The sequence below is a fragment of the Oncorhynchus kisutch genome, linkage group LG3 (genome assembly GCF_002021735.2).
Source record: "Oncorhynchus kisutch isolate 150728-3 linkage group LG3, Okis_V2, whole genome shotgun sequence".
In the NCBI taxonomy this organism is placed as follows: domain Eukaryota; kingdom Metazoa; phylum Chordata; class Actinopteri; order Salmoniformes; family Salmonidae; genus Oncorhynchus; species Oncorhynchus kisutch.
The window spans coordinates 48,345,712-48,489,890 of record NC_034176.2 but is presented as its reverse complement, the minus strand read 5'-3'; the positions used below and the strand labels follow the sequence as shown (position 1 = coordinate 48,489,890).

General features: G+C 43.1%; 2 protein-coding genes across 6 annotated transcripts in view; one reads left to right on the top strand and one right to left on the bottom strand.

Moving 5' to 3' along the window:
* cfap77 (cilia and flagella associated protein 77) overlaps window positions 1–6,405 on the bottom strand; it is a 72,028-nt gene extending 65,623 nt beyond the window's left edge. Inside the window, exon 1 of the mRNA XM_031807510.1 lies at window positions 6,009–6,405. Within this exon, the coding sequence (XP_031663370.1) occupies window positions 6,009–6,111 (103 nt within the window). The 5' untranslated portion in view covers window positions 6,112–6,405. The remainder of the gene's footprint in view (window positions 1–6,008) is intronic.
* Window positions 6,406–24,229: 17,824 nt separating this feature from the next.
* Window positions 24,230–142,951, top strand: cntrl (centriolin). 5 transcript variants are annotated; one of them, XM_031807487.1, is made up of 34 exons: window positions 24,230–24,352; window positions 31,636–31,901; window positions 31,993–32,123; window positions 40,030–40,160; window positions 40,313–40,454; window positions 50,341–50,527; window positions 50,775–50,968; window positions 54,524–54,643; window positions 55,228–55,423; window positions 55,690–55,799; window positions 61,464–61,658; window positions 88,777–88,930; window positions 91,848–92,520; window positions 98,815–99,001; window positions 99,212–99,367; window positions 99,627–99,806; window positions 100,178–100,297; window positions 100,543–100,687; window positions 100,899–101,041; window positions 111,464–111,653; window positions 111,851–112,170; window positions 118,102–118,286; window positions 118,608–118,788; window positions 119,225–119,623; window positions 122,837–122,996; window positions 123,571–123,686; window positions 129,369–129,688; window positions 129,832–130,108; window positions 131,863–132,091; window positions 134,736–134,929; window positions 136,115–136,330; window positions 136,766–136,828; window positions 141,798–141,977; window positions 142,185–142,951. In XM_031807487.1, the coding sequence occupies exons 2-34, from the start codon at window positions 31,643–31,645 to the stop codon at window positions 142,278–142,280; spliced, it is 6,549 nt and encodes a 2,182-aa protein (XP_031663347.1). In that variant the 5' UTR covers window positions 24,230–24,352; window positions 31,636–31,642; the 3' UTR covers window positions 142,281–142,951. The 5 variants fall into 5 exon arrangements, with proteins under 5 accessions (XP_031663347.1, XP_031663338.1, XP_031663335.1 ...); XM_031807478.1 differs by having other exon boundaries at window positions 98,812–99,001; window positions 99,215–99,367; XM_031807475.1 differs by having other exon boundaries at window positions 98,812–99,001.
* The last annotated feature ends 1,228 nt before the right edge of the window (window positions 142,952–144,179 follow it).

Genomic DNA, 144,179 nt, shown 5'->3' with positions numbered 1-144,179 from the left:
TAAAGGTTTGCTGTGTCTGTCAGCGTAGTGTCCAGAGCATGGAGGCACTACCAGGATACAGGTCAGTACATCAGGAGACGTGGAGGAGGCCGTAGGAGGGCAACAACCCAGCAGCAGGACCGCTACCTCCACCTTTGTGCAAGGAGGAGCAGGAGGAGCACTGCCAGAGCCCTGCAAAATGACCTCCAGCAGGCCACAAATGTGCATGTGTCTGCTCAAACGGTCAGAAACAGACTCCATGAGGGTGGTGTGAGGGCCCGACGTCCACAGGTGGGGGTTGTGCTTTACAGCCCAACACCGTGCAGGACGTTTGGCATTTGCCAGAGAACACCAAGATTGGCAAATTCGCCACTGGCGCCCTGTGCTCTTCACAGATGAAAGCAGGTTCACACTGAGCACATGTGACAAACGTGACAGAGTCTGGAGACGCCGTGGAGAACGTTCTGCTGCCTGCAACATCCTCCAGCATGACCGGTTTGGCGGTGGGTCAGTCATGGTGTGGGGTGGCATTTCTTTGGGGGGCCGCACAGCCCTCCATGTGCTCGCCAGAGGTAGCCTGACCTCCATTAGGTACCGAGATGAGATCCTCAGACCCCTTGTGAGACCATATGCTGGTGCGGTTGGCCCTGGGTTCCTCCTAATGCTAGACCTCATGTGGCTGGAGTGTGTCAGCAGTTCCTGCAAGAGGAAGGCATTGATGCTATGGACTGGCCCGCCCGTTCCCCAGACCTGAATCCAATTGAGCACATCTGGGACATCATGTCTCGCTCCATCCACCAATGCCAGGTTGCACCATAGACTGTCCAGGAGTTGGCAGATGCTTTAGTCCAGGTCTGGGAGGAGATCCCTCAGGAGACCATCCGCCTCCTCATCAGGAGCAAGCCCAGGCGTTGTAGGGAGGTCATACAGGCACGTGGAGGCAACACACACTACTGAGCCTCATTTTGACTTGTTTTAAGGACATTACATCAAAGTTGGATCAGCCTGTAGTGTGGTTTTCCACTTTAATTTTGAGTGTGACTCCAAATCCAGACCTCCATGGGTTGATACATTTGATTTCCATTGATAATTTCTGTGTGATTTTGTTGTCAGCACATTCAACTATGTAAAGAAAAAAGTATTTAATAAGAATATTTCATACATTCAGATCTAGGATGTGTTATTTTAGTGTTCCCTTTATTTTTTTGAGCAGTGTATAAATAGGCCCTTTTAATTTTGTCTGGCTTGCCATTCCAAATAAAATTGAATATATTTTGCTCATATAATAAAATAAAATAAAAACAGGTCGCTAGGTGTAGGCAAGACCATAAGCACATTTTTTTGTTGCTAACTTTCTATTAAATGTAGTGGAGTGAGAGAATTTATGTATATGTATGTATGCCCACATCGCTGTCAGACCATTTTATTGGTAAACTACACGGTAATGTAAAAGTATTATTTTTTGTGATTCAATACATAATATAGTACATTTATCATCATTTGGTTGTAATCCAGAGAGGAAAGAACAAGTATCTAGATCCTCTGAGGCTGTGGAGGGATCCAAATTTTGGATTTAAAAGAAAACATAAATCATCAGTGTACAATGACACCTTTTGTTTTTAAGCCCTGGATTTCAAACCCCTTGATATTATTGTTGGATCTGGTTTTAACAGCTAACATTTCGATGGCAATAATAAATAGATATGCCGATAGTGGACAACCTTGTTTTACTCCTCTTGACAGTTTAAAACTTTCTGAGAAGTAGCCATTATTTACTACTTTACACCTTGGGTTACTATACATAACTTTAACACATTTTAAAAGAGATTCTGCAAAATTTAAATATTCCAGGCCTTTATATATAAATTCCAGTCGTACTTTATCAAAAGCCTTTTCAAAGTCAGCTATAAATACAAGGCCTGGTTTCCCAGATTTGTTATAGTGTTCTATTGTTTCCAGTACTTGTCTTACATTATTTCCAGTACTTGTCTTACATTATTTCCAATGTATTTTCCATGTAAAAAACCTGTCTGATTAGGATGAATAATATCTGACAATACCGTTTTAATTCTATGCTCTATGCATTTTGCAATAATTTTTGCTAGTAGGGGCCTCCAATTTAAAAAATGGACTGGATCTTTATATTTACCACTTGGATCCCGTTTCAGTAATAATGACTGCATTCTGCCCTCTATCAACACTTTTTAAACTTCATCTTAATTTCCAATAATTAACTAATAATATGCGTAATAATGCAAAGGACTGTTACCTATAACCAAGATTACCATTACAAATTACATTTTTGGCAAGCAATTATTATTTTAGCAAACAATTATTGTGATTCATCCTATATTGTCCCTAACATCATTACCCTCTAGCAACAGATGTGGGACACACACACTCAACCCCTTTCCCCCACAAACAACCATAAGCTCAGATGCTCAAAAGTTGTTCCATCCCTGAGACCAAGGACTTGATTTACGATGGCATATGCAGCTGTTTGAGAAGGCATGCAAAATTGAGCAAAAAAGGGCAAAAATTGGGATATTTGATTAACCATTGTCAAGTCCTAGGTGATGGAGATCAGAGCACCCCTTTCCCCTGAAACACACACACACGCTAGTCCCCTGTTGTGACCATTTTCCCAAGCATCTCTGTGCTGTCAGACCTTTGATTATTTGGTGCCACCAGGGACACAATTATACGAAGGCGTCTTATGTACGGGGGAGTTTTGTTAAGAGCCCTGACGCTCAATCTCTGAATATTAACATGCGTTTCTTGCAGTGCGGTTTTGGAACCATAAGGACCTTTTCAACAACAACAAAATATTTTCAAAAAACAGGTTAAATTGATGCACACCTTGATGGGATTAGGGTTAGTGTTCCCACACGGCCATATCGCCATGTTACAGCGCTTGTTTACGGAAGACAAGAGACAACCACCTGTGCTAATTAGCTATCTACCATGCTCTGAACACCTGTGTGAAAGCATAACTCAGGAAGTATCTTGTTTATTTGAAGGATTCTTTCTAATGAAAGATGCTTATTTATAAAACCCTCTTAGGCCTCACTCCCCCCTATCTGAGATATCTACTGCAGCCATCATCCTCCACATACAACACCCGTTCTGCCAGTCACATTCTGTTAAAGGTTCCCAAAGCACACACATCCCTGGGTCGCTCGTCTTTTCAGTTCGCTGCAGCCAGCGACTGGAACGAGCTGCAACAAACACTCAAAGATGGACAGTTTTATCTAAATCTCTTCATTCAAAGACTCAATCATGGACACTCTTACTGACAGTTGTGGCAGCTTTGCGTGATGTATTGTTGTCTCTACCTTCTCTCCCTTTGTGCTGTTGTCTGTGCCCAATAATGTTTGTACCGTGTTTTGTGCTGCTACCATGTTGTGTTGTTACCATGCTGTGTTGTCATGTGTTGCTGCCTTGCTATGTTGTTGTCTTAGGTCTCTCTTTATGTAGTGTTGTGTTGTCTCTCTTGTCGTTATGTGTTTTTTGTCCTATATTTAAATATTTTTATTTTTAATCCCAGCTCCAGGCCCCGCAGGAGGCCTTTTGGTAGGCCGTCATTGTAAATAAGAATATGTTCTTAACTAACTTGCCTAGTTAAACAAAGGTTCAATTAAATAAATAAAAAGACAAGGGCCATATGTTTCGAAAGCCGTATTGCAAGTGATGATTATTGACGTTTCTAAACATTAAAACAGACCGTCGGCATTGTAGTTCACATGAGGTAGTCGTGGGCGAAGCTAATGGGTGAAAACTGCAGAGAGAAGGCAGAATACTGCCTAGAGTTTGAGAGCTAGTTCAAATCAAATCAAAGTTTGTCACGTGAGCCGAATACAACAGGTGAAATGCTTACTTACAGGCTCTAATCAATAGTTCAAAAATGTATTAAACCCTGCTTCGACAATTTCCCCCCATTATCACTAATGTATCATACAAGGCCAAGAATTCACACAAGTTTTTATACTAGCTATTTCATACTGACATCTCAAATGTATCAATGGACATGGATTTATTTAAACAGTTTGTTAGCAAGCAATTAGCCTAATATTGGAATAAAGAAGCCTAATGTTACTCCTTAGTCCAAGGACCTTACATGTTCTGTTTAAAAGGCGAATTTGCTTTAGAAGCCAAAACAGCCAAATACTATATCTAAACGTGAATTGATGCTCAATTGCTGTACGGTTCTAGAAACATAAATCACTCTACTTTCATATTACATCAAAATAACTTAAATGAAAAATACACACGTACTGGACACTGTTTAAACCGGTTGTAAACATAGTTGCAGCCAACAACAGTATTTTTCAGTGGCAAGACTTTTGTGGCATGTCTTCTGTTTACACCTAGGTGTTCGTAGACACAGATAGCCAATTAGCACAGGTAGTTTTATTCTGTCTTCTGTCGGTTTTCCTTAAACAAGCGTGGTAACATGGAAATATGGCTTTGTGGGACCCTAACCCTAAAACGGTGTGTATCAATTTAACCTTTTGTTTTTAGAAAAATAATTATTGCCGATATGAAAGATAAGATCCCTATGCTTCCTGTGTGCTTTGGTGGAAAAGGTGTTAGGCACCCCAGCGTCATCTGGAGCAGAGATCATTCATGCTGGAAAATGGCCATTCTCCTGCGAGTACATGGATGTGCTCACCGACTTCACTACGACCTTACCAAAGACAGTGAAGTATGTCCAGGACCTTTGTGAGCTGCTGAGGGAACACAAGGCCTAGCTGAAGGCCCAGGCAGTGTTCATTGTGGAGCATAGTGTGGAGATAAAGCTGGAGGAGACCTCTGTGCCAACAGCCCACAACATCGCCAGCAAGCTGGAGGACCTGCAAATGCAGTTTGAGTATGGCAGAACAGCTGGGGCTGACAAATGGCACCCTCATACAACTGAGCTGCTGTGGCAGCTTCCAGAGGAAGACAGGCTCTCCTGCACCGAGTTGTTCCAGTCTGCAATGGCAGCAGGCTCAATCCGGCTGCAGACCGTGCTGGAGAAGCACCCCTGCATTCACCTGTTCAAGTTACTGTCACTAACTGTTCTAGATCCAGCCCAGGGGGTAGGCGCAAGAAAGGACATTAAGGACTGTCCATGCCATCCCTGCTCTGAGCCAGGTGTCTGCAGAGGAGTTGCACAGATACATGGCCATCGACAAGGCAGATGCTATGGAAGTCAGTACAGTGGACTGGTGGGCAGCTAGGGAGGACAAGACAGCCTTAGCTCACATTGCGGCGACGCATCTGTGCCTCCTCACTACCTCAGTGGATGTAGAAATACTTTTTTCCACATTATAAGATGCTACTTAGTCAGCATAGAAGGAGCCTCATAGAGAAAAATGACAATTTTGTTGATTGCAAAGTATAGTAGCATTGAGCACCAAAAAGCATGTCAGTCACACCCACCAACTCTACCACTCTTTCTGTGTTTTGGATTGAAGCAATTTGATAATTAATCAATAGTTATATGGTGAATGGAACAAAGATACAGAATGGTTCACCTAAACTATTTGGCGTTAATGTATTTATAGATGGATTCGTCAATGTATCATTTGTATTTATATGCCTTTGCACTTTATCTATCATATTTACGATAAAAGGATCATATACCGTAAAGGTTGAGTTTGTGTAGAGGTTATTTTTGACTGAGCTTTAGTAGAAAGATAACCGTAGGTTTATTGTCATCTGAGCATTTATTCACATAAGCCATGTTACAAAATAATGTTTCTACCCTAGAGGCAAAAAAAGCTTTCCGCAGAATTTCAGCAGAAATCGCCGCAGAAAATATAAGAAATCCCCGCAGATTCCGTTTGGGTTTGGTTATGATCAAAAGCTAGCAAGAAATCAGCAGCAGCTAAGGCCAGGGTCAACAACGTTACTATACAACTGATGAAAACCATTACAAATTACATAGTTTCAAAATAATATAACGTTATTCATATCAGAGGCAAGAACTGCATTTTAGTTTTTTGTAGCTAGATTACAAATGAAGAAATCGACGACATACATACCTCTGTACTTCCTGTTGGTATCTTCTGTTGTTATGGAAACGAGACGCCAAACATTGACGAAAAGTGTACACCAAACCAGAGAGAATACAAATAGGAATCCCATTGGGCAATGAATGGAGGAACATATAACAGTCTATCTAGCAGACTGTAGACCAATCGCGTTCACGTTGTCATGTTTTGTCACGTAGTTGCTAAGCTAATCGTCATGCAATCCCTTCTCAAAGTCAGGGTATGAGTCTAGAAACCTGCCTATTTTCCTCGAAAGTACACAAGGTCACAATTCCAAAGCAATACGGTATTACAAGAGAAGGAGTTAATTATCTCACATCTCGGAAAATGTGTAATGTTGTAGTTCTTGTTGACGAAATTAATGGTAATATTGGGTTTTTGATCTGGCACCCAGTTTGACTCCCATTAACTATTTGAAGGACAGCACCCCTTGTCCTATCATGAGCAAGGTACATTAATATTATTCCAAAGGAGTTTCCCAACTCCTCAAAAGTACCAACTCTGAGTATCTCTGACCAAACTCTGTGGGTTGCACCTCCGTCACTATTGTCGCGAGATTGCCATTGTTGTCAACGTTCTAAAGACGCCTCTGCCATATTCATGCTCAAAAGTAGAACGGGGCTAATGACTTCGAACTACGGAATGCCGGTTGGGTCTTTTTGTGTCAAAAAATATACACGTCAAATAGCACTTAAAAAAAATAAAAAATAAAAATCCCTTATTTTTTAAATTCTTTTGTATTAACAACAAATCAATACAGGAAGTAGATGTGGGAACATAAGTCACTTGAGTGGGTTGAGTCACTGACGTGATCTTCCTGTCTGGGTTTGGTGCCCCCCCTTGGGTTGTGCCATGGCTTTGTGGGCTATACTCGGGCTTGTCTCAGGATGGTAAGTTGGTGATTTGAAGATATCCCTCTAGGGAGGGGGGGGGGGGGCTGTTTTGGCAAAATGGGTGGGGTTATATCCTGCCTGTTTGGCCCTGTCCGGGGGTATCATCGGACGGGACCACAGTGTCTCCCGACCCCTCCTGTCTCAGCCTCCAGTATTTATGCTGCAGTAGTTTGTGTCAGGGGGCTAAGGTCAGTCTGTTATATCTGAAGTATTTCTCCTGTCTTATCCGGTGTCCTGTGTGAATTTAAGTATGATCTCTCTAATTCTTTCGTTCTCTCTCTCTTGGAGGACCTGAGCCCTATGACCATGCCTCAGGACTACCTGGCCTGATGACTCCTTGCAGTCCCCAGTCCACCTGGCCGTGCTGCTGCTCCAGGGTTCCATAGCCGCAGGCAGAACAGTTGAAACTGACCTGTTCAAGGGACATGCACCTGTCCCAGACCTGCTGTTTTCAACTCTCTAGAGACAGCAGGAGCGGTAGAGATACTCTGAATGATCGGCTATGAAAAGCCAACTGACATTTACTCCTGAGGTGCTGACCTGTTGCACCCTCGACAACCACTGTGATTATTATTATTTGACCCTGCTGGTCAACATTTGAACATCTTGGCCATGTTATGTTATAATCTCCACCCGGCACAGACATCAGCTGATGTACGAAGGGCTTTATAAATAAATTTGATTTGATGTATATATAAATAATATTCAAAGGACAATTGGTTCTAGGAGGTACAATATCACATTACACAAGGACCTTAAGGGACATACACTTATTATTCTAACAGCTTTTTTATTAGTAGAGTATTTAATTGTGTTAAAATACAGTTCAATTTCTTTTTGTAAGGTAAGAAAATGTGGTGTTTTGTTTGTAAATTTACATTTGTGAATATAAAATTTGGCCAAAAGCATAATTAAATGATTTACGTAAAAATGTTTCAGCTTATTTCTATCGTAGGTAAAGAATCCAAGCAGTACATCTCTCCACAATAGTGTAAGATCTTCATAAATGTATTAAATTATAAATCTACTGGTGTCTTGCCTCAGTTTTCTTACATGAATACAATGCCAAAAAAGATGCAACACTGTTTCTGGGTGGTAATTACAAAAGTTGCAATTTGGGTTGATGTTTTCCTTAAACTTCTTCATATAGTGGTTGGCAGGATCATATTTATGAATAATTTTAAAGGAAACTTCCTTAATTTTGTTAACAAGTAGGTATGTGTGTGGCAACATCCTAACTTTTTTCCAACAGATATTATCAATAAATCCATTCCAATAAGGCATGACATAAGGTATAGATACAACATCCTGCTGAAACAAGGTTTGTATCACTCTATCGTTGTTGAATGGACCAAAAGAGAAACAAATCTTTCCTACTGATGAGTCAACAGGGTCAACGGAAGGTAGGCTTTGAGGGTCAGGTCTTGACACGTTCCTGAATAATAAAGCAACAGCTGAGGGAATGGCATCTAAAACAATTGCAAAATCTTTAGGCGTTACAGGGACATTGAAAATAATTCCTTATAACTGAGTAAAAGACCCTCTGCATTTACCAGTTGGCTCACCAATAGGATATTATTTCAGAACCAATATTCTAAAAACAAAAAAATATTTTTATACAATATATCCTGATTGTTCCATAAATAATATCTGTGGAGAAAAATGATGCTTATAAATTAAGCACCATGACAAGAAAACCTGCTGATGAAAAGCAGAAAGTTTCACTGGAACTTCGTCAATATTATAATTGCAAACCAAAAATAAAGTTAAGCCCACCAAAAGTAGAGAAGACATGATGAGGAATAAAATTCCACATAGAAGTGGGTCTTCTTAGGAATTGTTTTATCCAATTGATCTTAAAAGTATTATTTAAGGTAGTAAAGTCCTGGAAATATAGCCCAGCATTCTCAAAAGTGTTCATTACAACAGTTTTCCTAATGTAATGGGTACGGTTTCTCCACAGAAAGTTGAAAAGCATCTGGTCTATCTCCTTGCTTATTTTACTGTCAAGATATAAAGATAGAGCGCCATATGTTAGTCTAGAGATACCTTTAGCCTTGGTTATTAGGACTCTTCCTTTTAAAGATAAGTCCCTAGCCATTGATTTAGCTTCTTCTGGGGTTTTTTAATAAGAGGGTTGAAATTTAATACGCCTCTGGCTTGTGATCCGTTGTAATGGTTATGCCTAAATATGTAAGTTCTTCTTTTACTGGAATACCATAATATGAAGGTGTCACACAATATTTGACAGCCATGAGTTCACATTTATTAATGTTAAGATATAGACCAGACACTTTGAAAAAGGATTGTATCACATTGATCGATATTGGAATTTGGTTAGCATCTTTCAAAAAAATAAAATCGTCAGCCAGCTGGCTTATAATAATTTCTTTACCAGCTATGGAAATACATTGTACAGGACTATTATTTAAAGAATTTGTAAGAAGTTGGGTGATTAATAAAAACAAGTACGGGGAGATAGGACAACCTTGCCTAATTCCTCTCTTTAACTTAAATCTAGGTGAGGTGCCATTTTTCAGTTTGATAGAGCTGTTACCATTTGTATAGAGAGTCTTAATAGCCTTACAGAAATAAATCCCCAAAGCCAAGTCTCTCAAGGGAGTGGAAGAGGAACTGATACTCTACTGTGTCGAATGCTTTATAAAAATGTAAAAATAATATGAAGCTATCCTCGGTTATTAGGTCTGAGTAGTCAAGTATGTCTAATACTAGTCTGATATTGTTAGAAATATGTCTGTTCCTCATAGATCCAGACTGTGTTTCATCAATGATTGCATCCATGACTAATTATTTTTGCAAGTAGTAAGGCTAATATCTTATAGTCATTATTAAGAAGACACATTGGACGCCAGTTATCGATGATCAGCACTTATTTTTTAGGCTTAGGTATCAGTGTTATTAACCCCTGACTCATTATTTTTAATACTCTCTAAAAATACTTAAAATAGGAAGGGAGCTACTTGTTCAGAAAATAATTTATAAAATTCTGATGTAATTCCATCCACACCTGGTGATTAATTGTTCTTTAGATGTTTGATAGACTCTATAACCTCTTCAACTTTGATGGGTTAATCACACTTAGATTCTGTATCACTGATAGAGTGAACATTATTCAGTGAATCAAAAAACATATCTGTGGATTCCTGACATAGAGTTATACAATTTTCTGTAAAAATTGCTGCAGTATTTACTGTACATTTTTGGTCATGTGTAATAACACCATCAATGTTTAACTTATGGATAGTGTTATTGTCACGCCCTGACCTTAGACAGCTTTTTATGTCTCTATTTTGGTTTGGTCAGGGTGTGATTTGGGGTGAGCATTCTATGTTCTTGTTTCTATGTTTTGTATTTCTTTGTTTTGGCCGGGTATGGTTCTCAATCAGGGACAACTGACTATCGTTGTCTCTGATTGGGAACCATACTTAGGTAGCTTTTTCCCACCTATGTTTTGTGGGTAGTTGTTTTCTGTTTAGTGTTCTGTACCTGACAGGACTGTTTGGGGCCATGGGGCAATTTAGAAGTAGCCCAAAATCCTGCACCCCGCGACCAATACATTTTCACCTGCGACATCATTTTCAAAAAAGGCTTTCTAATAGATGTTAGAATATTGCTGCGGGGACTTGCTTTCATTCAGCCACAAGCTCATTAGTGAGGTTGGGCGATTAAGCCTGGCTCGAAGTCGGTGTTCCAATTCATCCCAAAGGTGTTCGATGGGGTTCAGGTCAGGGTTCTGTGCAGACCAGTGATGTTCTTCGACACCAATCGACAAACCATTTCAGAATGGATCTCGCTTTGTGCATGGGGGCATTGTCATGCTGAAACAGGAAAGAGCCTTTCCCAAACTCTAGCCACAAAGTAGGAAGCACATAATCGTCTAAAATTTAATTGTATGATGTTGCATTAAGATTTTCCTTCACTTGAACTAAGGGGCCTAGCTCGCAACATGAAAAAAAAGCCCCAGACCATCATCCCTCCTCCACCAAACTTTACAGTTGGCACTATGCATTCGGGCATGTAGCGTTCTCCTGGCATACGCCAACCCAGATTCGTCCATCGGACTGCCAGATGGTGAAGCGTGATTCATCACTCCAGAGAACATGTTTCCACTGCTCCACAGTCCAATGGCAGCAAGCTTTACACTACTCTAGCCGATGCTTGGCAATGCGAATTGTGATCGTAGGCTTGTGTGCGGCTGCTCGGCCATGGAAACCCATTTCAGGAAGCTCCCAACAAACAGTTCTTGTGCTGACGTTGCTTCCAGCGGAAGTTTGGAACTCGGTAGGGAGGACAGACGATTTTTACACACTATGTGCTTCAGCACTTGGCAGTCCCGTTCTTGTGTGGCCTACCACTTCGTGGCGGAGCCATTGTTGCCGTTGTTGCTTCTAGATGTTTCCACTTCACAATAACAGTGCTTACAGTTGACCAGGGCAGAAATTTGAACTGACTTGTTGGAAAGGTGGCCTCCTATGACAGTGCTACGTTGAAAGTCATTGAGCTCTTCAGTAAGCTCTTCTTCTGCCAATGTTTGTCTATGGAGACTGCATGGTTGTGTGCTCAATTTTATACACCTGTTAGCAATGAATGTGGCAGAAATATCAGAATCCACTAATTTGAAGGGGTGTGGCAACAGTTTGGAGAAGGCCATTTCCTGTTTTAGTATGACAATGCCCCCTGTGCAAAAAGCGATGTCCATACTGAAATGGTTTGTCGAGATCTGTGTGGAAGAACTTGACTGGCCTGCACAGAACCCTGACCTCAACCCCATAAAACACTTTTGGAATTAATTGGAATGCTGACTGTGAGCCAGGCCTAATCGCCCAACATCAGTGCCCGACCTCACTAATGCCCTTGTGGCTGAACGGAAGCAAGTCCTCACAGGCTCAAGTCTTTTAGAGAATTTGGTCGGTATTTTCTGTGAAGGAAAATACATTAATGAGTGAGAAAGTTAGACGCAGAAATATCATACCTTCAAGTTATGCTAACCACTCACCATTAAAATAACAGTGGAGGTTAGCATTTTGGGGGTATGATATTTGTGCGTCTGTAACTTTATCACTCATCATTATTCACAATTCATTCATGACTGTCCGTAATCATGGTAGCATCCACATTCTTTTTTACAATAAAAGTGACTCCAAGATGACACAATACATAATTGACCATTCAATTCTATTTGGCACAAAATAATCTGAAACACAACCAGTTGTAGAGCCACAAGCTTGATGTTATCATTTGCGTGCTAAGAATATGGGACCAAACACTAAACTTTTGACTACTTTAATACACATAAGTGAAATCCAAATACTTTTGTTCCCCTAAAATGGGGGGACTATGTACAATACGATGAAAATACCTTCAAATTAAAGGGGACAGTCTGCACTTTAACCTACCAGTCATTGTAACGAACTGCAAAAATCTCTGAAGCTGGGGACTCTTACCTCATTCACTAGCTTTAAGCACCAGCTGTCAGAGCAGCTCACAGATCACTGCACCTGTACATAGCTCATCTGTAAATAGCCCATCCAATCTACCTCATCCCCATACTGTATTTATTTATTTAACTTGCTCCTTTGCACCCCAGTATCTCTACTTGCACATTCATCTTCTGCACACCCTACCATTCCAGTGTTTAATTGCTATATTGTAATTATTTCGCCACTATGGCCTATTCATTGCCTTACCCCTCTTATTCTACTTCATTTTCACATGCTGTATATAGATTTTTCTACTGTATTATTGATTGTATGTTTGTTTATTCCATGTGTAACTCTGTGTTGTATGTGTCGAAATGCTTTGCTTTATCTTGGCCAGGTCGCAGTTGCAAATGAGAACTTGTTCTCAACTAGCCTACTTGGTTAAATAAAGGTTAAATAAAATCAAATTAAAATAATTTCAAATCCAAAGTGCTGGAGTAGAGAGCCAAAACAACAAAACATTTGTCATTTGTCCAAATATTTTTTGAGGTCACTGTATTTACAAACAAACATGTGACTTGCTCAACTGTTCTGGGGAACTATTGTAAGCTTCATAATGTAAAATAATGTGAGGGGTGAAATGAAGAACGCGGTCAGTTTTATCTCCTAAAGAATTGCACAAGTTCACTGCAGGTATTTACTTAAAGTAGCTACAAATATACAAATTTTTATTGAAAAACTACAAAGAAATAGTTTCAATGGTATTGAAAAACCATCCTGTGGCTGTTTCCAAATACCCCGGTAACGGTTTACCGGACAAGCTTATGTACAAGTATGTTTAAGCTTACATAACTGTTGGGAGTGAAGTGGCCTGCACTTAGTGTTAATTCTCCAGACAGCGTTAGCGCTGGAAGGTGTCCCAGGCACTGTTTATGGCCACGTCACATCCCTCAGATCCAATGAGGATCTCCAGTTTCTTACAGTGCGGCACCAACATAATCTATAGAGGGCAATACAGGAGATGGAATTAGATTTAGTATGGAGTCAAAGTCCCAATCTAAAATCCTTGTACAATCCATAAACATTGGTTAAAAAGGTAAACAAAAATAGGGCACTGGTGTTTGAGGAAGGTGGAGTGATACTGTACATATGTGCTGTGTCATCATGAGATGAGTTGGTGACTCACAGGTCCAAACTCGGCGTCCTCTGCCTCGTTGGTGTAGTGGTCCAGGGCGATGAAGTAGAAGCCAGGCCTTGCCTGGTTAAACGTGTCCTTTCTACATACACTGACCTGTCTCCTGAGAAAAACTGGAGTGAGAGAGAGGAAAATAAGATGTTGGGAAATGTCAGAGTTCAGTTGGAATTCAAATGTTTTAGCATCTTTTTAGCATCCATGTTGCATTCAAGGTAACCGTCCATTTTAAGACTGCTATGGCTGTATCAAAAGAGGCAACAATGGATAATAATTTAGCCAAATAAGTGTTACCACACGATGTGGGACTGGACTGAGTCGAGTTGTAGGGCAATTCTACGGTAACAGTGATGCTGACACTCAGATTTTTCACTTTAAAATGTATGTCAAACTAAAATCAATGATTGCAAAGTCAAACAAACCATACAATTCAATGCACAATGACTATTTTTAAAGGTGCAATAGGCAAAATATGCCATCTCCTGCTTGCTAAAATTCAAATAGTTTCAGTTTGTGCCAAAACAAGCAATTGTAGATAATGATTGTACCATCTAAACCAGATAAACTATGAAATATCTTTTCAATAACCAAAAATATTGTATCTTTAGCTGTTTGAAACTGGTGTACAAAACTGAAAATAAGATGCAAAAATGAAAATTAAAGAATGGGAGTCATAGAAATTGCGAAATAGAACAGATCTATGCTGCTGCTCCAGTTTCAACTTCTACCTGACTGTGCTGCTGCTCCAGTTTCAACTGTTCTGCCTTATTATTATTCGACCATGCTGGTCATTTATGAACATTTGAACATCTTGGCCATGTTCTGTTATAATCTCCACCCGGCACAGCCAGAAGAGGACTGGCCACCCCACATAGCCTGGTTCCTCTCTAGGTTTCTTCCTAGGTATTGGCCTTTCTAGGGAGTTTTTCCTAGCCACCGTGCTTCTACACCTGCATTGCTTGCTGTTTGGGGTTTTAGGCTGGGTTTCTGTACAGCACTTTGAGATATCAGCTGATGTACGAAGGGCTATATAAATAAATTTGATTTGATTTGATTTGATCTACTTCTTAGACTTTTTTTCAATGTGAATGACATATAACTCACATTTCTGTGAATTTGGCCAGGTCACCCAAAAAGTTAAATATCGCTGCTTTAACAATTTCCACTGACAATTTTACAAAAACACATTTATTTGAACAGCACAGATGCCAATTTTGGTAACAGAATGACGGCACAAACACGAACCGTCACTTTGTATTTTTCTTTACATTTTCTTTGGAAATGGTCATCCTTGTGCAAACACAGTTGAAGTCAGAAGTTTACATACACCTTAGCCAAATACATTTAAACTCAGTTTTTCACAATTCCTGACATTTAATCCTAGTAGAAATCGCAGTCTTAGGTCAGTTAGGATCACCACTTTATTTTAAGAATGTGAAATGTCAGAATAATAGTAGAGAGAATGATTTATTTCAGCTTGTATTTCTTTCATCACATTCCCAGTGGGTTAGAAGTTTAACACACTCAATTAGTATTTGGTAGCATTGCCTTTAAATGGTTTAACTTGGGTCAAACGTTTCGGGTAGCCTTCCATAAGCATCCCACAATAAGTTGGGTGAATTTTGACCCATTCCTCCTGACAGAGCTGGTGTAACCGAGTCAGGCTTGTAGGCCTCCTTGCTCGCACACACTTTTTCAGTTCTGCCCACACATTTTATATAGGATTGAGGTCAGGGCTTTGTGATGGCCTCTCCAATACCTTGACTTGTTGTCCTTAATATATTTTGCCACAACATTGGAAGAATGCTTGGAGTCATTGTCCATTTGGAAGACCCATTTGCGACCAAACTTTAACTTAACCGATGTCTTGAGATGTTGCTTCAATATAGCCACATAACTTTCCTTCCCCATGATACCATTTATTTTGTGAAATGCACCAGTCCCTCCTGCAGCAAAGCACCCCCACAACATGATGCTGCCACCCCCGTGCTTCACGGTTGGGATGGTGTTCTTCGGCTTGCAAGCCTCCCCCTTTTCCTCCAAACATAACGATGGTCAAACAGATCTATTTTTGTTTCATCAGACCAGAGGACATTCCTCCAAAAAGTACGATCTTTGTCCCCATGTGCAGTTGCAAACCGTAGTCTGGAGCAGTGGCTTCTTCCTTGCTTTGCTGAGTGGCATTTCAGGTTATGTCGATATAGGACTCGTTTTACTGTGGATATACAGTGCCTTGCGAAAGTATTCGGCCCCCTTGAACTTTGCGACCTTTTGCCACATTTCAGGCTTCAAACATAAAGATATAAAACTGTATTTTTTTGTGAAGAATCAAAAACAAGTGGGACACAAAATGACTAATGATGATAAATACAATCCACCTGCGTGTAATCAAGTCTTATATCTTTATGTTTGAAGCCTGAAATGTGGCAAAAGGTCGCAAAGTTCAAGGGGGCCGAATACTTTCGCAAGGCACTGTAGATACTTTGAACCTGTTTCCTACAGCATCTTAACAAGGTCCTTTGCTGTTGTTCTGGGATTGATTTGCACTTTTCGCACCAAAGTACATTCATCTCTAGGAGACAGAACGCATCTCCTTCCTGAGCGGTATGACGGCTGCGTGGTCCCATGGTGTTTATACTTGCGTACTATTGTTTGTACAGATGAACGTGGTACCTTCAGGCGTTTGGAAATTGCTCCCAAGGATGAACCAGAAGTGTGGAGGTCTACAATTATTTTTCTGAGGTCTTGGCTGATTTCTTTTTATTTTCCCATGATGCCAAGCAAAGAGGCACTGAGTTTGAAGGTATGCCTTGAAATACATCCACAGGTACACCTCCAATTGACTCAAATGATGTCAATTAGCCTATCAAAAGCTTCTAAAGCCATGACATCATTTTCTGGAATTTTCCAAGCTGTTTAAAGGTACATTCAACTTAGTGTATGTAAACTTCTGACCCACTGGAATTGTGATACAGTGAATTATAAGTGAAATAATCCATCTGTAAACAATTGTTGGAAAAATTACATGTTTCATGCACAAAGTAGATGTCCTAACTGGCTTGCCAAAACAATAGTTTGTTAACAAGTTGAAAAACAAGTTTTAATGACTCCAACCTAAGTGTATGTAAACTTCTGACTTCAACTGTATATGTCTATTCCTCATGAAGCCAGATTGGGTCTCTTCTATAATTGAGTCCAATACTGCCTTCATTCTTCTTGCAAATATAGAGGCCAATATTTTGTAGTCATTATTGAGCAGACAGATTGGACGGCAATTATCGAGTAGAAGTAAGTCTTTTTTGGGCTTAGGTATTAATGTAATCAGACCTTGAGTCAAACTGGGAGGGAGAGGATTGTTTGCAATGCTTTCAGAAAATACCTCCAACAGGAATGGGGTTAATTGTTGAGAAAAAGTTTTGTAAAACTCAGCAGATCAGTACCAGGAGACTTATTATTTTTAAGGTGTTCAATAGAATAAATGATCTCCAACTTTAACAGGGTCATCACACTGTTCCCTCTCAGCCTCCCAATTGATTTCACACCTCCCAGGGAGTAAAAAGAAAAGAGTTGCGGAAATCTCACAATACTTAGAACTATATAAATTCCTGTAGAAGTTGCAACTAACGTTAGAGATTAATTTGGGATCATCTGTGATGAGACCATTATTTAATTGTTGAATTGTATTGTTTTTAGAGTGGTATTTTTCTAACCTGAAAAAATAAGTCGAATTTTGTTCACCCACCTCTAGCCACTTCTTCCTAGATCTGACCACGGCTCCCTCTGCTTTCAGTTTATACATATCATCCAACTTTTTTTGTAGCTCAAACAGAACAGATTTGTCCTTCTCTGAGATGCTTTTGAACAGCTTTTAAAAAGCTCCCAGTTATTACTGTATGAATTGTCATTTATAGCTTTGTTCCAAAAGTGTGTAATTAAAATGTTTATCTCCATCTTGACCAACTCATGTTTTAATATAGTGTCACGGCTGACTGAAGGACTGGACCAAGGTGCAGCATGGTAAGCGTACATTTTCTTTTTATTCAAAATGATGCCGACAAAACAAAGAACAAAACCGTGAAGCTTTGGGCTATGTGCCCTGAACAAAGTCAAAGTTAACTTCCCACAAAACAGGTGGGGGAAAAGGGTACCTAAGTATGGTTCTCAATCAGAGACAACGATAGACAGCTGCCTCTGATTGAGAACCACACCCTGCCAAACACATAGAAATAGAAAATCATAGAACATAGAACAGACTGCCCACCCAAATCACACCCTAACCAAACCAAAATAGAGACATAAAACGCTCTCTACGGTCAGGGCGTGACAGTACCTCCCCCAAAGGTGCGGACTCCGGCCGCAAAACCTGAACCTATAGGGGAGGGTCTGGGTGGGCATTTGTTCGCGGTGGCGGCTCTGGCGAGGGAAGTAGACCCCGCTCCACTTAGGTGGCACCTCTAGAGCGGGGACCCTCGCCGCCCACCCCGGACTGGGGACCCTTGTAGCGGGCCCCCGGACAAGAGGGAGACTCTGGCAGCTCCGGACAGGAGGGAGACTCTGGCAGCTCCGGACAGGAGGGAGACTCTGGCAGCTCCGGACAGGAGGGAGGCACAGGAGGCACACAGGAGACCGGGCTGGGGAGACACACAGGAGACCTGGCTCTGGGAGCAGGCACAGGACTCACCGGGCTGGGAGGACATCCAGGAGGACTCTTCCTTGGCCGAGGCACCTGATACACTGGGCCGTGGAGGCGCACTGGTGGTCTCGAGCGCAGAGCTGGCCCCACCCCTTCTGGCTGGATGCCAGCTTCCACCCGGCAAATGCGGGCACCGAGCACACTGGCCTGTGAATGCTCCGCCTCGACACCGTGAGCATCACCCCATAGCACGGGGCCTGACCAGTCCCATGCTCTCCACGGTAAGCACGGGGAGTTGGCTCAGGTCTGCTTCCTGACTCTGCCACCCGTGTGCCCCGCCAATTTTTTTTGGGGGGGGCTGCCTCTTGGGCTTCCTTGCCAGCCGTGTTCCCACATACCGCTGGTTCCTTTCTCCGGCTGCCTCTGCTCTCCTAGCTGCCTCCACCTGTTCCCATGGAAGGTGATCCCTTCCCACCAGGATCTCCTCCCATGTGTAGACTCCCTTGCCGTCCAGAACGTTCTCCCATGTCCAGGAGTCCACCTTACCATGCTGCTTGGTCCTTTGGTGGTGGGTGATTCTGTAACGGGATTCGTCCTCCTCTGACGAGGAGTATGAGAGATCGGACCAATATGCAGCGTGGTACGTGTTTGTCATGTTTTAATGAACAAAATCACTGAACACAAAAATACAAAATAACAAATTGAAAGACAAACGAAAACCGAAACAGTTCCGTGTGGAACACACAGACACAGAAAACAATCACCCACGAAACACTTGTAGGAAAAGGCTACCTAAGTATGATTCTCAATCAGAGACAACTAACGACACCTTCCTCTGATTTAGAACCATACCAGGCCAAACGCAAAATACAGCATAGAAAAACAAAGGCTGCCCACCCCAACACACGCCCTGACCATACTAAAACAAAGACAAAACAAAGGAACTAAGGTCAGAACGTGACATATAGAGCTATTAAGCTTCCAGTAGGATGCTCTGCCAAGGCCATTATCAGAGATAAAAAGTTTAATGTCAATATAAATAGCTCTATTATCAGTAAGGGGAGTGGCAAGGATGTTAACAGAAATACCCTGTTTATCAAAACATTTACACACCAGCCAAAAATCTATGCGTGATTGTCTGGAGCGTGCCTTATTACTCCATGTGAAAGACTTGTCATTAGGAAACTTTACTTTCCAAATACAGTATCTATAATATCAAACCTTTCCATAAACTGCCTCAAACTGTCCCGGAGGCCATCTATCAAATTAAATTATTCAGAGAAATATTAAAATCCCCACCTTCTATAAGTAAAGCATTACGGAACTTGGTTAGCCAATGGAGAATACGCTTTTCTAAAGATTCAAGTAAGTGATCATTTTCAAGTTTGGAATTGTACCCATAAATGTTGGTAATAATAATGATGATGTTGTTGCAGTTGATAACACGACAAAGAAAGTGACCAAAACGGTCACAGTCGGAGTGCAAAATTATTCTTTAGAGCGATAACTCCAATAGAGCGTTCAGAACCATGAGAGAGCCATACATCATTACCCCACTGAGACCTCCAGAAGTTGACGTCGGTAGCAACTGAATGAGACTCTTGAAAAAAACATAAATCTGTTTTATGCTGTTTGGCAAAGAAAAATAAGGCTTTGTGCTTTACATGATTTTTTAACCCCCTAGCATTGAGTGAAACTATAGACAACAACAAAGTGGAATATAGAAAAAAGTACGAGCTAAACAACAATCGCAAATCGAATAAGAATGAAAGGAAACCAGCATTGCACACCATATAAATATAAATGATGGAGTGACAATAGTATAGCACAACAAAGCTAACTGCCAGAACAAGAAACAACAAAAGAGCTTGCTCACTGCAGGTAAAAATATCAGAAGTGAGAGAACAAATAAAATAGTAAATATCCATTACTCCAGTAGTCTTGTGCAGTTACAACGAAGGTTAAATCACCTTAGAGCCAGGAGTGGGATCTGCTCACATCAGAGGTAGCTACAGTGGGGCAAAAAAGTATTTAGTCAGCCACCAATTGTGCAAGTTCTCCCACTTAAAAATTTGAGAGAGGCCTGTAATTTTCATCATAGGTACACTTCAACTATGACAGACAAAATTGGAAAAAAAAATCCTGAAAATCACATTGTAGGGTTTTTAATGAATTTATTTGCAAATTATGGTGGAAAATAAGTATATGGTCACCTACAAACAAGCAAGATTTCTGGCTCTCACAGACCTGTAACTTCTTCTTTAAGAGGCTCCTCTGTCCTCCACTCGTTACCTGTATTAATGGCACCTGTTTGAACTTGTTATCAGTATAAAAGACACCTGTCCACAACCTCAAACAGTAACACTCCAAACTCCACTATAGCCTAGACCAAAGAGCTGTCAAAGGACACCAGAAACAAAATTGTAGACCTGCACAAGGCTGGGAAGACTGAATCTGCAATAGGTAAGCAGCTTGGTTTGAAGAAATCAACTGTGGGAGCAATTATTAGGAAATGGAAGACATACAAGACCACTGATAATCTCCCTCGATCTGGGGCTCCACGCAAGATCTCACCCCGTGGGGTCAAAATGATCACAAGAACAGTGAGCAAAAATCCCAGAACCACACGGGGGGACCTAGTGAATGACCTGCAGAGAGCTGGGACCAAAGTAACAAAGCCTACCATCAGTAACACACTACGCCGCCAGGGACTCAAATCCTGCAGTGCCAGACGTGTCCCCCTGCTTAAGCCAGTACATGTCTAGGCCCGTCTGAAGTTTGCTAGAGAGCATTTGGATGATCCAGAAGAAGATTGGGAGAATGTCATATGGTCAGATGAAACCAAAATATAACTTTTTGTTAAAAACTCAACTCGTCGTGTTTGGAGGACAAAGAATGCTGAGTTGCATCCAAAGAACACCATACCTACTGTGAAGCATGGGGGTGGAAACAATGGAAAGAATGAATGGGGCCATGTATCGTGAGATTTTGAGTGAAAACCTCCTTCCATCAGCAAGGGCATTGAAGATGAAACGTGGCTGGGTCTTTCAGCATGACAATGATCCCAAACACACCGCCCGGGCAACGAAGGAGTGGCTTCGTAAGAAGCATTTCAAGGTCCTGGAGTGGCCTAGCCAGTCTCCAGATCTCAACCCCATAGAAAATCTTTGGAGGGAGTTGAAAGTCCGTGTTGCCCAGCAACAGCCCCAAAACATCACTGCTCTAGAGGAGATCTAGAGCATAGGTGTGTGAAAACCTTGTGAAGACATACAGAAAACGTTTGACCTCTGTCATTGCCAACAAAGGGTATATAACAAAGTATTGAGATAAACTTTTGTTATTGACCAAATACTTATTTTCCACCATAAATAAATTTGTAAATAAATTCATAAAAATCCTACAATATGATTTTCTGGATTTTTTTTCTTCTCATTTTGTCTGTCATAGTTGAAGTGTACCTATGATGAAAATTACAGGCCTCTCATCTTTTTAAGTGGGAGAACATGCACAATTGGTGGCTGACAAAATATTTTTTTGCCCCACTGTACCTAGGTAGCCTATGTTGACCACCAGGCACAGCCTAAGACAGTACTCAAGGAGGAAGGTTGATTCAGGATCCGTTGATGAAAGCGAGCCCTCCGATGAAGTAAGCCGCTTTCTCTTCTTTTCATGCTTTTTCCACAGCTGGCCATGGTTTCTCTCTCCTTTCTCTGTCTGCTTTCAAGAGGTCTTCGTCAAACCGCAGATTGTTATTACGTAGGAAAGTAGATTTCTTGGCTGCTTTCCAAATGGTATCCCTATAGATCCATGATATGAACTGGAGAATGACATCTCTGGGCTTGGAGTCACCCTTCCTTCTCGTGCCCGAGGTGATGTACAGTGTCGACAACATGCTGCTAGCTTAGCCTTCTCCACAGGTAGGATAGCTTAGCAGACTTTGATGGTCTCTTGCTGCACATTATCCCCATCTGCCTCGGGAACTCCATACAGTCTCAGATTCCACCGTCTGGAGTATCTTTCAAGTTCTATGATTCTTCTTTGGCAAGTCCATCTTTCCCTCCTCCTTTTTGACATGCTTTTCAATGTGGACAACCTTCTTCTTAACATCCTTGATTTATATGTATGCAAAGTCAACTGTTTTTTTTAAGCCCTCGATTTTCATTGCGTTGTCGCCAAACATTTATTCTATGGCATCGGACCTTGCATTGATGAGCCTGGAAAGAGTGGCGACAACATCCTTATTGGCAGTGGCATCTGGGCCCAGTTCAAACATGCCTTTCTTGGAAGCTGGAGGTTAGCTTGGGGTTATAAGCAAAGAAGGAAAATCCTTGTCTTACACGGTTAGTGTCATGGAGTCTGTCAGACCAGTATAGTTGGGGCAGTTGTCAATCAAAGCATTTGCCTCCTGTGTAACGACATTGGATAATGCCTGAGCATTGCTAGCTGAGGAGGTAGCCATAAATCTAATTTATTTATAAAGCCCTTCTTACATCAGCTGATATCTCAAAGTGCTGTGCAGAAACCCAGTCTAAAACCCCAAACAGCAAGCAATGCAGGTGTAGAAGCACGGTGGCTAGGAAAAACTCCCTAGAAAGGCCAGAACCTAGGAAGAAACCTAGAGAGGAACCAGGCTATGAGGGGTGGCCAGTCCTCCTCTGGCTGTGCCGGGTGGAGATTATAACATAACATGGCCAAGATGTTCAAATGTTGACCAGCAGGGTCAAATAATAATAATCACAGTGGTTGTCGAGGGTGCAACAGGTCAGCACCTCAGGAGTAAATGTCTCTAGCGACAGCTCCTGCTGTCGCTAGAGAGTTGAAAACAGCAGGTCTGGGACAGGTAGCACGTCCGGTGAACAGGTCAGGGTTCCATAGCCGCAGGCAGTACAGTTGAAACTGGAGCAGCAGCACGGCCAGGTGGACTGGGGACAGCAAGGGGTCATCAGGCCAGGTAGTCCTGAGGTTCAGGTCCTCAGAGAGAGAGAAAGGAAGAATAGAGCGAGCATACTTAAATTCACACCTGATAAGGCAGGAGAAATACCCCAGATATAACAGAGTGACCCTAGCCCCACGACACATAAACTACTGCGGCATAAGATCTCTCTTTCTGTCAGCGAGCTGTGGCATTTTGGAAAATGTAATCTTAAATCATCAATAACCTGATGTTTTTAGCAAGCAAAGTATTAAAGAGGCGGCAGGTAGCCTAGTGGTTAGCGCGTTGGACTAGCAACCGAAAGGTTGCAAGATCGAATCCCTGAAAATCTGTTGTTCTGGCAGGTAACCAACTGTTGCTAGGCAGTCATTGAAAATAAGAATTTGTTCTTAACTGACTTGCCTAGTTAAATAAAAGGTCAATTACATTTGAAAAAATGGACATGAGCCACATGGACCTGGAGGTGTTATTTTGGTAGTTCAAAATAATACACGTTTCACTATCTTTCAAAAGTTGGTATATAGAGCTCGGTAGGAAACGTGTGCTCAAGCTGCCATCTTGGAGCCTCCTCCAGGTTGAGGTTTCCAGGGTTAGAGTAGGGTAGAAGTTGTCATAATGCTGAGGCAGTGAAGAAAGTAGAGGAAGATGGGTCAAGTGGGAGGGATCCTGAGAGGAGTGGTGTGAGTAGTAGATCTGTACCAGTACAGAGGGACAGGCCAACAAGTGATATATGTTTCAGTTAGATTGGATTTTTTGCATTTATAGCAATGGTTATGAACTGTAATGCAGGGATGGAATGTAAGCCGCAGAAAATGTAGGTTGTGGTGGCAGCTGCAGAGGTATTTTCGTGTGAGACACATAACATCAGAAGAGTTACAGGGTGTGTTAAGTGGTGGTGTCCCACCCTTTCAGGTTGTTGGCTTGAGGTAGGACTAAATATATTTAAATAGTGGAGTAGGGTGGTGTTATTTTGTATTTTTTTGTGAGTGTATTGTTAGATGGTAGGTTACATGTTTATTTTTTCAAGCAAAGTATAAGGAAGTTGTACTCCAGTCTAGTAGGTGGCGGTAATGGAACATTTATTGGATGCCAACCGCCGTTAAACCTCAAAGTAGTAGTATTTTAAGCTGTAAAGTGCTCTGTATCGCTTTGGTTACTATGGAGGTAGTTGGTTAGCTAGCTACGGTAATGTTAGCCGTTAAATTCCCACACAGGACCGAGGATCACAAACAGTCACAAAAATGTGAGTTGATAGTTAGGGACTATAGCTAAGGTTCTGTCTGTATTTTTGCCAACATTTAGTTATTGACAACCTTGTTCTGTTCAATGTTCTCTACCTAACGTTAAATAGCTACAGTACCATTATAGCTAGGAACGTTAACTAGTTACTAAATAACGTTACCCCAATTCATGTTAAGTTCAAAATAATACTAACTAACGTTAGAGTGGAACCCCGTATTATCGGCATATTCAACAGCGTTTAAGAAATGTATTTACCTTCAACACTGTTATCTTGTGATCAAGCCATCAATGTTTTGTGATTATTGGTGTCATAAAAATGTTAGCTAACGGGTCAGCAATTAGCATGTTTGACATTTCAGTGGAAATACTAACGTTATCAGCTTTTTGATAAACGGCTTAGCAAAAAAATACGTCTCGTATTATCCGCATACGGTGCCCAGTTATCGGCCACCTTACTATTTTGTTAAATTACAAGATATCTGTTTCATTTTGTTAAACAATTAGAAACCAACCCCGTATCCGAAGTGTTTACTAGATAGTTGGCTATCCTTCTGGTAATTGTTTTCATTTTACTCGCATGTCAACTTTTCATTGCGTAGCCCGTTGCGCCCTCCCGTGGACTCCTATTTTTTTTTTCTTCACCAACATATTCAGTGTTGTAACCAAATAATGTGTCGTCATTTGTTTTACAGAATAATCTTATGTTTTGAAAAAGTAGATATACATTTGTTTAAATAAATACAACTCATTTCAGTCATGTGCATTGATAAACAATGTAAACACTGTTGGAGTTTGTTGTAAAGATGCACTTGGAAAGTAAAGGAAGAAATGCACAAAATGGGTTGAATAAATATATATTATATTTTAGACATGTTTTTATTTTATTTTTTACAAATAAATAGTTTCATATGAAAACAAACAAAACAAACAATTAAATCTCAACCTCCACCCCTATATTGTCACAAAAATCCAGCTCCACCGCCAACTATAGATCTCACTCTTACACACCTGCAGTGGAACCAGTGCTAGCAGAAGTCACAGCACACCCATGGCACCTCGGACCTACACTCTTGCGGGGGAGCTTGCAGGTGGATCACGCTCCCCGCAGTGAGCACAGCAGGTGGTGTCTTCTTTTATTTGGAAAAAAACAACAAAAAAACACATTGATTAACATGGTTTTGCAAAATGTAGAAGTACTACAGCAACAATAGTAATTGGTACAAATGAGAGAGAGAGAAAAATAAAGATTATGAAGTACCTGAGAGTTCTGCCATGGGTGGCATGACAAAGGTGGCCGGTGGAGCTTTTCTCTTTCTTTTCCGTGCTGCGGTTAAGAGAAAAAGTAGTGTTAGACAGACCATGTTTCATGAAAACCATTCTCAACTTTTTTACATCAATACCTCTGGAGGAAGCTGCAGAAGTTTTGGAGGGGGTGGACATGCCTTGTGGGCTGGTGCTATGGACTGTAAATATGTAAAGAAAGAAACAAAAGTTTAAACATTGCAGTTTTATAAAACAAGTAATTACACAAGTAATTGTTTTGTAATTTAATGTGTTTTCCTGTGGAGGTGGCTGTATTCAAATTGCAGGGGGCAGGGACACCAGAGGAGGCTGCTGTGGTGGTGTGACCAGGGGAGACTGAGGAGGCAGTTGGTCCAGAGGAGGCCGGTTTGGTGGTGACAGACATGGGGGGTGGTGTGGTGGACGAAACCGCCAACGATGGCTTGGAGGAGCTGGTGTTTGTAATGGTGGGGTTGAGGGGCCGATTATGATGTGGCCGGAAGAGTAGGCACATGGCCTTCTAATGTAGCTGGGGGCTCCGGTGGCTCCTACAGGTGTTGCACACTGGGAGGCACTGGCAGCTGTCAGGAGTGGTTCCAGCGGGAGGTCCAGCGGAGGCGGTGGCATCAATGGTCTCATCCATGGCAGCCCTCTCCTGTGTTCTGAGGGCTGACCGACCCTCTTTCTCCTCTGCCCTCTCCTTCTCACCCCTCTCCTGCCTCTGGCGTGTGTATCCTTTCCCGGTGAGGCATGTGGCGACCACAGGTAGTCTTCTGTATTTGTCTACTTCAGGACAGTAATGATGTGCCCCAGGTCCTTTGCTATCTATTAGGGGGTGCTCTTCTAGGGCTGGAGCAGGGAATGGGACTGGAGCAGGGGCTGAGGGTCCTCCTGTGATTGCTGGGGAGGAGGTGCTGATAGACGGTACAGTGCTGGTTCCAGGAGAGGAGGTAGTGGGACCCGGCAGGGACCGATACGGCACTAAATGGGACACTTCAATGGCTGAAGGGTCAAAAGGGAAGAGGCCATACTTAAACCCTTCCACCACGTAGCGCATGTCCTTGCAGCGCTTATACGGGTAGTGGAATACTCTGGCAAATTCTGATTTTGTGGTCAAAATGGCTGAGGTCTCCAGCTACCTTGGAGTGTGTGGGAAGACAAACAGGAGGACCCTCAGCCCCCGCCACAACCCCTTCCCTTAGTGCTGCCGCGAGCACCTCCGGGTCCATGTGGCTCTTGTGTCCATTTAAAAAATATATATTTTACCTTTATTTAACTAGGCAAGTAAGTTAAGAACAAATTCTTACTTTCAAATACTGACTAGGAACAGTGGGTTAACTGCCTTTTTCAGAGGCAGAGCAACAGATTTTTACCTTTTCAGCTCTGGGATTCGATCTTGCAACCTTTCGGTTACAAGTCGAACACTCTAACCACTAGGCTACCTGCCGCCCATTGAAGAGTAGGCGTTCTTTCACTGCATGCTGAATGAAGTGCTGAAACCACTTCCTGAACAGGTCTCTGTCAATGTAGCCACTGTTTGACCGTCCATACAAGGCTTGGGGGTGGCCTCCCAGTGTGTAGTGGCAACTGAGGAAACACTCCGGGTAGATGACAAATGGGGGGACATCCTCCCCAGCTGTGTTGAAGCAGGCCAGCACTGTGATGTGCTCCTTGGTCCCCGGAGCCTACTGGTACACGTGTTTTGCGCCCCGGGGAGCCAGCACTTTGTGCCTGCTCTGGTCGCTACGGAACCCAGACTCATCGCAGTTATGGATTTGTTCTAGGTTTCTCCCTCAATCTACTCTCTCTTCCAAGTGCTTCTCATATGAAGTAAAGAAGGTGTCTATCGTCAGATGTGTGGTACACTCGGCTCTCCCCTATCTAGGTTGTCCGGCCTCCTCATGCTCAGGTTCTTGTGCCTCTTCCTGAACATTTCCCACCACCTTTTCCCCAGCTGTGAACTGTAATGCAGGGATGGAACGTAAGCCGCAGGTGCAGAAACCTAGAATATAAAATTGTACATCCAGGATGAAAATGTTTGTTTTGGCATCACCATACACATCCACATTTACATCACCCACATTGAGAACAGTCAGTCCAGCATTCTACATACATAAACGCATAGAACACCAAATACCTGCGCAGTAGATACATGGCTGGCGCAGTAGATACTGTGCTGCACCAGATAATTTTCATCCTCTGGTTCAAGTGATGTGGGTGGTCTACTGCAACAACCATGGGTTACCCGGCCAGCCGCTCAGCCAATCCGTCACAGTCTGCCGAGGTGCACCTTGGTAGATAAGAAAATAAAACTGTTACTAGTAGATAAAATTCATATACACGTGGTAATCTCCTAAAAACAAAAGATGCCTAACCTTGGCAGCCTGGCAGATAGCCATCCCTGCCCCGCAGTCCTCCATGGCATGTAAAATGTCCACTTCACTCCACTGCTTTCTCTTGAATTTCTCCATGCTGTGGTGGTAAATACATGTGGCTAAATAACTTGGCACACTATACACGTTTTAGAAAGATAAGTTAATCTGAATATGTATAAACATTTACATTTCAGAGCTAAGACATTGAAAGGTGTTGATGAAAGTTATCACAATAACAAAGTGTACCCACGTTTTTTGTTTGATATCTGTAATGAAAATTAGTGTCCCAATTAGTTTAATATTGATGCATACATTGTAACATTTGACTAAATACTGCCTCTACAGTGGGGCAAGAAAGTATTTAGTCAGCCACCAATTGTGCAAGTTCTCCCACTTAAGATGAGAGAGGCCTGTAATCACATTGTAGGATTTTTTATGAATTTATTTGCAAATTATGGTGGAAAATAAGTATTTGGTCAATAACAAAAGTTTATCTCAATACTTTGTTATATACCCTTTGTTGGCAATGACAGAGGTCAAACATTTTCTGTAAGTCTTCACAAGGTTTTCATACACTGTACACGCTGGTATTTTGGCCCATTCCTCCATGCAGATCTCCTCTAGAGCAGTGATGTTTTGGGGCTGTTGCTGGGCAACACAGACTTTCAACTCCCTCCAAAGATTTTCTATGGGGTTGTGATCTAGAGACTGGCTAGGCCACTCCAGGACCATGAAATGCTTCTTACGAAGCCACTCCTTCGTTGCCCGGGCGGTGTGTTTAGGATCATTGTCATGCTGAAAGACCCAGCCACGTTTCATCTTCAATGCCCTTGCTGATGGAAGGAGGTTTTCACTCAAAATCTCACGATACATGGCCCTATTCATTCTTTCCTTTACACGGATCAGTCGTCCTGGTCCCTTTTCAGAGAAACAGCCCCAAAGCATGATGTTTCCACCCCCATGCATTCTTTGGATGCAACTCAGCATTCTTTGTCCTCCAAACACGACGAGTTGAGTTTTTACCAAAAAGTTCAATTTTGGTTTCATCTGACCATATGACATTCTCCCAATCTTCTTCTGGATCATCCAAATGCTCTCTAGCAAACTTCAGACGGGCCTGGACTTGTACTGGCTTAAGCAGGGGGACACGTCTGGCACTGCAGGATTTGAGTCCCTGGCGGCGTAGTGTGTTACTGATGGTAGGCTTTGTTACTTTGGTCCCAGCTCTCTGCAGGTCATTCACTAGGTCCCCCCGTGTGGTTCTGGGATTTTTGCTCACCGTTCTTGTGATCATTTTGACCCCACGGGGTGAGATCTTGGGAGATTAGCAGTGGTCTTGTATGTCTTCCATTTCCTTATAATTGCTCCCACAGTTGATTTCTTCAAACCAAGCTGCTTACCTATTGCAGATTCAGTCTTCCCAGCCTGGTGCAGGTCTACAATTTTGTTTCTGGTGTCCTTTGACAGCTCTTTGGTCTAGGCTATAGTGGAGTTTGGAGTGTGACTATTTGAGGTTGTGGAATGATACTGATACTGATACTGATAACAAGTTCAAACAGGTGCCATTAATACAGGTAACGAGTGGAGGACAGAGGAGCCTCTTAAAGAAGAAGTTACAGGTCTGTGAGAGTCAGAAATCTTGGTTGTTTGTAGGTGACCAAATACTTATTTTCCACCATAATTTGCAAATAAATTCATAAAAAATCCTACAATGTGATTTTCTGGATTTTTTTTCTAATTTTGTCTGTCATAGTTGATGTGTACCTATGATGAAAATTACAGGCCTCTCTCATCCTTTTAAGTGGGAGAACTTGCACAATTGGTGGCTGACTAAATACGTTTTCCCCCCACTGTATGCACTGTAGCTGTTGTAAACACAGCCTACAGTGATAGGTGTCAACAAGTTCATGGTTCAAATGTAATTTTTGCAGATTGTGCAAAACGCCCCTGTCAGAGGACTCCAATTTTGATACGGTAAAAGCTTCACATTCAGTTGTTTTCATGATATGTATTATCTAACGCTTACAATTTATTTCCTTTTTGCTCTAATTGGCAGTTATATCAACATTTAGCAACCAAGCTAGCAACATTAGCAAATCCGTTAACTATATTTGAGGTAAAAAGGTGGATATTTAATGTTGTCTGGTCTGTCGCTCAGTCGAAGTTTGTTATATCGTAAAATAACAAACTTTTTTTTGTACATCGCGCTGGTCCGTACAATTGACCTTATTTTAGCGCCCAAAAAACGTAATACTTCCAGATCAACTGTAATATCAATGCAATTGTAAAGCACAATTTCCCCCTTTTCCAACAAAATCAATGATGAGGCCTTCATGATGCCCATCTCTGCATGATTCAAGAAGGCATTGAGCGATAGTGATAGTGAGGAGAGATGTCGTGTGGGGAAACAGCTTTTTTCACTCACTGTCCAACTTATCACATTATCACCTCTAAAATGTAAAAAAACACTATAAAGAGTTTATATAATGTGTACATACATATTTGAAGGTCTGTGTCAAATTTGAATCAGGTTTTTAGGGAGGTGTTAGTCATCGTCAGAAGTAAACGGCGGCTTTTGATAGTCATGATAGTTTGCAGTGATGGCGCAAAAAATGACTAGGTATCCCCCTTACCCTGTCCATTTCTTGTTTCTAAACAGTGAGAGAAGTGCTACACTTGGTGGAGAGAGGCTGTAAGACAGAATTAGTTGCTTTATGCGTGCTGTACGTTACACCATAACATGTCACGATGTAACGTACAGCGTCGGAGGGGCAAGTTTTTTTTCTCACATTTTCTCCAATACTATAGACCCATTACCATGTCTGTCAATGCTTGAATAGAAACGTAGTTCACACCCCAGATTTATGTCAACACAGTCGCTACTGTCCCAGTAGTTTTCTTTGCAGCCTCGTTTGAATGTCACAGTTGCGCACATTTGTACGGAATGGGGTTAGCGTACGTTACAACGTGTATGTATACACGTATACAAATGTGTATACATGTTACTTTTTTGAAAACCCTCAACCTAACTTAACTTACATAAATTGCAATAAAAATCAGTGGTCAGCTAGTTAGAAGGTTGTCTTTAGGTGGCTCGGGGTGGTTTAGTCCTCCAATCGCTAGAAAGTGTCCGAATTTAGGGGGTGGCCGATGTTGGGGAAAAATTAGCCAGCTAACGTTAAATAAAAATTGCTGACACCATTCAAATCAATGAGGTTTTGGAACTTTAAAGCCAATTTATCTCAAAATCATATTTTTGATAGAGCCTAACTAGCTAACGTTATCGTCCCAAGTGCTTGATATTGTTAATGTTTGTTGCTAGCGTTAGTTGGTTTGACTTGTGTTAACGCACTGATACTGTGAATAAAATGAATTTGTAAAGTTAGGGTATGTTACGTTAATCAGCTAGCTAACTAAGTAGCAAGCTAGCTAACTAACGACAAAGTTATTTATATCTTGGCTTCTACTAGCCAGATTCATTGGTTTTTGTTTTCTGAAAAGCCCTGATATGACTCAGCTATCTACAGTCACTAGTTAACTTAGCTAGATATCATAGCTAGCTAATTTAATTTTGCTAGCAGCTACCTAATGTTAGCTTCATAAATTGATCAAATCCCCCACTTCACAGCTTCACAATGAAAAAGGGGGTTACCCAGAGGATCTCACCAAGGAGAGGAGCCAAAGTAAGCTTAAGGATGCAGAGTCTGGGCTCACCACTGTTGGACCCTTATAGCCTTACTCCACATCCCACCCGTTTACCTCTCCACCGGACAACCCACTCCAAGATGGACAGTAATCACCAGTTAGACATTACTGATGCGAATGAAGATTGGCTACTCACAGAGACTGTGGCCATTGACAGTAGAGAAGGACGAGTCTGGTCAAAACATTCAGGTACTAGCTAGCTACAACAATTCCTTTTAATGTGTTGCTTTCACCTTTGACCTGTTTGGATGAAACACTCTTTTTGGTCATTTTGGGTTAGATGAAGAGAGTATCCAGGGAATCAGATATATCACAGAGGACCTGATCTCGAGGCTGACCAAGCAGGACAATTTAGCCTTTGTACGGTCCCTAAACCTGGCCGTAACAAAGAGTGGAGACAAGAAATTCAAGGTAAGAACTATGTGATGAAACTGAAATATCCTTTTCCATCAGTCGGATTTAACAATCACCAAAGCAGCACCACGTAGATCAGTGGAGGCTGATGACTAGAAACATTTAGGAGGATGGGAGACCCACGGTAAAGGCACACAGAGACAACAAAGCTTGTTTTCAATATCGTCAAAGATAAATTATTTTAACCCAAAACCTTTTAATAAAGACATTTATAGTAAAATATAATGGGGAAGGGAATGAGAGGGCTACTTTAGAGTTTGGAAGGGATTCTGAGCATAGAGTGATTAACTGTGGTGCAGGACAGGGGTTGAGGTGTTCAGAGTATCGGTGTGCCGATCTTGTCATAATTGTATCTTTTTTTATCACACTTGATACTCGTAATTGGATTTACTCGTGATCGGAAAACCCAGAAGTGCGCTTTACATGCCAGTAAAGCCTATTGCTCAAGTGTGCATTACTCTACTATCACTTGGAGTGCATCTCACAGTGCATCGTTATGTTCCTTCACACACATTGTTCAAAGGGAAATGACCTCGATAGATGAAAATGCACATGATTTACTTACTTAGTCCTATTCAAGTGAACACTTTCTCTCCCGACACTTATGCCACAACATTTGTACAATTAAAATAAACAATCGACATTTGTCATTTTATTTTTGAATGATCTGCCGCTTGATAAACATACCTGGGTGAGAAAAATAATAGCAAGCAAGCATGGGCTTGGATCGTGATATAACACTGTCAGCAATGGAATAATTATACGGACAGACTAAGTAGACAGAAAAAAACAACCATATGACTTCAGCAAAGTCGGCAGGATATTATTAGATTGAACAACAATGACTAGCTACGGATTCTGATTCATACACAATGTTTGGAGAAGGGAGACTTGTGCCATGAGACGAGTGACCGTGTGAGTGAAACAGAGCTTGTTCTAATCCAATCGTTGCAGCAGGTTCAACCGATACCCCGCCCGTTTCTTTACAGACTGAAGAACTAGACAATAGTTGTTTAGAACAGCGCTTCACACTGAGTGAAAGAGCGATGCGTGCTGGCAGCTGAAAGCACATTTTTTTAGATCACAGATAATTACAAAAAATCTGTGTCATAATCGTATTTGGAACATTCTCCATATGCGTTACGATACAAATTTTGTCTGAAGGTATTGTGATGTGGAAAATACATTGGATTTGAAAAAAAGTCATCAACATCAATTGTTGTTTTTAGGGAAAAATTTAATCCACAGGTTTCAAATCAAATTTGATTTGTAATATGCGTTGAATACAACAACCTTATTGTGAAATGCTGACTTACAAGCCCTTAACCAACAATGCAGTTAAGATTAAGAGTTAAGAAAATATTTACTAAATAAACTAAAGTAAAAAAAGTTATAAAATAACAATAACGAGGCTATATATATGGGGGTACCAGTACCGAGTCAATATATTGGGGTACATGTTAGTCGAGGTAATATGTACATGTAGGTAGGGGTAAAGTGACTATGCATAGATAATAAACTGAAAGTAGCAGCAGCGTTAAAAGGGGGGGGGGGGGGGTCAATTGAAATAGTCCGGATAGCCATTTGATTAGCTGTTCAGCAGTCTTATGGCTTGGGGGAGGAAGCTGTTAAGGAATGTTTTGGACCTAGACTTGGCGATCCAGTACCACTTGCCGTGCGATAGCAGAGAGAATAGTCTAGGGTGGCTGGAATTTTTGGCAATTTTTAGGGCCTTCCTCTGACACGGCCTGGTATAGAGGTCCTGGATGGCTGGAAGCTTGGCCCCAGTGATGTACTGGGCCGTACGCACTACCCTCTGTAGCACCTTGCGGTCTGATGCAGAGCATTTGCCATACCAGGCAGTGATGCTCTCGATGGTGCAGCTGTAGACCTTTTTGAGGATCTGAGGACTAGGTGTTGTCGTGCCCTCTTCACGACTGCCTTGGTTGTGTTTGGACCATGATAGTTTGTTGGTGATGTGGACACCAAGGAACTTGAAGCTCTCGACCAGCTCCACCACAGCTCCATCGACGAGAATGGCGGCGTGCTCGGCTTTCCTTTTCCTGTAGTCTACGATTATCTCCTTTGTCTTGATCACGTTGAGGGAGAGGTTGTTGTCCTGGCACCACACTACCAGGTCTATGACATCCCTTTAGGCTGTCTCATCGTTGTCGGTGATCAAGCCACCGACCGTTGTCGTCTGCAAACTTTTGTCACCAATTGGCAACAGATTGTAATGCGCATATTTTCTTTATGCATATTTTTGAATATTCGCATTTTCTCACCAGTGGTATGTTTCCGCCAAACTGACTTGTTGCAGATAAAAATCAGTGTGTGATAACAGTGCACACGAAATGTACTTTTTCGTTAATGTTTTAATATACTGAATTATAATCTAAAGTTCATTTTCAACTACCAATAGTTTTGTCACAATAATGGTTGCGTTAAATAGCAAATGTGCCTACTCTGGTTGGCGCGTGCGCTCTAGCCAGAAGATAGTGTGGCAAGGCTGTCTACATAATGAGATTATTATTATTATTATTATTATTACTTTTACCACCCTGTGATGTTCATCATAAATGATTTAATTTGTAGCATAATAAACTGCATGGTTTCATGATTCGTAGTGGAAGGACCACACACCAGATCATCGCGTAACTCCAAGTTTACTTTCGATATGATGGTTTTTATATCAATATTTGCGCACAGCTTAGCGGTTAAGAGCTTTAGCCCAGTAACCAAAAGCTTGTTGTTTCGAATCCCTGAGATGACTGGGTGAAAAGTCTGTCGATGTGCCCTTCAGCAATGCACTTAACCCTAATTGCTCCTGGTGCTTCTACACCTGCATTGCTTGCTGTTTGGGGTTTTAAGCTGGGTTTCTGTACAGCACTTTGATATATCAGCTGATGTAAGAAGGGCCATATAAATACATTTGATTTGATAAGAGCGTCTGCTAAATGACTAAAATGTAATTGTCATAAAGGTGTTTCCACCGCCATTTCTTGCATAATTAATTTTACAGACAAAGATCCCACCATCGTGAATGAACAAATTCTGTCTGCATTTATAAAATTGTTTTGAAACTTCCTGTTTCCATCACAGCTGTCTTGATTATTATTATTTTTTTGCTATGACTTTACTTGCGTAAAATGCTTGGAAATGGATGGAAACATGTTAGTGGTAACCAAATTTCAGCATAGACAAACGTTGTGTAAAATGTTGAATTTGTACCACTATTAGAAGAAAAAAAAACAATAGGCTGGGCACAGCACCTACTGGAGAATTGATCTTCAGCTACCCTTTGGTCTCCCATCCAGGATTTTAACCAAGCCCTGCATAGCTATTGTCACTGACTATTACCAATGTGTCATCGTGAGAATGATTAAGAGTCTACACTAAAAACTAAATAGATTCACTGTTGCTATCAGTCCAAAGGGTAGGTTTACAGAGCAAATGAAATGTGACCATACTTTATCATTCATGTATCATCAAAAATGCTATTTAAGCCTATATATATATATATATAGGCTATATATAGTCATCAACAGCTATTGTTGCAATTCAACACAGAATTCAACTTACAAATAGACAATACAATAGGTCTAGGGTTTCAAGCTCTGGTTGATTTTAAATTGTATGATATGTAGTGATATTGAAATGTGCTTGGTTGTCAATGTAACCAAATACAGTATCAACATTTGAAGGAGATGTACCTTCTGTGCACGTCTCCAAAAAAAATCAAAGTTAAACCTAAAAAAATCAAAGTTAAAGAACAGGACTATAAACCAAACAATATTTAAATTTGATAGAATTAAATCAAACTTAGATTTTTGGTTGAGATGGAGATGTGAATCCAACACAGCAATTATTAATATGTAGAAAAGCTGGAATTAAAACCAGACTAAGTCAGTGGCAGAAGATGAATCCCCTTTAAATGATGATATTTGGTTGCGTTGTCAACCAAACACAATTCAATATAACTTTAGGCTATTCTCCCCCGATTGCTCAGTTTGGCCGGCCGGCCAGCACTAGCAAGACTCTTGTTGGTTCCAAACTTCTTCCATTTAAGAATAATGGAGGCCACATTTTTTTCCTTCTCTAATCATATAAAGCGTGCATGTTCAAGATTGCATGCATACTGTATGTTGTTGCAGGTCTGTGGAGAGCTTCACAATTGCTGTAATAATCTGCACAGAATCTTGAACAGTATTGTTCAATTGCACCATGTACAGTGCATTCGGAAAATATTCAGACCCCTTGACTTTACACATTTTGTTACATATTCTAAAATTGGTGAAATAGTTTTTTTCCTCAATCTGCACACAATACTTCAATGACAAGCAAAAACTGTTTTTGACATTTTTGCAAAGTTATAAAAAAAAGGATAAAACTGATCACATTTACATAAGTATTCAGACCCTCTACTGTACTTTGTTGACGCACCTTTGGCAGCAATTACAGCCTTGAGTCTTCTTGGGTATGATGCTACAAGCTTGGCACACCTGTATTTGGGAAGTTTCACATTCTTCTCTGCAGATCCTCTCAAGCTCTGTCAGGTTGGATGGGAAGCGTCGCTGCACAACTATTTTCAGGTCTGCATAGATGTTCGATCGGGTTCAAGTCCGGGCTCTGGCTGTGCCACTCAAGGAAATTCAAAGACTTGTCCCAAAGCCACTCCTGCGTTGTCTTGGTTGTGTGCTTAGGGTTGTTGTCCTGTTGGAAGGTGAACCTTCTCCCCAGTCTGAGATCCTGAGCGCTCTGGAACAGGTTTTCATCAAGGATCTCTCTGTACTTTGCTCCGTTCATCTTTACCTCGATCCTGACTAGTCTCCCAGTTCCTGCCACTGAAAAATATCCCCACAGCATGATGCTGCCTCCACCATACTTCACCGTAGGGATGGTGCTAGGTTTCTTCCAGACGTGATGCTTGGCATTCAGGCCAAAGAGTTCAATCGTGTTTTCATCATACCAGAGAATCTTGCTTCTCATGGTCTGAGAGTCTTTAGGTGCCTTTTGGCAAAATCCAAGCTATCATGTGCCTTTTACTGAGGAGTGGCTTCCGCCTGGCCTCTACCATAAAGGCCTGATTGGTGGAGTGCTGAAGAGATGGTTGTTGTTCTAAAAGGTTCTCCCATCTCCAAAGAGGAACTCTGGAGCTCTTTCAGAGTGACCATTAGGTTCTTGATCACCTCCCTGACCAAGGCCCTTCTCCCCCGATTGCTCAGTTTGGCCGGCCGGCCAGCACTAGCAAGACTCTTGTTGGTTCCAAACTTCTTCCATTTAAGAATAATGGAGGCCACTGTGTTCTTGGGGACCTTCAATGCTGCAGAAATTTTTTGGTACCCTTCCCCAGATCTGTGCCTCAACGCAAATCCTGTCTCTGAGCTCACTGACAATTGCTTTGACATCATGTCTTGGTTTTTGCTTTGACATGCACTGTCAACTGTGGGACCTTATAAAGACAGGTGTGTACCTTTCCAAATCATGTCCAATCAATTTAATTCACCACAGGTGGACTCCAGTCAAGTTGTAGAAACATCTCAAGGATGATCAATGGAAACGGGATGCACCTGAGCTCAATTTCATCTCTAGGAGACAATGAGTCTCATAGCAAAGGGTCTGAATGCTTATGTAAATAAGCTATTTGGAAAAATGTCAAAAAATCTGGTTTCACTTTGGCATTATGGGGTACTGTGTGTAGATTGATGAGGAAAAACATGTACTTAATGCATTTTAGAATAAGGATGTAACATAACAAAATGTGGAAAAAGTCAAGGGGTCTGAATACTTTCCGAATGCACTATACTTTTAATGTGATCTCAACTGTGAACCAGGTCATTTGGTTCTGCTATTAGATGAGGCACAGTGATAACATGAATCTGTTGTATAATAAACATCTGACATTGTATTCCTATTTGAACTTTGCTGTGTTTTTAAAGTGGTTGAAAGTGCAGTGATAGGCATTTCGGTGACAACTTTAATTTAAGATCCAATGCAGCCAGTTTTATTTTATTTAACTAGGCAAGTCGGTTAAGAACAAATTCTTATTTACAATGACGGCCTGCCCGGCCAAACCCTAACCCGGATGACGCTGGGCTAATTGTGCGCCGCCCTATGGGACTCCCAATCATGGCCAGTTGTGATACAGCCTGGAATCAAACCATGGTCTGTAGTGACGCATCTAGCACTGAGATGCAATGCCTTAGACTGCTGCGCCAATCGGGAGCAATAACAAATAATTTCTGAGTAACAATAAAGTACCTTACTGTGATTGTTATAATTTAAAATGGCCAAATAGAAACAAAAATATCTTCTTAGCAAAGAGACATTTCTCAAGCAAGAATTTTGCTGAGACTGACTGGGGGTGATCTAATTGGGCAGATGAAAACTAGCTGTTATTGACAGAGGTTTGTAACTCTCTTTCTTATTGGTCTATTAACACATTTACTGATGTCACCAGGCAGGCCAAAACTCCACCACACCAAACAGGTGGACATTTTAGGTCGGTCTTTTCAAACAGCTCTTACACAAAAAGGGCATTATCATAATTTTCTGAATTTCACAGCATTATTCCAATCTCATAGTGTGGGAATATGTATAAAACACAAGCAGGAAATTCCAGATTTTGACTGCACAGGGCCCTTAACCAAAAATCATGGTTGTGCTTTTAGATGGTTGAAAGTGTAGTGGTAACACATTTTTGCTGTCTTTTTGAGTGGTTAAATATAGTTAATCTCATTGATCAACGTCTCAACCAAATATTACCTGACTTCCACATTGAAATGACGTGGTGTGCCCAGTGGGATCAAATGTAGATCAAATGAAACTTTCCTGAATTAAAGCCCTGATCATCCACATACCTGACAATAACTAAAAACTGCAAGTGACAGATGTCAGTGGTTTCATCCATTTGCCATGCGAAAAAATGTGCTGCGTCAACCTCTTTTAATCACACTTTTAACTTTCTCTCTGCCCTTGGTTCGTTGCAGGACGATCAACATGCCCCCTAAAAGCAACTCTTACATGCCCAAAAATGAAGTATCACTGTTTCTTCTTCTTACCTTCTTCTTGTGTTGCACAATTTAACCAGACCTTCCTCCATAACATGATTGATACAGCTTTTTCCCAGAAGCTGGAATCTGATGTAGGCAATGAATGGCTTTCTTCAATAAAAAAAAGGCACCATTTGTCGTTAGCGTTAGCTTGCCATTCTGGTGGAGAAAACTGCACTCTGGTAGCTAGCTACTTGCTACTAAATTTTGCAGGACTAATTGAAGAAAATGACACTACATCGACACAAAAATAAAGATCTAAAACCAAGAAAACAATATATAATCTACCTGTAGTCTACCTGTAGTTTCTCCTGTAGTTTGAAGAAACCAATTTGAATTAAATAATGTCCTAAAAACTATCTCAATCAACCCAACAATGTCACCAACTCACCAAGCTTCTAAATCACGCATGCGTAGTACTAGGCTCATTCTCTGATCCTTTGATTTTTATGGACATGTCAGTTCATACTGCAAAAGCTTTGATGGGTTGGAGGACGTCCTCCGGAAGTTGTTATAATTACCATGTAGGTCTATGGAAGGGATTGAGGAGCACGAGCCTCCTAGTTTATTTTTGGATGGAAGTCAATGTAGCCAGAGAAGGTTGGGAAATAGCTGTCCTCTGGCTACACCGTGGTGCGTCCCTAGTGGGTGCTACACCGTGGTGCGTCCCTAGTGGGTGCTGTTGAAATTATTGTAGACCACTGCAAAACATTGTTTTTTTAAATCAGGTATTTGGTGACGTGAATATATAAAAAAAAAAATGTTTTTACTGAGTAGAATGTTCCTCCTCTGAGGAGCCAACACTGACATAGATACAGATGTAATACAGTGGCATATCTCCTGTGTTTCAGTTCATTGAGAATTTGGAGAAGTGTGAGCACCTGCAGATCCTCAACGTCAGCCATAATGTCATTGAAAAAATTGAGAAGCTTGAAAAGCTGCACAACTTGCGGGAACTACATCTCTCTAACAACATAATCCAGTAAGAGCACAGCACACTTAAACAACACCTTTTATTGATGTACTCTGCCATTGGGTTAACAGACTACGTGTATCAAACATTTATTATGATTGCTAATTGTAATATTGTTTTTTGTAATAAAACATTTTAAGAAACGTTGTTTCTTTCTGCAGTAAAATTGAGGGCCTAGAGCACATGGCAAGTCTTCAGCTTTTAAATCTTTCCAGCAATGACATTGAACATGTGCCTCTATGGCTGGCTAAGAAACTGACATCACTCCAGACTTTAAACCTTCAACGTAACAAGATCTCTTCTGTGAGTATCTCTGTTTTTCTCTGTCTTCTTCATCTTGCACCACATATGCACTTAATTTAGCCTGTTTCTATCTTTCCAATTGTAGCTAGTTTATGATTTATAATTTATTCAGGTCAGGGGTGTCATTTCAGCTAAACTTAAAGAATGGCAAAGTGATGGAGTGAGAGGATAAAACAACTTTTTCAAGATAATTTACTGCATTTCTACATAAAAACAAAATGCATTTCTACATAAAAACTAAATGCAATTTGGAGAACAGAATGATCACTTTGTTGCTGTAGCTTCATTCACCTCAATCAATAGGGAACGTAACATTCTACAAACACATGTCATAGAATAATTAGCTGCCTGCTACGCACTAGCTCAGAACCATGATTAAAACTAGTTTAGCCAAAGCCATGTACTACAGCCATCTTTACATCTGCAATGTGTTGAGAAAAAGTTACGCTATTTCCAGTAGCTGCGTCAATGCACTCTCCATAAAGCCAGCCAGTCATACAAACAGCCTTCCCTCCCTCTCCCAGGTGTCCGCATGGTCCTAAAATCTTTGGCTACGTAAATTTTTCAGTTTCAGCTAGAGATATCTTTTTTGCATTGGATGTGTCTTAATCCACCGCATCTGCGGTGAGCGGTAACGGAGCTAGAGTGGTGTTTGTCAGACAATGAGTCATCCCGAAAATCGTCTGAACGGTTTGGCCTACAAACTATTATGACCCCTTTATGGAAAGATGAGACTCACTCAGTCACTACAAATATACATGCATCCTTCCTAACTCAGTTGCTGGAGAGGAGCTCAGGGATTTCACCATTAAGCCAATGGCAGTTGAGTTTAATGATTGTGATAGGAGAAAACGAAGGCATTGCGTTTGTGCGTACGTACGTACGTGCATACATACATACATACATACATACATACATACATACATACATACATACATACATACAGTTGAAGTCGGAAGTTTATATACACTTATGTTGGAGACGCAAGTGTTATTTTTTAAAACTTATAATTCATTGTATCACAATTCCAGGGGGTCAGAAGTTTACATACACTAAGTTGACTGCCTTTAAACAGCTTGGAAGATTCCAGAAATTGATGTTATGGCTTTAGAAGCTTTTGATAGGCTAATTGACATCATTTGAGTCAATTGGAGGTGTATCTGTGGATGTACAGTGCCTTGCGAAAGTATTCGGCCCCCTTGAACTTTGCGACCTTTTGCCACATTTCAGGCTTCAAACATAAAGATATAAAACTGTATTTTTTTTGTGAAGAATCAACAACAAGTGGGACACAATCATGAAGTGGAACGACATTTATTGGATATTTCAAACTTTTTTAACAAATCAAAAACTGAAAAATTGGGCGTGCAAAATTATTCAGACCCCTTAAGTTAATACTTTGTAGCGCCACCTTTTGCTGCGATTACAGCTGTAAGTCGCTTGGGGTATGTCTCTATCAGTTTTGCACATCGAGAGACTGAATTTTTCCCCCATTCCTCCTTGCAAAACAGCTCGAGCTCAGTGAGGTTGGATGGAGAGCATTTGTGAACAGCAGTTTTCAGTTCTTTCCACAGATTCTCGATTGGATTCAGGTCTGGACTTTGACTTGGCCATTCTAACACCTGGATATGTTTTTATTTTTGAACCATTCCATTGTAGATTTAGCTTTATGTTTTGGATCATTGTCTTGTTGGAAGACAAATCTCCGTCCTAGTCTCAGGTCTTTTGCAGACTCCATCAGGTTTTCTTCCAGAATGGTCCTGTATTTGGCTCCATCCATCTTCCCATCAATTTTAACCATCTTCCCTGTCCCTGCTGAAGAAAAGCAGGCCCAAACATGATGCTGCCACCACCATGTTTGACAGTGGGGATGGTGTGTTCAGGGTGTTGCTTTTACGCCAAACATAACGTTTTGCATTGTTGCCAAAAAGTTCAATTTTGGTTTCATCTGACCAGAGCACCTTCTTCCACATGTCCCACTTGTTGTTGATTCTTCACAAAAAAATACAGTTTTATATCTCTGTTTGAAGCCTGAAATGTGGCAAAAGGTCGCAAAGTTCAAGGGGGCCGATAACTTTCGCAAGGCACTGTATTTCAAGGCCTACCTTCAAACTCAGTGCCTCTTCGCTTGACATCATGGGTGGGAAAATCAAAAGAAATCAGCCAAGACCTCAGAAAAAGGATTGTAGACCTCCACAAGTCTGGTTCATCCTTGGGAGCAATTTCCAAATGCCTGAAGGTACCACGTTCATCTGTACAAACAATAGTACGCAAGTATAAACACCATTAGACCACGTAGCCATCATACCGATCAGGAAGGAGATGCGTTTTGTCTCCTAGAGATGAACGTACTTTGGTGCGAAAAAGGCAAATCAATCCCAGAATAACAGCAAAGGACCTTGTGAAGATGCTGGAAGAAACGGGTACAAAATTATCTATATCCACAGTAAAACAAGTCCTATATCGATATAACCTGAAATGCTGCTCAGCAAGGAAGAAGCCACTGCTCCAAAACCGCCAGACTACGGTTTGCAACTGCACATGGGAACAAAGATGGTACTTTTTGGAGAAATGTCCTCTGGTCTGATGAAACAAAAATATAACTGTTTGGCCATAATGACCATTATGTTTGGAGGAAAAAGGGGGATGCTTGCAAGCTGCAGAACACCTTCCCAACTGTGATGCACAGGGGTGGCAGCATCATGTTGTGGGGGTGCTTTGCTTTTGGAGGGACTGGTGCACTTCACAAAATAGATGGCATCATCAGGAGGAAAATGATAAGCATATATTGAAGCAACATCTCAAGACATCAGTCAGGAAGTTAATGCTTGGTTGCAAATGGGTCTTCCAAATGAACAATGACCCCAAGCATACTTCCAAAGTTGTGGCAAAATGGCTTGAGGACACCAAAGTCAAGGTATTGAAGTGGCCATCACAAAGCCCTGACCTCAATCCCATAGAAAATGTGTGGGCAGAACTGAAAATGCGTGTACGAGCAAGGAGGCCTACAAAGCCGTGCAATAGATTATGGTCATTGTTGTTAGATTAGCGCTGAAAACGTGATGTAGAACATTGGCCTGTTGGAAACTACAACTCCTTACTACATCGCACAGTCTGGGCATGATCTGATTTATCTGTACAGAAAGTGCAGCGCAATGTGCACATTGAGCTCACAGAAAAAAAAACAACGAAATGGAATTCAGATAATTGAACCGACGTTGGTCAGTTAGTTGTTTAAAAACGGAGAAATAACCGCCATTTTGGTTAATCGCTCAGCCCTAGTTGTTTGTAAAGACCTGACATTTCATCCTGTTTTGGTGGGATGGAGTTTTGGTCCAAAATGTGTTAATAGACACATTTTAGGCCAAACAAGTGGTAAATTAGGCCAAATAGGTTGTACATTTAGTTAATAGACCAAATAGAAAGAGTTCCAAACAGGTCTACCAATAACAGCTAGTTTTAACCTCCCCGCTCAGACCACTCCAAAACAGTTCTAGAAAATTTCTTGCTTGAGAAATTGCTCTTTTGCTATGAAGCTTTTTGTTTCTTTTTGACTATTTTAATTGAAGGCAATTGCTTGTTACATAGTAATAATTTGATATTGAGATGCATTGGACCTTTTTTAAGATGGTACTTTACTAATCCTTAAAGGGGAAATTTGATTACACCAGCCAATACATTCTTGAGAATGTATTGGTCGCCTCGCTTTGCGTTCTTAGGAAACTATGTAATATTTAGTTTTTTTATGTATTGTTTCTTACATTGTTACCCCAGGAAATCTTAAGTCTTATTACATACAGCCGGGAAGAATGATTTGATATAAGAGCAACGTCAACTTACCAGCATTACAACCAGGAATACGACTTTCCCGAAGCAGATCCTCTCTTTGGAATACCACCCAGGACAATGGATCTAATCCCAGCAGCTGACCGAAAACAACGACGACGCAGAAGGGGCAGAGCAGTCTTCTGGTCAGGCTTCGTAAATGGGAACATTGCTCACCGCTCCAGAGTATACTACTCGCTAATGTCCAGTCTCTTGACAACAAGGTAGACGAAATTCGAATAAGGGTTGCCCTATAGAGAGACATCAGAGATTGTAACATTCTGTTTCACAGAAACATGGCTCTCTCTGATATGTTGTCGGAATCGGTCCAGCCACCGGGCTTCTCCATGCAATGTGCCGACAGAGATGAACACCTCTCTGGGAAGAGGAATAGCGGGGGGTGTATGCTTTATGATTAAAAACTCATGGTGTGATCATAACAACAGACAGAAACTCCAGTCCTTCTGCTCACCTGACCTAGAATTCCTTACTATCAAATGCAGGCCATTCCACCTACCAAGAGAATTCTCGTCAGATATAGTAACAGTTGTGTACACCCCCCAACTCAAGTAAACACCAAGACGGCCCTCAAGGAACTTTACTGGACTCTATGTAAATTGGAAACTATATACCTGGAGGCTACATTTATTGTAGCTGGGTATTTTAACAAAGCAAATTTGAGATCAATGTTACCTACATTTTACAAGCATATTGATAGCACGACACGTAGGGCTAATACTCTTGACCACTGCTGCTCTAACTTCCGCGCTGCATACAAAGCCCTCCCCCGCCCTCCCTTCAGCAAATCTGACCACAACGCCATCTTGCTCATCCCGGCTTATAGGCAGAAACTCAAACAGGATGTACCAGTGACGAGAACCATTCATTGCTGGTCTGACCAGTCGGAAGCCACACTCCAAGATTATTTTGATCACGCGGACTGGAATATGTTCCGGTCAGCCTCTCAGAAGGACATTGATCTATACGCTGACTCGGTGAGTGCGTTTATAAATAAGTGCATTGGAGATGTCGTACTCGCTGTGACTATTGAAGTCAACCCTAACCAGAAACCGTGGATGGATGGCGGCATTCGCGAAAAACTGAAACCTCGATCCACCGCATTTAACCATGGAAAGAGGTCTGGTAATATGGCTGAATATAAACAGTGTAGTTATTCCCTCCGCAAGGCAATCAAACAAGCGAAATGCCGGTACAGGGACAAGGTGGAGTCGCAATTCAACGGCTCAGACACGAGACGTATGTGGCAGGGTCTACAGGAAATCGGGGATTACAAAAACAGCCACGTTACGGATACAGACGTCACGCTTCCAGACAAACTAAACACTTTCTTTGCCCACTTTGAGGATAATACAGTGCCACCGTCGCGGCTCGCTAACAAATACTGCGCCCCACCCCTCTCCTTCTCAGTGGCTGACGTGAGTAAAACATTTAAACATGTTAACCCTCGCAAGGCTGCTGTCCCAGACGGCATCCGTAGCCGCGTCCTCAGAGCATGCGCAGACCAGCTGGCTGGTGTGTTTACAGACATATATTTAATCGCTCCCTATCCCAGTCTGTTGTCCCCATATGCTTCAAGATGGCTACCATTGTTCCTGTTCCCAAGAAGGCAAAGATAACTGAACTGAATGACTACCGCCCCGTAGCACTCACTTCTGTCATCATGAAGTGCTTTGAGAGGCGAGTCAAGGATAATTTCACCGCCACCCTAGACCCACTTCAGTTTGCATACTGCCCCAACAGGTCCACAGATGACACAATCACCATCGCACTGCACACTGCCCTATCCCATCTGGGCAAAAGGAATACATACGCTGTTCATTGACTACAGCTCAGCATTCAACACCGTAGTACCCTCTGAGCCAGCTAACGGTCATCAGCTAACCCCTAGCTCGGAAAGCTCTTGCCAGTTTGTATCCCTGTCCATATCCCTGGATTCCTATCGCAAGCTCTGAACCTTCTCACCTTCGCAGCTAACGTCCCCTGAATGCTAGCTGTCTAGAGCACAACGGACTGTTGGCTTACGAGGCCCATCGAATCCATTCCGAAGCCACTAGCTAGCAGTCAGCTATCCTTTGCTAGCGGTCATCAGCTACCTTTATCCTGGACAACTCTCGCCAGTCTGCACAGCGCCAGTCAAACCAGAGCTAGTCGGACTTATTCTTCTTCATATCTCCGGATTCCTACCACAAGCTCTGAACCTTTTTTATTATTATTTTTTGTTGTTGTATTTTTTAAAATTATATATATATTTTTTCCCCCACCTGGAATTATAGCAGCTAACGACCCCTGAACGCACAGCCGCTAATCCGCGGCCTGCTAGCTATCTAGCTATCTATTGGACTGCTGGCTTAAGAGGCCATTCGGACATATTTCTTTGGCCACTATACATATTTTGCCAATTGGCCTGGTTTACCACACGGAGCCCTGCTGATCCGTCCGCTGATGTAACTGCACGAGGGGGCCACAACAGACTTTCCTCCATCGCGTCATCCCTCTAAGGCCTTTCTGTTAGCCTGCTAGCCCCGTGCCGCTAGCTGCCTGAAGCCACGCACTGGACTTGTATGAACACCCGGCTACGCATGCCTTTCCCTAACGTCACCATGCGGTGTCGATTGCTGTTCTGGTTTGTAACTATTGTTTTATTTCACTGTAGAGCCTCTAGCACTGCTCAACACGCCTCTGCTAACAATTTAGTTCCACCTCCCACACACGCAGTGACATCACCTGGTTTAAATGCTATTTCTAGAGACAATATCTCTTTCATTATCACTATATGCACAGGTTTACCCCCACTGTATTCACATCCTACTGTACCTTTGTCTGTACATTATGCCTTGAATATATTCTACCGTATCCAGAAATCTGCTCCTTTTACTCTCTGTTCTAAACGTACTAGGCGTCCAGTTCTGTTAGCCTTTAGCCGTACCCTTATCCTACTCCTCATCCGTTCCTCTGGTGATGTAGAGGTTAATCCAGGCCCTGCAGTGTCAACCTCCACTCCCATCCCCCAGGCTCTCTCATTTGTTGACTTCTGCAACCGTAAAAGCCTTGGTTTCATGCATGTTAACATTAGAAGCCTCCTCCCTAAGTTTGTTTTATTCACTGCCCTAGCACACTCCACCAATCCGGATGTCCTAGCTGTGTCTGAATCCTGGCTTAGGAAGACCACTAAAAACCTTGAAATTTCTATTCCGAACTATAACATTTTCCGACAAGATAGAACTGCCAAAGGGGGCGGTGTTGCAATTTACTGCAAAGATAACCTGCAGAGGTCTGTCTTACTATCCAGGTCTGTACCCAAACAAATTGAGCTTCTACTTCTAAAAATGTACCTCTCCAGAAACAAGTCTCTCACCGTTGCCGCTTGCTATAGACCACCCTCTGCCCCCAGCTTGCCCCTCATCTATCTTTTGAGCTCGTGCTGCTAGGTGACCTAAACTGGGACATGCTTAACACCCCGGCCATCCTACAATCTAAGCTTGATGCCCTCAATCACACACAAATTATCAATGAACCTACCAGATATCACCCCAAATCCGTAAACACAGGCACCCTCATAGATATCATCCTAACTAACTCACCCTCCAAATACACCTCTGCTGTTTTCAAACAAGATCTCAGCGATCACTGCCTCATTGCCTACATCCGTAATGGGACTGCGAGCAAACGACCACCCCTCATCACTGTCAAACGCTCCCTAAAACACTTCTGCGAGCAGGCCTTTCTAATCGACCTGGCCGGGGTATCCTGGAATGACATTGACCTCATCCCGGCAATAAGGGATGCCTGGTTATTCTTTAAAAGTAACTTCCTCACCATCTTAGATAGGCATGCCCCATTCAAAAAATGTACCAGGAATAGATATAGCCCTTGGTTCACTCCAGACCTGTCTGCCCTTGACCAGCACAAAAACATCCTGTGGCGTTCTGCATTAGCATCGAATAACCCCATGATATGAAACTTTTCAGGGAAGTTAGGAACCAATATACACAGGCAGTTAGGAAAGCTAAGGCTAGCTTTTTTAAACAGAAATTTGCATCCTGCAGTACAAACTCAAAAAAGTTCTGGGACACTGTAAAGTCCATGGAGAATAAGAGCACCTCCTCCCAGCTGCCCACTGCTCTGAGGCTAGGGAACACTGTTACAACTGACAAATCCACTATAATTTAGAATTTCAATAAATGTTTCTACGGCTGGCCATGCTTTCCACCTAGCTACCCCTACCCCGGTCAACTCCCCGGCACCCTCCACAGCAACCCGCCCAAAGCCCCACCATTTCTCCTTCACCCATATCTAGATAGATGATGTTCTGAAAGAGCTGCAAAATTTGGACCCCTACAAATCAGCCGGGCTAGACATTCTGGACCCTCTCTTTCTAAAATTATCTGCCAAAATTGTTGCAACCCCTATTACTAGCCTGTTCAACCTCTCTTCAACATTACATAGATTTCAAAATGCTGCAGTGAAATTATAATTATCACTGCCAAATGTACATGTATTGATTCTTCTAGTTGGGCCATTTTCATTTAACTAGTTTAGATTTGAATATAAACCCCTTCATGTTCTGTGCAAGTTAAGTAGACAACGATACGTCTGAGATTCCCAAAGATTGGAAAGCTGCCGCCGTCATCCCCCTCTTCAAAGGGGGAGACACTCTAGACCCAAACTGCTACAGACCTATATCTATCCTACCCTGCATCTCTAAGGTCTTCGAAAGCCAAGTTAACGAACAGATTACTGACCATTTTGAATCACATCGTACCTTCTCCGCTATGCAATCTGGTCCTGGGTCTGGGTCTTGGACTTTCTGATGGGCCAACCCCAGGTGGTGAATTTTGGAAACATCTCCAGTTTGCTGACCCTCAATCTCCAGTTTGCTGACCCCAAGGGTGTGTGCTCAGCCCTCTCCTGTACTCTCTGTTCACCCACTACTGCGTGGCAATGCACGCCTCCAACTCAATCATCAAGTTTGCAGATGACACAACAGTAGTGGGCTTGATCACCAACAACGACAAGACAGCCTACAGGGAGGAGGTGAGGGCACTCGGAGTGTGGTGTCAGGAAAATAACCTCACTCAACGTCAACAAAACAAAGGAGATGATCGTGGACTTCAGGAAACAGCAGAGGGAGCACCCCCCCCAACCACATCGGAGGGTCAGCAGTTGAGAAGGTGGAAGTTCCTGGGCGTACACATAACAGACAATTTGGAATGGTCCACCCACACAGACAGTGTGGTGAAGAAGGCGCAACAGAGCCTCCTCAACATCAGGAGGGTGAAGAAATTTGGCTTGTCACCCAAAACCCTGACAAACTTTTACAGATGCACAATCGAGAGCATCCTGTCGGGCTGTATGATACAGCCTGGTAAGGCAACTGCACCGCACTCAACCGCAAGGTTCTCCAGAGTGTCGTGCGGTCTGCCCAACGCATCACCAGGGGCAAACTACCTGCCCTCCATGACACCTACAGCACCCGATGTCACAGGAAGGCCAAAAAGCTAATCTAGGACAACAGCCACCTGAGCCCCTGCCTGTTCACACCTCTATCATCCAGAAGGTGAGGTCAGTACAGGTGCATCAACGCTGGGACCGAGAGATAGAAGCTGTTTCTCAATCTCAAGGCCATCAGAATGCTAAACAGCAATCACTAACTCAGAGGCTGCTGCCTTCATTGAGACCCAATCACTGGACACTTTAATAAATGGTTCACTAGTCACTTTAAATAATGCCACTTTAATATTGTTTACATATCTTACATTACTCATATCACATGTATATACTGTATTTTATACCATCTACTGCACCTTGCCAATGCCGCTCGGCTATCGCTCTTCCATATACTTCAATGTACATATTCTCATTCACCACTTTAGATTTGTGTGTATTAGGTAGTTGTTGGGGGAATTGTTATATATTACTGCACTGTTGGAACTAGAAGAACAAGCATTTCACTACTCGCATTAACATCTGCTAACCATGTGTATGTGACCAATAACATTTATATTTTTTGTCTTTCTCTTCATACCTGGGACTGCTGCAGCTGCATGAGCTGTCCAGACTAAAGCCTCTGAAAAACCTAACAGAGTTGACCTTGGCAGAGAACCCTATAGCCAATCTCCCCCATTACCGTCTCTTCCTGGTTTTCCACCTGAGGTCACTTGAGACACTGGACGGGCAGCCTATCAGCCAGGAAGAGAGAGAGCAGGCCCCCCAGCGCTTTCAAATGGGTACATTGCAGTATTGCACAATCCCTGCTTAAAACCATGAAAGGGTCTCATTACTAGATGAGCCTTTGTATATTTTAGATACTTGGTGTGTATTCATTAGTGCAAAACTTAAAGTCCCTCTTCATTTTGGACCGTTTGCTTCTGTTAGTTTCCTAGTGAATATACAGTACCTCAGTACCACACTTAGGTTGTTTCCTAGTTGGCACTGTTAGTGGAAATGCCAACTCTTTTCATGCTGTGGTTGCAGAGGAGATTGAGCGTCTGGAGCAGGACCTAGAGTGTCGTGTGGCAGAGATCGGGAAGCTGCAGAGTGAGCAGGTGGCTGCAGTGGAGGAGCTTGAGCAGCAGGAGGAGCTCATTGACCAACTGCAGCTAAAGAGCCTGCAGCAACAGCACTGCCAGGCCCAGCAGGAGCAGGAGCTGGACACCAAGACAAAGCTGGTGGGCATTTATCGCAACATGCATGCACTCACCTAAACACAGACAGAGAGAAAGAGAGAGACACACACACACACCAGGGTTTCCGTTAGGAAAATGGAGTGCCGGACAACGTGACTGGTAAGATTTTTATTTACCGGCCATTTGAGAAATTTACCGGACCGATATGCGTTGGGTGAGTCTCAATAGGGCAGCCACCCACAGGGCTCAGAATGACAGATGGCATTTTGATTATGGCAATTCATCATAACATGCCAAGCAGCTACTGTAATGAGGCATCCGATAAAACATAATTTTCAAACATTTGCAAACAAATACAATTAGCGGGAAAACACCATTCTAAACAATGCACCTGGTGCGAGCAGTATATGACAGAGATGAACATCTTCGGTAGAAACTTGGTGAATCTAAAGATGCAACAACTAGGATGGGTTACTAATATACAGTGGTTCTTCCTGTAAAAGTTGTGTAATACTGCAGCACACCTTACGGGCTGCCGCAGAATTCTATGGCAGGTTATTTAATTGTCAGCCATTGTTACCATTAATGCTAGTTAGTGCTAGTTTGACAACCAAAGGGCATCCTTGAAAAGCATTTGATAGCTTTCAATATTGGCTGTACTAGAGAATTATTATTTTTTATTTTTTTAAGAACATAGTATATGGGATTGATTTTAAGAAAATTTTAATTAATTTGATTAATATTGTAGTCTTAAGAAAAACTAAACCATCAGGGTTTCCGTTATGAAAATATGGCGCTGTACAACATGACGATCGGGAGTAGGCTACAGTACTAAGAGCATAACATTTCCACATTTCCAATTTTTTTCATTACAGCCTTATTCTAAAATGTATAATATTTTCCCCTCATCAATTTACATACAATACCCCATAATCACAAAGGGAAACAGGTTTTTAGACATTTTTGCAAATGTATTAAAAACAGATACCTTATTTACATAAGTCCACCTGTGGTAAATTCAATTGTTTGGACATGATTTGGAAAGGCAAACACCTGTTTTTAGAAGGTCCCACAGTTGACAGTGCATGTCAGAGCAAAAACCAAGACATGAGGTCGAAGGAATTGTCCGTAGAGCTCCGAGACAGGATTTTGTCGAGGCACAGATCTGGGGAAGGGTACCAAAAAAGAAATCTGCAGCATTGAAGGTCCCGAAGAACACAGTGGCCATCATTCTTAAATGGAAGAAGTTTGGAACCGCCAAGACTCTTCCTAGAGCTGGCCACGTGGCCAAACTGAGCAATCGGGGGACAAGGGTCTTGGTCAAGGAGGTGACCAAGAACCCGATGGTCACTCTGACAGAGCTCCAGACTTCCTCTGTGGAGATGGGAGAACCTTCCAGAACCATCTCTGTAGCACAACACCAATCAAGCCTTTATGGTAGAGTGGCCAGACGGCAACCACTCCTCAGTAAAAGGCACATGGCGGCCCACTTGAAGTTTGCCAAAAGGCATGAGAAACATGAGAAACAAGAAACAAGATTCTCTGATGAAACCAAGATTGAAATCTTTGGCCTGAATGCCAAGCGTCATGTCAGGAATTAACCTGGCACCATCTCTACGGTGTAGCATGGTGGTGGCAGCATCATGCTGTGGGGATGTTTTTCAGTGGCAGGGACTGGGAGACTAGTCAGGATCGAGGTAAAGATGAACGGAGCAAAGTGCAGAGAGATCCTTGATGAAAACCTGCTCCGACTGGGGCAAAGGTTCACCTTCAAAAAGGACAATGACCCTAAACACACAGCCAAGAAAACGCAGAAGTGGCCTCAGGACAGCCAGAGCCCGGACTTGTACCAAATCGAACATCTCTGGAAAGACTTGAAAATATCTGTGCAGCGACACTCCCTATTCAACTTGACAGAGCTTAAGAGGATCTGCAGATAAGAATTGGAGAAACTCCCCAAATACAGGAGTGCCAAGCTTGTAGCGTCGTACCCAAGAAGACGTGAGGCTGTAATCGCTGCCAAAGGTGCTTCAACAAAGTACTGAGTAAAGGGTTTGAATACCTATGTAAATGTGATATTTCAGTTTTTGTTATTTTTATACATTTTTAAAAATGTATTAACCTGTTTTTTTGCATTGTCGTTATGGGGTATTGTGTGTAGATTGATGAGAGGGAAAAAACGTTTTAATCAATTTGAGAATTATCCTTTCACGTAGCAAAATGTGGAAAAATAATAATTTCCGAAGCACTATATAGCCGCCAATGATCACGGTGTATTCGTATGGCAGAGGCTGGTGCTCTCACATTAGTTAAATTCTTTGTTTTATATTTTTTGCCTTTTAAGATTTTTATGATTAAGCACTTGACAAAAAAAGTATATAATTGCCTCTGTGGTTGGATTTTCATACAAGGTAAGACATGCCTCATAATATGATGTAAATAATTCAGGTTTCAAACAATTAACTAAGTGCGTACTGCCCCCAGCTCTCATTGTAGAGTGGTGGGTGACGTGCTGAAAGCTTGCCTACCTTTGTTTTATCTACTGGTCAATTTGGCCGGCAACAATTTTATTCATGGGCTTTTCATTTTATTAGACAAAACCCGTCAATTACCACCTAACGGAAATCCTGACACACACACACAAACACGCAAATTGTCATATAGGAAGGAGCTCCTTGATGAACAACGATGCATTTACGTGTCCTCTAAACTCTTCGTGCCTTCCTCTTCATCTTTATCTCGTCTTTCTGTGCCCATAGCTATTTTCCCGGCCTCTAGTTGATCCTTTCCTGAAGGTAGTATTGCATGGTGTGGTATAGTGTTTGTGTGTATAGAAAGCAAATTCTTTAGTTTTTTTATTGCTCATTGTTCACATGATTTCTTAATGGCCTTTTAAGTCATGCACCCAGGTTGCGTCAAACAAACAAAACACTAACCTTTTCAGATCGGTACATCTACTCTTTATGAATACAGGCCATGATCATGTCTTCAACCATTTTTCTCATTTGCTCTTTGCATGAATTTTCTGTTTGTTTTCCCACTGCATCGGTCTCTTCAGCCTCCTTCATTGCCTGCTCCTCTACTGGATGCTATTTGTCAGGTACTCTGAAGACACACAGATTCATGTGAACCCAATGCCCCCTGCTGACCCATGTCCTTGCTTAAATGTCGATGACTCTTCTGTCCATTCAGGTTCTCACTCGCAGAGCACTCTTATGTTTGCTAGCATTTTGTTGTTTTTGTTTGTTAACCTCGTGTTTCAGATTAAATGTAAAGATGATGATGATAGATGCTGCTTGCTTTTTCTTGGTTTGACTTTATATGGTCAAAGCTAGTATAATATACAGGTAATTTTGCACGTTTGTATTTTATTGTGACAAAGTAAATTTAGGTAGATAGCAGCTGCTTTTAGATAGGCTATTATACTGAGCAGCGATTTACATGGGATTGACCACCATAAAGATGAGCTATATTTTTCGGAGAGTCCAAAATATTGCCATACATTCCATTCAAACTTGCAGTGAGTGTATGATGCTTTTCTTCAATGTGTTTGTGATATTTCTGTATAATCTCTATACTGCATGGCCGTATTGACAGCTGAAACAGAAAACGGTGGAGCTGACACGCGCATGCCAGAAGCAGTATGAGCTGGAGCAGGAGTTAGCCTTTCAGAAGATCGACGCCAAGTTTGAACCATATCCCTATTACCCAGACCATGTGAGTGCATCCATCCAGACCCATCTCTCCATTCAGTTGTTGCCTTAGGGTCTGCCGACAATGGCACCCTATACCCTATACAGTGCAATACTTCTGGTCAGAAGTAGTGAACTATACACTGAGTGTACAAAACATTAAGGACACCGCTTTCCATGACCTAGACTGACCAGGTGAAAGCTGGATTAACTAGAGACATGGATGTGTGCCTTTCAGAGGGTGAATGGGCAAGACAATGGATTTAAGTGCCTTTGAACAGGGTATGGTAGTAGGTGCCAGGCGCACCGGTTTGTGTCAAGAACTGCAACACTTCTGGGTTTTTCACGCTCAGTAGTTCCCCGTGTGTATCAAGAATGTTCCATTACCCAATGGACATCAGCCAACTTGACACAACTGTGGGAAGCATTGGAGTCAACATGGGTCAGCATCCGTGTGGAACGCTTTTGAGTCCATGCCCAGACAAATTGAGGCCATGGGGGGTGCATTTCAAGATTAGGAAGGTGTACACTCAGGAAATAAGATGCTATTTTGGATGCACCCTTGGAATCTGCATGAATTTGTGATTAATTTCCCCTCTCTCTCACCAGGAGTTGGAGGCAGAGAGCTTGCTGGAGGAAAGCCCTTACATTGGAAAGGCACGGCACAAAAGGAACGCGGTGTACGTGGCCTCAGGTGGCATCCAGAGTCATCAGATGCCAACTGCAGGCCACGTAGAGACAGACAACCCCAGGCAAGATGTGGCCAAGATCAGCTCCAGAGACTGCAGCCAAGAACAGACTAAAGGTACAGAAGAGGGAGTATGGTAAAGTTCGTCCTACTAGATGCTGATCTTGGGTCAGTTAAGTTTTTTTTCCTTCTAATGGCTAAGGTTCGAATTAGAGGAGTGGAAGCTGATATGGTAACACAAGATTTTCCTATTGTCTGCATCACCCTGCCTATTGGATGTGAAGTGAACTACATGGTTGTTCCTCTGACTGTTGCTGACTGATGTGAGTGTTAGGTGAGGTGTAGTTATAGGTGAGTTCTTGTTTGTGTGACTGTGTCCCCAGCCGAGGAGCGTCTGCAGCAGTTGCACAGGGAGATCGAGGAGGCAGAGCAGCAGGTCCTCAGGAGCGGTGGAGAGCTTCGCCAGCTGCAGGAGACACTCTCCCAGAAACAGGTGAGACACCGGCAAAGCTCGGCTCTCCTATTGTCTGTGTCCCAAATGGCACCCTATTTCCTATATAGTGCAGTATTTTTGTCAAAATGAATGCACTTGGTCATTTATCAAATTTGTCCCTTTTTGGTAGTGTAACTTTGAATTTTATTAAAACATTTTTTACCTAATTTGAAGAGCACATGTTCAACTTAATAAAAAAATGTTTTTCCTTTTCAAAAAATCACTATAGTTTGTGCCAAATAAAGTGACAGGGTTGATGATTACATCTCAAATCAGCCATAAATCCCCTTGACAGGGGGTATGGAAGCTTGTTGTGTACAACAGGAAGGGGAAATTGAATGAGTAGAACCAGCTCACATGTTGCACTATGATTTGACAATTAGATGTTCAATGTTACTTTTTTTTATATTAATGATGTAAAGGCCCCAGTTTAGAGGACCTGCATGATTCTGGTACTCTTCTGACCTTAATCTTCGCTTATAAATTGATCTGTGGTCACTGTAGATCGAAATGGCTTGCATTGCACACAGTAGTATAGTTTTTGCGCCTATGTGAATTACAGTATGATGGGAAAATTTAAATTAATTCGCTCTTCTGAATGTCCATAAACTGAACCTTACGTCACAGCCACTGACAAAGCACGTGCCTGTAATCCTTACATTGCAGCGCAACAGGAGATGATCTCTATAGCACATTCAGAGATTGATTTATTGCCATTAATCTAAAATAATTCACAGATTTTAAACAAAAAACACCTTGGTTGTTATAGATTAATAGGATATGAAAAGCGAGTTCCTAACGAGTTCAGGAAGCCGAACGTGTGACGTTCACAGTGGTGGGGGCTGATGTTTTGATCAAGAGACCATTAGAAAATATGCACATTTTCTCTTAACACTAAACATACAAATATGTATTTTACAGTTATAAGGAAGGTGAAATCTTAGTTAGTGGTTATAATTTGATTGTACTATATTGAGAAAGCATATAAATCATTTCAAGCCTTCATAGTTTTGTTGAATAGGAAATATGTCACAAAATTCATATTTTTATCATATTTGTACTGTTTGCTGAGCTTGTGTCCTCAAGTGACTACACCTCAGCAATTTGTAACTATTTACCAGAAAGATGAGTTTGAACCTTTCTCGGAGTATGCAGCATTACTAGTTATTGTTTATAGTCCTCTTGTGATAAATAATTACTTTTGGGGATTACTTAGATTACGTTCAGTTTACGTAACGGGCTTGTCCTTAAAATTAGGGACAAGTGCCTCCCGAGTGCATTGCAGTGCTACTTACCACGAGAGATCCTGGTTAGAGTCCAGGCTCTGTCTCAGCCGGCCAGTGTCGTCCGGGTTAGGGTAGGGTTTGGCCGGCAGGGATATTCTTGTCCCATCGCGCACTAGCGACTCCTGTGGCGGGCAGGGCACAATGCACGCTGACACGGTCGCCAGGTGTACGGGGTTTCCACATTGGTGCAGCTGACTTCCGGGTTAAGTGGGCATTGTGTCAAGAAGCAGTGCAGCTTGGCTGAGTTGTGTTTCGGAGGACACACTGCTCTCGGAGGACACACTACCAATTGGATACCACAAAATTGAGGAGAAAAGGGGGTTAAAAAAAGTATACTTTTATCTTTAAGCACAACTGAAGGAAATAAACAATTTATCTGATAGGAAACAGCCAATGTTTCCAAATTATATGTAAATAAATTAGATGTAAATCATTTTGGTCATAAAGTCAGTCTGGTCCAAAACTGAGTTTTGTAAGTGAGTTCGTCATGACTTACTTGAGGGTTGGGTTTTGATTTCGACAATGCTCACTTGCCTAGTAACACAGGATACTCAGCTGTGGTGGTTTGCACTCTATCCAATGCTACCGCAGAACACAGAGACAGTGAGACCTTCCCTGCAGCGGATCGGACTTTGTTTACTTAAGACAACAGGTCGCACATTTTTTTAATTTGAGAAATCCTGCACCGAACTCCTTGGCTTGATTTAAACATTTGCGACTTGAAACCTCCTCGGCAAAAATGTCAACTCAAGAAATCTGTAATGACTTTTATCTTAGATTCATTCAAAATAGTTTAAAGAAGTGATACTAGCATTGTTCCTATGGTGTCTCATGGGGGACTAACATCACTGCCTGCCACATCGAACCATACCCCCAAGACTGAAAGCAAATTTATCTTCATGAGCAACATTGATTTCATGTAGATAAACTTTACCTAATAGCAGGAGTGTTTACTAATAATTATAGACTAAGTTAGCAAAACAATTACTTGTCTACATCTCCTCCTCTTTCCAACTGTCGTTTGATGCTTGAGCAGCTAATCCGCTAGATGCGTGGGGGTGTAGAAGCGCTAGCCTATAGGCTATGGCACTTCAGTAAAAAAAATCTTTGTGTGGACTTTCTTATACAGTTGTGGCCAAAAGTTTTGAGAATGACACAATATTAATTTCCACAAAGTTTGCTGCTTCAGTGTCTTTAGATATTTCTGTCAGATGTTACTATGGAATACTGAAGTATAATTACAAGCATTTCATAAGTGTTTGCAGTGTTGACCCTTCTTTTTCAAGACCTCTGCAATCTGCCCTGGCATGCTGTCAATTAATTTCTGGGCCACATCCTGAATGATGACAGCCCATTCTTGCATAATCAATGCTTGGAGTTTGTCAGAATTTGTGGGTTTTTGTTTGTCCACCTTCCTCTTGAGGATTGACTACGTTCTCAATGGGATTAAGGTCTGGGGACTTTCCTGGCCATGGACCCAAAATATCGATGTTTTGTTCCCAGAGCCACTTAGTTATCACTTTTGCCTTATGGCAAGGTGCTCCATCATGCTGGAAAAGGCATTGTTCGTCACCAAACTGTTCCTGGATGGTTGGGAGAAGTTGCTCTCGAAGGATGTGTTGATACCATTTTTTGTTCATGGCTGTGTTCTTAGGCACAATTGTGAGTGAGCCCACTCCCTTAGCTGAGAAGCAAACCCACACATGAATGGTCTCAGGATGCTTTACTGTTGGCATGACACAGGAATGATGGTAGCGCTCACCTTGTCTTCTCCGGACTAGCTTTTTTCAATCGGAAAGGGGATTCATCAGAGAAAATGACTTTACCCCAGTCCTCAGCAGTCCAATCCCTGTACCGTTTGCAGAATATCAGTCTGTCCCTGATGTTTTTCCTGGAGAGAAGTGGCTTATTTGCTGCCCTTCTTGACACCAGGCCATCCTCCAAAAGTCTTTGCTTCACTGTGCGTGCAGATTCACTCACACCTGCCTATTGTGCAAAGCAATGATGACGGGCACATGTTTCCTTTTAGGTAACCATGGTTGACAGAGGAAGAACAATGATTCCAAGCACCACCCTCCTTTTGAAGCTTCCAGTCTGTTATTTGAGCTCAATCAGCATGACAGCGTAATTTCCAGCCTTGTCCTTGTCAACACTCACACCTGTGTTAATGAGAGAATCACTGACATGATGTCAGCTGGTCCTTTTGTGGCAGGGCTGAAATGCGGTGGATATGTTTTTTTTGGGATTCACTTAATTTGCATGGCATATAGGGACTTTGCAATTATTTGCAATTCATCTGATCACTCCTCATAACATTCTGGAGTATATGCAAATTGCCATCATACAAACTGAGGCAGCAGACTTTGTGAAAATTAATATTTGTCATTCTCAAAACTTTTGGCCACGACTGTACAAAGTAAGTTGTCATTACTTGCTAGTAAATAAATAAATCGCTCTTCTTTTAAAACCGATTGGATGTGTCTGACTATTCATTAATTATTCAATAGCAGTCGACAAGTTTGTTCTGGCTCTGAGGTCTATAATAAGCTAATGTTGTGTCAAATGGACAATGCGCCAATCCTATCCAACCTGTCATGCTATAATTAGGTACAGAATCTTTTCTTAATTTATAGATTAATCAACGCTGGTAAATAGGCTATGGAAATGTTGCGTATATTTGTTTCTGTCAATTTCATTTTCATACTATAGCATAGCTGTCTCTCTCCCCTTCATGCTTTCCTTGTCAATTCATTATCTTATAGCTTACTTTTGGAAAGCCTAAGGTAGGCCTAGATTTTTAAAATACATTTTAAGGAAAGCAATAACATTTGCTCTTGTATCTGACAATATAGTATGCTGTTGGCTTTGATTGACAGGTCCTTTTATTGGTGTGTGCGTGTGCGAGTTCGCTGATTCTCTTCTCTATAGGCCTATATGTTTATTCAGAAAGTTTCCTAAAGTAGCCATTAATAGAAATCAAACGCTCCTGTCATGATTTAATCTTGTAAAAGGACTATTTTCAGTAAAGGCCCTTTCTCTTCAAGTCCGTTATTTTCATCCGAATAATTAGGAAGAAAAAAATGAATATGAACACATGTTTTGTTTATGACACCAGTCACGCCAATTGCAAAATATCAGCCTGCCACAATCCATCAATTATTTATGCCAAACTGGTTTAATATTTGCGTCTTTTCGCATGGGAAAATAATATGTTTACCAATAGAAATTATTATCTGCACTGCCACTGACAGGTCTGTGGGTTTGCTGTGTGAATTAATTAATACATTTCTCTCTGCCTGTTTTTTTTTTTAGATTTGCAGTGCAGCAAAGTAGGAATTTAGCCATTGTGATCACATCACACCAGAACTAGGCTACATATCGCTCAGGCTATGGTCTCTATATCCCCCTTAAAACATTCCTTGTCAATTTATATGATAGGCTACATTGATTTAGCATTATTCTATGATGTAGACTCTTTTTTTTGATATCCTACAGAAATAATTTGAACCTAAGGCAAGTTTTTGTTCAAACGTTTTTGGGAAAGGACAAATGTGATTTGCTTATGTGTCAAAGTGAGATGCGCTGCAGGTGCCTTTGATTGATGTGTCCTTTTAGGTGGGTGCATGTATAAATTGACAAATTATCTATGTCCATTCAGAAAGTTTCCTCAAATAGGCCTAGCCTGTCTGGACTTGATCTCTTTAATCACATGCAGGGTCAGCATGTGCGGAATGATGACAGGTGCCAGTTTTGTGTTACCTCTTTTATTAAATGGGATGCAACTCATTACAGAGTCCTCTCAAGACACTTTGGACAACATATTGCCACCGAGAATGACTCTGCAGCATTGGTGACGTTATGAGAATTATTCGGAAAAGTGGAGGGAAAAACGCATCAGACTAGGTGTGAATGGGTTAGTCCGTCAAAATCTGTATTTATTTTTATTTTTAGGAATTCCTCTCCAATTTGACATTTCTTAATTTGTATACTAGTCTAATATTCATAGTAATAACTTTAATAATAAAATGCTACTGATAATAAGGAAGTGTAATGGTATCAGTGTAGTTTCAGGGAAAAGCCACGTGTTTCTTTTGAGTCTGATATGCGCTGATATCCCCCTCACCGGTTATGTCGGTGACCGTGTAGATTGGCTTGGCACTATCCAAAACATTTGTTTCTAATAGTGTAATAACAGGATACAGTAGTCCCAGATCTGTTTGTCCTCATCACTCCTTGTCACTTATTGTCATGCCAAAGAGTTGACATGATTGCACAAACAGATCTGCGACCATGCTACAATAACAGCACTGTTCCACATCAACTAGCCTAATCCACCCCGGACACTTCTAAAAGCCTCTTCTCTCCATCCTTCATCTAGGTGTCCGAGGCAGAGAAAGAGCAACTAAGGCAGAAGCTCCACTGGAGGATCCAGCAAGTGAGGCAGCTGAGAGATGAGGCGGAGGCTCTGGAGGGCCAGCTGGAGATACAGAGCGGGGAAATGGACCGAACCCAGGGAGAGCTGGGCCACCTCCAGGACCTACTCCACACACTGGACCCCAGGGACCCCCAGCATGTTAGTACTTTAGATAGCTAGCTACTAGCTCTGATCCAGGTCGTTAGTATGCCTTCCTCCACTAACGGCCTGGACCAGAGCTAGCTATCAGCATCACTTTACACATCCCGCACCACTGACACACTGCAGAGCAACTTATTACATATTGAATACACCAAACTTGCAGGATACACCACTTTAGAACCTTTTAAACTAGTCCCTTCAGTTGCATATACTGTTTTAGTACTTTTCTGAACGAATCCCTACAGTTGGATACACTGTATTCTGGCACTTTAGCAAGTGTTTATTCATAATGAATATGGCAAATTCACAGGATACACCATTTTAGCACTTTCCTAAGCTATTCCCTTCAGTTGGAATTGATGCAGCACTGCAATATACAGGGTCGATGTGCAGGGGTACGAGGTAGTTGAGGTAGATATGTACAGTGGGGAGAACAAGTATTTGATACACTGCTGATTTTGCAGGTTTTCCTACTTACAAAGCATATAGAGGTCAGCAATGACATAAGTATTTGATCACCTACCAACCAGTAAGAATTCCGTCTCTCACAGACCTGTTTGTTTTTCTTTAAGAAGCCCACCTGTTCTCCACTCATTACCTGTATTAACTGCACCTGTTTGAACTCGTTACCTGTATAAAAGACACCTGTCCACACACTCAATCAAACAGACTCCAACCTCTCCACAATGGCCAAGACCAGAGAGCTGTGTAAGGACATCAGGGATAAAATTGTAGACCTGCACAAGGCTGGGATGGGCTACAGGACAATAGGCAAGCATGGTGAGAAGGCAACAACTGTTGGCGCAATTATTAGAAAATGGAAGAAGTTCAAGATGACGTTCAATCAACCTCGGTCTGGGGCTCCATGCAAGATCTCACCTTGTGGGGCATCAATGATCATGAGGAAGGTGAGGGATCAGCCTAGAACTACACGGCAGGACCTGGTCAATGACCTGAAGAGAGCTGGGACCACAGTCTCAAAGAAAACCATTAGTAACACGCTACGCCGTCATGGATTAAAATCCTGCAGCGCACGCAAGATCCCCCTGCTCAAGCCAGCGCATGTCCAGGCCCGTCTGAAGTTTGCCAATGACCATCTAGATGATCCAGAGGAGGAATGGGCTTTTTGGTCTAAACTCCACTCGCCGTGTTTGGAGGGAGAAGAAGGATGAGTACACCAAGAACACCATCCCAACCGTGAAGCATGGAGGTGGAAACATCATTCTTTGGGGATGCTTTTCTGCAAAGGGGACAGGACGACTGCACCGTATTGAGGGGAGGATGGATGGGGCCATGTATCGCGAGACCTTGGCCAACAACCTTCTTCCCTCAGTAAGAGCATTGAAGATTGGTCGTGGCTGGATCTTCCAGCATGACAACGACCCGAAACACACAGCCAGGGCAACTAAGGAGTGGCTCCGTAAGAAGCATCTCAAGGTCCTGGAGTGGCCTAGCCAGTCTCCAGACTTGAACCCAATAGAACATCTTTGGAGGGAGCTGAAAGTCCGTATTGCCCAGCGACAGCCTCGAAACCTGAAGGATCTGGAGAAGGTCTGTATGGAGGACTGTGCCAAAATCCCTGCTGCAGTGTGTGCAAACCTGGTCAAGAACTACAGGAAACGTATGATCTCTGTAATTGCAAACAAAGGTTTCTGTACCAAATATTAAGTTCTGCTTTTCTGATGTATGAAATACTTATGTCATGCAATAAAATGCAAATTAATTACTTAAAAATCATACAATGTGATTTTCTGGATTTTGGTTTTAGATTCCGTCTCTCACAGTTGAAATGTACCTATGATAAAAATTACAGACCTTTACATGCTTTGTAAGTAGGAAAACATGCTAAATCTGCAGTGTATCAAATACTTGTTCTCCCCACTGTACATATAGGTAGGGATGAAGTGACTGGGCAACGGGATAGATAATAAACAGTAACAGCAGCGTATGTGATGAGTCGAAAGAGATTACTGCAAAAAGGGTCAATGCAGATATTCAAATCAAATCTAATCAAATCTAATCAAATGTTATTTGTCACATACACATGGTTAGCAGATGTTAGTGCGAGTGTAGCGAAATGCTTGTGCTTCTAGTTCCGACAATGCAGTAATAACCAACAAGTAATCTAGCTAACAATTCCAAAACTACTACCTTCCGGGTAGCTATTGGTTAACTAATTAGCAGTCTTATTGCTAACCAAACTTTGTGCATCGGTACTGCTTGCGGTAGCAGAGAGAACGGTCTATGACTTGGATGGGCCTTCCTCTGACACCGCCTGGGCCATATGCACTACCCTCTGTAGCGCTTTGCGGTCAGATGGTGATGCAGCCAGTCAAGATGCTCTCACTGGTGTCAACCTGTTCCACAACATCCCTGTCGATGTGAATGGGGGCGTGTTCGGCCCTCTGTTTCCTGTAGTCCATGATCAGCTCCTTTGTCTTGCTGACATTGATTTAAAGTTTGTTGTCCTGGCACCACACTACCAGGTCTCTTACCTCCTCCCTGTAAGCTGAGCTTGGTGATCAGGCCTACCATTCTTTTGTCGCCCGGCCACGCAGTAGTGTGTTAACAGGGAGTACAGTAGGGGACTAAGCACGCACCCCTGGTGGGCCACCGTGTTGAGGGTCAATGTGGCGGATGTGTTGTTGCCTACTCTCACCAGCTGGGCGTGGCCTGTCAGGATGTCCAGGATCCAGTTGCAGAGGAAGGTGTTTAATCTCAGGGTTCTTAGCTTAGTGATGAGCTTGGAGGGTACAATGGCGTTGAATGCTGAGCTGTTGTCAATGGACAGCATTATCACATAGGTGTTCCTTTTGGAAAGGGCAGCGTGTGTGCGTGCGTGTGTGTGTACATATATACAGTACCAGTCAAAAGTTTGGACACCTACTCATTCCAGGATTTTTCTTTATTTTTACTATTTTTTTAGATTGTAGAATAAAATGAAATAACACAACTTACATATACTAAGTTGACTTTGCCTTTACAGCTTGGAAAATTCCAGAAAATGATGTCATGGCTTTAGAAGCTTCTGATAGACTAATTGACATAATTTGAGTCAATTGGAGATGTACCTGTATTTCAAGGCCCACCTTTAAACTCAGTGCCTCTTTGCTTGACATCATGGGAAAATCAAAAGAAATCACCTCAATTTCTTTTTGTAGACCTCCACAAGTCTGATTGGAGCAATTTCCAAACGCCTGAAGGTACCACGTTCATCTGTACAAACAATAGTACGCAAGTGTAAACACTATGGGACCACGTAGCCATCATACCGCTCAGGAAGGAGACGCGTTCTGTCTCCTAGAGATTAATGTACTTTGGTGCAAAAAGTGCAAATCAATCCCAGAACAACAGCAAAGGACCTTGTGAAGATGCTGGAGGAAACGGGTACAAAAGTACAAATCTATGGATTTCACATGACTGGGCAGGGGCCAGGCCAATCAGAATTAGTTTTTTTTCCCTACAAAAGGGCTTTATTTTAAACAGAATTACTCCCTTTAATTTCCACAGCATAAGGTGCACCTGTGTAATGATCATGTGGTTTATTCAGCTTCTGCCACATCCAACAAGCTTCAGAGCCGGTGTAGTAGGATTCGAACTTGGTCCTGTATTGACACTTTGCCTGTTTGATGGTTTGTCAGAGGGTGTAGCGGAATTTCTTTTAAGTGTCTGGATTAGAGTCCCGCTCATTGAAACCTGCAGCTCTAGCCTTTACCTCGGTGCGGATGTTGCCTGTAATCCGTGGCTTCTGGTTGGGATATGTATGTACGGTCACTGTAGGGGCAATGTTGTCGATGCACTTATTAATGAAGCTGGCAATTGATGTGGGTAACTCCTCAATGCCAGCAGATGAATCCCGGAACATATTCCAGTCTGTGCTAGCAAAATAGTCCTGTAGCTTAGCAGGACTATTTGCATCTGCTTCCGTATTGAGTACTTTCTTTTTATGTTTTTGCTTGTAAGCAGGAATCAGGAGGATATATTTATGGTCAGATTTGGAGGGCGAGGGAGAGCTTTGTATGCGTCTCGGTGTGTGGAGTAAAGGTGATCTAGAATTTTTTGCCTCTAGTTGCACAGGTGACATGCTGGTAGAAATGCATGTAAGTCACCAGCCACTAGGAACACTATTGAGCTTATGGCCCTATACAGCTCATTGAGTGCAGTCCAAGTGCCAGCATTGGTTTGTGGTGGTACTATAGACCAGTGGTTCCCAAACTGTGGGGTGCGCACCCAGGGTTGGGCACAACAGTGGTCCTGCTTTAAACTTACTTTTGAAAGTTGTAATAGTACAAGGTGCAATTTCGATATTGGGTAGTTCCACATTGGTTCCTCATGTTTTTCATTGCATACCTTAGATAGCTATTTTGAACTTGTCAGAAATGTCCAGAACAACTAATGTCTGCTAACAATTTTCTATTTAGATTTTTTAGCCCATAGATATTGTTGTAATATTTTTGTCACTCACATAGTACAACCTGGAGACTTTCTTAATATTAGAAATGGTGCGCCAGTTGTTAAGAGACACCCACCCTCTCCTCTGAGCTTCCTCGACGCAGCCGTTCTGTCCTGCCGATGTATAGAAAAAACATCTTGATTTATATTTACCATGTCGTTGTTCAGCCACGACTCTGCGAAACATAGGATATTACTCTTCTTCAGATCACGTTGATAGGATAATCTCAAACAGAGTTTATCCAGTTTATTCTCCAGTGATTGCACTTTCGCCAATAGAATGGAGGTTAGAGGCGATTTATCCACTCTCTGACATAGTCTTCTCAGGTATCTATAGCGCCGTCTCCTCCTTCGAGTGTCTGGGATTTGGGCCTGGTCCGTGATAATCAATATGTCTTTTACCCCCGACTCATTGAAGTTGAAGTCCTCGTTCAAATGGAGGTTAGTGATAGCTGTTCTGATATCCAAAAGCTGTTTTCGGACATAGAAAACAATGGCGGATACATTATGTACACTTTTATTTTATTTTATTACAGCCAAATAATACACAAAATAGCACAATTGGTAAGGAGCCTGTAAACGGCCGCCATTCCCTCTAGCTCCATTATTCATTACTCTGATAATTCATACTCTAATATTTATTAGATTTACATCACATTTTTTATAAATATCCCTATAGTGTTATGCTATTTTAGCAGATGCTCTTAGCATACACACTTATTTCTTGCTTGCATAACCTACATGAAACAATTAGCCTTGTTTACACATTACATTGGAAATGCATGTTTTTAAAAAACGTTTAACCATAGACAGCATAACACTATAGGGATATTACATTGCAGAAAAACAACATGTGCAGAATGTTAAAAGAGGTTTAGAAAACAGGCCAGGAAAGGGCATTTTGGGGGGGGCAGGACGAACACAGGTTGCGCAGCCACTCTTTTTGTTTGTTTTATCTGCCCCTCCTGGTCGTGGACTTTAATCATACATTTCCAGAAGATATTCTCCAGATGTGTTCTTATTTCTCTTGTCAAAACGTTTTGAACCGTTTTCCACATGCATGAAGATGCAAATGTAATCTAAATCAATAAAAAGTTACATATTTCATTTGTGCAACCTCGGCCACAATCAAAGAAGTGCACATTGCTATATTTCCATTGCACCTGCATGTGTCAAAGCTTAACTTGATGGACCCCTCAGAATTATTCATTATTTTTAACCTATGGGAATTCTGTGGGAATTATTCCATGGAAGCAACAAGTGAAAAAAAGGGTAGCTGTGCCTTTAAAAGAAGTCGGAGAGTTCTCTGGGGAATCACCATAGAGGGCAGGGAAAGAGAACTTGCCTCACTTCCACCACATGCCAGGGGCATTGTCATAGCCTATCCATGCATGTTGATTGGTCAACAGGGTGGCTTCCTGTGTTGATTCGAAGAGAGAGAGTGGAGTAGATGAGGGAAGGGGGTTAGGAGGCGTGCTCAGGGTGTGGGGACTAAAGCTTGAAGTCCTAAAGAAGAGGAAACTTCAGCCCCTGAGCCTGTAGAGCTGGGGGGTTGGACCTAACCGTGAGGGAGGGAGTCAGGAAATGCAACGTCTTCCCCCGGGGGCCTCCTGTAGATTCAGGGGGAGCAGAAGCAGATGAGAGCTGGCTAACTGGATGCATTTGCGGGGATGCAAACCAAAGATTAATCTGACTGCACTGATTTCTAGTGAGTACCGCAACTTGGCCTTGGGAGGGACTCCCAATATTTTTCTTTTTCTCCCCCTCTCATATCTTCTTTCTCTACTGTGTTCTAAATTGAAGAGAATGTTTAAACAGAAACATATTTGTTATTGCAACCGTTACTAATATGTAACAGGACTCTGGGTGAAAGGTTATTCTGAAGGTTTTGCAAAAATGTTGTTCTTCCCCTGTCTTGATTTCATATTTGCATCACTCTTCTGTAAACAGGAAAACACTGTTTTTCTTGCTATTACCTAAAATTACTGTACTGTTATAGTTTGACCTACTAAGCATTTTTACAACACTTTTTTGGGGGGCCAGTACACAGGTCAAATATGTCACATAACATAAAGTGACAGACTAGTTATTATATTTAGTGAACAATGTGAAGTGAATTATAATTAGGTTTGGTGAAATTGTTCTTGCTCTGTGAACAGAGCTGAAGTAGTGGATAAGTAAGTTGGTCAGGAAGGGTTTGAGTAGGGAGCATAAAGGTCCTCTTCTGCGTTAGTGTGGGGTTAGGTCACTCACATTCCTCTTAATTTGGTCACCTCTGATATGCCAAAGCTAGTGTTTTCACTCTGAAATAGGGTTAACATGATACCCATAAAAATAACCTACACAGTTATGTAAATGTGATGGGTATTAGTATTTTTCTTGCTTTTCATGGCATATGCTCATGTTTTGCATCAGTTAACTTACCATAGACTGCCTCTATTGAATGTGAACCAATGATAATAATATAGTATAAACAGTGCTTAATTCGATTCGGCACTTCTGAGTTTTGGACTGTTTCATTCCGCAAACCATTTGCCAGGATCCAGTACCTCTCTTGGCATGAGACATTTTTTCACCATTTGCAATGTACCTATTCTGGTAACACTTTACGATAAGGTTCCATTTGTAAAGGACTTACAAAAACCTTTAATAAATGTTATAACAAATTGGTCAAAATAGTTTGATTTCCAGTCTGTGCTTACCAAATAGTAAGCCACTATTTACCTCCAAATATTGACCCTTTATAAATTCACCTACAAATGCTTTTAATATTGAACCCTTATGTATCATCATGCAACCTTATTTTCAATAGTTGCACAATTGAGCACAGTTGGAGGAGGTATCCTTCATCTTACAAGTGTTTAAGTGCATTAATAAGTGGTTAATAACTGGAGGTAAATATTGGCTCACTATTTGGCAAATACGAGTTATTGCACTATTTTGACCAATGTGATAACTGTTTAATGGTTTATAATACATTTGCAAATGATTAAATAATCATTCATGTAATTTTAACCCCTTGATAAACCTATTACAAATGGAACGTCATTGTGAAGTGTTAACAATATGGTAAATTCTAATAAAAGCAGAATTAAAGTTACCTCTGTAATTATCCTGCCCCCTAAAAAACATAACGTGAACGTGGCTGATATTGTAAGAATTGAATAGAGTTGGGCCTGCCTGGATTTATGGTTTGAGCAATATTTTAATCATAGACCAACGCCTGGTCATTGCTGTGGTGCAAGAGAGAAGCGTACCTGTATCTCTCAGAACTAGAATGATATTCACTTTCTATGATCTCACTCTGCTCTGATAGACATGAGCCTGCAACTCTCATTACATTGCACCTCGTCATTTATTTCCATATAAAATCATAGGCACGGGAATGGTGCTGGGAGGTGCCGCAGCACCCCGGATGATACATTTAAATATATTGGTTGAAGTTATTCCTGCTGTTAAGAAATAAATTAAAACATTTGGAAAACTACACCAGGAGTATGCCTATAATTTAGCCACATAGGATCAATAGCTTTTTATATATATATTTTTTAAATAGCCTAGCTGTGGATTGTGTGTAGCCCAATCCCAAATCAAATTTTATTAGTCTCATACACGTGATTAGCAGATGTTATTGCGGTTGTAGGGAAATGCCTGTGTTTCTAGCTCCAACAGTGCAGTAATATCTAACAAATTATTACTAATTTCATATGTACAGTGGGGGAAAAAAGTATTTAGTCAGCCACCAATTGTGCAAGTTCTCCCACTTAAAAAGATGAGAAGGGCCTGTAATTTTCATCATAGGTCCACTTCAACTATGACAGACAAAATTAGATTTTTTTTCTCCAGAAAATCACATTGTAGGATTTTTAATGAATTTATTTGCAAATTATGGTGGAAAATAAGTATTTTGTCACCTACAAACAAGCAAGATTTCTGGCTCGGACAGACCTGTAACTTCTTCTTTAAGAGGTTCCTCTGTCGTCCGCTCGTTACCTGTATTAATGGCACCTGTTTGAACTTGTTATCAGTATAAAAGACACCTGTCCACAACCTCAAACAGTTGTCAAAGGACACCGGAAACAAAATTGTAGACCTGCACCAGGCTGGGAAGACAATCTGCAATAGGTAAGCAATTGGGGGAGCAATTATTAGGAAATGGAAGACATACAAGACCCCGGATAATCTCCCTCGATCTGAGGCTCCACGCAAGATCTCACCCCGTGGGGTCAAAATGATCACAAGAACGGTGAGCAAAAATCCCAGAACCACACGGGGGGACCTAGTGAATGACCTGCAGAGAGCTGGGACCAAAGTAACAAAGCCTACCATCAGTAACACACTACGCCGACTCAAATCCTGCAGTGCCAGACGTGTCCCCCTGCTTAAGCCAGTACATGTCCAGGTCCATCTGAAGTTTGCTAGAGAGCATTTGGATGATCCAGAAGAAGATTGGGAGAATGTCAGATGAAACCAAAGTATAACTTTTTGATAACTCAACTCGTCGTGTTTGGAGGACATAGAATGCTGAGTTGCATCCAAAGAACACCATACCTACTGTGAAGCTTTGGGGGTGTTTTTCTGCAAAGGGACCAGGACGACTGATCCGTGTAAAGGAAAGAATGAATGGGGCCATGTATCGTGAGATTTTGAGTGAATACCTCCTTCCATCAGCAAGGGCATTGAAGATGAAATGTGGCTGGGTCTTTCAGCGTGACAATGATCCCAAACACACCGCCCGGGCAACGAAGGAGTGGCTTCGTAAGAAGCATATCAAGGTCCTTGGAGTGGCCTGGCCAGTCTCCAGATCTCAACCCCATAGAAAATCTTTGGAGGGAGTTGAAAGTCTGTGTTGCCCAGCAACAGCCCCAAAACATCACTGCTCTAGAGGAGATCTGCATGGAGGAATGGGCCAAAATACCAGCAACAGTGTGTGAAAACCGTGTGAAGACTTACAGAAAACATTTGACCTCTGTCATTGCCAACAAAGGGTATATAACAAAGTAATGATAAACTTTTGTTATTGACCAAATACTTATTTTCCACCATAAATTCATAAAGAATCCTATAATGCGATTTTCTGGATTTTTTTTCTCATTTTGTCTGTCATAGTTGAAGTGTACCTATGATGAAAATTACAGGCCTCTCATATTTTTAAGTGGGAGAACTTGCACAATTGGTGGCTGACTAAATACTTTATTGCCCCACTGTACACTGAGCTTAGTAAAGCCAGATATGTAAACATTATTAAAGTGACTAGTGTTCCATTCCTTAAAGTGGCCAGTGATTTCTAGTATATGTCAATAGGCAGCAGTCTCTAATGTGCTAGTGATGGTTGTGTAACAGTCTGATGGCCTTGAGATAAAAGCTGTTTTTCAGTCTCTTGGTCCAAGCTTTGACGCACCTGGCAGTGGTTTGGGTGGTTGATGTCCTTGATGATCTTTTTGGCCTTCCTCTGAAATTGGGTGCTGTACGTGTCCTGGAGGGCAGGTAGTTTGCCCCTGTTAATGCGTTGGGCAGACCGCACCATCCTCTGGAGAGCCTTGCGGTTGCTGGCGGTGCAGTTGCCGTACCAGGCGGTGATACAGCCCGACAGGATGCTTTCAATTGTGCATCTGTAAAAAGTTTGGGTTTTCTGTGTCGAGCCAAATTTCTTCAGCCTCCTGAGGTTGAGGAGGCTCTGTTGCCCTTTCTTCACCACACTGTCTGTGTGGGTGGTCCATTTCAGTTTGTTTGTGATGTGTACGCCGAGGAACTTGATGCTTTCCACCTTCTCCACTGCGGTCCCGTCAATGTAGATAGGGGGGTGCACCCTCTGCTATTTCCTGAAGTCCACGATCATCTCCTTTGTTTTGTTGACGTTGAGTGAAAGGTTGTTTTCCTGACACCACACTCCCAGAGCCCTCACCTCCTCCCAGTAGGCTATCTCGTCATCGTTGGTAATCAAGACTACTGCTGTTGTCTGCAAACTTGATGATTTAGAGGTGTGCTTGGCCACGCGGTCATGGGTGAACAGGGAGTACAGGAGGGGGCTGAGCATGCACGCTTGTGGGGCCCCAGTGTTGAGGATCAATGGAGTGGAGTTGATGTTTCCTACCTTCACCCGTCAGGAAAGCCAGGACCCAGTTGTACAGGGCGGGGTTCAGACCCAGAGCTTAATGATGAGCTTGGAGGGTACTATGGTGTTGAATGCTGAGGTATAGTCAATAAACAGCTTTCTTACTCTTGTCCAGATGGCATTGGCACTTTTTGTAGTCTGTGATTGTCTGTAGTCCCTGCCACATACGTCTGAACTGTTGAATTGCGACTCCACTTTATCTCTATACAGACATTTAGCTTGTTTGATTGCCTTGTGGAGTGAATAACTACACTGTTTATATTCTGCCATATTACCAGTCGCCTTGCAATGGTGAAATGCGGTGGTTCGCGATTTCACTTTCACGCGAATGCTACTATGCTACTCCTAATTTACAAATTTACAAAAATAAAAAAACATACACTGGTTCCTCCTTTTAAAAGTTGCGAGCTTTCACAGCGAGACTTAGAGGTACCCAGCATCACGGCTTCATTGCTCCAGACCACTGCAAGGGGGGGGTTAGAGCACTCATTATGCATTTTGGTCCCAAGGTTTTTATATGACCAATCATATTGTGTGGTTCCAATGATGAATTTTATGCGAGCTACGCGTCCCTGGTGACTTTATTCAGTAAAGATGGCTGACAAAACATTATGGTGGCAGCAAATTTAAAGTAATTATAACGTCATAACGAGTCAAGCTAAAAATATACAATTGAGACGAATATGTTAGTGCATATTTTTTTGTCATAAAATTAATTTACGAAAATCGCTATTTCGCAAGTTTTATCATATCCAATACCAGGTGCATCAAACTCCATTCTTTGAATGATGTATTACAATTATACACTTCAACATTGTTTTACACTCCTGCCCCTAGGACATCAATGATTACACATTGTAACTATGCAATAGACTAGAAACATGATTTAAGTAAAGGCTGATTTGTAATTCATATATACAGAATAAAAACAGTACATCCTGCCAGCATGTCCACAAGCGAGCAACTCAGGCAGATAATGACGCGTGGAAGAGAGCGAGGGACGAGATGGGAATAACAATCCAAGCTATTTGCTCTGAGACCGGCATAATGATGTAATGAAACAAGCAGGGAGCAGGTTTCAAACCCTCAACATTCTAGCCCGAAGTCCAGCACGCTATCGACTGTGCCCAAATGTTTTAATTGGGCTGGGGCCGATTGTGGCTAAAAACACTATCAATTGTGATCTTTAACGTGGAAAGGGGGAAAAGTATTATTATTAGTTTTTCACTAGCAGGATGGGCTATTAGCTGAACAATAGACTTCAACCTTTTACTAAAGAATTGTCTAATAGTCGAGCTAGGTGTGAACCCCCCCAACTTGCAACAAATCATTTGTATCCATCTTTCCACATCTACCTACAGTTGTGGCCAAAGGTTTTGAGAATGACACAATATTCATTTCCACAAAGTTTGCTGCATCAGTGTCTTTAGATCTTTTTGTCAGATGTTACTATGGAATACTGAATTATAATTACAAGCATTTCATCCGCCCTGGCATGCTGTCAATTAACTTCTGGGCCACATCCTGACTGATGGCAGCCCATTCTTGTATAATCAATGCTTGGAGTTTGTCAGAATTTGTGGGTTTTTGTTTGTCCACCCGCCTCTTGACAATTGACTACAAGTTCTCAATGGGATTATGGTCTGGGGAGTTTCCTGGCCATGGACCCAAAATATCGATGTTTTGTTCCCCGAGCCATTTAGTTATCACTTTTGCCTTATGGCAAGGTGCTCCTTCATGCTGGAAAAGGCATTGTTTGTCACCAAACTGTTCCTGGATGGTTGGGAGAAGTTGCTCTCGAATTATGTGTTGGTACCATTCTTTCTTCATGGCTGTGGTCTTAGGCACAATTGTGAGTGAGCCCACTCCCTTGGCTGAGAAGCAACCCCACACATGAATGGTCTCAGGATGCTTTACTGTTGGCATGACACAGGACTGATGGTAGCGCTCACTTTGTCTTCTCCGGACAAGCTTTTTTCCGGATGCCCCAAACAATCAGAAAGGGGATTCATCAGAGAAAATGACTTGACCCCAGTCCTCAGCAGTCCAATCCCTTAACCCTATGCAGAATATCAGTCTGTCCCTGATGTTTTTCCTGGAGAGAAGTGGCTTCTTTGCTGCCCTTCTTGACACCTGGCCATCCTCCAAAAGTCTTTGCTTCACTGTGCGTGCAGATTCACTCACACCTGCCTGCTGCCATTCCTGAGCAAGCTCTGTACTGGTGGTGCCCCGATCCCACAGCTGAATCAACTTTAGGAGACGGTCCTGGCACTTGCTGGACTTTCCTGGGTGCCCTGAAGCTGCCTTCACAACAATTGAACCTCTCTCCTTGAAGTTCTTGATGATCCGATAAATGGTTGATGTAGGTGCAATTTTACTGACAGCAATATCCTTGCCTGTTGAGCCCTTTTTGTGCATAGCAATGATGACGGCACATGAAAAACAATGATTCCAAGCACCACCCTCCTTTTGAAGCTTCCAGTCTGTTATTCAAACTCAATCAGCATGACAGAGTGATCTCCAGCCTTGTCCTCGTCAACACTCATACCTGTGTTAACGAGAGAATCACTGACATGATGTCAGCTGGTCCTTTTGTGGCAGGGCTGAAATGCAGTGGAAATGTTTTTGGGTGATTTCAGTTCATTTTCAATGCAAAGAGGGACTTTACAATTCATCTGATCACTCTTCATAACATTCTGGAGTATATGCAAATTGGCATCATACAAACTGAGGCAGCAGACTTTGAAAATTAATATTTGTGTCATTCTCAACTTTTCGCCATGACTGCACATGTAATGTTCTGATTTTTTAAAATATATATTGGTCATGGCTCCCGGGTGGCGCAGTGATCTAAGTCACTGCATCTCGGTGCAAGAGGCTTTACTACAGTCTCTGGTTCGAATTCAGGTTGTATCACATCTGACTGTGATTGGGAGTGCCATAGGGCACAATTAGCCCAGCATCACCCAGGTTTGCCTGGGGTAGGCCATCATTGTAAATAAGAATTTGTTCTTACCTGACTTGCCTAGTTAAATAAAGGTTCAATTTAAAAAACAACCAGCGGCAACCGCAGCGCAATCAATAGGAGGTGAACAGTGGCTGGTGCTGAAAATATTGCTAACTTGTTATGCAAGTGTTGCACACCAACAGACCTACACCAGTCAAGCAATTCATTTCAACAATAATCTTAATTTTAATTTGACTTTACAAACAACAAGAAGTCTTAATTGGAGTCTATTTCTTCAGAGACTAGACCTATATAACTTAGCCTACCTTAGCCAGTTATGAAGCTTAACAGCCTAATAGAAGTAGGATTTTTTTTTTACAAGGCCTACTTACAATTGCAACTGGTCACATGTAGCATCCTAGATAAAACAATACTTTAAAGAAAATAAGTCTGCACGTTCGAAATAAAACAATGTAACTAATAATGAAAGCACACATTTGTAAATCCCAAACTCTAAAAGTAATTGTAAGGGTAGATACAAATTGTGTGACGTGGTTACAATAAAGAATGTAACCCATCATGCGAATGTTTCCTATTAGTAGGACAAGACAATACTTTTCATAGCCCGGCTACTGTTGTGAAAATCCCTCAACTTGCAATGTATTCGATGCTTAAGTAAATGCTTACATTTCTAACTCAAAACAGCATTTCTTCATCAACATCTTTATGCTTTCGTTAATCTTCTTGATCTTCCTCCTTTTTTTCTGTAGCAATTTTGAGTAAATTACTCAAGGGCCACGGTTGATTAGTCTGTGAAGATGACGTTATTGAATGTCTAGCTTTGATCCATGCCTGGGCCTGCAGGACACAAAGTTCTTTGTTTGTCAGACAAATCATTGGTTCAAACCTACAGAACAGTACAAAATAAGCGAACACACATGGTTAATGTTCTAAGAACATTAAACATGTGTGATGTGTAACCGAAGAGATACCACGAGTGGGCACAGAATACATAGCCTTCCCGCTGTGGAAGTCTATTTCAGCACCTTTTTCGCGATGCTCTGAGACAAGCATGGAGAAACTTTTATATACAGTGGAGAGAACAAGTATTTGATACACTGCCAATTTTGCAGGTTTTCCTACTTACAAAGCATGTAGAGGTCTGTAATTTTTATCATAGGTACACTTCAACTGTGAGAGACGGAATCTAAAACAAAAAAGCCAGAAAATCACGATCAAGATCTCGCGATACATGGCCCCATCCATCCTCCCCTCAATACGGTGCAGTCGTCCTGTCCCCTTTGCAGAAAAGCATCACCAAAGAATGTTTCCACCTCCATGCTTCACGGTTGGGATGGTGTTCTTGGGGTTGTACTCATCCTTCTTCCTCCTCCTAACACGGCGAGTGGAGTTTAGACCAAAAAGCTCTATTTTTGTCTTATCAGACCACATGACCTTCTCCCATTCCTCCTCTGGATCATCCAGATGGTCATTGGCAAACTTCAGACGGGCCTGGACATGCGCTGGCTTGAGCAGGGGGACCTTGCGTGCGCTGCAGGATTTTAATCCATGACGGCGTAGTGTGTTACTAATGGTTTCCTTTGAGACTGTGGTCCCAGCTCTCTTCAGGTCATTGACCAGGTCCTGCCGTGTAGTTCTGGGCTGATCCCTCACCTTTCTCATGATCATTGATGCCCCACGAGGTGAGATCTTGCATGGAGCCCCAGACCGAGGGTGATTGACCGTCATCTTGAACTTCTTCCATTTTCTAATAATTGAGCCAACAGTTGTTGCCTTCTCACCAAGCTTCTTGCCTATTGTCCTGTAGCCCATCCCAGCCTTGTGCAGGTCTACAATTTTATCCCTGATGTCCTTACACAGCTCTCTGGTCTTGGCCATTGTGGAGAGGTTGGAGTCTGTTTGATTGAGTGTGTGGACAGGTGTCTTTTATACAGGTAACGAGTTCAAACAGGTGCAGTTAATACAGGTAATGAGTGGAGAACAGGAGGGCTTCTTAAAGAAAATGTAACAGGTCTGTGAGAGACGGAATTCTTACTGGTCGGTAGGTGATCAAGTACTTATGGTCATGCAATAAAATGCAAATGAATTACTTAAAAATCATACGATGTGATTTTCTGGATTTTGGTTTTAGATTCCGTCTCTAACAGTTGAAGGGTACCTATGATAAAAATGACAGACCTCTACATGCTTTGTAAGTAGGAAACACTGCCAAATTAGCAGGTTATCAAATACTTGTTCTCCCCACTATATATAAAATATTCCATGATATTCATAAGGTGTGTGTTGACTGAATATACGCAAGTGATGTCTGCTAAATAATCAAGTTAGATTTCTCCAGAAATAAATCATTCTAAATAACAAACTGGCTTTATTTACAAATTGGTGAGAATGTCTCACCCCATGTTCAAGAATTGCCTTTTTTTATTTTTTATGGAAATGAAATCCTCTCCAAAATATTGTTAATTAATTTAGAATTATATAAAAGCCCCTTAGGATCTGTGAGAATATCTAACGGAAAATGCCCTTTAGATATTAATTTGGAGTCCTCCAATCCTCTAAATCTAGCTATTAGCGGAGAGTCACGTCATTGAAAAACATTTTTTTTCAATATACTGTAGGCCTACCATAGGTGAAATGAGTCTCACTAGTGTTGAGTAATGTGTTTTTAAAATTGGTGTAGGTCTTATTTTTTTAAAGAGCATATTGAAGTTAGAAGAAAAAGCCTACAGCTATTTTAGCACCGTTTCTCTCTGCTCTGAGGCAAGCATGGGGACTGGTCTTGATAAATCAATGAGGTTTTTACTTTCCCTTTATCTCCATTTGGGTATTGGTTAGACAAGAATTAGAAAATTATGGTGCAGACATGTTATGCTCTTAGTATAACCTTTATTTAACTAGGCAAGTCAGCAAATATTTATTTACAAGGACAGCCTACTCCTTCCTCCTGTTGTACAGCGTCATATTTTCCATTCCATTCTAACGGAAACCCTGAGGGTATTGTTTTTCTCTGAATATAAACACCATAATTTTAATCAAATGAATTAAGCCAAATTTCTTAAAATCAATCCCATATACTGTGTTATTACAAAAAGGTTTTCAATTCTCTGTTAATGCTATTTAAAAATGTAGTTTGTCTCTCTGTGTCACGCCTTGGTCTTAGTATTTTGTGTTTTCTTTAATTATTTGTTCAGGCCAGGGTGTGACATGGGCTTATTGTGTTGTCGTATTGGTTTTTTTGTAGGCATTGGGATTGTGGCTGATTAGGGGTGTGTCTAGCATAGGCTTGGCTGCCTGAGGCGGTTCTCAATCAGAGTCAGGTGATTCTGATTCTCGTGGATTGGGAACCATATTTAGGTAGCCGGGGTTTCACTGTGTATTTTGTGGGTGATTGTTCCTGTCTTTGTGTAGTGTTCACCAGATAGGCTGTAATTAGGTTTTCACGTTTCGTTTGTTGTTTCTGTATTTATTTAGTTATTTCATGTATTGCTATTCTTCATTAAAAGACATGAGTAACCACCACGCTGCATTTCGGTCCGACTCTCCTTCAACAGACTAACGCCGTTACAGAATCGCCCACCACACACGGACCGAGCGGCGTGGTAACAGGCAGCGACAGCAGGAGCAGCGAAAGGAGGATTAATTGTTCGGAGAAGGACCCCCAAAGAAGAACTAGAGGCGGCGAGAGCTGAGAGACGCTGGTATGAGGAGAAACAACAGCGGCAGCAGGAGCTACAAAATCGGGACTATACGACGTGGGAAGAAATAGACAGGTGGGCGGTCAACCCAGAGAGAGTACCGGAGCCCGCCTGGGATTCGCTGGAGCAGTGCGAAGAGGGTTATAGGAGAATGGAGTTGGAGAGACAATCACGACGGCGCAGAAGAAAGCCCGTGAGTCAGCCCCAAAAATGTATTGGGGGGGGGCTCAGAGGGAGAGTGGCAGAGTCAGGAGATAGACCTGAGCCAACTCTACTTGTTAATCGTGAAGAGCCGGTGTTGGAGGTGAGCGAAGCAGAGACTGTGAAGGAGTTAATGGGGAAAGTGGAGTGGAGAGTAATGAGGGAGTTGCTAGCTTGGTGCTTTAGGTACAAGATTCGTCCGACGGAGCGTGTCGGGGATTTGATGGCACCTGGGTCAGCGCTCCATACTCGTCCTGAGGTGCGTGTTAGTCGGCTGGTGAAAAATGTGCCAGCCTCACGCACTAGGCCTCCTGTGTACCTACCTAGCCTTGCACGTCCTGTGCCAGTCCTGCTCTCAGGCTCTCCAGTACACCTTCACGGTCCAGTCCATCCTGTGCCACCTTCACATACCAGTCCTCCGGTGGCAGATCCACCAGTTCCAGCACCAGGCCTTCAGTGCGCCTCGCCTGTTCAGCGCAGCCAGCGCTTTCCTCCTCTCCTGCGCTGCTGGAGTCTCCCGCCTGTTTAGCGCAGCCAGAGCCTTCCTCTTCTACAGCGCTGCCAGAGCCTCCCGCCTGTTCAGCGTAGCCAGAGCCTTTCTCCTCTCCTGTTCTGCCGGAGCCTCCCGCCTGTTTAGCGCAGCCAGAGCCTTCCTCCTCTACAGCGCTGCCGGAGCCTCCCGCCTGTTTAGCGCAGCCAGAGCCTTCCTCCTCTACAGCGCTGCCAGAGCCTCCCGCCTGTTCAGCGTAGCCAGAGCCTTTCTCCTCTCCTGCGCTGCCGGAGCCTCCCGCCTGTTTAGCGCAGCCAGAGCCTTCCTCCTCTACAGCGCTGCCGGAGCCTCCCGCCTGTTTAGCGCAGCCAGAGCCTTCCTCCTCTCCTGCGCTGCCGGAGCCTCCTGCCTGTTCAGCGCAGCCAGAGCCGTCAGCCTGCATGGAGCGGCCAGAGCCGTCAGCCTGCATGGAGCGGCCAGAGCCGTCAGCCTGCATGGAGCAGCCAGAGCCGTCAGCCTGCATGGAGCAGCCAGAGCCGTCAGCCTGCATGGAGCAGCCAGAGCCGTCAGCCTGCATGGAGCAGCCAGAGCCGTCAGCCTGCATGGAGCAGCCAGAGCCGTCAGCCTGCATGGAGCAGCCAGAGCCGTCAGCCTGCATGGAGCAGCCAGAGCCGTCAGCCTGCATGGAGCAGCCAGAGCCGTCAGCCTGCATGGAGCAGCCAGAGCCGTCAGCCTGCATGGAGCAGCCAGAGCCGTCAGCCTGCATGGAGCAGCCAGAGCCGTCAGCCTGCATGGAGCAGCCAGAGCCGTCAGCCTGCATGGAGCAGCCAGAGCCGTCAGCCTGCATGGAGCAGCCAGAGCCGTCAGCCTGCATGGAGCAGCCAGAGCCGTCAGCCTGCATGGAGCAGCCAGAGCCGTCAGCCTGCATGGAGCTGCCTGAGCCGTCAGTCTGCATGGAGCAGCCTGAGCCGTCAGTTTGCATGGAGCAGCCAGAGCTGTCAGTCTGCATAGAGCTGCCAGTTTGCATGGAGCAGCCAGATCTGCCAGTCAACCAGATTCTTCCAGATCTGCCAGTCAACCAGATTCTTCCAGATCTGCCAGTCAACCAGATTCTTCCAGATCTGCCAGTCAGCCATGATCTTCCAGATCTGCCAGTCAACCAGATTCTTCCAGATCTGCCAGTCAACCAGACTCTTCCAGATCCGCCAGCCAGCCAGGATCTGCCGGAGCCAACTACCTGCCTGAGCTTCATCTCAGTACTGGGCTTCCTCTCAGTACTGGGCTTCCTCTCAGTACTGGGCTTCCTCTCAGTCCCGGGCTTCCTCTCAGTCCCGGGCTTCCCCTCAGTCCCGGGCTTCCCCTCAGTCCCGGGCTTCCCCTCAGTCCCGGGCTTCCCCTCAGTCCCGGGCTTCCCCTCAGTCCCGGGCTTCCCCTCAGTCCCGAGCTGCCCCTCAGTCCCGGGCTTCCCCTCAGTCCCGAGCTGCCCCTCAGTCCCGAGCTTCCCCTCAGTCCCGAGCTGCCTCAGTCCCGAGCTGCCCCTCAGCCACGAGCTGCCCCTCAGTCCAGTGGGGTTCTGGGTGAGGACTATTAGGCCATGGTCGGCGGCGAGGGTGGATTATCCCAGGACGCGAAGGGGAGGAACTATGACATTAATGGAGTGGGGTCCACGTCCCGAGCCGGAGCCGCCACCATGGACTGACGCCCACCCGGACCCTCCCTATGGTTTTGAGGTGCGTCCGGGAGTCCGCACCTTGGGGGGGGGGGGGGTTCTGTCACGCCTTGGTCTTTAGTATTTTGTGTTTTCTTTAATTATTTGTTCAGGCCAGGGTGTGACATGGGCTTATTGTGTTGTCGTATTGGGGTTTTTGTAGGCATTGGGATTGTGGCTGATTAGGGGTGTGTCTAGCATAGGTTTGGCTGCCTGAGGCGGTTCTCAATCAGAGTCAGGTGATTCTCGTGGTCTCTGATTGGGAACCATATTTAGGTAGCCGGGGTTTCACTGTGTATTTTGTGGGTGATTGTTCCTGTCTTTGTGTAGTGTTCACCAGATAGGCTGTAATTAGGTTTTCACGTTTCGTTTGTTGTCTTTGTATTTATTTATTTATTTCATGTATCGCTATTCTTCATTAAAAGACATGAGTAACCACCACGCTGCATTTCGGTCCGACTCTCCTTCAACAGACGAACGCCGTTACACTCTGTGCTTCATCATTTTTTTTCAATTCGCAAGAGTCTGAATGTACCTCAACAGCGAGAGCATCCGAGTGAGCGAAACAACGGCCCTATCTCTGTATGTAAAGCCCATCTATCTGATGCTGTATGGTCAAAATTAATATGATATTGTTGAAAGCATCCAAGCGAGCAAAATATATTTTTGACCAGACAGCCTCAGATAGATGGGCTTCACATACAGAGAGAGGCTGATACGCTCGCTCGGATGTTTTCAAAAATATCATTCTTTTTGACCAGCATTGAAGCGCTGAATGCAAGGGAAGCCAGCGAGCATTTGGCCTACCTTGATAATGAAACAATTATAATAATATCCAATCAGCTTTGAGCTAAACTGAGTGTGCTCAACTTTGAATGGTCCTAGAGCACCAAAAAAAGTGTCACGGGAAGCCAGTTTGGATTTGGCTTCACACCAATCACATCACCCCAAAAGCCAATCGTCATATACAGAAAAAACTTGAATGGTTGTATCTCTGTTGTCTTCCAGAGAATAGCTAGCTAGCTAAAATGGTCACTTTCCTAAATTAGCCATGGAGGGAGATCGGGATTGTGGTTTTACTTAATTCTCCGTACTGGCCAATGATTATAACAGTGATTCTGATCCAACCATAAATTCACACGTTGTGCTCCTGGCTTAAAAGGATGTAAGTTCAACATGTAGCTAGATGTAGTAGGTTAATGTTAAATAGCTGGCCTGGCATTTTAGCCAGGTAGGCTAGGACAAAAAAACTAAAAGTGTGTACTACATCATGACAGTCATAGACCGTTTAGTCAACATGAACCAAAATATAAACGCAACAATTTTAATGAGTTTATTCATTTCGGTCATTTTGAAATAAATAAATTAGGCCCTAATCTATGGATTTCACAACTCGGCAGGGGCGCAGCCATGGGTCCAACCACATGGTAGCCAGGCCCACCCACTGGAGAGACAGGCCCAGTCAATCAGAATACGTTTTCCCCCACAAAAGAGCTTTATTACAGACATAAATACTTCTGTTTCATCACATGTGGTTACACGTGGTCTGCGGTTGAGGCTGGTTGGATGTACTGCCAAATTCTCTAAAACGACATTGGCGGCGTCTTGTGGTAGAGAAATTAACATTAAATTCTCTGGCAACAGAGACATTCCTGCAGTTGACATTCCTTCAGTCAACATGCCAATTGCAAGTTTCCTCAACTTGAGATGTCTGTGGCGTTGTGTGACAAAACTACACAATTTAGAGTGGCCTTTTATTGTCTCCAGCAAAAGGTGTACCTGCCACACCTGTCAGGTGGATGGATTATCTTGGCAAAGGAGAAATGCTCACTAACAGTGATGTAAGTAAATAAAGAAATAAACATTTCTGAGAAATAAGCTTTTTGTGCGTATGGAACATTTCTGGGATCTTTTATTTCAATCAATCAAATGTATTTATAAAGCCCTTTTTACATCAGCCGATGTCACAAAGTGCTGTACAGAAACCCAGCTTAAAACCCCAAACAGCAAGCAATGAAGAAGCACGTGGCTAGGAAAAACTTCCTAGAAAGTCAGAAACCTAGAGAGGAACCAGGCTCTGAGGGGTGGCCAGTCCTCTTCTGACTGTGCCGGGTTGACATTATAATAGTACATGTCCAAGATGTTCATAGATGACCAGGTCAAATAATAATAATCACAGTTGTTGTAGAGAGTGCAAAAGGTCAACACCTTAGGAGAAAATGTCAGTTGGCTTTTCACACACAGACGTACAGACGGACGGACGGCCCAGGTGGACTGGGGACAGCAAGGAGTCATCAGGCATGGGCTCAGGTCCTCCAAAAGGGGATGGAGAGAGAATTAGAGGGGGCATACTTAAATTCACACAGGACACCAGATAAGACAGGAGAAATACTCCAGACATAACAGACTGACCCTAGCTGACCCTAGCCCCCAACACAAACTATTGCAGCATGAATACTGGAGGCTGAGACAGGAGGGGTTGGGTACACTGTGGCACAGTCCGATGATACCCCCGGACAGGGCCAATCAGGCAGGATATAACCCCACCCACTTTTCCAAAGCACAGCCTCCACACCACTAGAGGGATATCTTCAAACCACCAACTTACTACGCTGAGACAAGGCTGAGTATAGCCCATGAAGATATCCCCCTCGGCACGAACTCTAGTGGGGAGCCAAACCCGGACAGGAAGGTCACTGTAGTGACTCAACCCACTCAAGTGACACATTCCTCCTAGGGACAGGATGGAAGACCGCCAGTGACTCAGCCCACGTAATTGGGTTAGAGGCAGAGAATCCCGGCGGAGAGAGGGGAACCGGCCAGGCAGAGAATGCAAGGGCGGTTAGTGGCTGCAGTGCCTTTCCGTTCACCTTCACACCCCTGGGCCAAACTACACTCAATCATAGGACCTACTGAAGAGATGAGTCTTCAATAAAGACTTAAAGGTTGAGACTGAGTCTGCGTCTCTCACATGGATAGTCAGATCATTCCATAAAAATGGATAGGAGAAAGCCCTGCCTCCAGCAGCGTACGTGTAGGTATGTATGACATGACCATATCGGAGAGATAGGTAGGAGCAAGCTATTGTAATGCTTTGTAGGTTAGCAGTGAAACCTTGAAATCAGCCCTAGCCTTTACAGGAAGCCAGCGTAGAGAGGCTAGCACTGGAGCAATATGATAACATTTTGGGGTTCTAGTCAAGATTCTAGCTGCCGTGTGTTGCACTAATTTAAGTGCTAGCCTTTAGTGCTTAATCCAGGTAGCTGGAAAGTAGAGCATTGCAGTAGTCTAATCTAGAAGTGACAAAGCATGGATTAACATTTCTGCATTTTTGGACAAAGTTTCTGATTTTTGCAACGCTACGAAGATGGAAAAAAGTCTTTGTTTGTCAAAAGAGAAGATCAGGGTCCAGTGTAACGCCGAGCTCCTTCAGTTTTATCTGAGATGACTGTACAACCATCAAGATTAAGATGGACATTTTGGTGCTTCACCATGTTTCATCGAAATGTACAGCTGTTTATCGTCAGCATAGCAGTGAAAGTTAACATTGTGTTTCCGAATGACATCACCAAGAGGTAAAATATATAGTGAAAACAATAGTGGTCCTAAAACGGAACCTTGAGGAACACCGAAACTTTGTTGATTTGTCAGAGGACAAACCATCCACAGAGACTAAGTGATATCTTTCCGACAGATAAGCTCTAAACCATGCCAGAACTTGTCCGTGTAGATCAATTTGGGTGTCCAATCTCTCCAAAAGAATGTCATGATCGATGGTGTCAAAATCAGCACTAAGGTGTACAGCTGTTAGACGGGTGGACAATTCCAGTCCTCGAGGGCCTGATTGGTGTCACAGTTTTGCCCCAGCTAACACACCTGACTCCAATAATCACCTAATCATGATGTTTAGTTTAGAATGCAATTTCATTAATCAGTTGTGTTTGCTAGGGATGGAAAAAGTGAGACACCAATCAGGCCCTCGAGGACTGGAGTTGCCCACCCCTTGGTATGATGCCGTTAAAGAGTGCACACCTTCACGAGTGCAGTCTTAGTGCTATGGTGGGGTCTAAAACCAGCGGTAAGCGTTTTGTATACATTGTCTTCAGTGAGTTGCTGCGCAAACAGCTTTCTTTTTTTTGTTGTTGAGAGGAATGGAAGATTTGATGTAGGCCAATAGTTTAAAAAAAATAGATTTTCTGGGTCTTGTTTGGGCTTTTTCAAGAGAGGCTTTATTACTACTACTTTTAGTGAGTTTGGTACACATCCGGTGGACTGGGAGCCATTTATTATGTTCAACATAGGTATGCCAAGAACAGGAAGCAGGCCTGTCAGTAGTTTTAGTTTGAATAGGGTCCAGTATGCAGCTTGAAGGTTCAGAGGCCATTACTATTTTCATGAATGTGTCAAGAGATCTAGGATTAAAACACTTGAGTGTCTCCCTTGATCCTACATCCTGGCAGTGTTGTGCAGACTCCGTACCACTGAGCTTTGGAGAAATACGCAGATTTAAAGAGTCTGTAATTTGCTTTCTAATGATCATGATATTTTCTTCAAAGAAGTTCATGAATTTATCACTGCTGAAGTGATTTCAGCTCATGAAACATAACCAACACTTTACATGTTGCGTTTTATATTTTTGTTCAGCGTACTTGCGCGCGAACACACACACACACACACACACACACACACACACCAGTACCATGGACAGCCACATACAGTTGAAGTCGGAAGTTTACATACACCTTAGCCAAATACATTTAAACTCAGTTTTTCACAATTCCTGACATTTAATCCAAATAACAAATCCCTGTCTAACAATTTCTGATCAATTAGGATCACCACTTTATTTTAAGAATGTGAAATGTCAGAATAATAGTAAGGGGAATGATTTATTTGAACTTTTATTTCTTTCATGACATTCCCAGTGGGTCAGTTTACATACATACACTCAATTAGTATTTGATAGCATTGCCTTTAAAATGTTTAATAACTTGGGTCAAACATTTCGGGTAGCCTTCCACAAGCTTCCCACAATAAGTTGGGTGAATTTTGGCCCATTCCTCCTGACAGAGCTGGTGTAACTGAGTCAGGTTTGTAGGTCTCCTTGCTCGCACATGCTTTTTCAGTTCTGCCCACACATTTTCTATGGGATTGAGGTCAGGGCTTTGTGGTGGCCACTCCAATATCTTGACTTTGTTGTCCTTTAGCCATTTTGCCACAACTTTAGAAGTATGCTAGGGGTCATTGTCCATTTGGAAGACCCATTTGCAACCAAGCTTTAATTTCCTGACTGATATCTTGAGATGTTGCTTCAGTATATGCACATAATTTTCTTTCCTCATGATGCCATCTATTTTGTGAAGTACACCAGGCCCTCCTGCAGCAAAGCACCCCACAACATGATGCTGCCACCCCTGTGCTTCACGGTTGGGATGGTGTTCTTTGGCTTGCAAGCCTCCCCCTTTTTCCTCCAAACATAACGATGCTATGAGACTTGAAATTGAGCTCCTGTTTCCATTGATCATCCTTTATGTTTCTACAACTTGATTGGAGTCCACCTGTGGTAAGCTCAATTGATTGGACATGATTTGGAAAGGCACACACCTGTCTATATAAGTTCCTACAGTTGACAGTGCATGTCAGAGCATAAACCAAGCCATGAGGTCGAATAAATTGTCCATAGAGCTCCGAGACAGGAGTGTGTCAAGGCACAGATCTGGGGAAGGGTACCAAAAAATTCATGCAGCATTGAAGCTCCTCAAGAACACAGTGTCCTCCATCATTCTTAAATGGATTAAGTTTGAATCCACCAAGAATCTTACTAGAGCTGGCTGCCTGGCCAAACTGAGCGATTGTGGGAGAAGGGCCTTGGTCAAGGAGGTGACCAAGAACCTGATGGTCACTCTAGAGTTCCTCTGTGGAGATGGGAGAACCTTCCAGATGGACAACCATCTTTGCAGCACTCCACTAATCAGGGCTTTATGGTAGAGTGGCCAGAAAGAAGCCACTCTTCAGTAAAAGGCACATGACAGCCCTCTTGAAGTTTGCCAAAAGGCACCTAAAGACTCTCGGACCATGAGAAACAAGATTCTCTGGTCTGACCAATATTGAACTCTTTGGCTTGAATAGCAAGTGTCACGTCTGGAGGAACCCTCCCCATCCAACCTGACAGAGCTTGAGAGGATCTGAGGAGAAGAATGGGAGAAACTCCACAAATACCGGTGTGCCTTGCTTGTAGCGTCATACTCAGGAATACTCAAGGCAGTAATCGCTGTCAAAGGTGCTTCAACACAGTACTGAGTAATGGGTCTGAATACTTATGTAAATGTGATATTTCAGTTTTTGTTATTTTTATACATGTGAACATTTTTCTAAAAAACTGTTTTTGTTCTGTCATTATGGAGTATTGTGTGTAGATTGAGGGGGGGGGGGACAATTTAATCAATTTAAGAATAAGACTGTTACCTAATAAAATGTAGAAAAAGTCAAGGGGTCTGAGTACTTTCCGAAGGTACTGTATGAACTAACAGGTTATAGAGCAAACAACGCAATTATCACAACACAGGTTGTAATATGGATTTTTTTCCTTGCTTGGCATCCCTGTTGATTTTACCCATGCACCGCTACTGGTCTCCAGTCAGGAACCCGCAGCAAATATGTCAGTGAACAGCATGCAGCCAAAACAGGGCTTTAGCAATATTTCTAATACAATCGCGGCAAAATAAATTGTAAAAGAAAATGACTCCTGCTGAAAATAGAAGACTATTCTGCCTGTAGGTTACCAAATATGTTATCAACTTCCAAATAGGCCTATTGAGTGAACAGCACTGTTTTATAAAGTAAAACGAGAGAGGCAAGGCTTTTGACACAAGGGCATTAGCCATCGCCGGTGATTGAACTGAGCTTCATTGGGCAAGTCAGTGAAACTGGAAGGCTTTTTTTTAGGACTAGAATATTATACAATATGCATCTCCACACACCTAGGCCTAGGCTATTGATGGATTGACAAGGTTGTTTATATTGATCGCATATTCTCAGTTTGTCATTGTCAAAATAGGTTGTTATTTCAATCATTTGTTAGGTATTAAAACAAATTCTGCTAAAGTTTTCAGTCATCTAAAAGGATGTGGAATTGCATGAAATGCGTTTTATAAAAGGCAACAAAGAAAAAGCTACAAACTGTGTGCAACTTCTGCAAGCACTCTACTCTACTGTTCTGTTCTGTTCCAGTACGCAAAAGCGAGGATAATGCATGCAATTGACACCCAGTTTACAAATTAAGCATTGAGTAACACATTATTACAAACACACATGCATTCATATTTTCGTTACAAAATGTATTGATTAAATGTGGAGTTGTCATGCTGAAGTATGGCCATACCTACAGTAAAAGGTAGAATTTTCATCTTCTATTGACATCATTGACAGTAATAGGAGTGTATATTGACCTACTGTCGCTGGCCCCTGTCCATCCTTCCCTCTCCAGGCCCATGTGAAGGCTCAGGTGTCCAGTAAGAGCCAGCTGCTGGACATGATGAGCAGGAAGCACCGGGAGCTGGAAGGCCGGCTGGACGACATGCTCTCCCGTATCGCCAAGGAGACCGAGGAGATCAAGGACCTGGAGCAGCAGCTGACCGACGGTGAGAGGGACTAGAACTTGATGATTTGCCTGAGTCCTGTTCATTAGGCACAAAAAGGAAGAAAACCGACTGACACAGGGAGGGGCTTTAAAAATAAAATAAAAATAACTAGGCAAGTAAGTTAAGAACAAATTCTTATTTACAGTGATGGCCTACCCCGGGCGAAGCTGGGCCAATTGTGCTCCGCCCTATGGGACTCCCAATCAAGGCCGGATGTTATACAGCCTGGAATCAAACCAGGGACTGTAGGGACACCTCTTGCCTTAGACCACTGCGCCACTCTACCTAAACGTGTTCAATTAGAAACGTTTTCCTTTGTAAAACATTTTCCTACAATGTGCCCTAATGAACACGACTCTGCTGTCTGTCTCCAAACAGATAATGAGAGAGAGCTGCTTCTGGTTGGGTTTAAAGTTTAGTTTAGTTTATTAGGATCCCCATTATCTATTGCACATACTCTTCCTGGGGTCCTCATAAAACATACAAATACATGACAAAGTACAGAACAGTTAAATTCAAGAACATAAGTTATATATTGGAAAGACCTCAAGAGACAACAAAAATACTATTTACACACTATTCATAAATACAGTTGAAGTCGGAAGTTTACATACACTTAGGTTGGAGTCATTAAAACCACTCCGCAAATTTCTTGTTAACAAACTATAGTTTTGGCAAGTCAGTTAGGACATCTACTTTGTACATGACACAAGTTATTTTTCCAACAATTGTTTACAAACAGATTATTTCACTTATAATTCACCTTAACACAATTCCAGTGTGTCAGAAGTTTACATACACTAAGTTGACTGCCTTTAAACAGCTTGGAAAAATGCAGAAAATGGTGTCATGACTTTAGAAGCTTCTGATAAGCTAATTGACATCATTTGAGTCAATTGGAGGTGTACCTGTGGATGTATTTCAAGGCCTACCTTCAAACTCAGTGCCTCTTTGCTTGACATCATGGGAAAATCAAAAGAAATCAGCCAAGAATTGTAGACCTCCACAAGTCTGGTTCATCCTTGGGTGAAATTTCCAAACGCCTGAAGGTACCATGTTCATCTGCACAAACGCCTAGAGATGTATGTACTTTGGTGCGAAAAGTGCAAATCAATCCCAGAACAACAGCAAAGGACCTTGTGAAGATTCTGAAGGAAACAGGTTCAAAAGTATCTATATCCACAGTAAAACAAGTCCTATATTGACATAACCTGATAGGCCGCTCAGCAAGGAAGAAGCCACAGCTCCAAAACCGCCATAAAAAAAGCCAGACTACCGTTTGCAACTGCACATAGGGACAAAGATCCTACTTTTTGGAGAAATGTCCTCTGGTCTGATGAAACAAAAATACAACTGTTTGGCCATAATGACCATCGTTATGTTTGGAGGAAAACAGGGGAGGCTTACAAGCTGAAGAACACCATCCCAACCATGAAGCACGGGGGTGGCAGCATCATGTGGTGGGGGTGCTTTGCTGCAGGAGGGACTGGTGCACTTCACAAAATAAATGACATCATGAGGAAAGAAAATGTTGTGTATATATATTGAAGCAACATCTCAAGATATCAGTCAGGAAGTTAAAGCTTGGTTGCAAATGGGTCTTCCAAATGGACAATGACCCCTAGCATACTTCCAAAGTTGTGACAAAATGGCTTAAGAACAACAAAGTCAAGGTGTTGGAGTGGCCATCACAAAGGCCTGACCTCAATCCCATAGAACATGTGTGGGCAGAACTGAAAAAGCGTGTGCGAGCAAGGAGGCCTACAAACCTGACTCAGTGACACCAGCTCTGTCAGGAGGAATGGGCCAAAATTCACCCAATTTATTGTGGGAAGCTTGTGGAAGGCTACCTGAAACATTTGACCCATGTTAAACAATTTAAAGGCAATGCTACCAAATACTAATCGAGTGTATGTAAACTTCTGATCCACTGGGAATGTGATGAAAGCTGAAATAAATCATTCTCTCTACTATTATTCTGACATTTCACATTCTTAAAGTAAAGTGGTGATCCTAACTGACCTAAGACAGGGAATTTTTACTAAATGTCAGGAATTATGAAAAACGGAGTTTAGATGTATTTGGCTAAGGTGTATGTAAACTTCCGACTTCAACTGTACATATTCAGAGGCACTGTGATACAAAATGTTTTTAAAGCTAATTTAGCTTTTGCCTGAGTAACCTCTGGTGGCAGAGCATTTCATGATGACATGGCTCTTTATATAGCTGAGCGACACAATAAATCTGTCTTTGGTTTGGGCACAGTGAATTAAACCATAGTGACGTGTCTGTTGGTGTGTGCAGTGAGCTCAAAGTATTGGGACAGTGACCAATGTTTTCTTGTTTTGGCTCTGTACTCTTACTTAGATTTTGAAATTATACAGTGACTACAAGGTTAAAGTGCAGACTGTCAGCTTTAATTTGAGGGTATTACAGCAGTTTTTGTACATAATCCCCCCCCATTTTAGAGGACCGAAAGTATTGGGACAAATTCCCTTATGTGTATTAAAGGAGTCAAAAGTGTATTATTTGGTGACATTTTCCTAGCACGCAATGATTACTGTACATCAAGCTTGTGACTTAACAAACTTCCCAGGAAATGTGGCATCATGTGCGAAGCTGCAGCTTTAACATATCTGCATATATCCCAGACAGTTCCCCTCCAAAAGTCCCGCTAATAGAGATACCTTGAGTTAGACCCAATAGCTTCCTTGTTTCAGAACGCTAACCCCCCATTATTATTCAGAGCTCTTCCAAACTCACATTAAACCTACCAGGCCTTGCTGTGATGCTTCTAAATACCTGGAGAGCATAATTGCTATTTAGACTCACTGACACGGTCACGAGTCTCCCCACCATTGTCCTTAATTAACCACAATGGGTAACCAACCAATGGCACTGCCCCCCCCCACCACAGGTCAGATAGCAGCCAACGAGGCTCTGAAGAGGGACCTGGAGGATATAATCTCTGGCCTGCAGGAGTACCTGAGCGGGGTGAAGGAGCAGGCCCGGCGTGCCCAGGCAGACTGCCACCACCTGCAGAGGGAGATGGAGGCCCTGCAGCGCTACCTGGATGAGAGCCAGGAGCAGCGCCGCTTGCTGGAGACAATCGCCACCACCACTGATACAGAGAAAGCACAGCAGCAGCAGGAGCTGGACGCGCTGAGGAGGGAGAACGCTGAGCTGCGGCTGGCGCAGGGTCAGATCAGCGCCTACGAAGCGGAGCTGGAGAGCCAGCTGCAGGAGCGCCAAACTGAGGCGGGCCAGCTAAAGGAGGAGCTGGGGCGAATGTGCAGGCTTAGCCAGTTGGAGCATGCTGCCCTGCAGGCGGCGCTGGACAAGGAAAGGCAGTCCAAGGACAATGCCCAGGCCCGACTGCAGCTGGTTGCAGAGAGGGAGCAGCAGAGTGAGGAGCTCCTGGAACAGCTCACTGCTCTACAGGAGGACAAGGCCAGTCTGGAGGAGTGTGTGGGTGCTCTGCAGAGTTCTCTAGAGCAGGCCAGGGAAACATTGCTATGCCCACAGGAGGTGCAGAGGCATCTTGAGCAGATGATAAGGACCATCACCTCAGGGCAGCCTGGCCACATCAGGTGAGGGAGTCTCCCACTGTTCACCCCCAGTGAGATTGGGACCATATAGTTGGGTAGAGGACTTGCCACAAAGCCTAAGTAAGGGAGATAGCCCTCAGTGGCGTCATGTTGTCAAATAAGTTATAATGGTAAAGATAAGGTTATGGGCCCTCATTCCAACTCTGTGATTGGGACAAACACATGGTTTATGCATACTTGGTATTCACATCGCAATTTTTTAAATTTATTTTTACCACAATTAATTTCAATAAAAATTTAGCAAAAATAGATAGGATTCTGCAACCATGTGTAACGGCGTTCGCCTGTTGAAAGAGGAGCGGACCAAAATGAAGCGTGGTGGTTACTCATGTTCTTTAATGAAGAAGAACAAACGAACAAATACAGAAGAACAAACGAACAAATACAGAAGAACAAACGTAACGCGAAAACCTATACAGCCTATCTTGTGAACAACTAACACAGAGACAGGAACAATCACCCACAAACACAGTGAAATCCAGGCTACCTAAATATGGTTCCCAATCAGAGACAACGAGAATCACCTGACTCTGATTGAGAACCTCCTCAGGCAGCCATAGACTATGCTAGACAACCCTACTCAACCACAATCCCAATACCTACTAAAACCCCAATACAAAAACACACCACAAAATAAACCCATGTCACACCCTGGCCTGACCAAATAAATAAATAAATCACAAAATACTAAGACCAAGGCGTGACACCATGGAGAGGTGAAAAATTGCATTGATTAACATTTTGGTCCTATCACTTACTAATGGCACTGCCTACTCCAGATAACTCGTTTTTTTAAATCATAAAATGTATATCAAAAAAATATTTCATTTTATTTGGAATGCTAAGCCAGACCAAAATGAAACATGCCTATTTATATAATGAATGAGTTTGGGAGGCTAAAATGATTAAATATGAAAGTTTTAAACCTCTCACTAAAAGCCTCACTCATAGATAAATTATACTTAAACCCAAAATTGTTCTCCAGTAGATTTTTGAGAAATGCCATCCTTCAAAAATTCAAAAATGGCCTTTATACAGATTTCTCATTTCCGACTCGTGGAAAATGAAATTTTGTTTGAAGTATCGCCCTTTCTTAAACAAGCCATACAAAGCTGGTTACAATTTCAGTTTTATCCTCCAGAAAAGATAGAACAAATGATATGGTTAAATTCAAATATACTGATTTAATCAAAATATTAAAAAAATATTGAATTTTTATTTTTTCAAAAATGGTATTATATTTGTTAATGATATTATGAATAGAAATGGAGGAGTTATGTCATATGCAGTTATCGAAAATATATGGGAATATCTGCTAAATCCAAACTTTACAATCAACTGATTGCAGTACTTGGAGGAGGCAAGTGGAAAATGGAGAAGGTAGGGAACTTGTTAAAGTTACAAATTGGCTGACAGGAACTGGCATAAATAGCTAAATATACCAGTTTCATCTGAGGAGAAAATTGTTGACAGCTGCGTCATACAGGTTGCAACATAAATGGGAGGAGCTTTTCGATGTACCAATTCCATGGCACATGGTTTATTAACTGGTACAAAAAATTACACTTGATTCAAGACTTATTTGTTGTTTAAGTGTTCCCTTAATTTTTTTGAGCATTGTGTGTATGTATGTATGTATGTGTGTGTGTGTGTGTGTGTGTGTGTATGTATATATATATATATATATATATATATATATATATATATATACATACACACACACACACACACACACACACACACACACACACACACACACACACTGCTCAAAAAAATAAAGGGAACACTTAAACAACACAATGTAACTCCAAGTCAATCACACTTCTGTGAAATCAAATTGTCCACTTAAGGAAGCAACACTGATTGACAATAGATTTCACATGCTGTTGTGCAAATGGAATAGACAACAGGTGGAAATTATAGGCAATTAGCAAGACACCCCCAATAAGGGAGTGGTTCTGCAGGTGATAACCACAGACCACTTCTCAGTTCCTATGCTTCCTGGCTGATGTTTTGGTCACTTTTGAATGCTGGCGGTGCTTTCACTCTAGTGGTAGCATGAGACGGAGTCTACAACCCACACAAGTGGCACATTAATGCGAGCTGTGGCAAGAAGGTTTGCTGTGTCTGTCAGCATAGTGTCCAGAGCATGAAGGCGCTACAAGGAGACAGGCCAGTACATCAGGAGACGTGGAGGAGGGCAACAACCCAGCAGCAGGACCGCTACCTCCGCCTTTGTGCAAGGAGGAGCAGGAGGAGCACTGCCAGAGCCCTGCAAAATGCCCTCCAGCAGGCCACAAATGTGCATGTGTCTGCTCACACTGTCAGAAACAGACTCCATGAGGGTGGTATGAGGGCCCGACATCCACAGGTGGGGGTTGTGCTTACAGCAGGACGTTTGGCATTTTCCAGAGAACACCAAGATTGGCAAATTCGCCACTGGCGCCCTGTGCTCTTCACAGATGAATGTTGATGAATCAACAGATGAATGTTGATGTATGCCCCATATATATATGGGGCATACATCAATCTCAGCTCTGTAGATTTAGCTGCAAAGAGACAGAATCAATAGATAATTGATTCTAGTATTGCCCCTATGTAGCTTGTTTCTGGTCACAGGTTCAGGAATGGTTAAAACATCACAACATGTAATTAAAATCTACTTTACAAATAGCATGGTTGGGCGATTTGGAAAGCCATATTCAGTCAATAAATAATATAACTCATAGGAAAGGTTTTCATCTTTAGCTCACAATCTGTGGATAATATACGATTAGAAAGGTTAAAACATCACAGTACATTTGAAAAATATAATGCACATGGGAACCAAACGAGGGTGGTTTTTGATGATAGGTGGGATGGGCTGAGAGTGGCTGAGGTTTGGGATTAAAGAGCTTATGTTTGGTAATGTATTATGGTTATGTGACTGCTTTATATAAAAGTAAGATGTATGTAATAGAGGTCGACCGATCATGATTTTTCAATGCCGATACCGATTATTGGAGGACCCAAAAAAAAGCAGATACCGATTAATCGTCCGATTTAAAAAAAAAAAAAAAAAAAGAATAATTTTTTAAATGTATTTATTTGTCATAATGACAATTACAACAATACTGAATGAACACTTTTTTATTTTAACTTAATATAATACATCAATCAAATTAATTTAGCCTCAAATAAATAATGAAACATTATTAGTTCAATTTGGTTTAAATAATGCAAAAACAAAGTGTTGGAGAAGAAAGTAAAATGCAATATGTGCCATGTAAGAAAGCTAACGTTTAAGTTCCTTGCTCAGAACATGAGAACATATGAAATCTGGTGGTTCCTTTTAACATGAGTCTTCAATATTCCCAGGTAAGAAGTTTTAGGTTGTGGTTATTATAGGAATTATAGGACTATTTCTCTCTATACCATTTGTATTTCATATACCTTTGACTATTGGATGTTCTTATAGGCACTTTAGTATTGCCAGTGTAACAGTATAGCTTCCGTCCCTCTCCTCGCCCCTACCTGGGCTCGAACCAGGAACACATCGACAACAACTACCCTCGAAGCATCGTTACCCATCGCTCCACAAAAGCCGCGGCCCTTGCAGTGCAAGGGGAACAACTACTCCAAGTCTCAGAGCGAGTGACGTTTGAAATGCTATTAGCGCACACCCCACTAACTAGCTAGCCATTTCACATCGTTTACACCAGCCTAATCTCGGGAGTTGATAGGCTTGAAGTCATAAACAGCACAATGCTTGAAGCAGAGCTTGCGAAGAGCTGCTTGCCGATGCACGAAAGTGCTGTTTAAATGAATGCTTACGAGGCTGCTGCTGCTCAGTCAAACTGCTCTATCAAATATCAAATCGTATAAATAACTATAACATAATAACACAGAAATACAAGCCTTAGGTCATTAATATGGTCAATTCCGGAAACTATCATTTCGAAAATAAAATGTTTATTCTTTCAGTGAAATACGGAACCGTTCCGTATTTTATCTAACGGATGGCATCCCCTAAGTCTAAATATTGCTGTTACATTGTACAACCTTCAATGTTATGTCATAATTATGTACAATTCTGGCAAATTAATTACGGCCTTTGTTAGGAATAAATCGACTTCACACAGTTCGCAATGAGCCTGGCGGCCCAAACTGCTGCAGATACCCTGACTGCTTGCACGGAATGCAAGAGAAGTGACAATTTCCCTAGTTATAAGAAATTCATGTTAACCGGCAATATTAACTAAATATGCAGGTTTAAAAATATATACTTGTGTATTGATTTTAAAGAAAGGCATTGATGTTTATGGTTAGGTACATTGGTGAAATGACCGTGCTTTTTTTGCAAATGCGCTTGTTAAATCATCACCCATTTGTTGAAGTAGGCTGTGATTCAATGTGAAATTATATGCACCGCAGCACACGCGAGAACTACACATGGTTGATGATATTACTAGTTTAACTAGTGATTATGTTAAGATTGATTTGTTTTTTTATAAGATAAGTTTAATGCTAGCTAGCAACTTACCTTGACTTGTTGCTGCCCTCGTGTAACAGGTTGTCAGCCTGCCATGCAGGCTCCTCGTGGAGTGCAATGTAAGGCAGGTGGTTAGAGAGTTGGACTAGTAACCAGAAGGTTTCTAAGTGTGTCAGTGTGTCAAATCGGAGGGCATGCTGTCCGGTCCTCTGGCAGTCTCTATGGGGGTGCCACAGGGTTCAATTCTCGGGCCGACTCTTTTCTCTGTATATATCAATGATGTTGCTCTTGCTGCGGGCGATTCCCTGATCCACCTCTACGCAGACGACACCATTCTATATACTTCCGGCCCGTCCTTGGACACTGTGCTATCTAACCTCCAAACGAGCTTCAATGCCATACAACACTCCTTCCGTGGCCTCCAACTGCTCTTAAACGCTAGTAAAACCAAATGCATGCTTTTCAACCGTTCGCTGCCTGCACCCGCACGCCTGACTAGCATCACCACCCTGGATGGTTCCGACCTTGAATAAGTACCTAGGTGTCTGGCTAGACTGTAAACTCTCCTTCCAGACTCATATCAAACCTCTCCAATCGAAAATCAAATCTAGAGTCGGCTTTCTATTCCGCAACAAAGCCTCCTTCACTCACGCCGCCAAACTTACCCTAGTAAAACTGACTATCCTACCGATCCTCGACTTCGGCGATGTCATCTACAAAATAGCTTCCAACACTCTACTCAGCAAACTGGATGCAGTTTATCACAGTGCCATCCGTTTTGTCACTAAAGCACCTTATACAGTTCACTGGTCACGATGGCAACACCCACCCGTAGCACGCGCTCCACAGCAGGTGTATCTCACTCATCATCCCTAAAGCCAACACCTCATTTGGTCGCCTTTCGTTCCAGTTCTCTGCTGCCTGTGACTGGTACGAATTGCAAAAATCGCTGAAGTTGGAGACTTAACTCCCTGACCAACTTCAAACATCTGCTATCTGAGCAGCTAACCGATCGCTGCAGCTGTACATAGTCTATTGGTAAATAACCCACCCAATTGACCTACCTCATCCCCATACTGTTTTTATTTATTTACTTTTCTGCTCTTTTGCACACCAATATCTCTACCTGTACATGACCATCTGATCATTTATCACTCCAGTGTTAATCTGCAAAATTGTAATTATTCGCCTACCTCCTCATGCCTTTTGCACACAATGTATATAGACTCTTTTTTTGTGTTATTGACTTGTTAATTGTTTACTCCATGTGTAACTCTGTGTTGTCTGTTCACACTGCTATGCTTTATCCTGGCCAGGTCGCAGTTGCAAATGAGAACTTGTTCTCAACTAGCCTACCTGGTTAAATAAAGGTGAAATAAAAAAATAAAAAAAACGAATCCCTGAGTTGACAAGGTAAAAATCTGTCGTTCTGCCCCTGAACAAGGCAGTTAACCCACCGTTCCTAGGCCGTCATTGAAAATAAGATTGTGTTCTTAACTGACTTGCCTAGTTAAATAAAGGTGTGTAAAAAATATTGGCAAATCGGTGTCCAAAAATACAGATTACCGATTGTTATGAAAACTTGAAATCGGCCCTAATTAATCGTCCATTCCGATTTAATCGGTCGACCTGTAGTATGTAAAATGTATATGTGGCAAAAAAGCTAAGATATTTGTCCTCCAAAGAGGGGGGGTGGTGGAGGGGTTATTTAAAAAGAAAAATAATAAGAAAAAAAACACATGGTTCAGAGAGTGGCCAAGTGTTGAACTCATCACCTGCAGTACTACTCTCTCTCATGTTAGCAGGATGAGCAGTGAAGGGGGCATGGTGGGCCGCAACTTGGAGCGGCTGCAGCGTGAGGTGCTGGGAGTGGTGTCTGCTGCCCAAACAGACCGGGACCAAGCCCAGCAGGGCCAGGCTCGACTCAGTCAGAAGCTGGCCTCCCTCCGAGAGCAACACAAGGCAGCCTGCCAGGCTGCAGCACAGGCCACGGTGAGTCTCTTCTTTTCCCACCACCTCCATAGGCCACTGGTAGGTGTATGGTGAGGTTGGGTCAGTTTCGCATTTTACCTTATTGCTTAAGTTTAGGATTGGGAAGAGGAAGCTGATATAAGATCTTTACCAAGGGAAAACTTCACCCCCTGGGAGGAGGGAAGCTGTTTTACTTGTTCCCTGTTGTTCATGGCTTGTCCCACCCACAAGCAGGCAGCAAAGAACCTCGGTGAGGAGGAGATACTCCAGCTCCAGGAGGAACTGCAGGAGGCACGAGAACTCCAGAAACTGACGGGCCAGCGGTTCCAGGAGGCTGAGGACGAGCAAGAGCTTTTGCTCGCTGAGCTGGAGGAACAAGACAAACAGGTCATTACTTCCAATGCCTAAAGGATCTATGAGTCTTCTGCCCACTAGTGCATAAGTATAACACACACAGAGAAAACAACATGTGCCACTAGAGCTACTAGTGCTACTAGAGCTAGAGCTACTAAATCATTGTGGGAATGTATCACATCATAATTGTAAATTAGTTAAGTTGACAGGATTGCTGAATAAATGTATATAGATGGACGGATAAATTGACTGACTCACTCACTGACTGACTGTAGGTTCTTGTCTCCCCCAGATGGAAGTGGGCGAGTGCCACACCCAGCAGCAGCTGCAGTCTCTGGACTTGGAGCTGCTGGAGCTAAGAAGCTCCTTCACAACGGCAGACAAGATGTCCGCCCAGCAGTTGAGAGCCGCCAAAGAGCAGCTCCGCTCCTTACACACCATCGTGGAGCAAATCAACCAGGAGAGGGATGAGGTGGGTGTCTCTTCATAAACATAAACACCTATAGGCTGTGTCCCAAATGGTACTCTGTTCCCTACATTGTGCACTACTTTTGACCAGAGCCCTATGGGACTAAATAAATCACTGTAGATTAAATAACTCTCTCTCTCCTTTTCGTCGTCCTATACTTTTGCGGTGCTGTTTGTGTGTACAGAGACTGTGTTAGACTAAAGAGAATATCTCTTTTTCAATGAATCTGTCCTCAATTTCTCCCTTTCTTTCCTCCATCTCAAAATCCTTATTCAATACGGTTGAGAAGGAGGCCAGGAGTTAAGATGAGAGGAATCGAGGAAAGACTCATTAAGATCGAGTCAATCTATTTGTGATGTGTTGTGTTAATGCAGGATGCGGAGGAGCTGGAGGGGTCTAGGGTTCTAGCAGCCGAGATCACTCAGAACCTGACCAAAGCCGAGGCTGAGATCCAGCTGCTGCAAAAGCTACTGAAAAAGCTACTGAAGTACAGGGTATTAAAAAAAGCTAAGACTACAACTCCTACAGAAACAATCTGCATCCCAAATGGCACCATATTCCCTATTATAGTACACTACCTTTGACCAGGGCACATAGCGCTCTAGTCAAAAGTAGTGCACTATGTAGGGAATAGGGTGCTATTTGGAACTCACACCGTGTTGTACATGAGTAGAGATGTACTCTTATTTAACAATATCTGTGCTCACCTGAGTAAGATTTGAAGTTTTCTTTCCATTAGATGCATTTGATGGACCAAAATAGCCTGGGGGGTATTTCAGACAACAGCATCCAACAGCAGGAGCTGGATCGACTGAAATGGGCCTTGACCAGACAAGAGGCCCAGACTAAGCAACTGCGGGAGCAGCTCACCCTGGCTAGAGAGAGTTAGTCGGCTGAACAGTTTGTTTTAGCCTTATTTGGTTGAGTCAGTCTTAACACTGTAAAAACACCCCAATTCACCTATTAGGCCTAACCCTGTATGTCTTTCTGAAGATTCGATGCCTACATCAATATTTTTTTAAATATACTTTATTGCACAATAATCCACTTTGTTGTTGTTTTGTTGATATCCCCAATGTGACTTTGACTCCACAGAGAACAGCGGGAACCTGGAGGAGCTTATGGGGGAGGTGTGTGCTCTCAGGGAAAACCTGGTCCAGCAGAACCAGGTCTTATCCAGCCTCAGAGACCCTCACAGGACCAGGGGCCACTGGTACTATGTCCCATCATCCACAAATGTAAGGAACCACCACCACCTACCAACCTCCCTGTGACTGTTTGAGTAGTTGATGGTTATGCTTTATGGGATTGTCAGAGTGTGGATATGACTGCTACCTGGCTGCAAACTCAGAAGAACCCAGAACCAAATCAAGTAAACTTATTCGGTTTCCTTCTGGGGAAGGAAACCACCTCCACGAAATCCTGATTCGGCAAAAGATATGCTATACCACCGAAACATCAAAATAACCAAAAAAATGTACACCCAGGGTAATAACACGTTATGACATGATCATAACCATATCATAATGTCATAACACTGCCATGACCCATAGATTTACACCTGTAGTGACAGATATTGCGCTATTTTATGGCAGGTTATGATACCTACATAAGAGTGCCAAGAAGTTTTGTTTAGTTTGAAAGTTTGTTTCTTAAATCCTTTGTTGTTGCTGTAATTCATTATTTACAGCCATGTTTGTTTTCCTCATATTTTAAGTAACTTGTAGAAAATACACAAGCATTAAGACCATCCTGTGTCACTTTACTTGGACTAAGAAAATACACGTTATGACCAATTAGGCCTATATGGCTTATATGATCCATCACCTGGGCAGGCAGAGGAAAAAGTGCCTCCTACTGGCCCTCCAACACCACTTCCAGCAGCATCTGGTCTCCCATCCAGGGACCGACCAGGACTAACCCTGCTTAGCTTCAGAGGCATGCCAGCAGTGGGATGCAGGGTGACACAGCGTCTCAAGTAGAATGTTACCATTAAGATGAAAGCTGCAATGCCGGGGTTCAAGCTGTGGGCCCACTGTGCCACCATCAGGACTATTTGGACACATTGCCTTAGGATGAGCTACTTCTGTACTCCTTACCACACTAGGCAAGTAACAGAACTCAAAATCAACCAGATCATGCAGATCATGCAATATGCCTTTGATATATTTTGGACATGATATTGACTACTTTAAACATCTTCTTCACCTGAACTGCTAGACAGATTGGTACAACATCTTTAACCCCCTAAGAGTCAATTGACGCACCAGTGTGTCAATCTAAGTAACATAATAAAATAATCCGCATCAAAATCTGTCAGTTTAAGAGAGATGGATGCAGTGGATGGGTCTCAGTCCACCGCATCGGCCGATGTCGCACTTCCGCATCTGTGGTGAAAGGTTGCAGAGCTAGAGCGGTGTTTGTCAGACCATGAGACATCCCAAAAATCGGTCTTCTCGTGTAAACGTCTGTAGCATCCAAATTGTTTGGCCTACAAACTGTTATGAGAGGGGAGACGAACACGGTGATCACCTCCTTCCTCTACGAAGTGTCAGGGGACTTGTCTGAAGTCGGTGATGATGGTAGAAATGACGGAAACTGATGGTGTTCTCTGTTTTGAGACACGTCTGAAGGTAACCAGTAGCGGTTTTTAAAAAACGAATGGAAGTTTGAAGGTAGTTTTGTAACTACCCAAAAAAAGGGGTTAAGTACACAACATGACCAAAAGTATGTGGACTATGCTTACATTCAGCCACGAGCATTAGTGAGGTCGGGCACTGATGTTGGGCGATTAAGCCTGGCTCGCATTCAGGGTTCCAATTCATCCCAAAGGTGTTAAATGGAGTTGACGTCAGGGCTCTGTGCAGGCCAGTCAAGTTCTTCCACACCTATCTCGACAAACCATTTCTGTATGGACTTCGCATTGTACACGGCGGTGTCATGTCTTTGCTGTCATTAATGTGTTTGAATGTTATTTTATAAAATCAATGAACTACGTTTAATTATTACGCTGTTAAATTAACCATATAAGTAATTAAGTAGTAATCTGGGGCACCACGGAAACAGTTTATATAAAGTTACTGTTTTCCGATTATCTCTTAAAGATAAAGATCTCTTACACCAGTCAATTCATTAATTCTTATTTACCTTCAGTCTCATTCCGAACATCAACTTCAAATCTGCATGAACCCTAGCATAAACCCTACCATAAATTATGAATCAGCGATATACAAATTGTATTTTTCTAACTAAATAATCACACAGAATTACATAAACACACAAACAGGATAGTTTACAGGTTGATTACTACACAAAGCATTGAAAAGTCCCTAGTGGACTAACCCGATATGATGGCTTGTTACAAAAATGAGAACGGAGGAGCATGCAAGCAAGAGCGGGAGAAGAGACAAAGGACTTCACTGTCTTACATACAGCTGATAACTATGCTCATGGAAATGCGATTACGTTGCACATGAACGGCCGCACATTCGAAAATAATTGCAATGTACATATTTACGTGTGTATGTCTTGTTGTCTCTGTTGAAATCGCCGGTCCGTCTGGGGAGTAATTGGACAAAGTCTCTGACTTGTCCACCAGAGATCAGTCTTTCGTAGTTGTAGATTGCTCAGCGGGCTCTGTTATAGTGGATATGTAAGACGTACCAATGGTCGTTTGATAGGGAAATGTTGTGGTTCTCGGTCGAGTTTACTAGACTAAGAGTACTTAAACAGCTGCAGACTGAATGGCAGCAATCCTGCGTGTTTTGGTCTAATATGTTAATTCTTCAGCGAGTCCTTTTTAAACACTTGGGTAATAAGGGCGTTCCATTACGTTTGGCATAATGTCTGTGCTCATTTGGGCGTGGTTATTGACTGGATAAACTTCACATGAAAAAACATTTTATAATTTTGAAGGCCAAGATCACATTTCAGCTTCTCACAAATAGTTTCATATTTAATTATATAAATTCCACAACAGTTGGATGTAAATCTGACCACTGGGAAATATACACATACAGAGATAGTTATGTTATATCGTCCTTATTGAGATCCCAAAACAACTGATCTGACATAATTGTTCTTTAAGTACCCACGGATCCTTCCAACTGTTTGGAATAGAGAAATGTTGTTTCATTATCCAATCTTCGTTACAAAATCACTCTCTGTAACAAAGGGATTTTTAACTTCCCTTTCATTGTGTGGGAGAGTGAGAGTTCCTGCTGGTATTTACGAGCGTCATAAAATGGCCAACTTTCACCCCTCTCCCCCTCTGCGGGATAGAGAGGGTGCTGTAGAGATCCTTCAGATCTTCACAGGAGAGTCATGCCAGTCCCCCTCTGGTAGATTCAACTTGAAAGGATCCTGTAAGTTGCAACCCACCATAAGAATGAACCTTGGATGTCCCAGTGGTTTACCCTGGTAGGCCTTCTGCCAAGGGAGCAGTCCACCACCAGGATGGGCAGTGGATGCCCGGTTTGGGATCGGTGTTCCTAATTCGCGGTGTGTTGCTTAGAGCACTATCCTAAGTTGATAATTACATGATACATCTACAGCCTTAAGGCATGAGTTTCGGGCAGTCTACAGGAATGACCTATGGACCTCTGGTGAGCACTGTAGCTGTAGAGTCACTTCAGAGCCTCAGAGTAACTTTTCCACTTTACTAAGGCTGGTATTTTGCTCGGACCCTTAAGTTGTCCTCGCATAAATCCTCATTAAATGTTCCGTTGTAGGTGTGCGTTTATGCTTACATAAGCGCACATGCCAAGGGAAAGACAACCAAGTATCCTGGTAGGCTGCAACCTGTTCAGAATGAGTCTGACGTCATTTGATCATTTCCAGGTCAATGCCTGGTCAGTAAGTTTTTATGTCGACCTCAAGACATATGTTAAGGGCACGTGGAGTTGTTTTACTACACGTCAATGTGTGTTACACCATTGTAGTGGTGATAGGTATAGTGGTGAAGGAGTCTATTTCATAGCTATGTTATCCACGGAGGAGCTAACCTCCTGACGGAAGTACTCTATAAGCACTGAACCAGTCATACACGGTGTGATCATGGTTCATGACTTCTAATAACTTTCCTCCTGAATGGAGAGTTCTATTTATTAGTGGCATGTGTGTTAACCATCAGAAGAGTGTCCTGGAGATTCCCTTACACGTGTTGCAATCTGAGTGACTACTAACTCCTCTGTCGCTGTTATCAATAGCAATTTGACTTGTGAGGTCTCTAACCTTATTACTGATTGTGGCTGGACTGACTGTGCTGGTATTGGTACTGGTACTCAAGGGGACCAGTTATCCTACCGATTTATTCTGAAATGTTATTCTACCGGAAAACAAGATTAGAGCATTTTACTAGTTGCATTGTTGTTGAAACTACACATGGCAATAATTATTATTTTTGACAATTCTTTTTGAGGTGGATAGTTCACTGGACTTCTTTTACAACCAATGTGGTACACCTCAATAATATCTTAGATGTGTTCTACGGTTATCCCCGTCGAGGGGCCTGTCCGCTCCTCTCTGTTTTCATGGGGAAGTTTACAACTAGATTTGTTTCCTGCTCTGGTGGCCTCGTGCAGTGTTGCACATGGTCTCGCCCCCCCACCGGCCTCGATGAGGCTCATCATGGGTCTGGGCTAGTAATCCCTCCCTTTGTGTCTCACCAGCGGTTGGTGTTGGTATCCGAGGCACAAACGAATAGTTCGGACCCAATGTACGAGTTGTCAGCGGCCGTGTTGTTATTAGATTGGCTGTAACCTTTCAACCAAGTCTCCTGGTGTTTGTGCTTCAAAACGCTCAGTGGCTGTCGAGGCCTGTCAGTCAGTACAGTGTCTGCGTGTGGCAACCTCTTCAGTCCCTGCGAACTGAGACACGGGGATATCTGTCTGGGATATCGCAAAGTGTTTCACCAGTGGGAGTCATCGGGTCAGATGCGGGACTGACGCCGTTCGTGTCATTGTATGGGTAGACAGTCCCCCACAAAGCGGAAAGTGTATCATCGGAAGCAGAGTACACTCTGCACGTTGATGCTTTTATTCCTGAGACTGCTGCAGTGTTTGCGGAACTGTCCGAAGGACAAGAGAAGTTGATCTCAGCTACAGTATTGCACGACTCCAAGGAGGAGGGAAGTTGCTTGTTCACAGAGACTGCTGGCTCGAAATCATGAAAATAATTGTCAATCAGGTTTGCTGATGGAATGTGTTGAGATATCGTAATATTTCCTTGGCTCAGATTGAGCCCCAAGAGGTTTTGAAATGTATTTTTCTGACGGGGTGCTGTCGACAGGTACCCCTTATGGATGACTGCGTTGCAGCTAGCGTTAGGAGAAGACAGTGTGGTCAGTGGAGACGGCACTGTGACCATATGTGGTTGGTTTTCAAATCCACCAGTGGGAGTAAACGATCCATCAAGTCTGCTCCAAGTATCAGGAGTTCAGATTCGAGGCTGGTAACATACACAGGGTGAACGAGCGATACATCCTGGAAGTGTAGTTTCAGCATGAGTCTCAATGTGAGAGGCGATGTTTGAGTGAAACCTCGAAGTGTAGTGTCGCATCATTCCACTTTTAACCAATGTTTAGTTGGCTTCAAAGCCATTTTCAGATCATTGAACAATGTTTGAGAGATGAGCGAGATTGGCGCATGACGGGTTAAGCAGTCCACCAGGACTGTTTCCACGAATGGCCATTGAGTTGCATTTAGTGGACATATTCCCCTCAAAGTGAAGTGGTTGTTCGCAACGACGTGATGTGTCATTTCTGTTCATGGTGAAAGCAGATCGACTTAACGGATTTTGAGTGGGCTTGGCTTTAGAGACGCTATTGACCTTTTTCTTCGCAACCTTTGTGTCAAAGGCTATAGACAAAGCCTGTTGACTTGTTTCTTGATCGAGCAGGCCCTGGATAGGGTCTCAAGTGAGAGCAGGAGAAATTCGATTTTTAACGTCCTTGCTAAGGGTGTTAATTCCTGCGGACCTGTTATTCAGCGATTCCGCATCTAGTCCTAGTGACTTATATTTTTCCCTTTTCTCAAATGTTTCTTGCTTTAGTTTTTCACGTAGTAGAACTTCTAGAGAACATTGGTCTATGTTTAGATTGTCCTTGAACTCTTTGTTACCCTTGTGCTCTGACACTTTTTGTGGGTCGGGTGCAGTAACGTGGCGAACAGGTCGATTGTAGCGGTAGTCGTTTCCAAGGTGACGTACTTTACAGTTATTTTGACCGTGGTGGGTATTGGTATCGTGGTTTCGTGGTAGAAACCGCTGTTGTGCGTCATCTCTCAATGCTCCAGTACTTGATAATGCACCCTCTAACTGGAGTAAGTGCTCCTGGTCAAACTTCAAAACTGAGATGTCAGGGCTCCTAGCGTTACTTGCTTTTGATGCCTTTAAAACTGTTTTTGCAAGCTCTCTGAGTTCTAAGATAGCGAAGCCAACATGGGCTGCAGGATCCAAGTAGGTAATGAAGGTGGGATACATGTTTGACAGAAACATTTGTTTGAATGGTAACAGCTCTTCCATTCCTGTTTCAGTGAGTAGGCCAAAGTAAGCTGAACGATGCCTATGATAGTACGCTTGTGGGTGTTCATTCCGAGCTTGTTTGACAGTGTTAGCCAGTGAGCTTTTGTGTTTGCGAGTCGCAGAACCACTGAATTCTAACCTCAAAGCTGTTGCAGGTTTAGCGTAGTCATTTTGCACTTATTGCTGTTGTAGACGAATGAACCTCACCTCGTCTATTCGATATTCGCGTCAACAGGTAAAGCCTGTAAGAACCCGTAGTGTTCGGGTAGCCACCCAAGGTGTCCTCTATGCCTGCTAAGAATGTTGTTTGGCTGACCTGGAACGGGGTCAGAGATGCGGAAGGTTTTGATGAGTGGCCAAGAGGAGAAGACTGAGGGACACATGAGGGAAGCAAAGTCTAAAACCTTCTTTCGTCTTCACTCCTTTGAGTACCGAGCTCCGGTTGCTGTTTGGGTAGTACGCTGTAGTCACTTGGCCACTTAGAGTACTGATTTTAGACATGTGAGTGCCGCACTTGCTCCGTTCGGCCTCATACTTATCTGTCATGGTTTGCATTTGGAGGTCTTGAGTACGGAGCGAGAGATTCAGTGATGAGTTTCCTCTACTTGCTTAGAAATCAATATTTCCATCTTCATCATCTGAGTTCTCTCATCAGAGCTCTTCTGCTGAGCTCTGCGGTACTGGACCGATGCCAATCTTTGACATAAGGGCTAAAGTGGAGAACCTTTAGAATGCAATTTCTGCAGTTTTTCCGCTAATGGCGTTTATCGCTGTTGAGGTAAGTGATCAATCCTTTTATAGGTGAGGGTTCATTAATTAGCAGGGGACTGGGAACCACCCGCTCTGATAGCTTGCACATTCTATTTTAAAAAATGTGGAGCTGAAAAAATTATTTTGTAAATCTATTTGTAGACTTTAATGAACCATCAATTATGGATCAGTAATGTGGGAGCTAATGTGAATGAATTTGCAAAAGCAAATTTAAGTGATGAAAAAAATATATATTTCCACCATGGGTCCCTTATCCCTGATGGCTGAAACCACATTGAATTCCCGCAAAGGCGGAACTTCCGTCAATAGTGGATTAGTACTATGGGAAATGGCCTCAATGAGCTTGCAAAAGCACATTTTATTGATTTAATCACTTTCATAATATATCAAACCTGTATAGGCTATTTGGGAATAAAATTTGAAATAACCTGGAGCTTAATTCTTATTTACCTTCAGTCTTATTCTGAACGTCGTTGACTTAAAATCTGCATGAACCCTAGAATAAATTATGAATCAGCAATACACAAATTGGCTTAAGTATTTATTTACTAAGTAAATAACCACACAGAACTACATAAACACACAAACAGGATAGCTTACACATTAATTACTAAACAAGGCAATGAAAAGCCCTAGTGGACTAACCCGATAAGTGATTTGTCAATGATAAATCAAACTTGTATAGACTATTTGGTAATTAAACCTTAATTAACCTGAAAGCAATGCTGTAACTAGGTTCATTTGGAAAAGTTTAAATAGTCTCTTTGGTAGAAAAAAAATCAGTTTGGAACCTTGTCCAAATTATTAATCTGAAAAGTTAGGACTGACAATTTTAGCTTCTTAGTTAAATTGAATTTATTAAATCATTTATTTATAGATTCTTTAGCACCAGGGGTCACTTATCCCTGAGGGCTGAAACCACATTGGATTCCCGCGAAGGCTGGATTAGTTTTACCATTACTGGATTAGTTTTACCATTTTCTGGTCTTGTAGTTTTAAAACCATTTGTAACATATTCAGGTGGAACCACTTCTAAAATGTCTAATATGTTCATTCTTCTGCGAGTCCTTTTTAAACACTTGGGGGGAAAAGGGCGTTCCATTACATTTGGAATAATGTCTGTGCTGACGTAGGCATGGTTAGTGACTGGATAAACTTCACATGAAAAACATTTTTTTTTATTTAGAAGGCCAAGATCACATTTCGTCTTCTCATAAAGAGTTTCATATTTAATCCTAGAAGTTCCACAACATTTGGATGTAAACCTGACAACTGGGAAATATACACATTCAGAGATAGTTATGTTATACCATCCTTAATGAGATCCCAAAACAACAACTGATCTTACATAATTGTTCTTTAAGTACCCACGGATCCTTCCAACTGTTTGGATTACAGAAATACTGTTTCGTTATCCAATCTTGGATGTCACAATCTACAAAATTTCTCTCTGTTGTAACGAAGGGATTTTTAACTTACCTTTCATTGTATGGGAGTTAGAGTTCCTGCTGGTATTTACGAGCGTCATAAAACGGCCAACTTAGAGCGGACCCATTGTAACCTGATTCTTCAGATCTTCACAGGAGAGTCATGACCGGGGCATTGTCATGCTGAAACAGGCCAGACCTTCCCCAAACTGTTTCCACTAAATTGGAAGCACAGAAGGCCAAGCCTGACTCATGAAAAACAGCTACAGACCATTATTCCTCCTCCACCAAACTTTAGTTGCACTATGCATTTAGGCAGGTAGCGTTCTCCTTTCATCCGCCAAACCCACATTTATCCGTCAGACTGCCAGATCTGAAGCGTGATTCATCAACTCCAGAGAACGCTTTTCCACTGCTCCAAAGTCCAATGGCGGCGAGCTTTACAACACTCCAGTCGACGCTTGGCATTGCGTGTGGTGATTTTAGGCTTGTGTGCGGCTGCTCGGCCATGGAAACCCATTTCATGAACCCATTTCATGAAGCTCCTGACAAACAGTTCTTGTTCTGACGTTACTTCCAGGGGTAGTTTGGAATTCGGTAGTGAGCGTTGCAACCGAGGACAGACTATTTTTACGCGCTTCAGCTCTCGACCGCCCTGTTCTGTGAGCTTGTGGCCTACCACTTCGCGTCTGAGCCGTTGCTGCTCCTAGACGTTTCCACTTCACAATAACAGCACTTACAGTTGACCAGGGTAGCTCTAGCAGGGCAGAAATTTGACCAACTGACCTCTTGGAAAGGTGGCATCATATGACGGTGCCATGTTGAAAGTCACCGAGTTCTTCAGTAAGGCCATTTTACTGACAATGTTTGTCTATGGTGATTGCATGGCTGTGTGCTCGATTTTTTACACCTGTCAGCAACGGGTGTGGCTGAAATAGCCAAATCCACTAATTTGAAGTTTTTCTTCCTGAGTGTTTTTCTTCTTATCTCCTAGATTTAGGGCAGAAACTTCAAAACCTTGTTTCTTATTATACATGTTTTTGACTGTCCTTTGCCATTTATGAATGTGTTATTGAATGTGGGCTATTGGCTTGGTTATAGTAGTAAAGGCCAAAATCGATATTTTATCCCCCCCAAAAGTATATATTTTTATACCTAAAGGGGTCCTAATATTCACAATCACATAGTAAAATGATCCATACTATGACATTCTTAAAAAATTCCATGTCAGTTTTAGCACCCCCCTCCCCCCAACATCTTAAACTCTAAAGAATTAAAAGCAACATTTTCCAAGAGTCTCGATAAAAGAACATGGCAACTGTTCAAATGCTTGCATCAACTCTTTTTCCTGTCTAACAGTGCCACCATGCAGCCAAACTCAAGAGATATAAACATGTGCCTGTTGCAGCGCCACCGTGTGGTCGATCTGAATGTGCTTGCATATGTTGAGTGTTGACAGTGTTTGAAATATGTACACCAAGTTTTGGTACAATTCAAATATCGGTGTCTGATCTGTATGAATTTATGTGCCAGACCATGCCCACATGGATGTTTATTGGTCAGTATGTTTGACATACTAGCCTAGAAATTGTTGCGTTGGGAGATATTGGTCCATAGATGCCATGTATCAAGTTTCGTGCAGATCGGTCATTTGGTGCCAGAGGAGTTGTGTTTTAAGTGTTTTCTATGTAGTATGTGTAAAGCCTAAGTTATACTGCAACGCAAGACCGCAAAATGGCGATCCTGCTTACTTGTGTCGAGTTTATAATTGCGGGGCTGTACACCTTTGCGTATTTTTCCTACACAATTACGCAGGATCGCCATTTTTGCATGGCTATTTGTAGTTCTTATATTGCATTTGGTATAAATTAGGCTTAAGGCTGATATTGTACAGGACTAATATACTATAGTCTTATTGTCTGTTTCTCCTTGTTCCGTCAGGCTCACAGTTTAGGTACTCAGGGCACTCAGGATTCAGGTCTAGGGTTGCAGTATCCTACCTCGCCTGGCAGGGGGCACCGCAACAGCAGGCGCAGGGGGGTCAGCAGGGATAGAGGTCCCCAGCCTGGAGGGGGATACTGGGTCTACTCCCCTCCGGTGCACACATCCTCACACACTTACAAAGGAAGAGGTATGTATAGGCACATTGCAAGTTTCCTCTGAGACCTCTGTCGTTACACTACGATACAGCAAACCGTGAGAGTCAACACAGCAACGTGTGTGTGTGTGTGTGCACGCATCGGTGTATGTGTGCATCGGTGTGTGTGTGTGTTTGTGTGTGTGTGTTTGTGTGTATGTATGTATGTGTGTGCGTGCTTGACCACTCAGGTGAGGCGAGGGACAGTGGTAGTGAGAGCGATGTGGTAGACTGCAGCTCCTCTGGGATGGGGACTGGGGATCAATTCAGCCATCCCCCTGGCTCGGCCATCTACACCATGCTGCCTGACGGTTCTCCCCTGCCCCCTGGCTCTGTGGTCTATGCCTCCCCTGCGGCCAGCCTGGCATTCAGTCCCGGGACGGTCATCTACGGGTCTCCACCACAGGGGGCCCACCTGGTCTATGGCCCCAGCAGCCTCTCTTGGCCCTTGCTCGGAGTCAGCTTCCCCACCGGGGTGCTCCACTGCAACATGCCGGGGCACAAGGAGATGGTGGGTGACATGGATGAGATGATGATTCCTAATGGTTTGAATGGACTAATCCAGTGTTTCCCAATCCTGGTCGTGGGGACCCAAAGATTTCCGCTTTTAGACCTAGCACTAACACACTTGATTCATCTAACCAGCTCATCATCAAGCCTTTGACTCAAAATCTAACAGTTGCACCCTTTTTGGGTCGTCCCCAGGACCAGGATTGGAAAACACCGGGATAATCTACGATATGACCACTAGAGGGTGAATTAAGATGATATTGAAAATGCATTAACTAAAATGATGCCCTCGACTTACAGATGCCTTTTTTTCTCTAGCTCCAACATGGGTGGCATTCAGAAGGTTACAACATGCTGAACGTCCCAGAGACGCCATTCCTTACTCTAGCCACACGTCAGAATGAATAGTATCTGTATCTGAGTGCTCCACAACACTGTGCTCTACTGACCCCGGACCTCTCTAACATGCTGACCGCTCGTGTGCATGTTGATTTTGTCCACCCACACCAGACGTGATCAGGACACGCAGGTTGAAATATCAAAACAAACTCTGAACCAACTATATTAATTTGGGGACAGGTTGAAAAGCAGTGATGGCTTCTGACTCCGAAACTTTAAATATTGTTAACCTGTTTGGGCTAGGGGGCAGCATTTTCACGTCTGGATGAAAAGCGTGCCCAGAGTAAACTGCCTGCTACTCAGTCCCAGTTGCTAATATATGCATATTATTAGTATATTTGGATAGAAAACACTCAGAGTTTCTAAAACTGTTTGAATGATGTCTGTGAGTATAACAGAACTCATATGGCAGGCGAAAACCTGAGAAAAAATCCAACCAGGAAGTGGGAAATCTGAGGTTGGTCGTTTTTCAACTCATTCCCTATTGAAGATACAGTGGGATATTGGTCATGTTATACTTCCTAAGGCTTCCACTAGATGTCAACAGTCTTTAGAACCTTGTTTGATGCTTCTACTGTAAAGGAGGGGGGAATGAGTCAGATGTCTGTCAGAGAGCCACGAACTCGTGACGCGCGTTCATGTGAAAGTTACCTCGCATTCCATTGCATTTCTACAGACAAAGGAATTCTCCGGTTGGAACATTATTGAAGATTTATGATAAAAACATCCCTTGAAGAGGGGGATTACCGCAGCTGCTTTCCAATCTTTGGGAATCTCAGACGACACGAAAGAGAGGTTGAACAGGCTAGTAATAGGGGTTGCAACAATTTCGGCAGATAATTTTGGAAAGGAAGGGTCCAGATTGTTTATCCCGGCTGATTTGTAGGGGTCCAGATTTTGCAGCTCTTTCAGAACATCAGCTGACTGGATTTGGGAGAAGGAGAAATGGGGAAGGCTTGGGCGAGTTGCTGTGGGGGGTGCAGTGCTGTTGACCTGGATAGGGTTAGCCAGGTGGAAAGCATGGCCAGTCGTAGAAAAATGCTTATTGAAATTCTCAATTATAGTGGATTTATCGGTAGTGACAGTGTTTCCTCTCCTCAGTGCAGTGGGCAGCTGGGAGGAGGTGTTCTTATTCTCCAAGGACTTTACAGTGTCCCAGAACTTTTTTGAGTTTGTGTTGCAAGAAGCAAATTTCTGCTTGAAAAAGCTAGCCTTGGCTTTTCTAACTGCCTGTGTGTATTGGTTTCTAGCTTCCCTGATAAGTTGCATATCACGGGGGCTGTTTGATGCTAATGCAGAACGCCATAGGATGTTAAGGGCAGTCAGGCAGTCTGGTCTGGAGAGAACAAGGGGCTATACCTGTTCCTGGTTCTACATTTCTTGAATGGCGCATGCTTATTTAAGATGGTAAGGAAGACATTGAAAAAAATAACCAGGCATCTACTGACGGGATGAGGTCAATGTCCTTCTAGGATACCCCATGCCAGGTCGATTAGAAAGTCCTGCTTGCTGAAGTGTTTCAGGGAGCGTTTGACAGTGATGAGTGGAGGTTGTTTGACCGCTGACCCATTACGGATGCAGGCAATGAGGCAGTGATCGCTGAGATCTTGGTTGAAAACAGCAGAGGTGTATTTAGAGGGCAAGTTGGTTAGGATGATATCTATGAGGGTGCCCGTGTTTACGGCTTTGGGGTGGTACCTGGTAGGTTCATTGATAATTTGTGTGAGATTGAGGGCATCAAGCTTAGATTGTAGGATGGCTGGGGTGTTAAGCATGTTCCAGTTTAGGTCGCCTAGGAGCACGAGCTCTGAAGATAGATGGGGGGCAATCAGTTCACATATGGTGTCCAGAGCACATCTGGGGGCAGAGGGTGGTCTATAGCAGGTGGCAACAGTAAGAGACTTGTTTTTAGAGGTGGATTTTTTTAAGTAGAAGTTCAAATTGTTTGGGTAGTAGGACAGAACTCTGCAGGCTATCTCTGCAGTAGATTGCAACATCACCCCCTTTGGCCGTTCGATCTTGTCTGAAAATGTTGTAGTTCGGAATGGAGATTTCAGAATTTTTGGTGGTCTTCCTAAGCCAGGATTCAGACACGGCTAGAATATCCGGGTTGGCAGAGTGTGCTAAAGCAGTGAATAAAACAAGCTTAGGGAGGAGGCTTCTAATGTTAACATGCATGAAACCAAGGCTATTACGTGTACAGAAGTCATCAAAAGAGAGCGCCGCGGGAATAGGAGTGAAGCTAGGCACTGCAGGGCCTGGATTCCCCTCTATATCACCAGAGGAACAGAGGAGGAGTAGGATAAGGGTACGGCTAAAATCTATGAGAATTGGTCGTTTAGAATGTCCGGAACAGAGAGTAAAAGGAGGTTTCTTGGGGTGATAAAATAGCTTCAAGGCATAATGTACAGACAAAGGTATGGTAGGATGTGAATACAGTGGAGGTAAACCTAGGTATTGAGTGATGATGAGAGAGATATTATCTCTAGAAACATCATTGAAACCTGGTAATGTCATCGTATGTGTGGGTGGTGGAACTGAAAGGTTGGATAAGGTATAATGAGCAGGGCTAGAGGCTCTACAGTGAAATAAGCCAATAAACACTAACCAGAACAGCAATGGACAAGGCATATTGACATTAAGGAGAGGCATGCTTAGTCGAGTGACTATAAGGGTCCAGTTAGTAGTGAGGGTGGTTGGGGTAACGGCGATTCAGACAGCTAGCCGGGCCATCGGTAGCAAGCTAGCATAGGACGGTGTTCTGTTTTTAGCCACTTCGTGCATTTCCGTTAGTAGATTAGTGGGGTTCCGTGTGGTAGAGGGGATCAATCCAATTGGCAAAATAGATATAGTTATAGTGACCCAAGAAAAATTGTCAGAGAGACCTATTCAGATAGCAGCCGATAAGACAGCTAACGATTAGGGTGGGGCTCCGCACCGGTAGTAAAACGGGTTTGGATAGGTGATTGTAGCCCAGGAGTGGTTGATGGAACTCTTCAGCTGGCTAGCTCTGGAATAATTGAAGTTTGCTCCGGGACCGACGTAAGCCAAAAGTCACACGGATAGCAGCTAGCTAGCTGCGAGATCCAGGTGTAAATGTTCAGAGCTTTCGGTTGAAATCCGGGGATATGGAGAGAAAAATAGGTCCGGTATATTCTGGTCCGAGTCGCATTGTTCAAAACTGGCGATAGCTGATGACCATCAACTGTGGTTAGCTAAATACTAACGTTAGCTTCTGGCTAGTTCCTGGTTAGCTTCTGGCTAGCTTTTGGCTAGCTTCGGGTTAGCTTCAGGCTAGCTTCTATTGTGGATTTCAGATTTGAGGTAAATAATACTTTATTTTTTTAAATTGGTGAGGTGGGTTGCAAGAGAGTGTTTTGAAGTTGAGTTTTTGGAAAAGAAAATATATAAAAGATATGCGAAGAAAGATGTAAATATATATATACACGGGACACAACAAGACGAGGACAAAGGACGTCTGACTGCTACGCCATCTTATGAAGCTGAATCGTGCCAGTGGATGGATAAAGTGTCTGGAGGAGAGCCTCATCCATGGTTAGAAAAGGAAAAATATATTGAAATGTTGTTTGAACATGATTTGAGTATATTAGCAGTAGCAATAAGGAGAGAGGTTGGTTTATACCCTATTGGTGCGGGGAACCGTAAAAGATTATGTGGAAATAGGAAGACAACTTTGAATAATTTTGGTGATGTGGCATAACACTAATAAGACGGGTCACCAGTATTCTCCAGTAATACATTTGCAAACGCTATAGTATTGGTTCTAATACAAGGTATTAAGTGACGTGACCAATTAATAGGAACAAATACCATAACTATTATCCTGTGAAGTGAGTAGCGCTACCTTGGAAAATGGTTAATAGAAGGTGTGTATTAGAGCCGGGAGTGAAGAAGCTCTAAACACGCTGGACATCGTCGGGAGAGTTTTCGGAATAATAACTATTGAAATGGCGACAGACGGCCCCGATTCTCCCTGTAAGCATGGCTAGAGGGAGAGAAGTTTAGTCAAGCTATAGAGGCGCTGAAAGAGGCGAACAAGCATTCCACCAATTCGCCTCAAATATGGGGAAAATTTGCAAACTGGATAAAATTGGTCAGCATTTCCCTGCTGACTGAAAATTCCAATCAAATAAAGAACTCAGAGATGCTGTTGTGGTCTGGCACAATGACATCAATGAGAAATCCCAAGCTCAATATACAAATGTTTTGATGTCGCCGTTTTATCAACAGAAGAGTATAACCGATAACACCAAAATGAGTAGATGTACTCCGCTGCAAAAAGACTGGGTACGTGAGAACATTGATAGAATTTGTACATCAGCTTTGATGGCAGGTTTGAAACCTGTGATCAAAACTGCAATTGCGGGGGTAGTGGATGATATAGAGCAGGATGCTTTGAGAGTGGAATAGAACTCCGCTCACTTCGCAGTCATGCAAAGGGGTTAATACTGCCACAGTGAAAGTCACGAACAGTGGTTTTAATGGCCAGGGTAAGACAAATAAACCAAGAATATATTTTTTTTAGGGGGATATATCCCTGTTTTAGATGTGGGGCCGTTGGAAGAATGAGTGTAGAGTGGTAATGGAGACGACTGCACCCGCTGCATTTGAGGGGATGCTGCGATACAAGCATTTGCATCTTTGTCAAAACAGCAGCAGCAAACACTCCAGAAAGCAGTGGGACAGGAAACTTTCACGGTGTATGCGGTGTATGGCCTCGGTTATATCAGTAGTGGTTCATAGAGATTACTTTTTTTTTTATGTGAAGGGAGACGTAGGAGACGACGTCTTACACAACTTTCTAATAGATACCGGCGTTTAAATATCACTGATTCCTTACGATGAGAAATTGGCTAAATTTGCGACAGGAAAAGTATCACATTTAGCGGGCACAATCTAATGCGAAACAGCTATTACCTTTGTCATTGGACATTGGGCCAGTAACCATACCAGGATAATTTGACATGGAAGGAAATGGAACCGATTTAGCTAGGTAGCTTGCTGTTGCTAGCTATTTTGTCCTGGGATATAAACATTGGGTTGGTATTTTACCTGAAATGCACAAGGTCCTCACCTCCGACAATTAATCCACAGATAAAAGGGTAAAATGAGTTTCTAGTAATCTCTCCACCTTCAGGCCTCTTCTTCTTTGGACTTTATATGGTGGTTGGCAACCAACTTTAAGGTGCATTCCCACCACCAACTGGACTGAAGTGTGGACCTCTGTTCATCTTTCAATCACTCATGTGGGTATATGCTCCTAAAAACCAATCAGGAGATGGGAGAGGTGGGACTTGCAGCGTGTCAAACGTCAAAATAGAACCAAGTTCTACTTTAGCGCTTGGCTTTGAAGATCCTCATTGTGTTGGTGCAAGTGTTGGTGCAATGATTGAATAACATTTATGTGTACATTTATTTTGCACCGCCATGCTCACGAGACTGGGGCGGTGTGGTCAGCATGTAAGCCATAAAAGTGTGTGTGTATCCGTTCGTCTGTCCGTCCGTCCGTCAGGAGAGGGAGCTGGCCAGGCTGGAGCAGCTGGTGGAGGAACAGCCATGTGGCAGCCAGGGCCCAGGGGAGGAGGAGAGGCAGGCCCATGTGGAGAGGGATGTGCTCAGGCACCAGGATCAGCGCACACAGCTCAGACTGGAGCTCAGAGAGCTCCGGAGAGCCTTAAGCCAACTTCGCCGCCAAAGGTACGGTAAACCCTCAGCTCTCACAGTCCAGCAGGGTTAAGGTAAATTCGAATTGATGTCAGTCAATTCAGGAAGTGATTTTAATAAAAATAAAAAATAAATGGAAAAACGTAAATAACTTCTCCTTTTAAACTTATTGAGAAGTAATTGAAAAGAAATACACTTTTTTCAATTATTGGATTAGAATTTTAGTTTACTTCCTGAATTGACTGACTTCAATTTGAATTGACCCCAACCCTGCAGTCCAGTACATCATATTTTTTGGGAGACTAAAAGACCAACTTGGGGACATCTTGATCAGCTATGTGTGTGTCTCCTCAGGGAGATGCTGGAGGGCCGAGGGGGGTCAGAGGTTGTGGAGGAGTCCCTGCGGCACCACGGGGCTCTGCTGGATGAGGTAGAATGTTTGGAGAAGACCCTGCTCCGCCGCAGGGCTGAACTCAGGGAGGCAGACCGACTGCTGCTGGAGGCACAGAGCAGCTTGAAGGACACAAGGACCAAGGTCACATATATTGACATATATTTTATATATAATGTTATTAGGAAGTGTATATTCGACCAGAAGAAGAAAACGTACACTTAGGCATAGGGGTCGAAATAAATAACTTAATGTTAGCATACTGCCGTCCACCACCATTCATTTTCTGACAGTCGAATATACACTGCCATATTCTTATTACCTCTTGGGTGGCAGAATGGAGCGAGGAGCACATTTACGGGTGGACATAAATAGCCCCCTTCATTTAAGGGGGGGGGGGGGGTGCAGTAGTCGGTTATCAGCAGCTGTCCTTCTGGTTTAAAATATTATAGTTGAATTACTGACCGTCTTACATTTGAAAACTTTGTTGCTGGTGAATGGTGATATTTGTCTGTAGTACCATCTCTTGTATCATTAGCCAGCAGTGTTGTAACAGACTGTTTCATGTGACTCTGTGTAGACTAAAGCGACTCTCCAGCAACACACTGAGGCCCGGAAGCGGCTCGCCGACACAGAGCGGGATCTGGAGGAGCTGGAACTCCGCGCTCGGGACAGCGCCTCTTTGCTGGTGGAGGCCAAACAGCATCTCAGGGATCTGCAGGAGGATCTCCAGGAGCTGAGGAGACTCAAGGAAGAACAGGGAGACGCTCTGCAGAGGGTGGAGGAGGTGGTGGCTGCCCGCGACCTGGTGTTCCAAGAGGTCAACAAGAAGGTGAAACGAGCCAGTGAGCGACTGGAGGCCCTCCAGAGCCAGATTCAGGAGACCCAGAGCAAGGAGGCCACACTGCTGGAAACCTGCAAACAGTCTGAGAGCACCCTCGCCCAACGCAGGAGCGAGCTAGAGCAACTTAACATTCAGGTATTGCAATGACATTCTTAGTTTCTCTGTCACAATGTCAAGTCAAAGTTTATTTAAGTGGTCACAACACACTTAGCCTCAACGAGAATTGGGAAGCCTGGTGAAGTCTATGGCCAAAATGAGCTAAAATGGGGTGGAGAACCGGTGTAAAGAAGTGACACCTCGCAACACGTCAAACTAATCAAATGCCTTTCTTGGGTTCAGCTTAACATGCAGCACTCCTTCAACTGTCATGTCAGGCAGGGTTATTGAAATGTAACATCCAATAAAAAATGGATCGTAACACTAGGGGCACTTTCCGGTAACCACGTTAGCCTCATTTAAATGCACACCGATATTCATAGCCGGTTCGATATTCACAGACAAATCACATTTATTTATATAGCCCTTCTTACATCAGCTGATATCTCAGTGCTGTACAGAAACCCAGCCTAAAACCCCAAACAGCAAGCAATGCAGGTGTAGAAGCACGGTGGCTAGGAAGAACTCCCTAGAAAGGCCAACACCTAGGAAGAAACTTAGAGAGGAACCAGGCTATGAGGGGGGGCCAGTCCTCTCCTGGCTGTGCCGGGTTGAGATTATAACAGAACAAAGATGGCAAAGATGTTCAAATGTTCATAAATGACCAGCATGGTCAAATAATAATAATCACAGTAGTTGTCGAGGGTGCAGCAAGTCAGCACCTCCAGGAGTAAATGTCAGTTGGCTTTTGATAGCCGATCATTAAGAGTATCTTTACCGCTCCTGCTGTCTCTAGAGAGTTGAAAACAGCAGGTCTGGGACAGGTAGCACGTCCGATGAACAGGTCAGGGTTCCATAGCCGCAGGCAGAACAGTTGAAACTGGAGCAGCAGCACGGCCAGGTGGACTGGGGACAGCAAGGAGTCATCATGCCGGGTCCTCCGAGAGAAAGAGAATACTTAAATTCACACAGGACACCGGATAAGACGGGAGAAGTACTCCAGATATAACAGACTGACCCTAGCCCCCCGACACAAACTACTACAGCATAAATACGGGAGGCTGAGACAGGAGGGGTCAGGAGACACTGTGGCCCCACCCGATGATACCCCCGGACAGGGTCAAACAGGCAGGATATAACCCCACCAACTTTACCAAAGCACAGCCCCCACACCACTAGAGGAATATCTTCAACCACCAACTTACCATCCTGAGACAAGGCCGAGTATAGCCCACAAAGATCTCCACCACGGCACAACCCAAGGGGGGGCGCCAACCCAGACAGGAAGATCACGTCAGTGACTCAACCCACTCAAGTAACGCAACCCTCCTAGGAGCGGCATGGAAGAGCACCAGTAATCCAGTGACTCACCCACTGTAATAGGGTTAAAGGCAGAGAATCCCAGTGGAGAGAGGGGAACCGGCCAGGCAGAGACTGCAAGGGCGGTTCCTTGCTCCAGAGCCTTTCTGTTCACCTTCACACTCCTGGGCCAGACTACACTCAATCATATGACCCACTGAAGAGATGAGTCTTCAGTAAAGACTTAAAGGTTGAGACCGAGTCTGCGTCTCTCACATGGGTAGGCAGACCATTCCATAAAAATTGAGCTCTATAGGAGAAAGCCTTCTAGCTGTTTGCTAGAAATTCTAGGGACAGTTAGGAGGCCTGCGTCTTGTGACCTAATGTACTTGTAGGTATGTACGGCAGGACCAAATCAGAAAGATAGGTAGGAACAAACCCATGTAATGCTTTGTAGGTTAGCAGTAAAACCTTGAAATCAGCCCTTGCCTTAACAGGAAGCCAGTGTAGGGAGGCTAGCACTGGAGTAATATGATCAAATTTGTTTGGTTCTAGTCAGGATTCTAGCAGCTGTATTTATTTTTTATTTTTGTTTATTTTTTTACCTTTATTTTACTAGGCAAGTCAGTTAAGAACAAATTCTTATTTTCAATGACGGCCTAGGAACAGTGGGTTAACTGCCTGTTCAGGGGCAGAACGACAGATTTGTACCTTGTCAGCTTTGGGATTTGAACTTGCAACCTTTCTGTTACTAGTCCAACGCTCTAACCACTAGGCTACCCTGCCGCCCCATTTAGCACTAACTGAAGTTTATTTAGTGCTTTATCCGGGTAGCCGGAAAGTAGAGCATTGCTGTAGTCTAACCTAGAAGTATCAAAAGCATGGATACATTTTTCTGCATAATCTTTGGACAGAAAGTTTCTGATTTTTGCAATGTTACGTAGATGGAAAAAAGCTGTCCTTGAAACAGTCTTGATATGTTCGTCAAAAGAGAGATCAGGGTCCAGAGTAATGCCGAAGTCCTTCACAGTTTTATTTGAGACGACTGTACAACCACCAAGATTAATTTTCAGATTCAACAGAAGATCTCTTTGTTTCTTGGGACCTAGAACAAGCATCTCTGTTTTGTCTGAGTTTAAAAGTAGAAAGTTTGCAGCCATCCACTTCCTTATGTCTGAAACACAGGCTTCTAGCGAGGGCAATTTTGGGGCTTCACCATGTTTCATTGAAATGTACAGCTGTGTGTCATCCGCATAAGTTAACATTATGTTTTCGAATGACATCCCCAAGAGGTTAAATATATAGTGAAAACAATAGTGGTCCTAAAACGGAACCTTGAGGAACACCGAAATTTACAGTTGATTTGTCAGAAGACAAACCATACACAGAGACAAACTGATATCTTTTCGACAGATAAGATCTAAACCAGGCCAGAACTTGTCCGTGTAGACCAATTTGGGTTTCCAAGCTCTCCAAAATAATGTGGTGATCGATGGTATCAAAAGCAGCACTAAGGTCTAGGAGCACGAGGACAGATGCAGAGCCTCGGTCTGATGCCATTAAAAGGTCATTTACCACCTTCACACACCTTGAAGTATTTCGTATAAATTGTTTTGTGTTGTCTTCAGGAAGGCAGTGAGTTTAAAGCTTTTTCAAAATTTTTTGAGGGGAATTGGAAGATTCGATATAGGCCGATAGTTTTTTATATTTTCTGGGTCACAATTTGGCTTTTTCAAGAGAGGCTTTATTACTGCCACTTTTAGTGATACAAACAGATCCAGTCAGCGTTATGAGTGACCTCTGACCTGCTGCAGGCTCTCCTGACTCCTCTCCAGTTGGTCCAGGCGCTGGTCGTGCTGCAGCTTCACATAGACCTGTTTGTATCAATAATGTGCCAATGACCAATTAGTAGTTACAAAGTAATTTTATGTAACTGTGTGTGTGTGGATGTAGGTGCTGCGTGGGGATGTAGAGGCGCTCCATGTCCAGAAGGGTGAGCTGGAGGCACAGCTGACTGAGAGGAGGGCTAGCGTGGCTGCACTCAAACAGCAGGGAGGTCAGGAGGAGGAGATCCTACAAAATGTCCACTTACAGATCAACAAGCACAAAGCAGGTAACCAACCCTAGCATGAGTCACACACAGCTAACTCACGTAGTTCTACAATGCTGTTAGATTGACACGGTCAGAGGGTTTTGCTCAAGGCCCAGACCCTAAATAGCCTGGTCCCAGATCTGTTTGTGCTCTTGCTAACTCCATTGATAATTGTAAAGCGAAATATGTTTGGCATGGCAATAAGTGACAAGGAGTTGGCGTGATGGCACAAAGAGACTGGCACTCAGGCTACGCCCAAAAGCCTAATGATAGCAAGGTACAGACATCCCAATAACTATATGAACAGTACAGAAGAGTAAAACTATGTCCAAAATTATTAAATTATTATTAGTGCAAGATCTGCCGCTGAGTGTGGTTACAGCGGGAAAGCAAGTGCAGCCCAAGAATCAGAAAGTGTGGACATGGCATAAGACCATGAACCGTGAGGTTACTCTGCACTTCAATGCTTATGTATTACTACATAGTAGTAACCTTATAGAGTTGTGCAGTTTGATGACTGTGTGTGTCATTGTGTGTGTTTGTGCTTGCACACGTGTATGTGCCTGGCTGTGTGTGTGTGTGTGTGTATGTGCAGAGCTGAAGCACGTTCTGGAGATGTTGCAGGTGACGGGCCAGGAGCTGCAGGCGGTGAAGCTGCAGCACGACCAGCACCTGGACCAGCTGGAGAGGAGTCAGGAGAGCCTGCAGCAGGTCAGAGGTCACTTATAACGCTGACTGGATCTCAAATGGCACCTTATTGAGGGCTGTGACAGTTTGAATAGTAAAAATGATTTGGTGCACATTTTCCTCCGCTCTTGACTGCATGTGCTGCTATAGAATGGGCATCCTCATTCAAGTCAATTATGCTATAATGGGTGGACTGGCGGCCATTGTGAGTGTACCCAAAGGAGCAAAGCAGGAAGTAAAAGCAGGAAGTGCACCCATCAATACAGTGCAATCGGAAAGTATTCAGACCCCTTCCCTTTTTCCACATTTTGTTACGTTACAGCTTTATTCTAAAATGGATAAATACTTTTTTCACTCATCGATCTACACATGATACCCCATAATGACCCCCCCAAAAAATTACCTTATGTACATAAGTCTTTTACTTTGAGAACCCTTTGCTATGAGATTCGAAATTTCCTGTTTCCTGTTTCCTGTTTCCATTGATCATCCTTGAGATGTTTCTACAGTTTGTTTGGAGTCCACCTGCGGTAAATTTTATTGATTGGACATGATTTGGAAAGGCACATACCTGTCCCACAGTTGAGAGTGCACTTCAGAGTAAAAACCAAGCCAAGACAGGATTGTGTCGAGGCACAGATCTGGGGAAGGGTACCAAAAAATGTCTGCAGCATTGAAGGTCCCCATCATTCTTAAATGGAAGAAGTTTGGAACCACCAATACCCTTTCTAGAGCTGGCCGCCCGGCCAAACTGAACAATTGGGGGAGAAGGGCCTTGGTCAGGGAGGTGACTAAGAACCCGTTGGTCACTCTGACAGAACTCCAGTATTCCTCTGTGGAGATGGGAGATATATAATGGCGTAGGAGGAGATGTTTGCCGTTTTATGGGCTCCTAAGCAATTGTGCTATTTTGTGTTTTTTCGCATTGTTTAACTTATTTTGTACAGAATGTTTCGGCCACCGTCTCTTATGACTGAAAAGAGCTTCTGGCTATCAGAACAGCGATTACTCACCTCGAACTGGACAAAGATTTTTTTTCCTTAACGAGTCGGACGCAAAGGATTTATTTGAGATACCAGACCAGGCCCAAATCCCCGTCATTCGCATGAAGAGAAGACGCCGATACAGGGGACGCAGGGGACGCGCTCAATGAGCTGTATAAAGCCATAAGCAAACAAGAAAATCATGGGCGGTGCTGCTAGTGACGGGGGACTTTAATGCATTTCTACCAGCATGTTACATGTGCAACCAGTGGAGAAAAAAAACTCTAGACCACCTTTACTCCACACACAGAGAGGCATACATAGCTCTCTCTCGCCCTCCATTTGGCAAATCTGACCATAATTCTTTCCTCCTGATCCCTGCTTCAAAGCAAAAACTAAAGCAGGAAGTACCAGTGACTCATTCAATACGGAAGTTGTCAGATGACGCAGATGCTAAGCTACAGGACTGTTTGCTTGCACAGGCTGGAATATGTTCTGGGATTCCTCCAATGACATTGAGGACAATACCACCGGCTTCATCAATAAGTGCATCAATGATGTTGTCCCCACAGTGACCGTACGTACACGCCATGGTTCACAGACAACATCCAGAGTGAGCTAAAGGGTAGAGCTGCTGCTATCAAGGAGCGGGACTCTAACCCAGACACTTAAAAGACATCCCTCTATGCCCTCAGACGAACCATCAAACATACAAAGGGTAAATACAGGACTAAGATTGAGTCCTACTACACCGGATCTGCAGGGCTTGCAAACTATTACGGACTACAAAGAGATGCCCAGCCGCGAGATGACCAGTGACACAAGCCTTGCAGACGGGCTAAACGACTTCTATGCGCGCTTCAAGGCAAGCAACACTGAAACATGCATGAGAGCACCAGCTGTTCCGGACGACTGTGATCACGCTCGCCATAGCCGACGTGAGTAAGACCTTTAAACAGGTCAACATTCACAAGGCCGCAGGGCCAGACGGATTACCAGGACGTGTACTCCGAGCATGCGCTGACCAACTGGCAAGTGCCTTCACTGCCATTTTAGGCATGTCCCTGGCCGAGTCTGTAATACCTACATGTTTCAAGCAGACCACCATAGTCCATGTGCCCAAGAACACTGTGTAACCTGTGTTATGTAACCTGCCTAAATGACTACCGGCCCATAGCACTCACGTCTGCATCCATGAAGTGCTTAGAAAGGCTGGTCATGGCTCACATCAACATCATCATCCCAGAAACCCTGGACCCACTCCAATTTGCATACCAACCCAACATATCCCACAGATGAAACTGCTCAGTCCCCACCTGTACTCCCTGTTCACCCATGACTGCGTGGCCAAGCACGACTCCAACACCACCTAGTTTGCCGACGACACCACTGTGGTAGGCCTGATCACCAACCACGATGAGACTATAAGGAGGAGTGGCAGTGGGGTGTCAGGACAACAACCTCTCCGTCAACATGATCAAGACAAACGAGATGATCGTGGACAACAGGAAAAGGAGGGCCGAGCCCGCCCTCGTTGTCATCGACGGAGCTGTAGTGGAGCAGGTTGAGAGCTTCAAGTTCCTTGGTGTATACATCACCAACAATTTATCATTGTCCAAACTCACCAAGAAGGTTGTGAAGAGGACACGACAATGCCTTTTCCCCCTTAGGAGACTGAAAAGATTTGGCGTGGGTCTTCAGATCCTCAAAACTTTCTACAGCTGCACCATCGAGAGTTTCGTGACTGGTTGCATCACCCCCCGGTATGGCAATAGCTCGGTCTCCGACCGCAAGGCGCTAGAGAGGGTAGTGCGTACGGCCCAGTACATCACTAGAGCCAAGCTTCCTGCCATCTAGGACCTCTTAATTCCAGGCGGTGACCAGGCCATAAAATTGGCAAAGACTCCAGCCATCCTAGTCATAGTCTGTTCTCTCTGCTACCGTGCGGAAAGCAGTACCGCAGCACCAAATGTACACACCGTTCAAAGTTTGGGATCACTTAGAAATGTCCTTTTTTCCATGAAAGCATACATGAAATGAGTTACAAAAGAATAGGAAATATAGTCAAGATGTTGACAAGGTCATAAATAAATAAAAATATTGAAATAATAATTGTGTCCTTCAAACTTTGCTTTTGTCAAAGAATCCTCCATTTGCAGCAATTACAGCCTTGCAGACCTTTGGCATTCCAGTTGTCAATTTGTTGAGGTGATCTGAAGAGATTTCACCCCATGCTTCCCAAAGCATCTCCCACAAGTTGGATTGGCTTGATGGGCACTTCTTACGTACCTTACGGTCAAGCTGCTCCCACAACAGCTCAATAGGGTTGAGATCCGGTGACTGTGCTGGCCACTCCATTATAGACATACCAGCTGACTGCTTCTTCCCTAAATAGTTATTGCATAGTTTGGAGCTGTGCTTTGGGTCATTGTCCTGTTGTAGGAGGAAATTGGCTCCATTTAAGCGGCATCCACAGGGTATGGCATGGCGTTGCAAAATGGAGTGATAGCCTTCTTTCTTCAAGATCCCTTTTACCCTGTACAAATCTCCCACTTTACCGCCTCCAAAGCACCCCCAGACCATCACATTGCCTCCACCATGCTTGACAGATGGCACTGCTCCAGCATCTTCATTTTTCTGCATCTCACAAATGTTCTTCTTTGTGATCCAAACACCTCAAACTTAAATTCCTCTGTCCATAACACTTTTTTCCAATCTTCCTCTGTCCAGTGTCTGTGTTCTTTTGCCCATCTTAATCTTTTATTTTTATTGGCCAGTCTGAGATATGGCTTTTTCTTTGCAACTCTGCCTAGAAGGCCAGCATCCTGGAGTCACCTCTTCACTGTTGACGTTGAGACTGGTGTTTTGCGGGTACTATTTCATGAAGCTGCCAGTTGAGGACTTTTGAGGCGTCCGTTTCTCAAACCAAACACTTATGTACTTATGTCTTCTTGCTCAGTTGTGTCCCGGGGACTCCCACTCCTTTTTCTATCCTGTTTAGAGACAGTTTGCGATGTTCTGTGAAGGGAGTAGTACACAGCGTTGTAGGAGATCTTATTTTCTTGGCAATTTCTCACATGGAATAGCCTTCATTTCTCAGAACAAGAATAGACTGACGAGTTCCAGAAGAAAAGTATTTGTTTCTGGCCATTTTCTATGTATATATTCCATTTAAGATCCCCCGTTTCAAATCAAATTTATTTATAAAGCCCAGAAGCCCAGCCTAAAACCCCAAACAGCAAGCAATGCAGGTGTAGAAGCACGGTGGCTAGGAAAAACTCCCTAGAAAGGCCAGAACCTAGGAAGAAACCTAGAGAGGAACCAGGCTGGTAGGGGTGGCCAGCTACAATAGTAATTTACAGCATTAACAATGTCTACACTGCATTTCTGATAAATTTGATGTTATTTTAATGGACAAAAAATGTGCTTTTCTGAGTGGCCGCAAACTGTTGAATGGTACTGTAGGTCCAAAAGGCATCTTAACAGCTTCTACCCCCAAGCCATAAGACTGAACAGTTAATCAAATGGTTACCCGGACTATTTGCATTGACTATTTGCTATTATTTTTTACTTTTGTTTATTTAGTAAATAACAGGGCTACCTGTTGTTGTATTAGGAGCATGTGACAAATAACATTTGATTTTATTTGAGTACCTTCCAGAAGGACAACCATCTCTGCAGCACTCAACCAGGTAGCGGCCAGACAGAAGCCACTCATCAGTAAAAGGCACACGACAGCCCACTTGGAGTTTGCCAAAAGGCACCTAAAGGACTAGACCATAGGAAACAAGATTCTCTGGTCTGATGAAACCAAGAATGAACTCTTTGGCCTGAATGCCAAGCGTTGTGTATGGAGGAAACCGGGCACCATCCCTACGGTGAAGCGTGGTGGTGGCAGCATCATGCTGTGGGTATGTTTTTCAGTGGACGAGACTGGGTGACTAGTCAGGATTGAGGGAAAGATGAAAGGAGGAAGGTGCAGAGAGATCATTGATGAAAACCTGCTCCAGAGAGCTCAGGACCTTCCAATAGGACAATGACCCTGAGGACACAGCCAAGACAACGCAGGAGTGGCTTTGGGATAAGTCTCAATGTCCTCGAACCCGATCGAACATCTCTGGAGACCTGAAAATAGCTGTGCAGCGACGCTCCCCGTCGAACCTGACAGAGCTTGAGAGTACCTGCAGAGAAGAATGGGAGAAACTCTCCAAATACAGGTGTGCCAAGCTTGTAGCGTCATACCCAAGAAGACTCGAAATTATAATCACTGCCAAAGGTGCTTCAACAATGTACTGGGTGAAGGGTCTGAATACTTATGTAAATGTGATATTTCCGTTTTTAATTTTTTATGAATTTGCAAACATTTCTAAAAACCTGTTTTTGCTTTGTCATTATGGGGTATCGATGAGGAGCTAAAAAATATTTGTAACAAAATGTGGGAAAAGTCAGTGTCCGACCGCAAGGCGCTAGAGAGGGTAGTGCGTATGGCCCAGTACATCACTAGAGCCAAGCTAGAGCCAACACTGTATGTGCTGTGATTTGTTGATTCAAATGGACTGAGATGACCAAAATGTTATATTATTATCCGTATTTAGTGCGCTATGTTTGACCAGGGCTCATAGGGCTCTTTTCCGAAATAGTGCCATTTAATGTGTTCAGAGACAAGAGGGTGTTTACTTGTTTTTTGTGTGTGTATTTTATGTCTCTCTGTGTTTTCCCCCAGGTGCGCGTGGAGCTGCAGGTGCTGCAGCAGGAGGCATTGCGCCAGAAGTCTGAGGGCGAGCGCCAGATGAGGCTGGCGGAGCAGGACCGGACGGAGCTGAGAGAGGAGGCGCAGGGAGTCCGGGAGCAAGCGGAGGAGGCCGCCAGGGAGAGGAACAGGCTGGAGGAGCAATGCCGGAACCTGGAGGCCAGACGGACACACGCCGACCGGTGTTTGGAGGCAGCGGAGGACGGGGCGCGGGTGGCTGAGGCTGAGCTGAACAGGCTGCATGCAGAGCTGGGCCAGCTGAGACAGGAGCAGAGACAGGCTCACACACACAGGTCTGAATCACTCAAACTGCACTTTTTCTATTATGGTATTTGTCTTTAATTTTCTAGAAGATATGTCCTTTGTCTATGCTTGATGATATGTTTTAATATATGCACACGAGCCAGAAGCAAAATCATCTCATCTTATCCTTCAGGCAGAAGATGGAACGAGACACGGCAGCCACTCAGCAACAGCTATACCGGGAGTCTGAGATCTTCAGTGGTCAAAAGGAGCAGGTGGAAAAGCAAAAACGGCAATTAGAGATGCTGGAGGAGGAGGTGCGAGTGTTGGTCATGGTCCGGGACAGTGTGGCGCGGGAGGAGCAGCAGGCGAGGAAGCAGCTGGAGGAGGATGAACGAAGAGCTGAGCAGCTGGAGCACCGGCTGATGGAGCTGCACACGGACCTGGCTGAGAGGCAGACTCAACTACAAGTAACATGACAGGGCAAGATTTAGACACCATACACTGTTGCCAATAAGTCGTAGTCTGAAATAGTACCCGTTTCCCTATATAGTGCATTACTGTGGTCAAAAACAGTGCACTTTTTTAGGCGCAGCCATAGTGAAATAAGCCTGTACAGATGTGGCCAAAAGTTTTGAGAATGACACAAATATTAATTTTCAAAGTCTGTTGGCTCAGTTTGTATGATGGCAATTTGTATATACTCCAGAATGTTATGAAGAGTGATCAGATGAATTGCAATTAATTGCAAAGTCCCTCTTTGCCATGCAAATAAACTGAATCCCCCCCCAAAAAAATCCACTGCATTTCAGCCCTGCCACAAAAGGACCAGCTGACATCATGTCAGCGATTCTCTCGTTAACACAGGTGTGAGTGTTGACGAGGACAATGCTGGAGATCACTCTGTCATGCTGATTGAGTTTGAATAACAGACTGGAAGCTTCAAAAGGAGGGTGGTGCTTGGAATCAATTATTATTCCTCTGTCAACCATGGTTACCTGCAAGGAAACACGTGCCGTCATCATTGCTTTGCACAAAAAGGGCTCAACAGGCAAGGATATTACTGCCAGTAAGATTGCACCTAAATCAAGAACTTCAAGGAGAGCGGTTCAATTGTTGTGAAGAAGGCTTCAGGGCACCCAAGGAGGCACCAGGACCGTCTCCTAAAGTTGATTCAGCTGCGGGATCCGGGCACCACCAGTACAGAGCTTGCTCAGGAATGGCAGCAGGCAGGTGTGAGTGCATCTGCACGCACAGTGAGGCAAAGACTTTGAGGATAGCCAGGTGTCAAGAAGGACAGCAAAGAAGCCACTTCTCTCCAGGAAAAACATCAGGGACAGACTGATATTCTGCAAACGGTACAGGGATTGGACTGCTGACGGACTGGGGGAAAGTCATTTTCTCTTATGAATCCCCTTTCCGATTGTTTGGGGCTTCTGGAAAAAAGCTTGTCTGGAGAAGACAAGGTGAGCGCTACCATCAGTCCTGTGTCATGCCAACAGTAAAGCATCCTGAGACCATTCATGTGTGGGGTTGCTTCTCAGCCAAGTGAGTGGGCTCACTCACAATTTTGCCTAAGAACACAGCCGTGAATAAAGAATGGTACCAACACATACTCCGAGTGCAACTTCTCCCAACCCTCCAGGAACAGTTTGGTGAAAAACAATGCCTTTTCCAGCATGATGGAGCACCTTGCCATAAGGCAAAAGTGATAACTAAGTGGCTCGAGGAACAAAACATTGATATTTTGGGTCCATGGCCAGGAAACTCCCCAGACCTTAATCCCATTCAGAACTTGTGGTCAATCCTCAAGAGGCAGGTGGACAAACAAAAACCCACAAATACTGACAAACTCTAAGCATTGATTATGCAAGAATGTGCCGAAAGTTAATTGAAAGCATGCCAGGGCGGATTGCAGAGGTCTTGAAAAAGACGGGTCAACACTGCAAATATTGACTCTTTGCATCAACTTCATGTAATTGTCAATAAAAGCCTTTGGCACACTTGCTTGTAATTATACTTCAGTATTCCATAGTAACATCTGACAAAAAAAATCTAAAGACACTGAAGCAGCAAACTGTGGAAATTAATATTTGTCATTCTCAAAACTTTTGGCCACAACTGTATACTCAATGGCTCCATAGCTGTATTGGTTCACAACATTTCAAACCTAAAACTCTGCTTAAGTGCAATGGAGGAAGCAGTTATTTCTGTGTGTGTGTAGTGTGAGCGGGGGCTGCAATGTGAGGCCAAAGAGCGTGAGGAGAGGCAGCGGCAGAGGCTCCAGGAACTGCAGGCCCAGAGCCAGGTTGAGGAGAGCTCTCTGGCCCAGCACACACTCAGACTGGAGCAGGTCAACACTGCAGTGGCCGACATGGAGGACAGGAGCTGGCGAGTAGTGACCAGGGACCACAGGCAGTGTGCCGTCCTGCAAGAGCACGTGCCTCTGCTTGGTAAGCAGAAAATAACTTATACTACTTACAGTTGAAGTCAGAAGTTTACATACACTTAGGTTGGAGTCATTAAAACTCATTTTTCAACCACTCCACAAGTTTCTTGTTAACAAATTATAGTTTTGGAAAGTCGGTTTACTTTGTGCATTACACAAGTCCTCTGGTCTGATGAAACAAAAATAGAACTGTTTGGCCATAATGACCATTGTTATGTTTGGAGGAAATAGGGCGAGGCTTGCAAGCCGAAGAACACCATCCCAACCGTGAAGCACAGGGATGGCAGCATCATGTTGTGGGGGGTGTGCTTTGCTGCAGGAGGGACTGGTGCACTTCACAAAATAAATGACATCATGAGGAAAGAAAATTGTGTGTATATATATTGAAGCAACATCTCAAGACATCAGTCAGGAAGTTAAAGCTTGTGCGCAATTGGGTCTTCCAAATGGACAATGACCCCAAGCATACTTCCAAAGTTGTGGCAAAATGGCTTAAGGACACCAAAGTCAAGGTATTGGAGTGGCCATCACAAAGCCCTGACCTCAATCCTAAAGAAAATGTGTGGGCAGAACTGAAAAGGCGTGTGCGAGCAAGGAGGCCTACAAACCTGTCTGTTACACCAGCTCTGTCAAGAGGAATGGGCTAAAGTTCACCCAACTTATTGTGGGAATTTTGTGGCAGGCTACTCGAAACGTTTGACCCAAGTTGAACAATTTAAAGGCAATGCTACCAAATACTAATAGTGTATGTAAACTTCTGACCCACTGGGAATGTGATGAAATAAATAAAAGCTGAAATAAATACTTTTCTCTACTATTATTCTGACATTTCACATTCTTAAAACAAAGCGGTGATCCTAAGACCAGGCATTTTTACTCTGATCAAATGTTAGGAATTGTGAAAAACTGAGTTTAAATGTATTTGTCTAAGGTGTATGTAAACTTCCTATTACACTTAGACTCCTTATTTGCTCACTATCGCTGTACTCTCGCTCTCAACCAGGGTTAAAATAATATTTGTTTTCTTTCAAATACTTTAAAGGCGCTTGATTGAGCTTACCTGGCACCATGGAACCAATGTTATAGTCCCCAAAGTACAAAGCCTGCCCATCTGACGCTACACGCAGGCTCAATCAAATGCTCCAAAGTGTTTGAAATACATACAGTATTTTGATTATTTTAAGTAGCTACCCTTTGCCTTGATGACAGCTTTGCACGCTCTTGGCATTCTCTCAACCATGCATTTAAATTAACAGGTGTGCCTTTTTAAAAGTTCATTTGTAGAATGTATTTTCTTCTTAGTGCGTTTGAGTCAATCAATTGTGTTGTGACAAGGTAGGGGTGGTTTACAGAAGATAGCCCTATTTAGTAAAATTCCATATTATGGCAAAAACAGGTCAAATAAGCAGAGAAACGACAGTCCATTATTACTTTAAGACATGAAGGTCAATGAGTAAAAGTGCAGTTGCAAAAACCATCAAGGGCTATGATGAAACTGGCTCTAATGAGGACTGCCACAGGAAAGGAAGACCCAGAATTACTTCTGCTGCAGAGGATAAGCTCATTAGAGTTAACTGCACCTCAGATTGCAGCTCAAATAAATGCTTCCCAGAGTTCAAGTAACAGGCACATCTCACCATCAACTGTTCAGAGGAGACTGTGTGAATCAGGCCTTCATGGTAGAATTGCTGCAAAGAAACCACTACTATAGGACACTAATAAGAAGAAGAGACTTGCTTGGGCAGAGAAACACGAGCAATGGACATTAGACCGGTGGAAATCTGTCCTTTGGAAATTAGTCCAAATTTAAGATTTTTGGTTGCAACCGTCGTGAGACGCAGAGCAGGTGAATGGATGATCTCCGCATGTGTGGTTCCCATAGTGAAGCATGGAGGAGGAGGTGTGATGGTGTGGGGGTGCTTTGCAGGTGACTCTGTCAGTGATTTATTTCGAATTCATGGCACACTTAACCAGCATGGCTACCACGGGATTCTGCAGCGATACGCCATCCTATCTGGTTTGCTCTTAGTGGGACTATCATTTATTTTTCAACAGGACAATGACCCAAACACACCTCCAGGCTGTGTAATGGCTATTTGATCAAGGAGAGTGATGGCGTGCTGCATCAGATGATCTGGCTTCAACAATTACCCGACCTCAACCCAATTGGGATAAGTTGGACCGCGGAGTGAAGGAAAAGCAGCCAACAAGTGCTCAGCATATGTTGGAACTCCTTCAAGACTGCTGGAAAAGCATTCCTCATGAAGCTGGTTGAGAGAATGTCAAGAGTGTGCAAAGGGTGGCTACTTTGAAGAATTTGTTTAACACTTTTTTGTTTGTTTAATACATAATTCCATATGTGTTATTCATACTTTGGATGTCTTCACTATTATTCTATAATGTAGAAAATACAGAAAAACCCTTGAATGAGTAGGTGTGTCCAAACTTTTGACTGGTACTGTATTTGAAAGAAAGCAAATACTATTTGAACTCCGGTCTGATCTCAATACACTATCTTTCATCATTTGCTCCTATCATATCACCAATATTCACCGCAGTGTTTGCTGGTTTTTGCCTGCCTGGTTTATCCATCCACACCTGAAGCAGGTTTGTTACATGACTGTGTTTATGTGTGAATGTGATCCCAGGGCAGGAGCTGTGTGAGAGGGAGGCCCAGCTACAGGAGCGGGCTGAGGAGCTGCTTACGCTGCAGGAGGAGCTGGGGGCGTGTCGGGCGGAGGTGCAGTGTATGCAGGAGGAGAGGAGGAGTGCCGAGAGCAGGCTGCAGGCCCAGAAGAGCTGCGAGCACGCCCACCAAGAGAAACCAAAGGAGACAGAGCAGGTGGGTCATAGGGATGGATGGATAGATGGTAAGGAGGGATATCTATGGATGGCTACTGGCTTTTCGCCAGTAGCCATTTCGATATCTACGTATGTTTCATTGCTGTACCATTTTAACCGGATGGTATCGTAGCGTCTGTCATCAGACTGTGGGTTGTGACGACTAAGGAGGAACTCATTTGGAACTCTGTTCCGGTGCACATTTTTTTCATCAATGATCATTGGAAAAATAACGATTTCGCATCTTTCTAATTTTCAGAAGGGGAGGGGACAGTTGGCCCATGCGTTGGCTGTGAGTTTCCGTTCAGGGGGTTGGAGACTTCGCTAGTCTCGTTAGTATCTTTTCTCCTACATCTTCCCCCAGAACCTAATCGAGCATCTGAAGCAATTTCAATTCTTCGTTTCCGAGATTAAGAAGAATGAAATGTGTCGCCCATAGTCTCTGTTGACATATTTAGGCAATCTGAGTGGCAAATTTGCAGGGATTAGGAGAAAGTGACTGGTAACAGGATAAATAATAATAATATTAAACAATATAGCAGCAGCATAAGTGGTATTGTGTGTGTGTGTGGGTAGAGACCTAGGTGGGGGTGGGCAGCTATTATCTAGCTGTTTAAAAGTCTCATTGCTTGGGGGTAGAAACGGTCTCGGAGCCTGTTGGTCCGAGACCTGATACTCTGGTACCGCCTGCCGGAAGGAAGCAGAGAGAAAAGTCTATAGAAGGGGTGGCTGGAGTTTTGGGAAATGTTTCGGGCCTTCCTCAGACACCGCTTGATATGCATGTCCTGAATGGCTGGGAGCTGGCCATGGTAGTGCAGGCTGCACAGGACAACAACCAGAAGTCCAGAGGCCTGCAGAAGGAGCTCGACACGGTGTCCAAGGAGATGATGGGCCTCAGAGACAATGTTCTGTCCATCTAAACTACAGAGTTGGAGTTAGTTACAGAGTTAGACCTTCAAATGTAGACAGTGTACAAAACATTAGGAACACATTATTGATACACACTGGAAACTGTTGAGCATGAAAACCCAGCAACATTGCAGTTCTTGACACACTCAAACCGATGCACCTGTTACCATACCCCATTCAGAGACACTTAAATATTTTGTCTTACCCATGCGCCCGGAGGACTTTCAGTACATAGTATGAAGTTGCATTCTGTTATGTAATCTGTTGTGTCCCTCAGCTGCGCAGTCAAGAGGGGGGCGAGAGCCGCCTGAGGGAGATCAAGGAAGCCATGCGTTGGCTGAAGACTGACGTCAAGGCAGAGCTGAACAGTGGGATGGTAGAGCTGCCCCTCGCGCCTGACCAAGATCCCTCCTCCTCAGACACTGACGACCACAAAGAGAACTACCCCCTCTACTCAACCCCAGCCGTGCCTAGGCTAGCCTGCAATCCTACTGTAATGCCTCAGCTTTGCTACTTTACATCTCTCCCTGTCATATCTAGTTTGTGCTGCACACACAAGTCTGTTAGCCTGGGTGCCAGTCTATTTCAAGCTCTTGCCAACACCTAATGGAATTGTTTAGCTTGACAAAGGCAAGAGCACAAACAGATCTGAGACCAGGCTTCAAGTCTGTATACAAAGCTTTTTTGAGCAATGCCCAAGATTTGTGTCTGTGGTTAACTTTTGGTATTTGAGTTTAACATACTTCCCTTTTCATCATACCTCATGCGAAATACCTTGTAACAAAGATTATTACAGAACCGCTGCTCTACCATCACTAGCAGGCAGAGGTCTTGCCTGTGTTCCTTAGATTGATGGGGTGTACAGTACAGTCTAGAAATTCCTCTGAAGCGATGACAGGTCTGTGTTTCTCTGCATGTCTGTCTTCAGGATGAGCAGTGGAGGGGAGAGGTGCTAAGAGAGAGACTTCGACAGCAGGAGGACCTCCTGAAGGTACTACTACCCCAACGTGTCTTTACATTCCAGTATGCTTCATCTCATGTTGGACCAAAGTTCGATCAGGGCCATATCAAACGTCTCAAGAGTAGCCATGCTGATTTAGGATTAGTTCAACCTTTTAGATCACAATGAACACGTTGACATACTGTACAAGGGGTAGGGGAGCTTATCCGAGATCAGTACTCCTAATCTGAGATGCTTGATAGCTACAGTGGGGCAAAAAAGTATTTAGTCAGCTTGTGCAAGTTCTCCCACTTAAAAAGATGAGAGAGGCCTGTAATTTTCATCATAGGTACACTTCAACTATGACAGACAAAATGAGAAAAGAAATCCAGAAAATCACATTGTAGGATTTTTAATGAATTTATTTGCAAATTATGGTGGAAAATAAGTATTTGGTCAATAACAAAAGTTTATCTCAATACTTTGTTATATACCCTTTGTTGGCAATGACAGAGGTCAAACGTTTCTGTAAGTCTTCACAAGGTTTTCACACACTGTTTCTGGTATTTTGGCCCATTCCTCCATGCAGATCTCCTCTAGAGCAGTGATGTTTTGGGGCTGTTGCTGGGCAACACAGACTTTCAACTCCCTCCAAAGATTTTCTATGTGGTTGAGATCTGGAAACTGGCTAGGCCACTCCAGGACCTTGAAATGCTTCTTACGAAGCCACTCCTTCGTTGCCCGGGCGGTGTGTTTGGGATCATTGTCATGCTGAAAGACCCAGCCACGTTTCATCTTCAATGCCCTTGCTGATGGAAGGATGTTTTCACTCAAAATCTCACGATACATGGCCCCATTCATTCTTTCCTTTATACGGATCAGTCGTCCTGGTCCCTTTGCAGAAAAACAGCCCCAAAGCATGATGTTTCCACCCCCATGCTTCACAGTAGGTATGATGTTATTTGGATGCAACTCAGCTTTCTTTGTCCTCCAAACACGACGAGTTGAGTTTTTACCAAAAAGTTCAATTTTGGTTTCATCTGACCATATGACATTCTCCCAATCTTCTTCTGGATCATCCAAATGCTCTCTAGCAAACTTCAGACGGGCCTGGACATGTACTGGCTTAAGCAGGTGGACACGTCTGGCACTGCAGGATTTGAGTCCCTGGCGGCGTAGTGTGTTACTGATGGTAGGCTTTGTTACTTTGGTCCCAGCTCTCTGCAGGTCATTCACTAGGTCCCCCCGTGTGGTTCTGGGATTTTTGCTCACCGTTCTTGTGATCATTTTGACCCCACGGGGTGAGATCTTGCGTGGAGCCCCAGATCGAGGGAGATTATCAGTGGTCTTGTATGTCTTCCATTTCCTAATAATTGCTCCCACAGTTGATTTCTTCAAACCAAGCTGCTTACCTATTGCAGATTCAGTCTTCCCAGCCTGGTGCAGGTCTACAATTTGGTTTCTGGTGTCCTTTGACAGCTCTTTGGCCTTGGCCATAGTGGAGTTTGGAGTGTGACTGTTTGAGGTTGTGGACAGGTGTCTTTTATACTGATAACAAGTTCAAACAGGTGCCATTAATACAGGTAACGAGTGGAGGACAGAGGAGCCTCTTAAAGAAGGTCTGTGAGAGCCAGAAATCTTGCTTGTTTGTAGGTGACCAAATACTTATTTTCCACTATAATTTGCAAATATATTCATAAAAAATCCTACAATGTGATTTTTTTTCTCATTTTGTCTGTCATAGTTGAAGTGTACCTATGATGAATATTACAGGCCTCTCATCTTTTTAAGTGGGAGAACTTGCACAATTGGTGGCTGACTAAATACTTTTTTGCCCCACTGTACATACAAATGGGTAGTGAAGTCCTATCCTATGTCATTCTTCATTCGTTTGACAGTTCTTAGAAAAAAATCTAATAACTTAATTGGATATAGAGACAGAGAGGAAAGATGGAGAGTGTGCTGAAAGAGCGATGTGCCAGATTCAAACCCATGTTGCATTAGTATATGTGATCCGGTGGCAGTGGCTTAGACCGCTAGACAACCTAGTTGTATTTCTGTAGACATTATTTCAAGACAGATGTTTTTTATTTTATTTAACCTACAGGAAAGGGAAGGCTGAACACGCCTCCATTCACATCGACAGGTCTGTAGTGGAGCGGTCGAGAGTTCCAAGTTCCTTGGTGTCCACATCACCAAGAAAGTCGTGAATTTATTTAACTAGGCAAGTCAGTTAAGAACAAATTCTTATTTACAATGATGGCCTACCCCGGCCAAACCCGGACGACGCTGGGCCAATTGTGCGCCGCCCTATGGGACTCCCAATCACGGCCGGATGTGATACACCAAGGACTGTAGTGATGCCTCTTGCTCTGAGATGCAGTGCCTAAGACCACTGCGCCACTCGGGACCCACCACTTTAATTTGGTCCTATGTAGCAAAATTTGAAGTGGTGTTTTTTACATTAGATTAAAGTAGAGACTGAGCTAGAAAATGGTATATCATACACTGCAGTTGAGCAACAATGGAAAGTAATTCTGCTTTGAAAGTTGATAAACTTGTAACCCACTTAATGTCCCGTCCCCCATTCAGCACCGTTCACACCCTCTTAAGCCATATCCTCACCCATCTCTTTAAGAATTTACATATGAGGCCATGTGCTAAATAGAGTGATTAAGGTAGTGTAGTAAACAACCAACGATTAAGACTAAAAGTGGGGAAAGTAGTAGTAAAAATACACTTTCTCTAGTCCTTGGCCTAGATCCTAATCTGATTTTGGTGCAGGTCATGTTGTTTTTCACATTACCGTCTCTGGTAAACACACACTACATCAAATAAAATAAAATAAAATGTATTTTGTCACATGCACAGGATACAGAAGGTGTAAACCCTACAGTGAAATGGTTACTTGCATAGTGGAGTATTTTGTTTAGACCCATAATCCCAGCCCATACTACCATGCACCATGCATTAATCTGCTGGAAGCTAAAGCTAACCAACTTGGTTAAATGTTAGCTAGCTAGCTAACATTAGGCTATAACTAGCAATGAAAATGTATTTCTGAGATGAGATTAATATTAATACACAGCTCATACACGTAACGTTAGCTAGCGAGCCAGCCAGCTAATGTTGCCTGCTAGCTAACAGTATGCTTGAACTTGCAATGAAAATGACTTTCTGACCAAATTTGAAATGTATAATATCTGAAAATGTAGCTAGACTCTTACCCGTATTCGTGGATGAACGCGTCTCCCTCTCTGTCATGGATGACATTAGTTTGAACATGTAATCTGGAGACAGGGGTTTTATACAACAGCCTTCTGTGTTCTCTTTTCGACTCCCATCGCATTTGCAATCATACTCTGCTTCCACTGGGCAATTTCATGGATTTCAAAACTCAGTCAACTTCTTCCGCGACAACAATACTATTGAGCGCCGTTTCTTCCCCATCACTGTCATCAGAAGACTCTACAATGTCTCGTTCAATATACAAAAAAATCCAAATCAGGGATTTCCTCATCGTCTGATTCATTTTCAGAGTCAGAGCGAGTCAGTGTGGCGCACAATCCCTCTCCAGAAAGTAGTTCATCACAACTTTTTCCCACTGATCTTTGTTGATAGTGCCTGTTAAATTCAGGGCAGCATTGTTGAGAGCAGTAGCCACACCTTTGCAGTTATTCATGATATCTTTAAAAAGATCCACAGTAGAAAGGATTATCTACACATACTGAGCAGCTCATGTTATGGAGAGAAGCAGCAGAGGGCGCGGCCCCCTATTCACATCAACGGGACAGTAGTGGAGAAGGTGGAAAGTTATGTTCCTCGGTGTACACATCATGGACAAACTGAAATGGTCCACCCACACAGACAGCGTGGTGAAGAAGGCACAGCAGCGCCACAAACTTTTATAGATGCACAATCGAGAGCATCCTGTCAGGCTGTATCACCGCCTGGTACGGCAACTGCTCCACCCACAACCGTAAGGCTCTCCAGAGGGTAATGAGGTCTGCACAACGCATCATCGGGGGCAAACTACCTGCCCTTCAGGACACCTACACCACCTGATGTCACAGGAAGGCCAAAAAGAGAATCAAGGACAACAACCACCCGAGCCACTGCCTGTTCACCCCGCTATCATCCAGAATGCGAGGCCAGTACAGATGCATCAAAGCAGGGACTGAGAGACTGAAAAACAGCTTCTATCTCAAGGCCATCAGACTGTTAAACAACCATCACTAACATTGAGTGGCTGCTGCCAACATACTGACTCATCTCTAGCCACTTTAATATTTAAAAAATGTATGTAATAAATGTATCACTAGTCATTTTAAACAATGCCACTTTATATAATGTTTACATACCCTACAATACTCATCTCATATGTAATATACTGTACTCTATACCATCTACTGCATCTTGCCTATATGCCATTCGGCCATCTCTCATTCATATATTTTTATGTACATATTCTCATTCATTCCTTTACACTTGTGTGTATAAAGTAGTTGTTGTGAAATTGTTAGGTTAGATTTCTTATTAGATATTACTGCATGGTCGGAACTAGAAGCACAAGCATTTCGCTACATTCACATTAACATCTGCTAACCATGTGTATATGACAAAACTTGATTTGAGCGTGCTACATGGCAAACCAATCCGAACTCATCTCTCGCCATGTCCAGCCCATCCATTATCTAGGGTTAGGCCAATCATGGCTAGCGGGGTTCCTGTTTTGTTTTTGTTTTTAATGGCTAAACCAACAAAGCTCATAATTTAACCATTTATTTTACAGATGTCATACAAGTTTGTTATTAAGGCACATAAAAGTTCACATGTTCCAGAAGGCGTTTCAGACAAAAAACGCATTTTGATAAAAAAATCTAAATGTCTTCGTGCAAATGCCTCTCCTGTGATGTAGTGACCTGTGACATACGCCTAGGTTTCTGGGTCACAGATGGGCAGGGAAGGCCTATCTATGCCATTCTTCATTTGTTTCTGACTGTTCTGTTGTCCTCGCCAGGCTCAGCTGGGCAGACGCATGTGGTCTCAGGAAGAGTTTCTGAGCCAGCGCAGGCAGCAGACCGAGGGGAGTCTATTGGGGCTGAGCAGACGAGTGGACAAGCTGGGCCAACTGCTCGGCAACTGCACCTCGGACTCCCTCTCTCTGAGCTCCTGTGAGCCCACACTTAAACAAGGCTGTGTAAGTGTGAGCAAAAAGGGAAGGAACCCTTGTCTAATAGCACTTATAGCAGCTACATTCATCCATCAGTAAAGGAATTTGTGATATGCCATGGTACTGTTTACATTTATTTTAGAACCACCCTAATAGTTCATGTAGATTCCATTGTATCCATAAGCTACAAGTGGAAATCAGTTAACAATACAGTCTCGGTCTTAATCTGTTTAGCCAGATGCTCCAGAGAAATGGCGTCTCCAGGAGAGTGCGCAGGCGGAGGTGTCCCACAAACCTGTGAGACTGGATCCTACACTACTTGAGAAGTAGCCAGGCCCCAGGCTGCGTCCAGGCCTCTGACAGCCTCCCAGCCTCAGTGTAGGGTGAAGTTGCCCCTAGATGCTGATATTGGGTCTTCTTTGCATTTCCCCACTAATGGTTAAGGTTAGGTTTGGGGGAGGGAAGCTGATCCTAGATCACTGCTTAGGGGAAACTTCACCTTAGAGCGTGAACAGTCATCCTTTCTGTTTGGTGTGGCATGCCTCAACATGATCCACCATCACAGCAATATTTACCCAGGGTGAAGAGGAACAGTCTCTCATCCATCCAAAGTGCACTTGGCCTGTCAGCAGGATCATCAAGCAAGATAAATTTTTAAAAAATGAATATATATATAAAACTATGCATTTGTGTGGCTTAAGTATTGTATCCTTAACATAGTTTCCACTACCTCAACTAGTTTGAGAAGTTTTTTGGGCAAATTCAATTACATTTTTGCCTATGAATATGCTTGTTTTTGTTTGATATATTGGTATATTTTTTTACTTTTCAATATCAATGTCTCATTTATTTACAAGCTTTCCAGTCACGGTAGCATTTAATTCCTAGCATCCGGCTAATGCATGAAAATTCTGTTTGTTACAATCAATATGTTTTGTGGACTTCACTAGACATATGTTGCTCTCCGGTTTTGTGATTAAACAAAGGTGTGGTTGAATGTATTGTCTCGGCCTTGGGTCTATATATCAGGGTTTCAAGGCATATGAACTAACAGGTTATAGAGCAAGCAACGCAATTATCGCAACACATAGATTGTCATGGATTTTTTTCCCTGGCTTGATTCCTCTGTGATTTTACCCCTGCACCACTACTACAACACAATCAAATTGTGCAACTTCGAAGTGTTACTTCGCCCAATATCATTATTAAGGTGATAGGGCCACAAGTAAAATAAAGTGAAAAAGCAAAAAAGTGATGTCATTACTGTAGTTAGCTAAATTGAATACGTCAATTCCTTTAGACATATATTTTAAGATACCTTATTGGAATTATGAAAAATCACCCTGAAAATGTACCTGTCCTTCAAATGAGGGGGAACTATTTTACCAGACGCCATTCTGCTGCCCAGTTGTGATAGCTAATGGTTGAAGTATCACTGCGCAGGTCCGTGTGGACAACGTAAGTCCCTACAACGCGCAATGCTGTCGGGGGTAAGCCAAATAAAAATGTGATTCACAAAAAAAAAAACATTCCTTCACATTTTCAAACAGGCCATTTACATTTTCCAACGGGGCTATACATTTGGGTGAGGGTTTTTTTCTCACCTGAGTAGCCTCGTTTCAATGCCAAAAACAAAATTAAACTATCTAGTGTTAAATAACTACACAACGTAAAATACAGGTAGCCTAGTCAAATAATTAACATCCAATCACATTAACCGTTACTCTCTCGCGGGAATATGTAGCTGCAGCGCATTCCGTTTGCTCGAAAATGGATGAATGGTTTAAAGAAATTAAGGCAGACGTCCATAGAAACACTTACCAGCTCTACTGGTAGTACTGCTACTACCAGCAGTACTGCACCTGCACCTGTCAACGACACAAGTTGTTCTGCTTCCACGGGCACATTCAATGCTAGCATCAGGAGTTCAACATTTGTTGTTAGCCCAGCTAGCATGGACACAGTTGTGCATCTGATGCAGCCGAAGAGCTACTGCCCCCTTACCCGGGAAAGCACTGAACAACAGACAGGGACATTGGACCATCGAAGAGACTCAAATATGATGAGAACTACATTGATTTGAGGTTCACTTATATTGGGACTAGTGCCTTTCCTCTGCCACAGTGCAAAAGTACTATCTCACAATCAGATGAAACCTTTACACTTGCGCAGACATTTAGAAACAAAACATGCCATATTGAAAAATAAGCCATGGGAGAGCGAAAATGT

What these genes read in the sequence shown, in the direction of transcription:
- cntrl (XM_031807475.1), top strand. Translation starts at nt 31,643, where the DNA reads ATGAAAAAGGGGGTTACCCAGAGGATCTCACCAAGGAGAGGAGCCAAA. An exon ending in AGAGCACGTGCCTCTGCTTG is followed by an intron (nt 132,092 to 134,735) that starts GTAAGCAGAAAA and finishes ATGTGATCCCAG; the next exon opens with GGCAGGAGCTGTGTGAGAGG. An exon ending in CCACACTTAAACAAGGCTGT is followed by an intron (nt 141,978 to 142,184) that starts GTAAGTGTGAGC and finishes TAATCTGTTTAG; the next exon opens with CCAGATGCTCCAGAGAAATG.